This window comes from Trachemys scripta, chromosome 11 (assembly GCF_013100865.1).
Source record: "Trachemys scripta elegans isolate TJP31775 chromosome 11, CAS_Tse_1.0, whole genome shotgun sequence".
In the NCBI taxonomy this organism is placed as follows: domain Eukaryota; kingdom Metazoa; phylum Chordata; order Testudines; family Emydidae; genus Trachemys; species Trachemys scripta.
In genome coordinates this window covers 30,684,646-30,811,259 of record NC_048308.1, presented here as the reverse complement: position 1 = coordinate 30,811,259, position 126,614 = coordinate 30,684,646, and the positions used below count along the sequence as shown (strand labels likewise).

The following is a 126,614-nucleotide window of genomic DNA, read 5'->3' as shown; positions in this document are numbered from 1 at the left end:
TTCTTCAGTGTTTTTGTATACTTACTTTGTATAAAGTTAAGACAAACAAATGTGAATACAAATAAATTGAATCTTGTTCAGATAAAAATGCTATTCTTGTAATTAACTTTACAAGAACCAAATAATAAATGAGACAATTCCAACGCTGTCCACTACTTCTACCTAATCAGTAGGCCACCTCTCCAAATACATCTGAGTTTGATGTATGTATATCTAACGTACTGGCCAGGACATGTTAGCCTCTTCAGTGAAGACACAATCTGCCATTCCCATTGCTCCAGACTACATCAGAAAATTCCTTGAACAAGTTGCAGATGAGGATCTCACAATCAGATGCCTCACTTGGAGACAAATGAGTGGGGCAGTCCTAGCTATATTCTAGCATCCTCTTTGTTGTGGTGCCTGTGGAGGGTGTCTCTGTCAGCTTTTCTGAACACCAGCCCTGATCCTGCCTCCTTTCCCCTTCCAGCTCGGAGCTCTTGCACAAAAAGGAGAGTTGATTTGTGCTGAGGTAGCTCCACCATAAGACGTTAGCAGTAATTCTGTACTTACTAGTAAACCAAAGCCATGACATCACCTTCTCCAAAAACCTTGACAATAGCTAATTGAAAAATATCCAACATCTGATAAATGGGATCCCAACCACAAGCAATGGCACTGTATGTAGCTGTATGCCCCACGTACAGTCACTACGCTTGTCCCATGGGCGGCTCCAGGCACCAGCGCAGCAAGCGCGTGCAGGGGGCGGCCTGCCGGTCGCTGTGAGGGCGGCAGGCAGGCGGCTTTCAGCGGCATGCCTGCAGGAGGTCCGCCGGTCCCGTGGTTTTGGCGGCAATTCGGCAGCAGGGACACCGATGGTGCGGCACCGGCAGACCTCCTGCAGGCATGCTGCCAAATCCGCATGACCAGCAGACCGCCCGCAGGCAAGCCGCCTGCCTGCCGTGCTTGGGGCAGCAAAAAACATAGAGCCACCCCTGACTTGTCCATTCTGCTCTTGCCAGCCACTCTGGAATTATTTGCAAACCTTCATGTGCATTGGGATACAACATCCAATCCTCTGCTGTCCAACAATGTCTTAATGTGAACAAGCTAGCATGTTATTTTGATGGTCTTTAAGCCATACGTGCAGTTACCTCCCAAATACACTAACAGAGCTTGCAAAACTGGCATACTCCTTTCAAGTGAGAAAGATCATCTGTGTCAGTTTCCTAGCCAATGGATCCTGGCATTGATTAATACCAAACAAGGCTGAGCTTCTTGGCTTTCTCACTTGACCATTTAATTCTGCCCGAAATATGGCTAGAATATACAAAAACAATTCTGTCTGGTAACTTCTTTTGCAGCTGTTAAGAAAACAAACTATGTCAGAATATCAAAGATTATGGGGCATGGGTGGCTGAAGGGCTCTCGTAGTAGAACTAGGAGTCTTTACCTTTCAGGTGACAAGTTCACATCTAACCCACCTCGGTAGTAGCTGAAAGTCATTGTCAGCTGCTAGCCATGCAGTGGCTTATAGAAAGAGTTCATTTCCTAGCAAATGAGTGGCCACATCACAAAAATCACCATTATATTTGGATCTTTTTCCCCCTAGTCTCAGCAGAAAAGCGAATTGGTGACTGGAGTAGAAGACTGAAGGTGATGTTTTCAGAACAAGACTGAGGCATAGTTCAAGCTATCAATCCTGCCCCTTTCAGCAGCATTAATTTACTTAATATATTAGAACCACAGTTAACAAATCATTCTGAATTCTGCTATAGTTCATTAACCTGCCTTCAGCCAATTAACAATTCATTCCTCCAACTAATTTACTGTGAGACTGTCACAGACTTAAGGAATTAATGTATTTGTTCCCTAACTATTTCCATAATTACAGCCCACCCCTAATAAGCACAGTGGGCCACATTCAGATCCCCTAGCTTACTCTGAACAGCACCTTATTCCAAGTAGCCTTATTGTTTTACAGGTGTTAGCAGGGGCGAAATGGAATCTGAAACAACAGACTAACTCTTGCTCCCATTTACTCTGCACTTGTGCTGGTGCAACTTTACTGAGCTCCCGGGAATCACGCCAGATTTACTTGACCAACTTGTTCATCAGCTGGTTATATTGAAATTGTGATACATTTTTGGGTTGCATATATCCCGAAGCTACATCTAGAAAGGGTTTGAAATTAATGGAGTTAAACACTGGTTTAGAGAAAAGGTGCTAGAAATAGAGGGTGCCCAAACAGGATCATTTAGCAAGTGGATCAAGTTGTCCCACATCACATATTCTAACTACTTGTGGTCAGCAGTGGCAAATGACTTTGTCCCTTGTGTTATTTAAAGCTTTCCTGAGGAACTGCTTATAGAAAAAATAGACTTGGCTAATTTTATCTAGACTTCTATGTATTTATTAATATTCCATGCATGGCAATGCAGTAAGACTATTATTCAAGTGGAATTGGAGGAGTATGTTTTCAGAGAACTCCAAAATTTCACTCGTCTCTTAAACAACAGAGTGAGTTCATTTCAAACATGCCTTAGAAAAGCCAGCCTGTCCTGGAAGAGTATAAACTAAAAGAAAAGATAATCAACTGTCATCATCTGGGTGCTGTCCTGAGTTCCACACCTACCTTCAACATCCCAGCCTCATATGGAATATTTCAACATGCAAAACTGACTCCAGCTGTCAGCAGGAGTAGCTTTCACATGTGACTGGGTGGGAGGCAGCTTGTCAATGAGATGGAGGCAGGGTGGTATAACAGATGTAGAGTGCCACAATGCAACTTGTATCATCACTTTTCAGAGAAGAACCATATGGCATCTTGAACCACATGTGAGACCAAATCATCTTAGATTCCAAGACTAGAAGGGACCATTGTGATCATCTAGTCTGACCTCTTGTATAACACAGGCCACAGAACATCCCCTAAAAATTACTCCTAGAGCATATCTATTATGGGGGGGGAAAACAATCTTGATTTAAAAATTGTCAGTGATGGAAACTCCACCAACACCCTTGGTAAATTGCTCCAATGGTTAATTACTCTCACTGATAAAAATTTACACCTTCTTTTCAGTCTGAATTTGTCTCGCTTCAACTTCCAGCCCTTGCATGATGTTACACCTTTCTCTGCTAAACTAAAGAGCCAGTTATTAAATATTTGTTCCCAATGTAGGTACTTGTATGCTGTAATCAAGGCACCCCTTAACCTTCTCTTCATTAAATTAAATAGGTTGAGTTCCTTGAGTCTATCCTTATAAGGCATGTAGTGGTGGGGTTTTTTGTTTCATTTTAAATCTTGGGCTGCCCGTGTTTCTAAAGCCTCTATGTCCAAAAATGTGGTTTTAAGGTTCCCCTTTCTTTTACAATGCACCTCCCTAACATTTGCACTACTCTTTTTTCCAAGGATAGCCTTATAAAAAGGAAGTGGTAAGATCACAACTCTGATTTAAGAGTGAGATTACACCATGCCTTTCACTGGAAGAAATGTAGCACTGGGACTTCACCTCACAGTACTGAAATGCTGGTGAAAATTCATCATTCAGTTACAAAAATGATTTGAACAGTTCCAGCAATTCTTTTCCTGAAAATATTTTGCAGATGAAAAAGTCACCAGTCGAGTCTGAGAAAATAGTTGGCTACAAAAAGAACACACCACTGTAAGTTATGATTCTCATCTATTCCAGATGGTGATCATGTGACCAGCCCTACTGTGTTCAGATATGGCCCTGATAGAAACTGTAGTGAATTTACTAAGCTTATTTGATGCCCTGCAGCACTAAACACAACCATTTCAAATGATCCTCTGTACCCAAACATCCTGGGGGGAAGGAGTGTAAGAATGGTGTGGAATCTTGTTCACAGCAGTTTTGAGAAAAGAAAAAGTGAGATGGGGGTAATTCCCTTGAGCAAAAGAGAGTGCAGGGCTTTATTTTATTTAACCACTAGAGGGCATCTTCATTTTATTAATAATCAGTAGTTGAATCCCATTCTCTATATGTGCCTAGGATATTATATATTTATAGGATTGTCATTAAAAGAATAACTTTATCCAGCCCCTGCAAAACACAACATAACCTTTCACACTCCCAAGATTGTGATTTTTCCATCACAAAGAAAAACAAGTTTGTCTCGAAGGAGAAGAAACCTTTATCATTTTGATTTGAGAAGTGAAATACATAAAGCCAGCTTATATTTATCCCAACTGGACAGTCTTCTTATAATGGGTGCCCATCATGGGAATGGGGAGAGGAAGCTGAATAGAGTAACTAGAAAAAAAAGCAAAGGTGCTCACAGGTGGGGATGGGTGGAGGGGGAGAAATACTAAACCAGTTTCTCATTTCAGGGTGTTCTGGGCACGTAAGAGACAATTTGGCAGCATTGGCTTCTTATAATAATCTCAAGTTGAAGGATTTAACTTTACACCAGGTCTAGACGGTTCTTTCAGCTCCAGGAGAGTCAGCCATTTCAGCCCAGAACGTCTGCATGTCTTCTCTCTGATTTTCACTCTTGGGGACAGGCAGCTCTTGGTTTTGCTTTGAGTTTATAGTTTCAAGTACCCAAAAAACTCAGGGTGTAGCTCAGGCAAAACCCCCATGTTTCATATTGTCAGGGAACCAGCATGTGGGTCATTCAGATGCTCTGAATGTTTCAATACACACAGAAGGAGTGAAGAGGATGTACTGAAAATTTAAATCAGGCAAATTTTGCATGGTTTCTGATTGTTGTGTGTCAAACACCTCTCCCTGCTCTTCTCTGCAAACCTACCTCAACAAACCATCCTCTACTAGCTATCAAAATAAGATCTGGCATTGCTCTCCAAATTCTTAATGGGGAAAAATGTTTTGTCTCGTCATACTGCATATGATTAAGACAAGGCAGTTTGAACCAATGAACAAGCAGCAGCACAGGCTATTAGGTGTTCAGATCTTGAAGTCCTTATGCAGGCCAAACTCCCATGGGACCAATGGAAATTGGCTTGTGTAAAGATTTCAGAATTTAACCCATAAACATTGAAGAGAGTTGTGTATGGCTCTGTATGCTGTGGAATGCCCAACAGTAAAATCCACTGTATGGGGACAGCACAAGATAAGGCCAACAGCCTTTTTTCACCCACACAGTCCTATTCTTGGACCTGGAATACCAAAACCATTCTGGAAATTTCTGCCAAGCTTTCCTTCTTGCTTGCAAGCAATTAAGTGACTCGCTTCTTCGCCTGTTCAAATTGCAGGGTACAGACAGAGAACAACTTGAGCAAGCCAGTCAGTGTATGCCCCCTCTTGAATATAGCAAATATAAAATATTGTAAAGCCTAAAATTTAAAGCTATGATTTTGCATACACCCCTGACCTCAGGCTGCTTAGTGCAAAGTAAATTTTACGTTAATCCATTCATATAAGTCAGTGCACAGTTAGAATTTCAGGCCTATGGGCTGCTTTTTGTTATATTGATATCTATGCTAGTTGCACAAAATCAGATATTGCTTTGATGTCTATAGGGCTGTGCAGAGAAGTGTACACTGAAAGTAGTGCAAGCCACAGAAGGAACCACCTTCACCGGATTTCAGCAGTCTCCCAATGTCAAATAACCTCCAGGCACATATAGTAAGTTAAGACTGAGATGTAGCAGCCTCACCTCTCTATTGAAAAGCAAGGTTAAGTGATTAATCCCGGATTTGGTAGCTGAAAACAGATATGTAGGGCTTGATCCTGCCATGGATTTGAGGTTCTCTCTACCTAAGGAGTGCAGGGTCTGCCCTTTAGGGCCCAATCTCCTCTGTTTCATAGAAGTCAATAGGGGAGAACATGTGCAGTTGCAGGGTTTAGTCCTTTGTTACTTTAAGGAGTTGCTTTGGAGTGTCAATAAGAGAAAGAAGAACCTTACCAGTGTCTCAAAACACCCATTTTGTAATCTTACGGTTTAAGAATACCTGTTAAAATGTCTGATTGCCTGGTTTTCAATCAGTCAAGCACAATCTGTTTTTGCCATTTGATCTTTGAGCCAAAACATAATAGTTCTCATTCTTATTCCTTTACTACTGCAATGAAAAGAGCTATTCAGATTATGCTTGGCTCATGGGACCCAGCAGGTTTTTGGGGTTTAGCATGCACTCACTGCATGCCTGACTTACTCATGGGTGGGCAGAAAGTACACGTGCAATTGCTGATTTAACAGCAGCAGCATTTGTTCTTTGTACAGATCCAGATCCAAATGTTTGGGGAGGATCTGCATTTTTTATTATCATCACTATTTGTTGCAAAGATAATGGCTAGCAGCACAGTTCAGACCTGGATATTTTGTTCAGCCTTTCTCTAGTTATTTGTGGTCCTTTCTATATGTTCTCTAATATCTGTAGTACAGTTAATTTGACTGCTATGTAGGCACGATAAAGGCTTTTTGTACTATGCAGCATATTGGATCTCAATCATGCCACCTGATTTATGAAGCAGGGCCTCTCCCTTCAAAGTGTCTCATTAAAGTGGTAGATTTTCAGTTGTAAAAATGACACATTGATTATTTTAAACTTCTGTTTTGGTGAAAGTTATGTTTTTCACACAATATTTAATAACATCCCTTTATTGTTTCTGGATATTGCAGCACATACATTCTGCTTACACCATCACATCTGCAATATCTTGGCAAACCACTGGAATCTCAACACCAGTTTATTTTTGTGGCAATAAGGGAATGTTCAATTATTTTCCTTCTTCCGTTACTTCACGGTAATGAGGGAGAAATAAGTCAGACATATTAGAGGCTCAGCATAATACACAGGGCCAGATCCACAGCTGTTGCTGAGGAGCAGGTGGGTACAAAGGTAACTTTAAGCGACGTTTCCTGTCCCCAAGTTCTGGAGCTGCTTTGAACTAGGCTAGTCGTCCAGAAGTCTGAGAAGCCTGAAGATTGCTCTACCTTCCACCAGCTTCCAGCAGCTCCAATAGGCTGATGCACCAAACCGACTGCTGGGGCAAAGGAATGGCTGACCCCTCTCTCAGGGCCATGCCCCCTATGTTGACCATATGACATGAACAGGGAGAGGTCCTTCAGGGGGAGCCGGGCAAACTGGTTTTAGGACTTGGTAAGCCAGTTTCAGGGCAATTCCACAATACCAGAGTTGTACAAAATGGACCCACTGGAGGGCAGGATATGGTCCATGAAGTCTATTGTGTAAACTCCCATTTAGTCAATTCTTAAATGTTGTAAAGTTCACACTATGGCCAAATTCTAATCTCATTGAAGTCAATGGCAGAATTTCCATTAACTTCAAAGGGAACATGTTACATGTTGGAGCCCATAGAGTATTGCTGTGGACATACAGATTATATTCATCATGAGTAAGGGTCCTGCATGCTAGCTAAAATTTTTAACAGTTGCTATTTAAAATACACGTATAGCAGCATGGTGAGGTTGTGTTTATGAAGTAGCAGCCTGAAACATTTATAATTTTGTTTCTATTTAAATATTGTACCTACATTTTGTAGAAACATCACATACATATCAGACTACCTATCTACTTAGCTGATAAGTCAATAAGGCCAATATTTTTTAAAGTGTCTACTAAGTTTTTGGTGCTTCAGTATTTGTGTGTCCAACTTGACTCATCTAGGACCTGATTTTCAGATGGGCCGAGCACCCACAACTCTAGTTGACGTCAATGTGAGTTGTCGGTTCCCAGCATCTCCAAATATGAAGCCCCGGGTGTCTCATGCGAGGCATGTACAATTAACGGATACTTTTGAAATTTTTGTCCTAAATAGTTATAATTTGGCTAAAACCTGTATCACTGTAGAAATAGCTGGGAGAAAACGGGGGCCAGTGCCATGTGACCAGACTGCTCTTCACTGGCCACTAAGAAGCGATCAGACCTTGGTCAAGATGGGAACGACTGTGTTATATGATTAATTCTTATTTGCATTGTCTCTCCTAACTGAGAAAGAGTGTCTTAGGAAGTAGGACCATTTAGTCTCCATGGTCAGTGAAAGAAGTTTATCAGAAAATTGATGTATAGTCATACAACAAGAATATCATTGTAAACGAATTTGTATACCATCAAAGCAGCCCCTCTTGACTTGTTCACAAAACAGGCGTCTGGATCTCCATATCTAATTGTTAAATTGTACCCACGCTGTATTTTATTGCCACAAAATATGTAAATCCCTGGCATGCCTCTGTTGTGGCCACCCCAGCATTCTTTGTTTATGCTAAGTTTGAATGTATTCTAGCACATAGTTTTTATCCTCCTGCTTACTTTTAGTACATCTCCAGTATAAGTAATACATTGGCATAGCTTTGCCATTTGTCAGCCAGCAGTCTGGTAACACATTTGCTCGTCAATCTAATTTTAACCTTTTCTCACACAAGCACTTGGTATTTCATGTAAATCAACCAGCCATTCTGTCTTTTACTAGGGCTGTATCTTCATAGTCTTCTAAAACCATGTGCTTTACCCAAAATAATCATTTTAACTTGTGGAAGGAAAATTAAAGCTAATATGTTACTTCTGGACTGTTAATACCAGAACACTGGGAATCTGTTTATTACCACAACAAAGATAAATGATATGTCTAGAAAAGATTTTTGATAATGGGTACGGTAATGCCTTTCAGCACTTTCCGAAATTAAAGGCCTGCCCTGAAAGGTAAGTGGTATATGCATGGCTAAAAATCTCACTATAATGCATGGCTAAAAAACTTGCTACACAAATTCTAGATCTATATTCTTGTTATTTTAAGTTACAACTGGGCATAGAGGAAATACACATCTATGATGAATTCATAAATGTATTTAAAAGTAATCACATTTTGGTTTATTATAGTTCATACAACAGGGTTTTTTAAGAGATACTAATGCTGATTGCTAAAGAGGACATGTTTCATTCTGAAATATACTGAAAAGTAGATATATTAGTGAATGTCTCCTTTAGTTTCTCTTGATATTGAGTAGCAGCTTGTGCAGTTAAAATTTAAGGATCTGCTAGCATTTCCTTTCACTTTTGGCTATGAATATTCACTCTTTTCATTTACCAGTTTTAGATGTTTTGTAAGAGTGGCTATGACCTAAGCACTGTCTTTGTTTCTTTTGTATTAAACATGAAATGGTGAAGGTGATTAGTCCTTCAATGTAGGTTAAAGCACATTTTGGTATTTTCAAACATTTTACTGCATTAAAAGGTCTAAAATATATAAATGTGGTTATAAACATGTATTAGAATAATCAGAGAAGTCTGCCAAGAATCCAGTCCCACACAATACATGGTTTGTAATCCTTTACAAATTCCATGTACTCTACAACTGTTAACCTATTAATCATCATGAAAATAAGAGCTTTGCTTTGACTGATCCAGATCAAATGATCCTATTAATGAAAAATATGTAAAAATTATGTATTAACCCAGCGATTGAACACTTCACTCAGGTTTACAACAGAAAAGATAAAGCTACGCTCATTTACTGGTATGTTCTATCTTTAATAATCATTCATGGCATCATAGCTGTTATTGCACACATGCACGGAAACAGTAAACCCTCTCCTCAGCACACAGCTCAAGGAATCCCATTGGGACAGGCCCATGAAGGCCACAGGGCAGAAATGAAACTCCCCCATTTCCACTAGCACAGTAAACCCTCTACTCTACCCCTATTCAGCAGTGGAAGGAGAGAATGGTTGATGGTCCCATCATTCTTTCAGCCCATCCCCACTCTCCAAACCCCTCTTTCTCAACATAATTGTTGAAGGCCCCACTAAACTGTCCTCTGCAACAAGCAAGGGGTGATCCCCAAATCCTGACCTCCCACACCCCAATTGGGTGATTACAAGTTGTTTGGGGCAGGGGTTGTCTTATTATGTGTTTGTACAATGCAGCTGTGATTCTGACTGAGGACTCTAGTCACTACTGTAAGACAAGTAATAATAATTAAATTGGTTCCACAGACTGGGTGTGTGGCAGAAATTGCCCATGACATAAAAATGCACAGACAGCAGTGTGGTTCTAATGGACAGACCACTGGAGCAGGACTCAGGAGAGCTGGGCTCTAATCCTGGCTCAGCCAGCTGGCCACTTGGGCAAGTCATTTCCCCTCTTGTGCCTGAAATGGGGATAATGATACTAACCTCCTTTGTAAAGCACTTTGAGAACTACTGATGGAAAGGTCTATAAGAGCTAGGTATTAATAGCAACTGAAAGTCCTTGGGTCAGTTTGACTTAGGGTCCTAAATACAGATGAAGAGGCCTAACTTTAAACACCCATAAATGTTATCTTGAATAAATACAAATTGCAAGGCTTTTGCTCCAGAAGATGTTCTAGGTAGCTTCTTGAGGGTTTTACATTTGGTTAATTTTAGGGAATGGATTGCACTATAGGAAGTTGCTCACCAGCTCGTCCCTCAGGTTTTAGAGAAGTTCTTAAATGCAAGTCTGTTAGGCTTTTGGGCCACAATATGGTGCTGATTCTACTCTCAGCTACACCCAGGCAGGTTCATTATGGTCAAATGGGGTGTACAGTCATGGCTGAGGGCAGAATTTGGTCCTGTTGGGTAGTGCACAGTAATACTAGGTAACACCTTGTGACTTGTTAGATACTGTGTTTTACTAATGCTGTTCTCATAGCTGGGAGTGAACAAGTCTCTTTCAGGACACCTTGCTTCACCATTAACTGCTTGTTCTGAACACACGATTAGGGGTATTTTACTCAGAGAAAGCAGTGATGGCTTTATGGACTAAAGTGCATGTGTTTGTATTTAATTAATACTTTTTTCCAATGAGGGTTCCATACTTCTTTACTCCTGAGACATGAGGGGCCAAATGGAGTGGAAGTTATTGGAGTTACATAGGAATGAACTTGGCTGCAGAACTTGTGATTCAAAAGGAAATTGATTTTTGATTCACTGTTGTAAATGAAATGCTAATTTACAGTACTGAGTCCACACAGCGTATTTAGATCAGTACAAACTCCAATGTACTTCAGAGGGAGGTATGCCTATGTTACATATCTGAGGACAGAATTTCATCTTAGCCCTTTAGGACCCAGTCCTACTCCACTGAAGTCAGTGGCAAAACTATCAACTCTAGTGAAAACAAGATCAGGTCCTCAGTGTCCACTGCCCCAATTACTCTTTGTATTCTTCCAAATATTTCTAAATGCAGCTTCAGCTGCTGCTAGGGAGTCTGTTCCCCACACTAATTGCTCCCTAGAGCTAACAACTGCATGAACTCTTCATGTCCATTCCTTTCTTAATCTTAGTCCAGCCATTCCTGCTACACTGCAGCCTCCCATATCAATATTTGAAGCTCTCTCGCTTCATTGGGTGGATGGGGGATGTCACGTATTCAATGCTTCTTTAAAGAGGAGGGAGTTTTAGCTATTAGAGTTACAAGTAAAGGTTCATAATTTCTCATTTGTAAGACTCAGTAGAAAGTAGGTGCAAAAAGTCTAAGAGCACAACACCTTATTATAACCCTGAGCTGTCTGAGTTAAGGCCCAGTAGAAATTAATAGGCGATGAGGGTTGTGACAGAGTGCTGGGAAACAGCAACTGATGCAGCACTCTGGTCACTGCCACTACAAGTAGTTGCTCTCAATTAGCCCTGATTAAGAAGAGCTGTGCCTAACGTGTGGATTGGGTTTGGCTGAGAAGAGCCCAAAAGGCTAATTAGCCCATTACCCAAGCGGTAGAAAAGGTACGTAAAGGAAGTACTCAGGGGAAGAGAGAGATCTGCAGGCTTGCCAGAGCTCTCTCAGGGGGAAGATATCTTCTGTGTCCCTCCTTATTGGCTGAGTGAGCTAAGGGTTTTATGATCTTGTATATACAGAGTTGCGTGAGTTTATAGAAGTGGTGGGAAGAACACTGTGACGTAAACCATGAGATGTTTGACCAGAAGAAGGTCCCTGAGAGGTTTGTTGCTTGAAAAGAGACAGGAGCAGGACTCTGCCCTGTCACAAGGCTGTTCTGCTCTTCTCAGGATGGATTCTGCATCTTGAAGGATGGACCATTAATACGCATCCTACCATCAAATCATCTGGTTTGGGGTTTTTTGGGTTTTTTTTTTTTTTTAAAAAGATGTTTATTGTACCTGGTCATGAAGTTGACTAGAAACACTTCAATGAAGAAAGGACAGGGAGAGTTGCACTTAAGAGATTAACTAATTTAAATTAGTAACAAATTAGCTGATGCCCTCATTGGGCTCCAGCTACCCACCATTTGAAGTTCAATCAAGTGTCAGGTGGAATTTTCGTAAGGCAGATTGGGAAAAGTTCTGCAATGCTCTTGAACTGGTAGTGTGGTTACCATTCGATCACACTGTACCCCAGTCAATGAAGCCTATGCTGATTCCAAGGAGCCATTTACAAAGCTGCATGTTTAGCTATACCACGAGGCTATTGTCAATCAATTTAAACGCTCTGCCTGAGTGCCGATTACCAAGCCCTGCTCCAGAAATTTGAATTATCTGGTGTCCTAGACATTGCAGACCATCTCATGAGTCTCTGGACACTGCTTGGTGGAAGGAATTTATGGGGAAGCTTGACTTCACTTATTCCAGCCAGAAGTGGTGGAATCTGATCTATTGGCTGGGTGTTGTTCAGTGATCACCAGGCCAAAACCACCTAGTGAGGTTGCAAGCAAAGCAAAGGTTCTGCTAGAGAAATGATTAAACACAAAGTACATGATGAATGGTGTCAACTTCAACATTAGAATGTAGGCAGGAGTCAACCAAAGTTAATTACGGTTGATGAGCTAGATAAGGCCCTTAACTCCATCAAACCAGGTACAGTGGCAGAGTACGATAACATCTTGCCAGAATTCCTTAAGCACCTTGGACCAAAGGCATCACAGTGGCTCACTAATTTCTATATACGAGTCATTAATGAGAAGAAGCTGCCATGTACTTGGCGTCAAGCAAAGATTATTGCCATGCTCATGCTGGGCAAGGACCCTCACCACATGGCTTGCTGTCAGTGTGTCTGAAGGTGTCTTAAGGTGTCTGAGTGCTTGATCTTCTAAGAAATTGCTCCGGAGTTGGACAATGTTTTGCAGGTTGAGCAGGCAGGGTTCAGGAAAGAACGTAGCACCTGTGATCAAGTCTTGGCCTTGACAACCTTTATAGAAAATAGATTTTGTTGAAAACCAAAGACAGGAGCCATCTTCCTGGACTGCTGCTTATGACATGGTTTGCAGAGAGGCCTTCCGTGTAAACTCTCTCGCATTGCCCCACTTTGGGTGAAGTAGTAGAGCTCTTCCTCCAAAATAGGCAGTTCAGAATACACATAGGTGACAATTGCAGTTCCTGGAACTGTCAGATTAACAGTCTTCTTCAAGATTCAGTTCTTTCACCAATACGGTACAATGTGTACATCAACAACGTGCCAGCAACACTTTCCTGCAAGTTTATCTATGCCGACAACATCTGCCGCAACTATCAAGCTCAGTCCTTCTCAGAAATTGCCAAGGTCCTGAATGATGATATGAAGCTCAGGGCAGACTACTGCAGACCATGTCGCCTGCAGAAGAGCTTTTCCAAGATGGTTTCTAACCTATTTCATCTGCATAATACAAGTGTAAGCCACGAGTTAAATATTTTCTTAAATGCCCAATGCCCGCAGCACAACACAAGCCCAGTTAACCTCAGTGTGACATCAGTTTACTCAGGTTCTTCTTGAGATTTCATAAAATATTAGGTTGTTATTCTGTCTATATATCTTCTCTTCAAACAAAGGGCAAGTCCTGCAGTCTTTATTCAGGCTAAACTCCCACTGAAGTCAACTGGAGTGTAGAGTGAAGAATTGCAGAATTTATCTCCAGGAGAAGACAGCATTACACAGGCTCAAAAATATGTTTATCTATCAGAAACTTACCTTTGTTAATAGCCATTCTTTTTTTTTTAAAACAGATCATAGTTATAAACCATGCTGAATACTATGCACACTGCCTTATGCTAATTGATCCCAAGCAGGCTGGAACCAAGTACTGAAAACACAAGTAAGGATATGCTTCTGAAGTGAAAAAAACACCACGCACAAAAAAAATTAGTATTTAGAGATTTGGACATAATGCTGAAGTGCGTTGGTGAGTTTGCTCTCCCATAACCCCCACAATTTAAGGCACTGAGTTCAGTGCATTGTTAACGCTTAATCACTTGAATCATCAGGTGTAACCAAAGTGCTGAAATATGTTTATCTTCTCTGTTAACTTCCCTACTTTCCTTTTTATAGCCATTTACAACATCATCACTCTTGAAGTGCGCCCCACCCCCCCATCACAGCTATGGTTCTTGTAGCTGGGAGGGACTTGATATGATTTCTCAGCCAGAGTTGTTGCTGTGGGTCATAAAAAGCCCCACCTTCCCCTCAACTAAGTACTTCTATAGCACTTCCAGGCTCGCTGGCCAAGAGTGAGAAATTGAGTCAAATCATGTTTCTGTGAGATGACTATTTTCACAATGAAACACCACTATATATTTTTGTACTCGGCAGAACAAGTAACTACTTCTGCACATCCCAGTCTAAATTCTCATCCTGTCCCAGCACTTTGCTGTGTTTTCTACCAAATTCCTAAAGGTTTCACTCCTTTTACTGTATGTTTCCTTGCTCCCAGTGCTACCTTATTATCGGGTGTCTCCCTTTCTGCTCTGTCTTTCTTTTGGGGGATTTTCTGCCCTGAATTGTTTGAGCTTTTCCCATTACTGTCTTAAGGGGACTGTGTTAAGAGCTGATGAAAAGTATCAGACTATACACCAAGGTTAGGCAACCTATGGCACGCATGCCGAAGGCAGCACGCGAGCTGATTTTCAGTGGCACTCACACTGTCTGGGTCCTGGCCACCGGTCCAGGGGGCTCTGCATTTTAATTTAATTTTAAATGAAGCTTCTTAAACATTTTTAAAACCTTATTTACTTTACATGCAACAATAGTTTAGTTATATATTATAGACCTATAGAAAGAGACCTTCTAAAAACATTAAAATGTATTACAGGCACGCAAAACCCTAAATTAGAGTGACTAAATGAAGACTTGGCACACCACTTCTGAAAGGTTGCTGACCCCTGTATACACAATTGGTTTGTCCAGATGAATTTTCATGTGTAGTTATGTCAAATCTTTTACTTTTATAGCAGTGATTGGGTCTACAGACACACATAAATATAGACAAAGACGGAGAAAAAGGATGAATAATTATAGAATATTGCCTGAAGTATGGAAATGTTATAGAGCCTGCAAATGTTTACTATCTTTACTAGGTTTTACTGTCATGAGTAATCCATTGATTTTTAATATGACTACTCAAGGTAGTAGCATTAGAGTGAGTAATCTATAGGTGCTTTCAGGACTGTATCCTGTGATGGAGATGTTTAATGCCTCAAGAAAAACAATATTTCTTTAGGACCCCAGACCACTGTCAGCAGAAATTAATTCATCCTGCTAATAGATGGGTCTAAATTATAAAGATCTATAAGGAGATGAGCAGAATACTCTTCAACTAGTACAATATCAGTTATGACTTCATGGTAAAAGAACATTCCAGGGCACTGAACGCAGCAGGCTTTTTTCCCATTAATTGGGTAGATTCCAGAAATCTGAAGTTTAATTATTTGCAGCCTGATTTACAGAAAATACGAAAGCAGATGCTGGTTTATTGCCTGTCTCGCCAACTGTAGTTATCCAGCATGGTTAACAAAATAGCTTATTGGTAGTGTTTCAAACTCTATCTAGTAAACAGAGAAAGGGCTAAAGTGTTTAGAATTACCCTGTCTCAAATACCCGTAATCTGAGAATTAATACAGTAGAGTTGTGCAAACCACATAATAAACTGTGCCTTAAAAGCTTGGAACTTGCTCAATATCTATTGATGTACAGTTAAAGAGCCTGTTCCCTTAGAACATAGGCAAGATGTAATCAACAAGGTCATTACCAACTATAGCTAAGAATGTACATTCCAACAGAGTTTGAAAAAAGAGCTTGACAAACATGGAGATTTTAATAAGAATAAATTTGCAGGGCTAGAAATTTTGTTTTCAAACTTCTCAGAGGGCATCACTTATATTAAGGGCTTGTCTACACAGTGCCGCAGTGCACCCTACAGGGGTTTAAACCATAGAGTGCTTTATCTGCCCTGTGTAGATCCTGCTGGCACAAACTAAAAGGTACATAGTTCCCATCTTGATATAGTCCTGTCCGTGTCACACAGAGGTGCTCGAACAATTTGTATAGTGGGGGTGCTGAGAGCTACTGAACCAAACTGCAAACTCCATATCCTGGAAACCACTTCAAGCCAGGGGGTGCGGCAGCACCCCTAGTTCCAGCACCTATGGTTTCACACGGACTACATTAATGCACACGAGATAGCACCCACCCCTGTAGAGCACGCTGCAGCTCTGTGTAGAAAAGCCATGAGACTCCAGCACTGTGATATCTAAGCATGGACTGCAATTGAAGGCTCCACTGATAACACCAAATAAGAGAAATAGAACTACTGAAAAGGAAGCATCCAGTAGTGTCCTTTTACCCAAGATCCCTTCGGAGTACTTTACTTGTTTAATTTTCTGGAGCCTGGAAAACCATTCATGGATCCCTCCTCAAAGGAAGAGGGTGGAGAGGTCAGTTGGCCTGACTACACAGGAATTCAGTTCATCTCCTATTTTGTTTTCCAATGTGATATTCATTGGGAGTGAACTAAGCAATTTGGTTTAGTACAAAGTTTAATTTGACCTCACAGGATTCAATACTGAAAAGTTATTTTGGAATTTTATTTTTTTAGCATTAGCATTGAAATAGAAGAAAGAAAGGACCAAGATACATGAATGCCCTCCTCTCAACTGCAAGAAAACCAATCACATGGGATAAACATACGTGACCCTAACATATGATGCCTGCTCAGTTCAGAGGAAGGTAAAAATATGCAATGCAAACATGTGGCAGTGGAAAATTTCTTCCTGATCTCAACACTGGTGTTAAGTTTAATCCTACTGTAAGAGGGAATACCTGTAGCTTAAGTATTGTGCATTCTGAGGTGCTATGAGTGTCTGTTATTTTTAATGAAAGCTAAGATTGTCATGCAATCTCTTGATTCTATCAGCTGGGGCTCTAAGAAAAATACCAAATACCACAGGACTCTGGACAAAAATCATGATAGTTGGCAACATTAAAAATTGGCCTAAATGCCTCTGCCATCATAGCTAAAAGCAATCTGTACCTTTAATCAATTAAATAGCTCTTCTCTAAACTGAATATGCACATCCCTGCAAAAGAAAATTGGTTGTGATAATCCAGTTGAATATAATTATGGTATAATTTTTCTTTGTGTTGATGAAGCATACAGTCGGATTATTTTGGTCTTCCTTCTTGTAAGTGAACAGAGATTCCCTTCTCGTGAGAGATGAACTTATGGATATAGGTTCTTGTTTTGTATTCCTTATCTTTGTTCCTTACACAGTTACACACAGATCCAAAATGGGTCTTCATATTTTCTCACTTTAAAAATCCACTATCCATTTCACTCCCCTGCTGTGTTAGATGTCTCTTTAAAAAGACCCCAGAAACAAACCAACAGTCACTCAATATGACGATATTCAATCGATATGGTGTCATATGCACATTTTTGACACACCCTTTTACATCCCTACCTTGGCCTTTTAACAAACCAGTTGAAAAGTTTCCACTTTAGGAGCTGGTGCTTGTGCATTTTTAGGAGCTGGTGCTTGTGCATTTTCCCGACATCCACAGGTAGGAAAGATGTAATCTGAAGCTAGATCTAAAAAATCTTGAATCCTTCAGGGTTCTTTATGGGCAAAGCAAGTCAACGAAATGAGCTATAAAAAGTATTGGTTGCCAAAATTCAGATGTGAAACAAATATTTGATGCTATTTTATTATGGTACCTTATTATATTCCTTGTAGGTAATAGATACACACATGTGTGAGTCGGAATTCTATACAAATAAGTTACATTAAAAGAATATTATGGTTGCAAAGCCAAGCACTCAGCAGTTAGAAAGTGCCAGAATAAGGTTGGCTGTGCAATCTTAATTGTGCTTCCTTGGGCATATGGATTAATTTCATGACCTTGTACTATTTTTTCCCCACAGGACTCTTGTCTCATTCAGTTGAGCACTTTAGATATCCGTAACTGGTATATGGTCCTTAAGAGACCATCCTCAGCTGGTGCAAGTCCCACGGACTTGATTGGGAGATATCGTGCTCAGCATGTCTGAAAATCTGGCCCCTTATTAAGGTGCCTAACAATAGATATAGTTGCCTCACTTCAGGGACCAAACAAATTTTGTCCCAATAGAAAAATAATCATCCATCCCCCAAAAGCCATGATGGTATCTTGATTGAAATAAGAATGGCCTTCTAATCATTGAAATGCATATGTCTACATATTTAAATCATGATCTAATGTCTGCACCCTTTGTATACCAGCCCAGGTAAAACGATATTTGTCTCATATGGACACTGATTCATTTGTCTAATCCTCTTTTTGTAGAATAAACAAAAGCAATGCTTAGTATTGCTATTTGTCCACGTTAGTTATTCAGACTTTTTATGTCATGTTACATTTATTTCTGGATGACTGCTCCTTTTAGAATAAACATTGTGATAAGTATGAGTGATTCATCAGCTACACTGAAATTTTAAATTAAGGAACATGATAATCTAAGAAGCACTTCAATATGCTCAGCCAGATTCATGATGTCTTTTACAATGTACATGCAGCTCATCAACCTGGCAGACTCCATCAGCTCACTGAAACTTGCAATGAAAGGAAACTGATGGAGTGTCCCTCTACCAAGGTTCTGGGTACAAGAAAGTGCCCATTGATTGTTAAAAAATGTAAGAGTGACTGGATTTTGGGCATCTCTGATCAGATGAATGTCCTGTGATTATCAAGATTTCATTTTTAGAAGTTCATTGAGAGAAGTATGTGTCACTGAAGTGAGGGTCTGTCAAACCACTGGAGTGGCTTGGACAGTGTCTGGGTGGATCTGAAACTCTTCACTTAAATTCAGTATCGCAAACAACTAATAAGAAAATGCAAATCAGTAGCTGGGATTTTCCTGCGTGTTTGTTCCAGCTCCAACTAAAGCAGCTCTCATGAATCAAAGGACTCCTGCAATAACTCCTATGTGTTTGCTGGGACACGGTGTGATGTCAGAAAAGCATCACAAAAAAGCTGAGCTTTATGGAGAAATCTGAAAGAGGATAACAAGGAAGCCCTTTGCAGATGTGTATTGGCGGCTCCTCCCATGCCTGAGGGGCAGCATGGGAGAAAGCACAAAGGTGCTTGTTTGAAAAGCGGGGACAAGCACAGGAGGAAGTCAGCATCTTGACTTTGAGTGAGAAATTTGCAGCAGTATTCTGAATGGATGTGAGCAGGACAATGTTGTATTTGTCAAGGCCAGGCACACGTGTGTTGCAGTAATTGAGATGTGAGATGCTGACAGCCAGGATGAGAGTTTTAGCAGTGTGGATGGGTAGGGGAAAGGCTTTATCTTAGAGACATTATGCAGAAACAATCAACAAGACTTAGGCATAGTCTGGATGGGGGGACCTAAAGAGAGGAACAAGTCAGAGTACACTCAGGTTATGGGTCTGAGACAAGCAGGCTGGTGGTGTCACCCACAGAGGTCAAGAATGAGGTAGTGGGGAGCAACAAATGGGGAGGGGTCATTAAAAGCTCTGTTTAAGCTTTGTTGAGCTTGAGCTCACAGCTAGACATCCATGACAGGATGTCAGAAAGAAAAACCACGATCTTAATTGGATTGAAGCGAAAGGTGTGGAGTAGAGATGAGATACTACTGAAGCACCAGGAAATGCATTGATTCAGTACAGTCCCCAAACAACTTCTGAAAACATGGCACCTATGGCTGCCCAATGGAGATTAAAGCTATCCTCTCCTGGTGAGACCCTCAAAAGTATGGAGGTGAAAATACCATCTGTCCTCCCCAGGCCTGAATATCTACTTGCAAGCAGTGACCCCTGTTCGCACAGGAAAGTATAGTTTGCCCCTCAGTATGTCAGTGGAAGTGAACCAAGCCCATGATGGTGCCTGGGCTGTTAAGCAGAATGTTAATAGGGAAAATAAAAATCCAAAGAAGAGCAGACGTAAAGGTTTCTCACAAGAATGCACTAAGAAAGTTCTTAAGCCAAGAAGGGCCACTCAAGCAAATGCTAGTGATTCTGTGTCTGTGCCTAAGCCTGAACTGATTCTAGTGAAACCTACTTCCTGAAGCATAGGTGCTTCTTTCAAGCAAACAATAATTATAATATCTTCCTCAAGCACATCACCATAACAACTAATGAAGCAAAAATGCATCCTTTGAGTAATCTCCATGAAGATTACGAACAGATGAAAGAAGAATGCAGGTAAAAAGCGAAGTCTCCGAAGGGTCATTACTGATAATTTTCAAAGCACTGGCAAAAATCAGGTTATTATAGTTCATTCCAAAAAAAAAAAGCAAACAAAATGAATGGGGTCTTCTGAAGAGCCAGCAAAAAATCCCCTGAAAATCATACAAAAAGTAGTAGAAAGTGACTATATAAACTCAGTTCAGTACTTGGAGGTGAAAACAAGTTTTATTATTCAGAGCGAGCAAACTCGTGGTGAGGGAACTCTGGTGAAAGCAAGTATTATATCAGGAATGCTGCTTTATGCAGGCATTTTATGGAAGTTAGATCTTGGTGGATTTCAAAAGCCGCAGCAGTTTGAATAGAGGGTTATAAAATTGTAGATCTGCTTTTTTCACATTATCCTTTAATTGTGATAATTGTTTAATATTTTTAAGAAACAAGAAATAAAAATGAAGCTTAAAAATTTCATCCAATTATGATAAATACTTAACTGGTATAAGAGATCATTAGCAACCGCACTCCATTGCTGGTACTGTGTCTTAAAGGACCCTAATTGAAATCACATCCATGATTGTGGCTCATGAGTTACATACTCTGCAAGAGTGGAAATTAATAAATGCTCATCTGTATTCTTTACCACCCACCTTTACTCCAGCATGGCTTGTGCATAGAGGGTACTTCCAACATGTTTCTTTAGATTTCTCACCTTAGGTGAAATTCATATGACTGGCACAAAACCCAAGTAAACAGGCTTCACATGGCTCGAAGAATGGAATCTTTCGCTGCCCATCACCTGTGTCCAGGATGCAGCGCATCTTCACAACCAGTCCATGGCTGCTGCTACAGCAGGGCTCCTAGCTAGTGATTCTGTGCAGTTGGCAGAACTCTTCTCCATAGCTCCACCATTTCCCTAACCCACCCTTGAACTCTGCCTGGATGCTTCTTTAGAGAGACATGATCCACAGCAAGCCGGGGGTTGTGAAGCCCCTTGTGCATGGCCTCTGGACTCCCTATTCTTCCCACCACAAAGCAATTAGCCTGGCTAAATGGGAGAAGTAGGATTCTGCCCTCTTTTAGAGGAGCTTATCCTAGGAGATCAGTAACACTATAAATCAAAAGTGGGAATAACATTGGAAAATCCTATAGTCGTTGACTAAATTTAAGTGTAATGAATAACTAATAGCTATGACTCAAATGTCTACCTTTCTTCCCTGTCTAGCAAAACAACAGTGTACTGTCCACTGGTTCTGGATAGATTTTTCACATAGTTTCAGGTAATGATTAACTGTAACTGACTAAAATACCTTCAGGAGGAGCGTTGAGACATTTGACAAATAGTTAAGTTCAAAAGTATAGTCAAGTTGTTCCCATAGCTCTTCTTCCATTCAAAAATATTTCTTCATAAAACTTGAGAACTATTTAATTTTAAAGTTGTCCCATGTCTTATAAAAATAAAGTCAGTATCTTCATTAAATATTTCCATTATCCAAAAGGATTCTATTCACTAGCTACATGTATATAAAGTGTGTATGAGTTTGTATAATCGATGTATAATATACATAAACAGAAGTCATTTCAACAACCATAGAACTGCAGCCATCTCTTGGGTGGGACATAACAGATGTTTAACAGTATATATTGTAGGAAAACTGCATAAGGACAGGAAGTGACGAAGAATACAGTATGAAAATAAAGGGCGAATTGGGGAGGACACTATGGCTAACTCTTCTCCTCTTGTGAAAAGTACCATTGGATTTTCCCAAGATAGTTCTCTCTGTGATCCCCAGTATCATTAATGTTTGTTTGGAATACTAGACTTATTTCTCCAGAAAATTTATCCTGACCAGGCATTTTACTGACTGCCATCTCTAGTACCCATTGCATTGAGCCTACAGGTAAGCTTACTTTTCTTGTTTTTTAAAGCTGCAGGGCTCTAGGCCAGGGGTGGGCAAACTTTTTGGCCTCAGGGCTGCATCGGGTTTCATAAATTGTATGGAGGGCCAGTCAGGGGAGGGGGTCGTTGCTCGGCCCCCACCTCCTATCTGCCCCCCACCTCCCCGGACTCCTGCCCCATCCAACCTCCCCTGGCCCTGTTCCCTGATGGCTCCTCTGTGACCCCCTGCCCCCATCCAATCCCTCCTCTCATTCCTAACGGCCCCCCTGGAACCCCTACCCCTTCTCCCTGTCCCCTGATTGCCCCCGGAACCTCTACCCCTGACTGCCCCCTGCCACCCCATTCAACCCCCCCTCCTTCCTGACTGCCCCCCAGAACCCCTGCCCCCATATAACCCCCTGTTTCTCCCCCAACCGCCCCAACCCCTATCCACACCCCCGCCCCCTGACCACCACCCCGAACTCCCCTGCCCTCTATCCAACCCCCGCTGCTCCCTGCCCGTGCTGCCTGGAGCACCGGGCCACGCTGCCACCACCACCACGCAGCACAGAGCACCGGGTCAGGCTGGGCTCTGCAGCTGCGCTGCCCCAGGAACTCACCGCCCAGAACATTGCGCCGGTGGCGGAGCAAGCGAGCTGAGGCTCCGGGGGAGAGGGGACAGCAGGGTAGGGGCCAGGGGCGAGCCTCCAAGGCCAGGAGCTCAGGGGCCGGGTAGGATGGTCCCGCGGGCCGTAGTTTGCCCACCCCTGCTCTAGGCAGTTGTGGACTGCTTGCTACCTACATTTGAGCTAAGTGTGCCAATCAAGACTTCAAAGTGTAAAAATCACTTCTCAGCTAAGATCATGTGTGGTATCAGTTTAAAGTGTCATGTGATCTCTATTGATTTATAAAATAAAGCATCCCATGGCCTGACTTGGGGGGGGGGGACATTATTCTGAGGATCCATGTCAGCAAGAGAAGAACTGTATTGATTTTTTTCACAAAATGCCAGTCTTGCACTCAGCTCTGATTCAAGAAGAAGCCTGAAGACATAGCTGCGCATCATGCTCTGAAAGCCAACAGTCACTTCTGCATCTACTTTTTCATTGGACACAGATGGTGCAGAGTCTCGACTTTCCCAGTGTCCGAGAAAAGGACCTGGATATGAGTGAGTTGTTCAGGTCTACATCCAGACACAATGAGGGAGATGCTACTTATCTGGATGAAGGATCTTGTCTAGGGCAGGGTAGTTTCTGCCCTCATAATTAAGATTTGTCCATCCTTTGTTCTCATTTTGTTGAAGACATTGTTCCTAGAATCCCTGGTGAGGAGTGATCAGCACAGCAGGGATCCGTGTGTGAAAAGGCACCTTTAAGCCTTCTTTTTACTCCCCTAATACTGAGGCAATTCAGGTACCAGTCTGGCTTTGAGTGCATGTCTTAAGGCTACTCTAATTTGCTCTGGCCACAAAGGCTCCTGAGCGCCATTCCAGTAGCAATGGATTACCAGGGATCACCAGGGCACATGGTTAGCAAGGAGGTGAAGGGGTAGGAGACTGTACAATGGCTGAATGCCATGTGGAATTTCCCTAACTAAAATTGCCTTAGGGCTACCATGCATGACCTGAGCAGCACAAAGCAGCACCGATATGCCAGAAGATAGAGAGAACCCATTGGGTTTACCCCGGGCAGAAACAGATTCATGATCACAACATCAGCCCACTCAACCTGAATTTGATCAAGCTTGCCCACAAGTAGATGGGAAATTCTATACACTGAGAAAAATCTGATTATTTCCAAGCAAAGGAAACCAGGATTTAAAAAAATTCCAGTGGGCAGAACTTCTGAGACACAGACAGGGTGGTACAGCGAATCTTCTTTTATCTCCATGACAGCTGCAGCATAGGAGTTTAAAAATTCTCTATGCTGTTATCAAACCAGTCCTAGCAGGGGGATGGATTTATGACTGCACAGTCTCTAGATATTATGATCTTAAAATAAGTAAATGAGGTACTCTATCATGAATTTGTTAATGTTTAGTCACTGACACTCCCTGGGCAAGCAGAGGTGTACAATGATGTATAAAACACAATACCTTAAACATTTACACGTTCATGATACAGATGTAAATTGAAGAATTATGTCACATACATAAATCATTCATTTGCACATGCATGTTAAAACTTATTTTCCATGCAATATTTGCCTTTTGGGTGATTGTTAGAGGAGGCAAAGGTCTGGCTTTATTTTTTCAAAGGCAACAGAGTGAATGTAACAGGCACAAACAGTTACAGTATTCACTATCAGAATATAACAAGATTACAATAAATCAGACTTTCCATTACAGCTGGGTGAATTCTTCAGAAAGCTTGCTATGAATAGTAGTTTGAATTTTTAGATCGTCTTTGATTGCATTCAAAACCCTTTTTTGTTCACTGTTCATGAAAACTCTAGTAAACAAGATTGCCAGGAATGTTTGCAAAACCAATAAATGTTTACTGAATACTAGAGAATATTCATGTAAAGCAGTTTTAGTGTATATTTGCAATAGAAACCTAACTCCTAAGAGTGATGCTAATCTAATCAGAAAACAGAAAGAACCCCCTATGAGCTGGGTGTCTAAGCAATGCTGTTCATACTTTCATAATGCTGTTCATAATTTCTAACTTCAAATACTTGCAACGAGCAACAGAAAGAACTATATTCATGGATGTTATGTGATGACTCATTCTGAACAAATTGCATACATTTAAGAAATTTCTGTCCAACACTATTTTCTACATAACCAACATGGCAGCACGCATTGCATTATCACAGTTAGCAGCAGTATGAAATACTCACCAATTTCAGACCAAAAAGGAACACTGGTAACTTAAAAATTACAAACTGTTAAATAAAAATCCCACATTTCTTTACTTTTGTTAGTAACAACATTTTAAATTATTAAAAGTGACAATTTTTAAAATAAAATTTCTTTGTCTCTATTTTCTTTGTATAACACAACAAGGACAATTCAAATCAATTAAACCAGTTTCATTTTTGTTTATAGACAGTTTCAATTTCAGGTTTTTAGTGCTGCAGTGTGAGTTTCAAACACTGCTTGAAAATGTTTGTGTATTTAAAGACAACAGTTTTTACTGAAATGTAAGTATTATGGCAACAATGGTCTTATCTTTTATAAAAAGTTGTTTTACAACATTTAAATTTTAGGTTAAACATAAGTTGACAGTGTCCCTTTTAATTCCTTTTCTACCATTTTCATGAGACTGTATTGTGTTACAGTAATGGCAATGTATTTAAAATACAATTCACTGATCAAGACATTAGAAACAGTTTGCTTTAGTTTTAGAGCCATATATCTCACTGAGCACATACTAAAAATGATAGAAGGAATGTTCCGTTTATTCCATTATAGAGAGGTAAGGATTTTACAGGATGAGTTTGAAAAAACATTAACATTAATAGCCTGAGAAATATTCAGCAAAGAAGCTGAATCAATATTATGTAAGGTTCTTAAATATATAGTTTGGTTGAACATTGCTAGAGGCAGAGAGGTAATGTAGTACCTGCACTGCGTATAAACTCCCACTATAAAGTCCCACTATAGAGAGAATGTTGTTTCTCAGGCACAGAACAGTAAAGTCCCCAGAAGATGGCAGCACTTTGTGTGAAGAGCTTTTGAAAACCCAAGTATGAGACTTTTCCCTGAAATAACAGGTGTGAGTGAATCCATTCACAGGTCTAAAGGGTTTGAACATGTTACTGTAAATAGAGCCAATGTGGTCAAGATTCAAAATGACATATCGGAACCTTACCATTCTCGTGTGTTTTGTTTGTTGCTTGAACCCACTATCTCAGGTCTGCTAAGCCATTTGGCACTGACCAGAATATAGTTACCCATTTCAGTGACTCTCCCTACGCTAGCCACATTCAAGTTGTATTTCAGCAAAGAATCAGCCTGCCATATATGTAACTTCAGCAAGATGTTTATAGTTTTAATAGGAACTATGAGGACAGTCCTCGGGAGAAATCCTTAGTGCGCACTGGTGAAAGGGATTGCTCCCACTAGAGTCTTTAAATGTTACCTGTTCATGGTGAGAAACTGACTGGTGGCAAAAGAGAATCACACAGGGTGGGCAAATCCATTTTCCCTTTTTTTAGAAGTAGGATTGTCTGAACTTTATACATTAACTGGTTCACATTGTGCTTGAGAGCTGAGGTCAGGAGAGGCAGAGAGGGGAAAATCCAATGACAAATGTGGATCTGACATAGCAGAGGGCTGGCAAAATGAGAAGCCCCCTTTCCATGCTCCAGGTCCCGTATCATGGCACCTTCCTTGGCTGAGGATGGCTGGATAGGGCTTGCTGGGGGAGTTCCTGACAGCTTCTGGAAGTTTAAACAGAATAGGGCCTAGCCCCCCAAATGAACTAACCTGTCACTCCCCACAAGCCCAACCCCCATTATACCCCAGACACACCTGTCCAGACATGGCCGCTGGTCCCTGTCCTCTCACCTCCCCCCTTAGCACTGCGCTTCCTCATGCCTCTCGGTGCTGCCCTGATGGGGCTCAGCTGGGAATCCCTCACCTCTCCATAGGGCAGGAGGGGAGCTTCCTCAGCCCCGGAAGGAGTGGGGGTTGCTCTGGGGTCAGAGAGGAGGGGATGCAGAACTAGCTGTGGAGCAAAGGAGTAGGTGTTTCAGGAGTGCTCCTGGCTCTTTAAGAGTGGGGGCATAGGCAGGACCTCTGTGTCCTCCATGTGTTTGAGGGAGAAGGAAGCCCCTCAGCACTTGAAGCTGTGAGATATTGAAAGGTAGCCAGGCACAGAGGTTTCCCCATGGACCCGAAAAGGAGCCAAAATGGTACTAAGCTGTACCATACAGTAAAGTGACCTCCCTGGAAGTGGGGAAAACTTTGACAATGTAACCAAGAAGGTAAAACCCAAACTCAGGCGGGAGTCCTGCGGCTGCCTGGCTCTGAACAGTGTTGAGTTGGCTTGCAGTCAAGGACAGAAGCCTCGTCGCTTTGCAGTGTTTCCACCTGAGTCCAGGAGAACTTTAGCAGGTTATTTTTGCTTTGAGTGTGAAAGTTTGTCCAAATCTGAAAATCAAACAAATCTCTAGGAGTGGTCACCCGTGCAAAGCAAATTCAGAACACGCACGCGCACAAACACACACCCTGAACTGAAGCCACCAAGTCCTGACTTCTGGCTGAGGTACATATAAATTGAAAAACTACTCTTAGTGAACTGTTTACTTTTCATTTCAGCATTTGTAAGCATTTTGGCTCTTTGTCTTTCTGTGCAGATCTGTTTTAGAGCTAGATTATGTCTCTACCTGAGTTCAGGGCAGACTGGAGAATGAATCATAACTCACTGAGTCACAGTTCTTCAACACCCTCCAGGCCTCCATTTCACTTTGCTCAGGGTGGGTGGGGGAGGAAATGACTTCCCTCTGTGTAATCGGCTAGTTACAGTGACTAAGGAACAGGGGATGTGGTGCCAAAGCTCCTCCCATTTTGTCTGTTTCTCTCAGGGGGGAGCACTGGGCAAGCAGCTCAATGTGCCTGCAGACACAGTCTGAGCAGTGGGGCATTACTGCTCCTTACACCCTTGTATAGCCAAGTAAGGGCTGACAAGCTAGCCCTGAATGTTTACAGCTGTTTCTTTGTATCTGGGACATTTTCTGTTGCAGTGATATCATCCATCTCCAGCTGTGCTAATGAACAAAGGGAGCAAGAGGCAGCAAGCAACATTAACTGACATTAAAGCATATGAGTTCAGACTAGTTTTATTTATTTTGTGAAGTGCTCCATTTGGTGACATAATTAAATACCAAGAGGGTTCCATACACACAAAAATTAAAAAAATTAAAAATCCCACCTGGCTGTGTAATATGAGTTTCCCTATTATATAAAATTGCCAGAGGCATTACGTCTTCCAGCAGGCATTGAGGTACTACTGCCAACTGTACCTCCCCATACAGCCAGGCGTGATGCTGTAGCGGACAGGCGCATGGCACTGTCTTCTACATCAAAGTACTGCTGCTGTGGGTAGTTGTTTTCTCTACATCTGACCATTCCATGTTTACAAGTATTCAAACCTCCATGGGGTTACTTGAATCAGCAGTAGTTCAGAAGGGCTAGTGTAAGCTCTAAAGTTTTAGACCTTTTTTCAGGGAACCTTATTTGGGTAATCGATATGCAGCCTTTGAAGAATCTGTGTTATAGATGGTCTTTGGAACCAGGTGTTTCCAGTTGACAGGAATAGCTTTCTGGGCAGTCACCCAATCCAGAGAAAATGAGTCTCTCTGTCTGCTGTCCTACAGAAAGCCTCAAGCTTCTTGGCTCAGCAGATATAAAGGTAACATCTTATTTAGATGGGAAGTATCTCTATTAAGTGACCAAGCACTACTGACAGGCACAGAGTTTGCAACTCCACCCTCCCAATCACCATACTGAGCAAATAAATTCTTGGGAATGAGTGATAGTCAGGTAGGAAATCTTTTAAGAGGTTTTTCTTGGGAATTCCTTGGCTGGCAATCTGTTCTGGAGGCCAGCTGGGGAAAGGAAGAACTAGCCACGTGACCCAAATGTAAAGTCACCTCCCTCCAGCCCTGAGTGCAAGGGGTTCTAAATCATTACCATTCTGATTAGGCATTTTACACCCACTTTGCAGAGGTGTAAATGACTAAGCTGCAGGGCAACTGAGAAGCTGGCCCACTGTGTCCACTTGCCACACCATTCTCCAACAACAGGGGTGGATTTAAAACAATCTCTGCCTGTAGACACCAAGCCCTTGAATTCCCCAACAATGACCATTCAAGGGAATTACTGTAACTTTTCAGCTCTAATAAATCCCACATGCTACATGCTTTTATGGGGGTGGGAGTAGTAAGCAGTCCCAAGAATCAGAAGGTATGTAACCTATGAAGTAAAAAGTTCATGTGTATGAGCTTTTCTTCTTAGTGGGTAGCTCTCCAATTCCCAGTTATTGACATGGGTTTTTCCTTGCCTTCAGGCATCTGTGTGTCCTACTGACCTTTTTTCCTGGGTAGATCAGTCTTCTGTGGAGCCAGCATCCCCTCTCTTCCAGAGCTTGCCTAGTTTGGAAAGAACCCATAGACGTTTTGTCCGGGACTGGGTTCCTAAAGTGTAACTGTCATATCTAATACATCAATTCCTAACTTACTAGCTTCAGAGCTTGGCTTTTTTCAAAGGGAAAGTGTTTATTCAGATGAAGATGCATGAACTATTAGGCATTCTTTTGTATGCAAACATGTTCTGTTTTAGAATATTTACACAATCTTTATTTCTGGCCACCACCCTTCCATTTGGATTTGGCTCAATGAATGAAACAAGATCTTGCTTGTCAGGAAAGCTACACATTAGCTATAGAAAGAAAATACCTTTTTTTTTTTTTGCATTCCTTTAGGATATATTTTAGTTTGGCTTCATATGTGCCTAAGATGCATCTTCCCTGGTTTTGTACCTTTTCAAAGCTTTTTCACTACCAGATTTGATTTTTTTCAGCGGGCAGCTATACTGTCTTTTTGTGCTATCTTTGATATACTATAAAGGGTAGGAATAAGAGAAAGACTGCACATACACTCTGAGACCACAGAAATCTTATTCACAGGGCAGAATCTTTTGAAATGTCCCAGGTTCCATGATCACAAAAAGCTTATATTTTTAGTGTTGCCCATCTTTTAAAATAATGAGCCAAATTCTACTGTGTTGCACTGGTGTAACTGAGAGCAGAATTTGGCCTAATAGGAATATACAAGGGGCCCAGAGCTGATAGAAATCAATATAATAGTATTCTTAGTGCTGATGCTTCAAAGTGGCCATGAAAAAAGAAGATGGATGAAAGGGTAAACAGGGAGAGAAGGAATTGGTCCTGGAAACAGCAGATCTAGTCTAAGGGGAGAGTTTGCAGGTACAGACAGAAAAATGGGGTCATTATGATCCGTGAAAGATGTGCAGTGTTTGAGGAGGAAAAAAGGAAATAATGGTTTTCAGGAAGTAGACAGCTCATCCTTAAAAAGATATGTATATATGTTTGAAGGATCCAACCTTAGAAGATATGTTAAGTGTACTTAGATTTCCAGATAGCCTTTAATAAGGTCCCTCACCAAAGGCTCTTATGTAAATTACATTGTCATGGGATAAGAGGGAAGATCCTTTCATGGATTGAGAACTGGTTAAAAGACAGGGAACAAAGGGTAGGAATAAATGGTAAATTTTCAGAATGGAGAGGGGTAACTAGTGGTGTTCCCCAAGGGTCAGTCCTAGGACCAACCCTATTCAACTTATTCATAAATGATCTGGAGAAAGGGGTAAGCAGTGAGATGGCAAAGTTTGAAGATGATACTAAACTGCTCAAGATAGTTAAGACCAAAGCAGTCTGTGAAGAACTTCAAAAAGATCTCACAAAACTAAGTGATTGGGCAACAAAATGGCAAATGAAATTTAATGTGGATAAATGTAAAGTAATGCACATTGGAAAAAATAACCCCAACTATACATACAATATGATGGGGGCTAATTTATCTACAACTAATCAGGAAAGAGATAGTTCGTGGATAGATCTCTGAAGACATCCACGCAGTGTGCAGCAGCAGTCAAAAAAGCAAGCAGGATGTTCGGAATCATTAAAAAAGGGATAGAGAATAAGATGAAGAATATCTTATTGCCCTTATATAAATCCATGGTATTCCCACACCTTGAATACTGCGTACAGATGGGGGTCTCCTCATCTCAAAAGAGAAATACTAGCAATAGAAAAGGTTCAGAGAAGGACAACTAAAATGATGAGGGGTTTGGAACGGGTCCCATATGAGGAGAGATTAAAGATTAAAGAGATTTCAGTTTAGAAAAGAGGAGACTAAGGGCATGGCTACACTTGCAGTTGTAGAGCGCTGGGAGTTACTGCAGTAGGGAAAACGCTGCCGAGTGTTTACACTCTCAGCTGGAAGCGCGCTGGCGTGGCCACATTAGCAGCTCTTGCAACACCACAGAGAGCAGTGCATTGTGATAGTTATCCCAGCATGCAAGTGGCTGCAATGTGCTTTTCAAATGCGGGGGGTGAGGTGGAGTGTGACAGGGAGTGCATTGTGTGTATGTAGAGGGAGAGAGAGTGGGTTTTGGGGGGGGCTGAGTGTGTGTCAGCATGCTGTCTTGCAAGTTCAGACAGCAGCAAACCTCCCTCCCCCACCCCTGCCTCTCTCTCACTCACTCAAAGGAAGCAGCATTCCTCAGTAATGGTTCCTTTGTCCCAGAGCAGATAAGCAGCCAGCTGTCAGAAACGGAGCTTTGAAAGGGCATATCTGCATTCCTACAGCAATTGTACAGCGAGTTCAAAACAATGACAAGAGTGGCCACTTGACTTAAGTGGATTATGGGATGTATCTGGCGGTCAATCAGAGCACAGTAATGCAACACCTCGTTCACACTGGTGCCGTGGCGCTCCAGCAGGGGTGCAGCAAATGTTATTTCACTCGCCGAGGTGGAGTAACAGCAGTGCTGTAGTCACAGAGTCAGAGCGCTCTAGGTGCCTTACCAGTGTGGACAGGTAGTGCACTAGTGCACCTGGGGCTCCTTTATTGCACTGTAACTCACAAGTGTAGCCAAGCCCAAAGGGGGGATATGATAGAGGTATATAAAATCATGAGTGGTGTGGAGAAAGTGAATAAGGAAAAGTTATTTACTTGTTCCCATAGTATAAGAACTATGGACCACCAAATGAAATTAATGGGCAGCAGGTTTAAAACAAATAAAAGGGAGCTCTTCTTCACACAGTGCACAGTTAACCTGTGGAATTCCTTGCCTGAGGAGGTTGAGAAGGCTAGGACTATAACAGGGTTTAAAAGAGAACTAGATACATTCTTGGAGGTTAAGTCCATTAATGGCTATTAGCCAGGATGAGTAAGGAATGGTGTCCCGAGCCTCTGTTTGTCAAAGGATGGAGATGGATAGCAGGAGAGAGATCACTTGATCATTACCTGTTAGGTTCGCTCCCTCTGGGGTACCTGGCATTGGCCACTGTCGATAGACAGGATACTGGGCTGGATGGGTCTTTGGTCTGACCTAGTATGGCCTTTCTTACGTTCTTACGGTCAAAGGCAGTATGACTAGTGCATGTGAATTTTTATTTAGTTAGTTTGTAAATATGCTGTAATTTTTAGTCTGTTTTATTTTAAACATTGTCCATCCAAGGGACAAAAACAATAGCGTATTTGTTCACATAAACTATTTGGTGAATACTTATGAACAGCAAATACATTAGCTGAAATTGGAATCAGTTTGTGAAGCATAGAAAGGGCAAATGTTAGTTAAAATAAATCACCAAGACTTGTGAGATCTAACGTCAGGGACAACTTTGGGTCCCTGTAACTCCTAGTGTAATGAACTGGCTCAGACATACTGAAATGATCAAAGAGGAATGACGTATGTATTTGTAAGTTTTATTTTGGTACACAGGTTATTATTAACATTACTTATAATTTATACAGTAGAGTCTAATGTTTGATATGTGCTGTTACAAACACATTATGAAGAGAGAGTCCCTGTCCCAAACAACTTATACGCTAAAAAGGACAAAAGGATAAAAGGTGGGGGGAAATAAAACAACATATAATCATGGGTTTTTGTTATTTTTAAATTTCCTTTCATAATAATAGTAACCTTTCCTCCAAGGAGTTAAATGTGTCTTAAAAACCACCTCACAACATCTTAAAGATTGTGACTTTCCCAAGGCTATACTGTGAGTCACTGGCAGAGTTGGGAATTGAAGCCTGGTGTTCAAGCCACCATTCCCCTTCTCTAACCATACTGTCTTTCCTTGCATCTTGTACTCACTACTGTTGTTTCACTGTTGTGAAGGTTGGGTGAGTTTTTTTGTTCCCCACATGCTTTGAAATGCAATGAAAACCTCTTTCTAGTCATAGTTACCTGAATGTTTTAATAGCTGCAGGGGAAATTACCTTGAATTCCATCACAGAAGACACACTCTCTATTGGGGTAGTAACATGCAGATGACCACACCTGTACAATAGTAACTGCATTTCACAATAATGTAGGTTTGATTTATTTCTTTTTCACTTTATAATGCTAATAAAGCATATATAAACTCTACACAGTAAAACAAAAGACATTTTGTATTCCTAAAATGGCTTTCTATTATAGTGTTATAATAAGTTTGTTTTCTTTTCACAGCTGGTTTTAGAAGGTTCATTCCACAACATGAAACCTGAAAAAATGGGATTTATACATCTCTCCAGGTATATTCACCTCACTATTTGTATGACTTGCCAGTATATTGAACTCAGTCAGAAAACAGTCTAAGGAGTACCAGTATTTTAGAGTTCTTGTACACTTGATAAAAATTTCCTGGACAAATTTCTCTAGGACCCAGGGAGACTGTGAGTAGTGACCGAAAAAAGAAAAAAAAACCAGTACCTGAATGAATTCCCCCACCTTCTTATAATTGTGTACCTGTTTTCCTTATAAGGAAAATAAGGAAGTAAGATAAAGAGCAGTGTTAAGTTCCATAACCATGTTGAAGTTGCTTTTATGCACAGCTTGTCGTCTTTACCTATTCAGGTAGCTTTTGTTTTCTTTGTATTAATGTTCTGTCCTGGCATTTTGGAAGTTTCTCTTCAAACCAGTGTAAGTATCATCTTAGAATACACACTTCAGGAATCTATGACTTTTACAACATTCCACATTAATCATTTACCCTGAAGGTAATTATTCTTTTATACTTTTAATTCACACAGCCAGAACTGAAAACGAATGGGGATTGTATTGCTTTTCCTGTTCTTTCTATTTCTGCAAAGAAATAACAATGTACAAGGTAAGGCGTACAATTAGTGAACTCTGCTTCTTTAAAAGCATATTTTACATTGTTTTTTGTTTAACAACTTTATATTAACTAGCTTCCCATGTTGTCTGTTCAGTCATTCCTTTCCACTTAATGAATGTTTTGACAGAGTGTAGTATGACTAAATAGCCAATAAATGTATTTAGAGTACATCTGTTCATAATATAGAACTACCTGCACAAAACACACAGGCTTTTGAGCCATTTTAATTAAACAAATCAGAGTTTGATCCATCATGAAATTTCACACTACATCTGTGATTCTGGTAGTGTGTTTATGGAACCTGGCATAATTTTAACTTCCAGAGCAAATACATTGGAAAGCAGAATGTAACAACTGTAATGTGTACAATGTAGACAGATCTATTTTGCTAAAAATTCTAGTTATGATGAAACAAATTTAACAATTATGAAATGCATTTCAGAAAACAAATAATAGTATGCATATTGTTCATAGATGAGTGACCTTCAGGTGCTCACATTTTTATTAATTACCAGTAATAGTGTAATTAGTGATCAAGTTAAATACTAAACTAATATAAATATTTTAATGATGGAATTTTATCAATAATCTTAAGTATGTCCTAATGTGTCACTATTGTTTATCTCCAATATTTTTAACAAAATGGGACATTTTATAAAAAGAATAATTAAACCCATTATTAATTTCTTACCTTCCTGGGTTTAAATATAGGAAATTGTTCTCCAGGGAGTGCAGTGACTTGTGAAGATTGTTTGTTTTCTGGACCACAGTGTGCTTGGTGTTCTCAAGAGGTAAAGTAAATGATCTTAAAATTTCAAAGCCATACAATTTGAGTGTTTGCAGTGGCTATGAGTGAGGGAATTATTGAATTAATTGGGTCAGCCGGTGCTTTTGTAATGCATGAGGAATTTAGAGGGGGAAAATTGCCTATGTAATTTTCTCTGGAAATCAAAAGTGGTACATCTGGAAATTCTGCTTTATTGTTCTCTGTTTCTTTAAAAAAAGATCCCTAGCTTTTAGCACTTTTGTTTCTCCCTATCGGAGGAGCTGCCCTCATCATTCTGGAAGTAAATATGATAGGATTGTACAGCTCCTGTGATACTGGATAGAGCGCCCAAGATATGGAGGTCTTATGGCTAAAGGATGGGGCTGGGAAACAGATATGGATTTGGTTCCCAGATATGTCACTGACTTCCTGTGTGACCCCAGGCAAGTCATTTAACTTATCTGTGGCTCAGTTCTTAATGTGTAAAATAGGAATACCTCCTGGCCTCACAGCAGGTGTTCTGAGCCTCAGTTTGTTAGTGTTTGTGAAGCAGTTGGCTACTGCGCTAACAGGCTCAATAGACATGGCTATAAATAAATAAAATAAGCAGGGTTCAAATGAGAGCCACATGTCCCTCTCCCTTTTAAAGCAGAAGGTGAACTATTAGGTGCTCAGCACTTTTGAAAAGATGGCTGCTTATGCAGGAGCCTAAATATGACTTTTAGAAGCCTAACTTTAGATTTTGGAAATCTCGGCTCTTATAAATACAGATAGACGAACACACGGTTTTGTGAATCTGTTTCAGCCAACAGCAAGCAAGTCAATTGCTAGATAGTTTTTGAATTATTGATCAGATAGGTATGTACTGCAAAATTTCTTAAAATAATGTCTTAGTCAAGTGGATTGTGTTTGATACTTCTGTCCTGCTGAGCACCCTTCACAGCCATTGATTTCAGTGGCAATAGAGAGTGCTAAGCATTTCAAAGGTCAAAAAAAATCCCTAGCTTTTAGCACCGTTGTTTCTCCCTATCAGAGGAGCTGCCCTCCTCTGATAAAGCATGTCATAAATATATAAACACAATACATAGATCAGATATGAGAGAGAAACAGAATGTGTGTTAAAATACTTTATTGTGGTGGTTTACTGTTCATACCTCTATAGCTCTCTTTTAAGGGACTCTTTACATAATTTATAAACACTTTCCTTAGGGGGTTTTAATTGAACAGTAAAAATACCATCTTGGATGAAACTGACATACCGTTCTTTTTTAATCCAGTTTTTACTAAAAGCAATTTAGCAATTTGCAAGATATAACACTAGGAAAGTTCCCCCACCCCCCAAAAAAGTGTCTTTTCTATGCTTTTTTAAAAAATATTCCTGTACAACTCAAAATGCAGGATTTCATAATATGAAATTTTCCATGCTATTAGGTACATAATTAGGCCAATTGCCATTGAGTGTTTTCATAAAACACAAAAAGAAAACAACTAAGTTCTTGAGTTTGGAATGTATAGATGTATAGATCATGTATACATGATCATGTATAGATTATGTGCACTTATTGGAAATGGCAGTGGAATAAATATAATGTTTGCGCATGGATTTATTTGCTGCACTCATGTGATGTGGGGCAGGCAAAGAATCTGTATATTTAAAATCTGTATATTTATTTTAGTGTCAGGCTACACTCAATAAAAGTTGCCATCATAGTCTATTGCAGGGATAGGCAACCTCTGGCACGCGTGCTGAAGGCGTCACGCGAGCTGATTTTCAGTGGCACTCACACTGCCCAGGTCCTGGCCACATTTTAAAAACATTATTTACTTTACATACAACAATAGTTTTGTTATATATTATAGACTTATAGAAAGAGACCTTCTAAAACATTAAAATGTATTACTGGCACGTAAAACCTTAAATTAGAGTGAATAAATGAAGAGTCGGCACACCACTTCTGAAAGGTTGCCGACCCCTGGTCTATTGGATAAAAATACACATTCTAACTAGCCCTGAACCATGTGTTTACCTGATAATGCATGTTTTGAGAAGCCAGAAAATTCAGTGTTAGCTACTGCAGACAGTATGCTTTGCTTTCCAAGGGTTTCATAATAATAGGTGATTTTTACATATACTGGATTTGATCCTTTAGTCAATGGGTGTTTTGTCTGAGTAGATATCAGAAGTGGTCCAAGTACAGAAAGGCAAATTTTTCCATCCTACGTTTCCACTGAAATCAATGAGACTCACACATATCCATGAACAGAATTTGACTCCCAGTGGGAAGTGAAGAGCGGAGTCTTAGCATTAACTCTGAATTTCTGGGCTTTTGTGGATTTAAAGTAATTTTGATGTAACTTTAACATAGTGTTTCTCAGTGACAAAATTCAGGGGTCATTTGCAGTTTAAGGGCCAAAGTTTAAATTCCTTATATAGGCACAAGAAAAGAGTATGGATCAGTGGTATGAGCACAGGATTGGAAACCAGGAATTTCCAAATTTTAATCCCAGCTTTGACATGGAGTCTTTCTGTGGCCTTGGTCAAATCACTTAGCCTCTCTGCCAAAGTTTTCACACGGCAATGATGATAATACCTTACAACAATGTTGTGAAAATTAATGTGAATATAGTGCTTTGAAGAGGAAGAATAATATATAATCATAAAACTCCCATTCCAGTTGGTGAGAGTTTTGCTTGAGTAGGAATGCAGGGGCCTGATCCAAAGACTATTGAAGTCAGTGGAAAGTCTCCTTTGACTTCAATGGGCTTTAGATTGATCAGGTCCTAAGTGCAGGAGAAGGCCAAACAGCACACAGGGCTGAATTCAAGGAAGTGAATACAAGTGCCACGTGTATCTCTGGGCTAAATTCATGGTCATGAAAATATGGTGTTAATTAAACATCAGGTGTACGATGGTCAGAAAATAATATATTTTCCATTGTTCAATAATAAATTTAGCTCTTCCATTCTTTCTGCTGATTGTTTCAGAATTATACAGACTCATCTGGAATTCACGGAAGGTGTGATACTCCAGAAAATCTTTTGGCAAAAGGATGTCAGTTGAACTTTATTGAATTTCCCATTTCTAAAGTAGAAATTCACAAAAATAACCCCCTTAGCATAGGAATCCAGAAGAATAACTCTGATGTCACACAGATTTCCCCTCAAAAGTTAACTTTTAGACTGCGACCAGGTAAGTTATTCAGTTCATAACTGTGATTCTTTCCTGCTGATGCTATCTTTCCAGGTTTCTCAGACTAAATTGTTAATGATCTAAAAAACAGAATGTATTTACTGTATTTAAATAAAATGTATTAACAAATTCAAAATTAAACATTATTTGTAATCAAATAAGACCTAGTGAATATTTATCATGTGTTAATCTGATGGATAGATCTAAAATGTACACTATTTAAATTCCCCACAAAGTACTTTGTATTTATGTAAAAGGAGATTAATCTCCCTGCTCTATTCTCTTCATGGCCCGGGGCAGCACAAAGGGAATGGAAATGTGTCACATCTATCGGGCTGGGAATTCCCCCCGTGGGTGTAAAGCTGGAAGAGCTAGTTCCTATACCGTTCCTCTTGTGCCATGTATTGAGGGTGGAAATGAAGGGGCCGTGGCCATAGCACAGTAGGCAAGCTATCCCAGGGGATGTAGCCAGCTGTTATTGGTTAGAGGAGTCTGAGGCCAGGGGTGCTGGAACAGTTTTTATAGTGGGTTTGCTAAGAGCCAGGGGGCACGGCAGCAGCACCTATTCTGGAGGCTTCTCTAACCTGCACTCAGGCCATGGCAGAGATGAGGAGAGAATTGGGAAACTGCCACCATAGCCAGCTCCCCAGTGTCTCGCCTCTTCATTGCTACCCTGAGAAAATCTCAATTGCAGCAGAGAATCTGCCGTATAGTGTTTTTATCTAAGGATATCAATGTGATTTGCAAGATCTCCTGAGGTCTATGGCGTTACTGTGGATTTACACCAATATAACATAGATCAGAATTTGTTCTAGGGAAAAATGAGGCGCAGAGAGGTTTGAATAACACACAGTATGTTTGTATTAGAATCAGGAATAGAACCCAGATGCACTTGTAATCCACTCTCCCAGTGACATTCTCAGACCACTAACACTTGCACTCTCTCCTACAAGTGCTAACTTCTGTTTTGTTATAGATTCATATTTCAAGGTTTTAAAGCTGCACTCTGCCATTTGGAGTTTACCACCAGCTTTGGGCTGCATTCCCAAGCAACCCGACTCCAAGAAGACCCGGTCCCGGCGCGCCGGGGGCCGCTACCGGCCTCACACCGTCCACGGGCACCTCTTAACGGTTTCACGCCCTCTTGAACTCGCTCTGCCATTTGTTTTTTCTAACACACTAGATCTACAGGAATCAAATAGTCCTAAACCTAAAGTTAGTACTTAACTTTTACTGTACCACTCACGTAATACCTACTTAAGGCCTTTCAGATTTTCTATTTGGAATTTTTATTGATGATTTTATACATTTCTGTTAATTCCACCAATGGCACATATGGTAGCATTAAGAATAAACAGACAGCATCATTGCTATATTGCCCATAACATTGTCTAAAGTTAAATGTGTTAATTTCTTCTCCATTTCCCCTATGGCTTTACTAGGAAATGAAGAAACAATAGAGATTAAAGTTCGCCAGACTGAAGATTATCCAGTTGATCTCTATTACCTCATGGACCTTTCCGCTTCCATGGATGATGATCTGAATACAATAAAGGAATTAGGCTCAACTCTTTCCAAAGAAATGTCAAAACTAACAAGCAATTTTAGACTAGGCTTTGGGTCTTTTGTTGAAAAACCAGTTTCACCATTCATCAAAACCACAGCTGAAGAAATAAACAACCCTTGCAGGTAGGCAAAGAAAGCACCTATGTGTGTGTTATTATTTAATATAGGAACACAGATAAGATTGAACACTGGGGACAAAATCCTGCTCACTGCCCTCACTGGAGCCTTTCCACCTTACTCACTTGCAGTTGAGCTAATAAAGCAAATGGGACTTGGCTCTTGGTTCATACTCTGGTCGTTTTCTATACCTCATTGGGTTGTTGGGGGGAGGGGGAGTTTAGGGGGGAAGAGGTTTGCCTTTTTGCTTGCTGTTTAGATTTTCCTGCTAGTTACAGGTGTGTTTGACTGATTAGCACATTGACACTCAAGTTACATGTCTCTTTAATTTGCTTGAAATATATATTATTATTTAAATCCTGGATTATTCCTGTTACAGCTGAAAGGCTCACCATACTTTTGGGTACTCAAAAATACCAAACAACAACAGTGCAGTATATTTATTAATGTTCTTATTATTTATTTGTTTTAAAGAACCAGGAACAGTCCCCTGAGCCCCATGCTGCATGAGTCCTGCCCAGATCACAACTCTGGGGTGATTGGGGAGAGTGGGGGCTGCATGCCTGATACTCTTCTCCTCCTCAGAGCAAGTGGGGAGGCACCCAGTGGGCCTATCTGGATGTGAGGGTGGGAGTATACTGTGCCCTGTAAAGGGCTGGAGCAGATTACAAGAGGAGCATAAGAGGAGCATAGGAGGAGTATGCCACTGCGGGGTATCACTGGGGTACAATGCCTCCCAGGGCTATTCCTGGGGAAGTGCAGGTTACACACCACTCTTTAGCCACAGCGTATCTAAATGCACGGTTTCTCATTAAAATTAACTGAGTGCCATGTTATGTTTTAACCTTGAAGTTTTTCCACTTGGTCTGTTTCACTGAACTAGAAAAGTACTACTTTCAGCAATGATATTAATAAAACTAGTTACACAGAAGAGATGTTCACCTGAAAACTAAGCTAGATAGAGTTACAAAGAAACGACAGTGTGTGCATTCTATCTCTGGTTTGGCTGTAAGATATAGACATAGATATATCATTTATTTTATAGAAGTGTTCCACTTGATTGCTTACCCACCTTTGGATACAAACATGTTTTGCCATTAACAAATGACGCTGAAAAATTCAATGAAATTGTGAAAGAACAGAAAATCTCAGCTAATATAGATACTCCAGAGGGAGGATTTGATGCAATTATGCAGGCAGCTGTTTGCAAGGTAATGAAACCTATAGGTGTAATATTTATTACTCCACATTTTAATATTAATAGATTTTTATGGATTTTTTTTTTAAAAAGCAGCTCTTGTTTTCTCAAAATGTAGACTCTGACCCTGATCTGACTCCACTAAAATCAATGTAAGGACCCCCACTGATTTCAGTGGGTATTTGGTCAGACTGTAAAGGTATATTCAAATTATCTTTTTTTCATTAGAAAAGTATATATAATCAAGTTAAATACACACATTGAAAAACGATTGTTTTGTAGTTTCCATCAATAAAAGCATTGATCATGTAATAATCAAGTGTCTATGGGAAATGAAAAGCAATAAAATTACCACATAATCGTAATATTTTCTTCAATTTTTTCTCTTTAAATATTTTAATGATTAACAATATTTTATATAGATGACAAGCAGCTAGACACACTTCACTCAACACAACAATGGGAAGAGGAGATATGTTGGTCAGAGGCAATGGGGTGAACTCTGTTAAATAATTGTCATGGTGTCTTTCGATGTCTGCTTAAAGCAGAGAGGACATTACCTTTTAAAGATCTCTTTGAAAGACCTCTTCTTCTGTTTTCTACCCCATCATCCTGTCTTATTTCTATCAATATAATCAAAGTCTGTACTAAACTGTTACATTTTAATTACAGGAAAAGATTGGGTGGAGAAATGACTCTCTACATCTGCTGGTGTTTGTGAGTGATGCTGATTCCCATTTTGGGATGGACAGTAAACTGGCAGGGATTGTTATTCCAAATGATGGGCATTGTCACTTGGACCACAATAATGAATATTCCATGTCAACAGTTTTGGTAATGTGCTTCGTACAATTCTTTCATTGGGGAATTTTAAAGTACAGGAAAGATGAATTGGAATATTAATGATAGTGTTCAGTGATATGCAGTAGGAGTTGGGAAATCCAGTTATTTTATGTCATCCATTTTAATTTTAATCACATATTTTCATAAAATCAAAACTAAGAACACAGCATATTGACCTAAGTGATCTCAGAACATGATATGATAAGAAAAAGTGATGCCTCTTACTCCCAATAACTGCCACCATGGGTAACATGTGGAACAGGACCTATTGGCCTCCTCTCCTGAGAGAGGAGCAAAAATATGCTTTCATCACTTGTCTTAAAGGAAGTGAATTAAGGAGTGGTTCAGGAATGTGTAGGACACTGCTGAGGTCAGAAAAACATTTCAAACCAAGAGTTAAGAGCTCAGACTAATACTGTTATTTAATAGTTCTATTATGGTGATATTTAGAGGCCCCTGTTAGGATGTGGGCCGTATTGTGCTAGGTGCTGTACAAACACAAAGGTAAGTAGTGTCCTTGCCTCAAAGAGTTAGTTTTCTCACCTTCTTAAAGTCTAAATTCAAGAATTAAGAGATTTAAAGAAGATTCCAAAGGCCTGTGTTCCAGTGTGGACTAAAACCTCCTGACCCCAGGCACCGAAGCATGACATACAGGTGGATCACTTAGTCTCTTCAGGGTAATGTGAGCACCAGAAGGAAAGGCTCTATGTACACATACACACTTACTCTGTACACATGTAGTGTGTAATTACATGTTTATATTCCACTAAGCATGGTATGCATGTATGTTCATCAAAGATAACATGCAATGTTATTCATCACTATTTTTAACTCCTTGGTCCTTTTGTAAAACAGAGATTGATTTGGCTCTCTATATTTGTTTTCAGGAGTATCCAACAATTGGCCAACTAACAGACAAGCTTGTGCAAAACAACGTTTTACTAATTTTTGCTGTAACAAAGGAACAAGTTTACTTATATGAGGTGAGGTAACTAAAATTTGTAACTCTCCAGTGTTTTGCCTTAATGTTCCTTTTGATAATGTTTATACATAAGCCCTTTCTTTTTCAGTTTAAACTGATTTTTACCAATAATTTCCCGGGTTTTACAAAAAGTATTATTCAGTTTATTTCCAATTTTCACCCTACTTTTGTATCATTCAAATATATAAAAAATAACTTTTTTTCAAGACAATACAATACATTGCATGAGATATGTATTATGATAATATATTAGTCTGTGTGTATATGCAAAGCTGCCTGTTGAAGTAAGGCTATGTATTAGTCTAGAACAGGGGTAGGCAACCTATGGCACGTGTGCCAAAAGCGGCATGTGAGCTGATTTTCAGTGGCACTCACACTGCCCGGGTCCTGGCCACTGGTCCGGGGGGCTCTGCATTTTAATTTAATTTTAAATGAAGCTTCTTAAACATTTTAAAAACCTTATTTACTTTACATACAACAATAGTTTAATTATATATTATAGACTAAGGGCTGGTCCACACTAACCCCCCCCCCAGTTCGAACTAAGATACGCAATGTGAATAACGTAGCTGAAGTCAAAGTACCTTAGTTTGAACTACAATGTACTTACTGCCGGTCCACACGCGGCAGGCAGGCTCCCCCATCGACTTCGCGTACTCCTCTCGCGGAGCAGGAGTACCGGTGTCGACGGCGAGCACTTCTGGGATCGATTTATCACGTCTAGACAAGATGCGATAAATCGATCCCAGAAGATCGATTGCTTACCGCCGACCCCAGAGGTAAGTATAGATGTACCCTTATAGAAAGAGACCTTCTAAAAACATTAAAATGTATTAGTGACACGCAAAACCTTAAATCAGAGTGAATAAATGAAGACTCGGCACACCACTTCTGAAAGGTTCTCGACCCCTGGTCTAGAAGATACACACAATAAACAGGCACGCATGCAAGCTCGGAATTGTGTGTGCATCTGAACACACTGATGAATCTCATGCCACCACATTTCAAGCTGTTAGCAGATAATGCTTTAAAGATTTAACACACTAAAATAGGAAGAAAATGAAAATCTGTATCAGAATATGTTTCAGAATACAAGGAACTATTTAAACTAAAAGTTTTAAAAAAACAAAAATAGGAGAAAAGGATGATGTTGAATGTATGCACTGCAAATGGTGTGGCCCAATTATTAAATGTAAATATTCATAGTCTAATAGTTCTAAGTCTACAACAGTAAACTTTTTATTCAAGTGAAAAGTTTTATCTGGGGATTAAAGATATACTGTTTTTTTAAACTGAGGTGGCATTGTGTTTTGAGTTCTGTTTTAGTTCTGCAGCAAACCACATTGATGAACGGAATTCAAAGCATTAATCTACTGAATACTTTTTTCCTCTGTCTTTCCATCCACCAAAATAAACCCTGATATTTACCCAGAAAAATTATTAATAGATGTTTGCACTGATTTTTACGTGATTTTGTTGTTGGTTGGTTGTTGTCTGATAAATTCCCAAGAAAAATTAAATAAAATAAAAATTGAAAATGAAGGGCCCTATTTATACAGTACCGCTTGAGAAGACTAGCATTGAGGATTAAACACTGCAAGGTGCATATTTAATTAAACATATAGATAGAAAATTAGATACCTGATTTAGAACATCTAAACATCTAGAACATCTCAGTTGCTTTGAAAGCACCTTGTCATGTACTGCTTTTATGGTTCTTTATGTAATTGTAAATTGGGTTTTATGTTGAATCACACTGTGAATACCTACTTTTTAAGTCATAGTAGATAAGGATGTTCAACCCTGAAGCTTATCTAAACTGTTCAGCATAATCACTAGCGTTAGACAGTTATATCTTAAGATGCTGGGTACTAATACTTGAGCCTGTTCTTTTTCCTGTGAGACAGGGATACCCCTTGAAACAAAATGTCATCATGAACTTTTATTCATCTCTCAGATAACATGTTTTCACCTGATCTGAGAGTTTTCTTCCTGCTCTTCAGTTTGAAACTTTTTTTCAATGAGATAAAGTTGGAAGATAGCAGGAAATATAAAGTACAAAATGGCAAAATAGAAGGGAGAACTTCTCCCCTCCCCCTGACATCTAACTGCCTGTATGCACTGAAGGGAGAAAAGATACTTAGCATTGTTTGAAGTGAAGAATACAAGTCTCAGTTACATGAAGACTCTTTTGTTTAAAAAGTCATTGCATGGCAATGGGAGCAGAGAGAGTGGAGAGGAGATTAGACATTTTATTGCAAATGGGACTGGAGCAAGGAGGGGAAAAGATACTTTGCGCCACTGTTGTGCATCTATTCAGGGTTTGGCCAGAGGTGGTTCCATCCCTCAGCGAAACTAAAGCAGCCATAACTTGTGTCAGCATGCACATTTTCCCCAGGTACCCCCAGTTTGTCCCCTAGACTGAATATACTCCTGTAGCTGAGGAATTTCCCAGTGACCAGTACCAGCAGAACCAGTGTATGGGGTGATAGGAAGCCCTGGAGTGGGCCCACAGCACTTAAAGTTCCTGTTTAAAATGATGAGTAAAAATAAGTAGAAGATGGGAGAGAAAAAAAGCCTGTTTCCTGTCTGCAGTAAAACCACAGAAAAGTAATCTGCCAATTCTGTGCTTGATAAGCCCCTTCCCCTCCATTATGAGGTGCCTGTGTCATTGTGGAGCATGGGCGGCAGATGGAGCCCCACTTCAGGGAGGCTAGTCACCAGCTCACCCCTTCGCCCGCCTGCCCCCCCTTCTGGAGTCCCGAGGCCCCCTACACCCCCCCCCCATGCCCAGGGGGCCCGGGGCAGGCCGGGCCCTGGGCCCTTCCCCCCCCCCCCCCCCCCAACCTGCCCAGAGGAGCCCCAGGTCAGCCAGAGCCACTGCAGACCCTACGCTACTCCCCGGGAAAATTCAAAAGTTCTTTTCTCTTCTGGAAGAGGAACCTGAGCTTTTGATATGCAGCATGCAGATTCCGGGGTGACTGAGGAGGCAGTATGTCTTACTCAACTTCCTGGGTTCATCAGTAATCTCTCTGGACTCCAGAGAGATTACTGATGAACCCAGGAAGCTGAGTAGCACATACCGCCTCCTCAGCTGCCCCAGAACCTGCATGGGGCATAATAAAAAGCAAAAATTTCCCCTGTCAAACCTGCAACCGGGGTCCAGCAGCAGCGGCTACGCTAGGGGAAGCTGAGCCTCCCCTGGCCTATTATACCCACCGCCCATGCTGTAGAGGGGACAGCATGGCTAAGGGGCCTATGTTCCATTGAAAACACTCTTGAAAATTATACCCATGGCCTTATAACACTGGATCTGGAGGATCTATAGAAAAGATCGGCTGTAGTCTCACCTATCCCAGATTACACATGAAGACCTAACCATCCATGCAGTCCCTGGTTTCAGCTTCCCTGCCATGCTATTGTTGGCCTTTTTCCCTATGTCCTCCAGCCAATGCTCCCTGAACTGGGGTAGAAGTGAAGTCACAGTGCAGGTGGGTTAAGGAGAGAGTTGGAAGTTGTAATATCTTTGGGGATTTTTACAGGGAGCTCTTCCAACACATAAGGGGCCTTTCCCTCTCTTCTCTTTCACTCTGAGTTGTGCAGTGGGTAGGCACAATGCCCCCATTAAGAGAACTGCCAGTATCCATCTTACTTTATTATGTATATTTTTGCCCAGTCTGGCTGTTGTGAAGAAATCTGTAGTGTCTAAAAATAAATCCTAGATCAGAATTCAGTGTTTGGAGTCTTATAATCTTGATTTATATTGTCATATTACGTTTTCTTTATAATCATAAGCATGAGCGAATCAGACTTCTAGGTTAATATTCTGAGTTTGACTGACACAGGTGGGGAATGTAACAATACTGTCCCATAGTTTTAGATATGCTCTTTGATGTTTGTGAAAGACAGCCTTAAAAGTCTGATTTTTTTTTATTATTATTATTATTTTGTATTTGCTTTGACTAACTGTCCATCTAACCCACAGGTTAGTGAGGCTGTGCGCAAGGAACAATAACAGCAGATACTCAGTTAAGTGACAGAGTGCCACATGCAAAAGATGAAAGCAGTAGATAGACTATGTTTAAAAGAATTGCTATATTCTATACAAGACAGAAAATGGTGCCACTTTATTTTTCTGACAAAGAAAGTAGAGAACAAAAAATAATAGATGGATTAACAATGGCTCACCTTTTTTGTTAGTTGTAAATCTTAGTATAGAGTTCCCAGTGAACAAAGTATGCCATTTGATAACATTGATACTGGTATAAAACTGACACAGAGATACTGAAACATAAAACCTTTGATCAGAACGGTGTTGGCTAGCGCAGACCGTGACCACTGGAAAATTCCAAAGGATACCTTCATGCAGTCAGTGAGGGATGGATCTTTTCGGTGCAATAAGACAGTAGATTAAGAGGAGCTGCATAGCTCCAAATTTAGGTTAGGACTTAATCCAGCACCCATTAATGTCAGTGGAAAGATTGTATTGGCCATAGGATCAGGCCCCCAGTCAGCAAACCTTAGGTGATAGAATTTTAATACCTGTTCTGTGGATGCCATAAATATTTAGCTAGTTATACCTTTTGATTATGTAATTATATGTTGCAGTGTGATTATATTTGAGTGACGTCTACTAGTTCCTTATCTGTTGAACTCAGAGTGCTCTATTTCCCCAGAGCATGGAGATTGGACTCACCTTAAAAACTTGTATTTTGATTTTAATTTTTTTTTTTTTTTTTTTTTCTTTAAATATCTTTTTCTGCAACCACAACCTAGGGCTTACTCCTCAGGTGCACCAGAGCAGTCCTTAGGGGGTTAGTGCACTAAAGCAATGGGAGCAAATCTAGCTTCCACTTTCCCCCTTAACCCTGGGTGTAGTCAGAGGCTAGTTCAGCAGGCAGCATACCTGAGTTAGCTTTAACCTAGCTATCCCACGCAGGTGTCTGTGTGGGCTGGCCACTCAGGGTCAGGGTTCCAGACAGACTTGAGAAGTCTGCACTGAAACCCATGCTGCTGCAGTCTCGCTCCAATACCCAAGCTAGATAGATTAAAGCTAGCATAGGTGTGTCTACGTGAGCTGCAGTCACACCCTGTGATTGCAGCATAGACACACACCCTTACAGGTATTATAGTGAAAGAATAGCAAGATTTAGATAGCTGGGACGTGAGGACCTAGAGAGACGTCCGAATCAAAGATGACACCCAGGACAGACAGGACGGCAGTGTCACCCAGAGTGACCAAGAAAGGATGCAAGCAAGAGGGACTGAGGTGAACATTTAAAGCCCTGTTTTAGCCATGTTGAACTTGAGCTGATGGCTAGACGTCCAGGAGGGGGTTGTCAGAGAGACAAGCCAAGATTTGTTTGGACAGAAGGAGACAAGTCTGGAGTGGAGAGAGAGAAAGAGAGATCTGTGAGTCCTCAGCATAGAGATGGTAGTTGAATTTGCATTTGCAGATGGGATTACCCAGAGATGAGGTATAGAAGGAGAAGATAAGGGGACCAAGGACAGAGTCCTGTGAAATCCCCACAGAAACCTGGTGTGGGGGGGGGGGGGGGAGGGAGGGGGAATAAGGAAGATCCTCTAAAGGATATGATGAAGGAGCAATTAGAAGGGTACTAGGGGAATAAAAAGAGGACAGAGTGCTAGGAGACAAGGGAGGACAGCGACTTGCTTAAGGACTTGATCCTGGTCCACTGAAGTCCACTGGAATTTTATCATTGACTTCACTGGGAGCAGGATCAAGCTGCAAGCATGCATTTTGGCTCCAATTCAGGAAAGCACTTAAGCATATTCTTAACTTTAAGCAAGTGCTTAAGTCCCATTGAAGTCAATGAGACTTTAAAATGCATAACCTCTTAGTTTTTGCACAAGTGATGTATTATCTATTATTGACAAAGGATGAACTGAAATCCAAGAGTCAAAAAACTAACCATGATTTTTTTCATGAGATCATGTATGTGTTGGGAAACGTATGCATTCCATTGTTATATGGAAGGAGTGGGTGTGGGGGGAGGAAACTAAAGAAGGAATCTAAACTATTTTGAGGAAAATGGATGACTTTTGTTCCAGAAACAAGAGTAGGCTAAGGAATGGAAGCCTATTGTGCTTATACAGTCAGAGCTAAGGGTTTCTCATTGAACAAAGAGCTCATTATTTAATAAGATACAATAGCAAATGCAGCTGAACCCAAATCATCACTCAGTATATGCAGATGTACTCATCCATAACACCAAAGCTACCTGTGTGCACTGCTCTCGGCCACTTTATGTAATGACAAATCTTAACTCCGCCTGTGAAAGATCAGTTTTCGGCACATCTGGAAATAGTATCAACCAATCAGTGCTGCCAAGAAACAGGGCACTTTTGACTTTGGTTGGTAACCTAGTTTTAGTATGTGAAGGACCCCTATGCTCAAAGGTTCATGTCTTTAGTCAAACATTTTGGTGGCACCTTTACAGACGGTGCCTTCCTCAGGCAAAACTTCAGTTGAAACCACTATAATTGAGCCTAATGGAGCTTTCCCTAAATGACATTAAGTTTGCAGGATCAGGCCCAGAAACTTGAAACTGTATTTTATTGGACCAAAAAATATAATTGATCTTGACAGATGATAATTTAGTTTCTAAGGAGGGCAAACACTATACTAGAATTTATCCAGAAGCTCCTTAAATAGTTTGGATAGATGGCATTAGTCTAAAATAAATGTAGTAGTCAAATAATCAAATGTACCATTATATTTCTAGCTATTTATAATCCCCCTTTAGTTTAGCCTGGCATATGTCAATCATGTATTCATTTAATATTCCTAATCCCCTTCAGATCCAATGTAGGCTCAGACCTACCTCCCACATAGGTGTGTATATTGTTATTAAAGGTGGGGCAAAAGTTGTCTGGGCTTACCCAAAGAAGGCAGCTCTGCTTTGTGGTTGGTTGGGGTGGGAGGGGGAAGGGAGGAAGGTCAGAAACTGCTGTAAAAGGTGCTTTGCAGCGGTGACTCACCTCCCTCCCCCTCCAGGAATGTGCATAAAGGTACAAAACCTGGGTGGGGCAAGTCTCTATGTCCAAGCAGCAAGGAAGCCAACAACACCCACCCTCCCTCCCCTTGTGGAAGCGACTGGCAGGCTGGGTTAGGACTTGCTGTGGGCATTACGCTAGTCGCCCCTTTTAAAGCAGGGCTGGGAAGGAATTTTTCCCACACCACCAGAATTGGCTTCGGTGGAGTGTGGTTTTTTTGCCTTCCTCACAGCAGGTGTGAGGATGGACCTTTTCTGGTCAATAGAAAAGGTGGTAAGCCATAAGTCGCAACTTATTTTGTAATATTGGGTGGATGTTCAGTGCAGGTACTCCGTAGGGAGGGCAGTCAGTGACCAGATAAATGGCCTGGTAAAGGACTTAAAAGGAGATCCTGGATAAAGGGACAGAACGGGGAGGGGGTTCGGGGACTCCTATGATTAGCACGGCAGGGAGCCAACTCCTCCGTTCTCATAGCCCTCCTAAACCCTCTCACGAGGCTGGTGGATGGTAAGGTCCAAGCCATGGGTCGGCTGGGGGACCTGGATGGAAACAAAGGGGGGCTGGTGAAAGCCCTAGAAAACTGAGTTGAATAAGTATGGATTAAACAAAGTGGGGGGCTGGTGAAAGCCCCAGAGAATTGATTTAAATAAGCATGGATTTGCCTGCACTGTACACTTTATCTGCCAGGTAGTCCCAGACATCTATATAATAAAGTTGCGGCCTGATTAAAACCCATAACAAGTCTCCTGTCCTTCTTGCGGTATACCCAGACAACAAATACATGTATTTTATGTCACCAAACACCAAACTGTTCCCCTAATTTTAAAATAGCAGTTGTCATGTTGCATGGGAGAATCAAAACTAAAACAGCAAAGTATTACATGACCACAGTTGCTTTTAAAGTAGCATTGAACTAGTGGTTTTAAATTAAACATTTGCCAAGATTACTCCAAAGCTAAAAACCGAGGGGCATGGGCACGTGAGGGGGAAGGAAGTTGTTTACAAATGAGGCATGTCGGCTTAAAATAGTTTATAAAAAAGAAAAGGTCAGGAAAACAAACAAAAAAGACCTTCCTCTGGAATATATTCACATATGGCTGACCAAATAATATATCATTATTCTTAGCTGAAAGCTGTTTATAATAGAGTAAGAAAATAATTTCTTTTTAAAAGCTATTGATTTGAAAATTATTGTGATGACAGTGAGAGTTTGACAGACTATGTGTACCACATTTAGGGAAGGGGAATCCACTGGTGTTTTAGGTTTTAATGAAACTGCTAATTTTGTCTAAAGCTTTGGGTTTCTTGGAATTTTTTTGGAGATTTGCAAAACAGTTTTTCCTTAACTGAAATTTATTTTCAAGGAAAATTATGTTAAAAATCATTCTAATTAAAGCTGAGGAAAAAACAACAAAAATGTATTTCTAACTAAATGGAATCCTGTGCCATGCAAACAAAAATATTCTTCTTTTGAAGCAATTCTTCTTTTGCTTCTAGACAAAGAGAATATAGTTTAAACATGAGCTGCTCAAAACTCTCATTTCAACATAGCCAAATGGCACTAGAAGCTCTCTAGGCTTAAGATCTGTTCAAAATATGTCACGTGGTTCTTCTAAATTTGGCATAATACTCTTCCACCCTGATCATGTCACAAGTTCTGTTCTCATTTACACTGGTGCAGATCATCTGCAACTCCACTGACCTCAGTGGAGCAATTTCAAATTAACTCCACTAAGAATGGAGAGCAGAATTTTGCAAATATATCTGTAAATAAAATAAATCAACTATTTAGTAAACGCATGCTAAAAAGATAGAAGGTCTATTTGTGTCACACTAGCACTAAAAAGACAACCTGCCGTAACTGGTTAACAATATTAACCATGCGATCCAAAGCAATCACACCACACTGGTAAATCGGCTCAGAAACTTTATATGGAAAAACATTAAAACATATGCTCAAAGATGGAAACTTTCTTAAAATCAATCCATAGTCTGCACCTGTGCCTTCCATGGAACTCACATTGTCATCCATGGCATTCTTGTGCAAAGAGGAAAGGTAGAATATGGCTCTAAGCCCACTGTGTTCCTGCTGTTTGTTTTGCATGCCCCAGATAAAAGGCAGTGATATTTTAGATTCCAAACTCTCCAACTCTCATTTATAATCAGCCTGCAAAACGGCCATGTTTACAAAATGCTAAGAACGATCTTTCAAAGACGGAGTGCTATAATTCACAGGAGTCGGGCATGCCAAATCGCCTGTTGTAACATAAAATGTGTTTAATCCTGCTGATTTAAAATAGCACTTTAGTAATGTAATGAATGGTAGGTATTTCATACATAATATTTAAAGTAAGCATAATACTGATGGAAGTGCAAAGTATAAGAGGGATTTAAGGGAATCAAATTGTCCATCTTCATTGATTTTTTTTAAAATGTTTTTAATGTTTAAAAAATCAGCATTATAACAGCAGCTTTCTTCAGCAGAGTTTATCACGTTACCAATTTTCTCTTTTAACTGCCCATCTCATTATCTCTAAGGAGTCCCATTGACTTCAATAGGCATTGGTTCAAGCCCTAAATGCACTGTAGTAACCACTAGATGAGATTAATATTAGCTACTAGTTCTAACAACTAGCTGCTGAGTGTCATGCTACAATGACAGCACAAAGGTGAGACTGGACATTAAATGACCACAATTTTGTTAACACAAAACTAGCATATAATCATAGCAATCGGGGTGGCTCCAGGCACCAGCGCAGGAAGCGCATGCATGGGGCGGCAAGCCATGGGGGGCAGCCTGTCGATCATTGTGAGGGCAGCAGTCAGGCGGCCTTTGGCAGCCTGCCTGCGGGAAGTCCGTCGGTCCCGCAGTTTCAGGGGTAATTCGGTGGCGGGTACGCCGAAGCCGCAGGACCCGGCAGATCACTCGCAGAAACGCCACCGAAGCCACATGACCGCAGACCGCCCGCAGGCATGCCGCCGAAGGCCGCCTGACTACTGTGCTTGGGGCTGCAAAAAACATAGAGCCGCCCCGATGGCAATAGTCAGGCAATCCTTCCTGAATTATAACTAACCAATAATTAACATGTGGTATTTCTATTCCAGTCATAAAACAGCAGCAAATAGTTCAGAGCCTATGTTTCAGGCTCACCAGTCTCATGCTTATTGAGGCCTTATGGCCCCTTCATCGCTGAGCCCTTGTGCACAGTACACTATATGCTAGTTAACATGTTCCTGCCTCAGAAAAATAGTTTCTTAAACAAATGCATATAGGGCCCCTGGGAACAACATTACAATAGTAGTAAGAATAGCAGAATCAGGCTCTGATTATTTTTATTAAAAACAAATAGAAGTGTTGAGAGTATATTTTCACTTTAATTGGAGAACACTATAGGTGAGATTTTCAAAAACTCCTAAGTGACTTGTGCTCCTCCATTGACTTTCAAAAGGACTTGTGCTCGCTCTGAAGTCACTTAGGTGCTTTGGAAAATCCTACTCATAATTCTTTAGATTGGTAGTTATGGGCTTGGGGGGTGGGGTATGTTGCCAGTAAGATGGACCATACCACCTATTACCAATTTATGCTTTCAAATTATTGTTAACAGCTTAAGTCTATATTTTATACTTGCTCTTTCCAGAATTATGCCAAACTTATTCCTGGAGCTACTGTTGGACAACTTCAGAAAGATTCTGGAAATATTCTCCAATTGATCATTGGTGCATATAAGGTATGTTTATAACATACTTCTCTGCATGTCTGCTATTCTCAGATATTAAATTGTGATTTGGTGAAAACAAATGCCTTTGGTTTTGTTTCTGCATTGTTTACAATAAGTGCATCAGTTGTGCACTGTCAGATGCCCAGCATTATAGAAACTTTCCATCGGTCCTGAAAAAAAGAACATGCAAGTTCAAATGTTGTTTGAGCATATACATCACACTGTTTTGCAGTAATATTGGAAAGCAATGCACTAAGAATGCTATTCTCTGCTTTAGCTAGGTGGTGGTGCCGCTGTGAGGTTGTTCTAATATTTTTAAAGGATAGAATATAGGCAGGAAAAAAAGATTTGAATGTGTTTAAGATTATGTGGGGAAATACAAATAGGGACATAAACCGGGTGCTGCCTTTCAGAGCTTTGTTTATAAAATAGATCCTGGCTGCCTTGCTCTTGGAAGTCAGGGGAATCTCTCTGGGTACATTTACAGTAATATATTGAGGGTGCTAGTCCCTGGGGTTTTTTTTTTCTTTACTTCACTTTTCTTTATTACAAGCATGTACTCTAGCAATTACTACATTTTAAAAAAACCCTCTTTGTAATTATCATTTCCCATGCTTTTTTATTCTCACATCCTTTATTTATATCATATCTCTAATATGTTCAACCAAATTATTTTGATTTACAGGACAAAGAAAAAAATAACATAAATTGTGAAATCTTTTATAATTGATTGTAATAGCTTTTTCTACTATGGGTTTCTAATAAACACCAACAGATTTTCTATAAAGTTAAAAAATAAATATGACAGTGCACTTTAAAATCAATCAATCAAGGGACTACTATTGTAATAGACCTGGGGTGAAATCCTGGCCCCATTGAGCTCAATAGTAAAACTTCCAGTGGAGCCAGGATTCCCCCTCTGGAGTTTAACATAGGACTACGGGTAAATGCCTTCTGTTAGGGTTAATTGAGGATGGAATTTTAGGACATAGCTACTGTTACTCCACCTTTAATGGATGAAAAGCCACTTTTACTTACTATCTGCAAGAGAGGTGAAGCTGGAAAATGGATCCTGGCTGCTCCCACACATTGCTCAGCACTCCACAAATAGTTTGGCTAGTTTGAAAAGTAAAGGGTTCCTCTGATCAGGGCAGAGAGTGAGAGGGGAGTGCCAATTAGAGCCTCATGTAGATACCTATGTTGCCACATATGAATCAAGGCCCCCTGGCTGAGAGACTTTCAGAATTTATTCGTGCCCATTGTATTAATGCTAAAGGTTAATTATTCCGTTAGTTCGTGTTTGAAACTCTTTTAAGCACAAAAAGCAAGTTAACACAAACACTAAGAAAATCCTCCTTCCCACCTCCTTGAGTTCTTTGAAGATTTATTTTGCAGAATATTTTAAATAAAAATGAATGAAACACCATTTCCTTATATTTGGTGGGAGTGTAGAAAAGCTGAAATTGTGGTGGGAATAAAGGTGGACTTGTTAAAAATCACATGATTGGGACTTAGGAATTCTAGGTTCTAGTTCCAGCTATGCCATACTCCTGTGTCACCTTGCATTGTCCCTCTCTGCCTCAGTTTCCCCATCTGTAAACTAGGAATAATAATAATTACCTACCTCAGAAAGATGGTGTTAGGTTAAATCTGTGAATGTTTCTAAAATGCTTTATGTTCTTTATATGACATACACTATAGAAACTCAAGTTATTATTAATATCACTCACAGATGTATTGGCCTCTAAAATCTTCAGTGGGAGTAAGCAAATAGGAAACTATGAGCTGTCAAAATATTTGTTGTAAAATGTTCTCATCTTTCCCCGCGTCCCCCTCCTCCGCCCCTCCCCCCGCCCCCAGTGTGATTCATAGTCTCCAGTAAGCATGTCGCGACCTGCTTTGACAAAGGGTAAATTCTGTATTAGCTTTGTATCTTCAAAGCACTCATTCAAGTTGCATTATATCTGAAATCAAGCCTGTTGATTCCCAAGTTATTCCAGCATTCTTAAAAATACAAAGAATTCCATTCTGTCCAGCAGCCAGGTCCCTTTTGGCTTACAGGGTAATAAAGATTGAAGGAATAATATTTTAAACAGATCAGAGGGAGCTGCTGGCAAAGGCTCAAGTTTGTAACACCACTGATGCCTGTTTCATTCAGGAAATCTTTGAGTTAAAAGTGCTTCTGCAGGAATGTTTTAATGCTCACTGTACTTGGGAGCCAGATTCTGCTCCCAGTTATGCCCATATAACCCACTAGATTTGAGTCTTCCCTTGAAGTCATGGAGGTGAAAACAGGATGGAGTTTGACCCTGGATTTTCATTCATTTTCGGCTGAAGGTCATACATATTTTTAATTTAAAAAAACATTTCACAAATAGAAAATGGAGACGTGGTGATAAAGATCTATCCCATCCATCTGACCAAAAGGATGATGGGATTATGCACAGCAGCGTTTAATTTGTACTTACAATTACAATTTCACTTTTAAATAGTTTTGCAGTGCTGCACCTCAATTCCAGCCCTGGACCTCCAATCCAGTTGATGGAGTGAGGAGTTGAAAACCAGACTATTGTGTGGTACATCTTATAAAGTCTCCTTATTTTAGCATCATTCTCATGGTAGTTGATGCTTTTGTTAGACCCCCAGCTGCTGGAATCAGTTATTGTGCGAGAATCTCTGCTTTTGTTTTGTTTTTGTTTTTTTTTGGGGGGGGGGGTTGTTTGTTTGTTTGTTTTTGTTTTTTTTAAGGAATTTTCTTGCCTTCATGGCTGCAGAGAAAAGCTTGACCATGTGACCCTAAACATCCCCACACCAGATGGGGCTGGACTCATAATTTTTGAATGCTTGGTGTTGGCAATAATGTCACTTTCACTAAGGGGTAAATCTCTGTCCCCTCCCTATATGGGCATACAAGACCTTGGTGGCAGCAGAAACTGTATAGTTCCACTGCCTGGAGAGTAGGCAGGATTTGGGGATGCCACACACGGATTGCACAGACCCTGCCAGCTGAATTAGAGCTCTCTAAGGAGGTTCCTTTGTACTTCCAAACAGAGAAGGCTGAGGAACAGCAGAGCCAGAGGAGGTGCCCATCTTCCTGCTTCAGAGGTAGATGCAGGCAGCACAGAGGCTACTTCACCCTGTGGCTGGAGTAGCAGCGAGGAGGGAGAGATTGCATCCCATCCAGCTCCCCAACTTGATCCTCACTGCACAGCCTTGTTGCTCAAGCTGTGTACTATAGAGTGGATTTGGAGCTAAATGAATATATTAAAAATCTTGCTTAACAAATGGGCTGCTATCATTTATCTTATTAAAATAATACTTCAGTGAGGTTTTTCAGATGGAAAGACACAATTAAAATGAGGTAGATAAACAGATGTAGAGAATCCAAAGCTTATACAAATGAGACAGTTATGCAAGTTTATACATATTCCACTTGAAGTTTCAGCTAATGCCCATTGCACCTAGTCCTGCAAACCTTTACTCAAGTGAGTGGTCCCATTCATTAGGATGACTCACCTGAGAGTCTCCAGGGAAATTAAGAAAAAGTGGACATTTTCAAAAGCATCTAAAGTACTTAGGAACACAAATCCCATTGGAAGTCAGTGAGACTTGTGCTCCTAAATCCCTTAAGCACTTATGAAAATTTCCCATCAAACGCATTATGTATCTGAGGTTTAGCCTGATGCACACTATTGATTGAATTAGAAAGCCCATTAAAGTCCATAGGAGTCCATCTTGCCGCAATCTTCAGTGAGCTTTAGATCAAGTCTCAGTATATTGTCAAAATTGTAATAGAAAAACATTTAAGACTGAAACCCAGAAAGCAGAGTGTGAGGGAGCGCAGGCAGCAACATGAAGAGTCTCTCTTCCTGAAGCAATAATAGCATGATTTCTGGCATTACTGAACCCGTTTTGAAATCCAAGTGAAAGCTCATAAACTGAAAGAGTTTCCATCTGGGGAACAGAAGAAAACAGGAAGAAGAAGAGACTTAGATTTACACAATGGAGTGAGCCAGAGCCAGAGGATTAGGGCTGGCTCTGGTACTGGAAAGTTAGGGCCAAATCCTGGAGTCTTTTGTCTGGCCATTCTCAGACAAAACTGAAGTCAATGGGTGTCATGCCTGAGCAAAGACTGTAAGGTTACATGCTAAACAAGGAAAGCTACAGTGTTAGCAAAGTGATCATATAAATTCCTCAGTAAGGCCATGGCTAAATTAAAACCTACAGAAGGGAGCAGAGTACTTAGAAATGAAAGAAGACTTATTATTAGAGCATTAAGTACATTACCCTACAAGTGCAGGATATGGTCGCTCTGGTATCAGATATTCTGCTGATACGGCTGTTGACGTTAGCCTAAAAGCCAATACTTCGTTCATTTTCCATTTTTCTTGTAAGAAAGAAGTATGTAAATAAAGTATCAAAATTCAGAATTCTTTACTGCATAGATAAGGTTGAGTTTTTCCAATATACGTCACAAAGACGTGGAGCATTAGCAACCATTCCATCCATCGTGTTCCTTTTCTTTAAGGAGCTACGATCTGAAGTGGAGCTGGAGGTGTTAGGAGACACAGAAGGACTCAATCTCTCTTTCACGGCAATCTGTAACAATGGTACCATTTTTCCACACCAGAGGAAATGTTCCCATATAAAAGTGGGAGAGACAGTAAGTAGATAACAGATTCTCAAATGACATTCATTCCTGTAAAACTGAGAGAGATTTTTTAGAACACCAAGGCAGAAATCTTGCTTCCTTTATTTAATAAATCTCTTCCAAACAAATTGAGAGTTATTAGGCAATACCTAATAAATTCTTGTTCTTGGCTGTGCATTATATGTCCAGAGTATTCTTTGCATTTTGTATGCTGCAGCCACGAATGGTTAATATATTTTCTTTCCCAGGTCTCTTTCAACATGACAGTAAGCCTACCTACCTGTGAGAAAAGGTGGAGGCAGATTGTAATAAAGCCTGTGGGCCTGAGTGATGCCCTGGAAATTGATATCCAGCTGGAATGCAGCTGTAACTGTCAGAAGGAGGCTGAGATGAACAGCTCCAAATGCAGCAAAGGAAAGGGCTCTTTTGAGTGCGGTGTGTGTGCCTGCAACCCTGGCTACATGGGTCCTTACTGTGAATGTAATGAAAACTCCCTGAGCACAAATTCCTGTAAAAGGTCTCCAGAGCAGAGCTCCTGTAGCGGGAGAGGCGACTGTTACTGCGGGCAGTGTATTTGCCATTTCTCAGTGTATGGAAATATTTATGGGCCATACTGTGAATGTGACAATTTTTCTTGCGTGAGATTTAAAGGATTGCAATGTGGAGGTATGTCCCCCTTAAACTATTTTTAAAACCTATATTATAACCTTTTATGTAGATGTAACCTTCATTATAGGTGTATTCCCAGATGTGAACTAATTTCAAGGTTTTGACATTTGTTTTCATTCCACGTTGGCATGAAACCAGAACCTTTCAAAAATTTCTGCAAAAAAATGAGAGAGAGAGAGAGAGAGAGAGAGAGAGATCCCTTCCCACCCCAGAATATCCCATAGCCCCATGGTTATGGCACTCACCTGGCATGGGGGAGTCCCAGTTTGTGGGTCTCCTACATGCTAGGTGAGTGCCCTAATTGCGATGCTATAGCAGCAGTGTCTCAATCTTTCCTGTTGGAGCTCTTCCATTTTCTACAAATAAATAATTAAATATTAATTGGACCAGAGAGAATGAGGGACTGTACCCCAGTGGTTAGGACAAGTTCCTGTGTCTTCCACATCCCAGATGAGTGCCTTAACCACCAGGCTATTGGCAACTCCAGGGTGTGTGTCTCTCATTTTGTCATTTCCAGATCTGTCCCCAAAACTGTACCCTTTCTCTGTTTTATAATTATCCAAGTATGCCCTCCTGTATTTAATCACTTTGAGCCTGATTCAGAGCTCACACTGGTTTTATACCAGTAATGCCAATGATATAAGTGTAATTGCTCTTGATTTATACCAGTGTCAGTGAAGTAAGAATCAGGCCCTTTATATTTATTTTCTTCTTCTGGACTGCATTCTGTCTGCTACAGTGTTGTAAATCCAAAGCAAGTCCATTAAAAACAATGGGAATAGAGTTAAACTGGCATCTCTCTGGAGTAGCACAGTAGTGAATCAGGTAGGTTGGAGTTATCCCAGTGTCAATGAAAAGACAATTTGGCACATGAGGATCGAGTCTTATCTCCCACCCATATACAGGGCCGGCTCCAGGCACCAGCCCACCAAGCGTGTGCTTGGGGCAGCACCTGGAGGGGGGCGGCGCGGTGCTCTGGCTCCGGCCGCCGGGGAGAGCGGAGCCCTGGCTGGGCTCTCTGCCCTCCCCCCGGTGCTCTGGCCGCCACTCCGCCCTCCCCCTGGCGCTCTGACCACTGGGGAGAGCGGAGCCGCGGCGGGCTCTCCGCCCTCCTCCCGGCACGCTGGCCGCCGGGGAGAGCGGAGCCGCAGCGGGCTCTCCGCCCTCCCTCCAGCACTCTGCCGCCGGGGAGAGCGGAGCCGCGGCAGGCTCTCCGCCCTCCCTCCGGTACTCTGGCCGCCGGGGAGAGCGGAGCCCTGGCCAGCTCGCTGCCCTCCCCCTGGCGCTCTGGCCGCCGGGGAGAGCGGAGCCATGGCAGGCTCGCCGCCCTCCTCCCGGCGCTCTGGCCGGTCGGGGAGAGCGGCTTGCGGCCGGGCTCGGTGCCCTCCCCTGCCGCGCTGGGGGGGCGGGAGGCTTTTTTGCCTGGGGCGGCAAAAAAGCCAGAGCCGGCCCTGCCCATATGTATCAGGAGTGACTCCATTAAAGTGAATAGAGTTGCACTAGTTTAAGTGAGATGTGAATCAGGCCCTTTATGTTTAACTATATATTGAAAAGGATGGGGGTTTTTTAAATATGAGAGGTGCTGGTAGTAATGAAAATGTGCATTCTGAAATAGAATGCTTATAATGACTTCTTCTGTCACTTTTAAATGAAAACACTAACCTGGCAAGATAACCATTACTTTTCTAGGTAATGGTGATTGTGACTGTGGTGAATGTGTATGCCACAGCGGATGGACTGGTGAATATTGTAACTGCACAACTGACATTAACTCCTGTGTTTCTGAGGATGGAATACTGTGCAGTGGAAGAGGTGAATGCATTTGTGGAACATGTGTTTGCACAAATCCTGGGGCTTCTGGTAGCACATGTGAAAGATGCCCTACATGTGGGGATCCTTGTAGTTCCAAACGGTAAGGTATTGTTTTTACCATGTTTGTATTTTCTGCTTCATTCAGATGTGTGTAGTATAGTAACAGCTCTGGGGTTCCCACCCCATTTTTCCTGGGTGTGGGTCCTAGAACCTAAGGGCCTCTCTGCTTCTTCTGTGCGATCTAATCATAATGCAGAAACCAAACATTTCTCAGCATTGATCCGCTAGATCTCAAAATGAGCTTCAGGGAAAAGTCCTACAATGAATTCAGCTGAGCAATACTGACATCTGTTCATGGAACAGAACAACAACACAGCAGCATAACCAATGTCACAGAAAGAAAAACAGACAGGGAAGGACCATATAATAAAGTTTGCAACATGACTGTTACATTATTTATGTCTATGGATTCAGAAGGCCAAGTTCTGCTCTCAGAAGCTACACCAGATTTACCCATATATAGCAACTCAAATACCAAATTCAGCTAAATGGAGCGTGGATTAAGCAGATGCCGCTGTCATAGGAGTGTCAGGGTGAGTTCAGTGGAGATAAAAGCAGTGGTGTAAGTTATGAATCAGGTATAAGCTGATCTGAGACTGATCATAAGTGGCAAAGAGGCACTGATTTCACCTTCATTGAGATATGTAAAAGAAGTGGAGCTTGCATGCACGGGTATACCAGTAAAAGCATTTAAAAAGAGGGTAAGAAAAGTAGATCCTCTAAACACACATTCGTATGCCTGCACTATCGCCAAATCGTCTGAAGATATAAGGAGGCACAACTGCCCAATTAGGCAAGGTGCTTGAATTGCTTTCCATAGAATACCAAATTGGTGCGAAGTACATTTGCACGTTCACGGAGTGCTGAATCAGTGCAAATTACGTTAAAGTATCACTACTCTGCTACTTATATTGATTTATACCTGAGGCCCGCTTCTTCTCCCACACTGTCTTTACCCCTTTGGAATTCCATTGCCTTATTCTCAATATAACATTGTAAATGAGAAAGGAACCCATTCCATGATGTGTAACTTATACTACCATGGCTCTCTACAACTAGTGGATCAGGTCCCAGAAGGCCAATACAGTTTGCTCAAGACTCACATGGATAGGCTAAGTGCATAATATTTTGAGTAAACATAGCCCTTGAGTATAAGTACATTATGCAGTAAATATTATTGATCTGTTTATACTCTGACTAATTCAGCAGACTAATAGGAGATATTTAGTTATCTGGTGGGCTTTGAGTTAGCATATTAAAAATATATTCCACATCATCTATTTGTCAGACCTTTTCCATCTCTCCTCTTTCTTTGTCACTGCCATGACAGCTGAAACATATGGCTGGAAAAGCCAAGAGAGAGAAGATTGGAAGACATGGCTAAGTTAAGAGACCAGGTCAGAGGGGACTGAGAGACATGGTTAGGCAGCTGAGAAAGTGAGGGCAGTAGTTTGAGAAACATGGCAAATATGACAAAAACACCAACAACACTGAATGTATCTACATTTGATAGGGACTATCCCATTACCCACTCATGTATTCTATTCACTGCTTCACCTGTGAGTGATAAGGTCACCCCCATCTCATGAAAACAATCACAGTACCCTCAGCATTATTCTCATAGAGGGATGTAATTCAATGCAACAACTGTGATGGCCAGTTTCTTTTTAAACAGTCAGTCCTACAGAGTTGTTGTTCTCAGAGTCTCAGCCTCTGAATCCAGTCAATGCTTTAAACCTAGAATTGTTCCAATATACTTTGCAACAATTTTCCTACGTGAATTTTCTTTATGTATTTTCTTTATTCCACTAGCAGACTCTAGACCAGCTCCAACTCCCATTGAATCACTGGGAGATTTCTATTGACTTCAGTAGGAGTTGGATCAGACCCTGAGTTTGTTTTTAAATATTCCAGTAATTGTACAAGTAAATAAAGTAAATAAGATATTTTGAAGTTATTTTGCCAATAACTTGCATCAGCTTAATTAGCATCTGTGTTAGTAGCTCCTGAGACAAGTGAATCATATTTGAGAGACATCTGTTAAGATACCTGAGTATGTTTTTAGTTACTTGGTAAATATAACACAATATTTAAGAGATTTTAAACATAGGGAGTTTTATATTAGATTCTCAGCCTCCTGACATTGAAGTCAATATCAAATATTAGTCCATTTGGTAGACATTCTTCTGACAAGTATTTGGTGTAGGCTTAATTCAGAACCTTTATCTTTAAAAATGAATGCTATGTATGAGTAACCACATTTCTTTATCAGACATACATGAATAATGTTGCCTGGAGTTCTGTCTGGTAACTAACAAGAGCTTAGAGAGAAAGAGGGCAAAAGAGTACTTAACTACAGTACCTTTATTCAGGGTTTTTTGGAGGCAATACATATCACATTTCTGAGAACTACTGTATCTATAGCACAAGACCTTTTGTTGGCTTCTTTTTAAAAAGTAGACAGCATATATATTCTCCTTTATATTTGTGCTTTGTAACAGACAGAGATTGATGAGCTTTTGAATTATTTTTCACAGGAGCTGCATAGAATGTCATTTGGCTTCTGATGTCCAGTCAGAGGCAGAATGCAATGAAAAATGTAGATTAGTTGATGCAACTGTCAACAGTGCAGAAGGTTTGTACATCTTTTATTTAACTGCCTTTTGCTGTCTGCCTTATTAATAGCTTTATTTTTCATTAGTTTTACATAAAAGTATATACAATATCTGAACATTACTGCAGTACATACATCATTTTTTCCCATGGGATTGGCTTAAAAAGTTATACCAGTTATTTGACCCAATCACTATCTATCTACATATACAGTACTGCACTGAAAAACATTCTTATTAATAGCAGTCAGAACTATTTATCCCTTCAGGTTAATTAACTCACCACTATACACAGTTTTCTAACCAACTTTTGAAAACTATAATCCACCTATGGCTGAATTTTAGTCTTACGTGCACTAATACAAACTCCCAATGAAAGCAGTATCCTGACAAAAGCATCTGGGTGTAAAATTATATCCAACCCGTAAGTTTCATTGTGATTTCTGCCCTCAGATGCACATGCAGTGACCCCTTTGAAGTTCATGAGAACTTCCAGGATAGAAATTGAATAAAATATTACCCTGATAGACAAAGAAATAAAACTTTAAACAAGACCACTAAGCAATATCGTTGCTTTTTCTAAAAAGAAAAAAAGGGAGGGGCCTGCATATAGTTATGCAGACAATCTGTAATTACTTCCAGTGCCAGCTAATACCCTGACATATTGTAATTCTGAGGCAAGGCCGCACAATCACTATGCTGTAAACATATCACAGATATGACTTCACCTCTAGATCAGGCAAATACAATAATTAGGACAACAATGCAGAATGCTCTATGCATATCTTGAGATTGTTTGCACTAAACCGCTGGGAATTTATCCACAAGATCACAAATAGCAGCAATCCAGTGACATTTGCATCCTTTCTGAGATGAGCTTCAGCACAGTTGTATTTTGTGGTTTCTATTACAGCTATCAAATACAACGTGCAAAAATTTGTAAGAATTTATCTTTGGGGGCAGTGGTGGCAACATTGTATTCCAGAACTTAACAATAAGTTACAATGATTAATATATGTGGTATGTATTCATGAACATACGGAATTCTATAAACTGTAAATAAGTTCATAAAAGCAATTATTCATTGTTCAAATGATAGATACATTTCTTTGGATGATACTAATCTATAAATCCAAATAGTTTATGGTAAAAGTACAATAGGTAGTGTATATTTATGGCAAAAATTCTCAGAAACATATACATAAAAATAATAAATTGAATGAACAGGTTTGTTTGGACAGTTATTTACTGTGGGTAGCATGGATATTTGGTATCTGAGTACCTTCCATACAGTTTTTGGTATCATTTGGTATTCTTAGTACAAATTTTCAAAAAGCTATCATTGAATGGCAGATCTTTGTAGCCAAGGACACATAGAGCATTCTATTTAAGGTATCCACAATACTACTGAAAACTGGGACTAGCCCATTGCATTGTCTATATCCTTGTGTGTTTAGAGAGAGAGAATCTGGGTTGACACTGCTTTGTCCTAAATTTGCACTTGAGCCTCTTTCAAACTCTACCCTTCCCTGACCATAATCTTCAGCAACTGTAGACTTTGATTTTGTTCATAACAGTAGTAACAACTGCTGTAGTAAAAACTGCATGATAGTTTCCATTCTAACTCCACAAATAAAATAATTATTGCAAACTTTATTTGAACAGCTCTACACTTAATGCAAAATGGTTGAGAGTGGTGGGTGGAATGATTGATTTGGGTATGGAAATAGCCCTCAATGAGAAGTGACTTTAAGTGGTCTGGAGAAAATGAATACTTAAAAGAAAAAATAATCAGAGGTTCCAAAAACGATATAATCATAGAATATCAGAGTTGGAAGGGACCTCAGGAGGTCATCTAGTCCAACCCCCTGCTCAAAGCAGGACCAATCCCAAAACAGATTTTTACCCCAGGTCCCTAAATGGCCCCGTCAAGGATTGAACTCACAACCCTGGGTTTAGCAATGCTCAAACCAGTGAGCTATCCCTCCCTCTCATTGAACTGCAATGCAATGAGAATTAATCAAGTTGTGCATTACTTGCCCTATGTAACTGCATAAATTTGTCACTGTTACCCTTGTTCTTCCTCCCCCGGCTTCTTGTTCATTGTTAGTTATACATATTTGTTGCATTTCATCCTATATTTTGACTGTAAGATCTTTGAGGCAGGGACCATCTTTTAATCTATGTTTGTACAGTGGTTCGCACGATGGGGCCTCAATCCTGACTGAGGCATCTAAGTGCTACTGTGATAAATAATAATACTCGTTGGCTTTAACTTAACAAGTTCTAACCCTTTGAAATTGTATATAGTGTGTATGTATCTATGCGAGGGGTGTTTGTTAGTCTCTGAAAAGTCCAATCCAAATCCCATTAAAGTCAATATAAAAGCTCCCATTCACTTCAGTAGGAGTTTGGTCAAGTCCAAAGAGTGCAGCTAAGGAAGACTGCACTATGCATGGCTAACGTAGCTGCATATGGATTGAGGCAAGAAGTTTAGAGGATCCCTTCACTCCTTTCCCATAGACCTTGTAAGCGGCAAAGAAGTTAAGAAGGGTTGCCCATTTTGTAAGAGTCACAAAGGGAGCCCTGTTCTGTTGCATTTTAGGAGTCCTGCTTCTGGGCAAGGTTGCAACCTCAACTTGGGTGTTTCCTGATTTTTGAGTGCTTCATTGTGAAATCTGAATATTTTTAAAAAATATTTTATATAGAATATTAAAAATTTCTAAATAGATTTTTTTCTGAAAGATTCCTTTACTAATAATTGTTACACGTAAAACCTGAGCTGATTACAATTGAGAAACAGTTAAACACAAACACCCAAAATACACACAAAAACACATACATGTTTTTTTCTGTTTCTTCAGATTGCCTACTTTGTGCACTTGGCAGTGCACTGTGCAAAGTCAGTTTCACTTCCCACTTTTTAAGTACTAACATCACATTTATAAGTTCTGTGCAGGAAGCTCACTTGAATGTTCTTGTCCTTATACTCCAAGAGGGTGTCGATATAACACAACAACTGTGGAGATGCTGAAGTTTAAGTAGTAAAAGGTACATTTACAAGTTGAGAAAACAAAGGAAAACTAACACGCCTTGCCTGGCTATTTACTTACAAGTTTGAAATAGGAGAGACTTGTTTAGAAAGATGTGGAGAACCTGGATTGATGTCTGGTCCCTCTCATATGCATCCGAAGAAGTGGGCTGTAGTCCACGAAAGCTTATGCTCTAATAAATTTGTTAGTCTCTAAGGTGCCACAAGTACTCCTGTTCTTTTTGAAGTTTCTGAGTTTTTTAGGTGCTACTTTATGTTACTGTTTTTCATGGATGAAGAAAAATTGTCAAATTAATGTTAAGTATTAAAAATTGAAAATTTCTAAAAATGCTGAGGTAGCTGAAAAAATCTATATGAACTACAGGAGCCAGAGATGGAAACTGAAGAAAGGTCAAGGAGGCATCTGTCCCTCCATGTAGCTAGGTATGGAGCTACAAGCCAGGGAGCAGGGTTAGGAGGAACATACTCAACCAGCTTATAGAGCCAGCAGAGGAGAGGATCAGGGAAATGAGCTGCAGATTGGGGAGAGGGCCAGGCACTTGCTTTGAGCTGCATCCCTGAGGCACGTGCACAGCTAGGGTTCAGTGTGTTCCCATACTCCTCCCCCAGCTCTGCTCTGCACACACATCCTATCAGGTCTATACATGTTCCCTTACTGTTTGTATGAGTCACAATAAAGCAATTCTAAAAGCCCAGGACAATATGATTAGGAAAGAACTAAAAGGAGCATAAGCGGCAGATATATTTGACAAAAGTGATTTTGTTCCACTTTGGCAAAATTAAGAACATTTAAGTGGAGGCACCCCTTTAAAGCTGTCAGCTTCCCATCTCAGTGCAACGTAAACTTCAGGCACTAATCCTGCAGTCCTGCTGCCTAGGATAAGCCTTGCATGCTATCTGACCCAGTACAAAGCTGAAACACTTCAGAAGGAATCAAACTGGTGCAGTAGGAACAGTTTTCATAATGGGGGTGCTGAAACCCATTGAACAAAACTGTAAGACCTGTATATGATGGAAAACACTTCAAGCCAGGGGGTGCTGCCACACCCCCAGCATCCCTAGTTCCAGCATCCCTGAACTGGTGTGTACATTTTTTATCCTTATTTTTCAGATAAATGTGTTTTTAAAATCAGCTCCTTACTGTTGTTTTGTTTAAATTCTTGTTTCTTTTTTGAGATGGGGAGTGGTAGGGATACCTTTTTTAAAAGACAAACAAGAAATTTTCCAGATGACCTGATAAATGCTGCAGTCTAAAATTCTTTTTGCATCCACTAGCATGTCCAGGAACCCATTCAGGTTTAACTGAGTTTTGTGTGTTCTCAGGCCCCAGTTCACCACTGTGTCGTTGCAGTTTTATACTGGTGTAACTCCATTGATTTCAAACTCTGCTGAAATCAATGGTATTATGCTGGTATAAAACTGGAGTAATGTAGTGAATCATGGCCACAGATACCATAATTAGTGCAAATTACATTTGTCTTCTAAATATATTTCTTGTGTTGTCTTGTTAATAAAACTCAGTGTGCACTATAGAGGGCTGTATTTTGAGTATGAATTTTTAAAAACCTAGATAATGCCTAGTGTTAATGATCTCATATACTAAAACAGTGGGACACCTTGGAGGAGGAATGAATATATTCAGTGTAAATTAAATTTAAGAAATTAAAGCAGTGTTGTCAAAAATCTGGCATCAAGCCCTGAAAAATCCTGAGATTAGTTTAAGTCATGGCATTTTAAAAAAGTAATAAATTTGGGGTTCCTTTTATTTGCCTTCTGGTTCTTGAGCCTTTTGAATGCACTTGGGTCACACTTTTCAAGCTTTTCTCTACTGTACTGACAACTAGAAACTTACTTTTTTTTTTAATGAAAACTGAGATTCTCTTATAATCACTTGACTACATGGCCACATTGCATCCCTATGTATGATATAAATAAAGGCCAAATTATATGAAAGTATGTGATACATAGTAAATAAAAGTTGACATTGTGTATGTACAATAGCTTCCTTGAAAATTCCATTATTGTAGCCAAATTATTTCTTTGTTTGTTTCCTTTTTTGTGATTTGGATGTTTGAAAGGTTTAGGTTGGGCTATTTGGCACTTCTTACTCAGCCAAACTTCCATAGAGTTTTGTCTGAAGGAGTGGTGAATAGAGCCTTAAAAGCCAATAACATTTCATTTTTAAAAATCCATTTGACAAACTTCTAGTTTTCTCACATCTATCTAAAAATAACAAAGACCGACAGGCTTCTTTAAAAATCCATTAAAAGGAAAAGCTAATTTTTAGAGCTGAGTTATTGTATAAATGTCTTGAAACCATAATTTATAACAGAAGCAACAACAGATGTTCAGCTACAGAGGTGTTAGCAGGCATTGCTAAAAATGAAGGATATTTTCTTAACATAAAGATTTTATATAATGTTAGAATTGGAATTGTGGCACTTCTGGAATTGGATATACAGTCTCAGATTCCAATCATTTTGCTTCTTCTTTACTGTCTGCCACAACTATTCATTTCCCCCCCCCCCCCCCCGACCTCTTGAATGAACCCAACATGAAAGGTTCCCTACTTCGGAAAGGTTTGAAAAAAATACTGGATTAAGTTTTTCTGCACAAATACATTAAGTGAAGGGGCAAGTAAAACTGGGCAGATTGTCATAATGGATTACTTTTGTATCTGCCTTCCGCTGAATCACAGTACAATGATCCCACAACTACTTCTGTTATTAATTTATATTTTATTATTGTTACAATACATGCCACAATATTCTTTAGGAACAGCATTGTGGAAGGAATAAATGGTAGTCCTTTTAAAGGTATCAGTATCTGTTTGATATGTGACTATCTACTTCTGAAATGTAATCTAGACATACTACCAGTAGCTCTAAGCCAAAGAGAACATATTGTTTACTTTGTACTAGAATCAGGGCTATTATATTCCCTAGACAACTGGTGGAAAGTGTCTTAGAAGTATTTGCAATTCATTGAAATTCACACTACAGCAGATTGATAGGTGCACTTGATGGTCAGTGCAGATTGACAACACCTGGACGTACTCTTCTGAAACATAAGTGGAAAATCTAAAACAAAAACAAAAAGCCATTTAGAGTGGAAGAAAAAGTTGTTAAATATAGTGGACAGTCTTAGGATATTTCCTTCTCTTCCTGACTTTACTATATGTTGAAGAGGCCATGACACACATTAATCCATAGTCTCTGTTTTTATTACATGTTAAATTGCATTTGACCTACTGGGTGGCTTCTTTTCCACAGATTTCTCAAAGGATAAATCTATTCCCTGCTCTTTACAAGGGGAAAATGAATGTGTTACTACATTTCTAATGGCTACAGATGAACAGGGAAGGACAATCATTCATAGCATAAAGCAGAAAGGTGAGTTGTTAATATCACCTTTTTAATATATGCACATTGTGAATTAAAAGTACAGATGGGAGAATCAAGCCATACATATTGGAAGATTAGCAAACTGAGATGTTATGTACAGTACTGTATTTTCTTGTGTTAATAGTTTTCTCTACCTAATCAAAAAAAAGCACCTCCTAAAATATTTCTTTCATGTGATGGTGAAATGAGATATGACCGTTCTTGCAATATAGGCAGTATGGACTAGTGGACTGAGCGCAAGGCTAGGAACGAGACATTGCTGATCTAAATCCAGCTCTGACTCCCTCTGTGGCCTTGCGGCAACTCACTCTATCTCTGTTTCAGTTTCCTCATCTGTAGAGTTTGTATAACATTTCATTCTCTACAACTCACAAATGATATGAGGATTAATTAGTTAGTTTTTCAAAAGCACTATGGGAGTACTAAACATTATGAAAATGATGATGGTAGCAAATACCATCACATTACATGACAAATTACCTGTAAAATCTTATTCATATAGATACAAAAAAGGTTAATAGATTAACAAGAATCCATAATAGTTACACTAGGCTTGATGAAGTAAATACTATTTTATATTATGTGCAAATATTTTTTAAAATCATGCCCAGTCCACATACTGTAATTACATTTAACACAGCACTATTACCAAGTTTTGAATGATTTTCACAAAGTTACCCTAGATATTCAACAGTCATTTTTACTAAGGTATGTCCTTTCATTTAAAAATATTTATTTATTTATTTATTTATTTATTTATGGTGTTATTTGTCTTTGCTTATCTTTCATTTAAAGATGCTAATCATGTGGGACATGAGAGAACACACTCCTCTTCTCAGTTACTAGATAGCACATTTCCAGGCAGTCAAATAAATTTTTGGACACACCTATGGTTGCCAACTTTCTAATGGTACAAAACTGAACACCCCTTCCCTGTCCCTTCCCTGAGGCCCCGCCCCTTCTCAGAGGCCCCATCCCCCTCTGTCGCTCCCTCTCTCCCACCCTCTCTCACTTTCACCAGGCTGGGACAGGAGGTTGAGGTGCAGGAGGGGGGGTGAGGGCTCCGGCTGGGAGTGCGGGCTCTGGGGTGGGGGCAGGAATTATGGGTTTGGGGTGCAGGAGAGGGCTCCAGGCTGGGGTAGGGGATTGAGGTGTGGGGGGTATGGGCTCTGGGCTGGGGGTAGGGCCAGAAATGTGGGGTTCAGGGTACAGGAGAGAGCTCCAGGCTGGGGCAGGTGTTTGGAGTATGGGGGGGGTGCAGACTCCGGCTGCGGGTGCAGGTGTGGGAGGGGACTCCGGGCAGGGGGTTGGGGTATGGGGTCCCGGCAGCGCTTACTGCAGCTCCCAGGAAGCAGCCATCAGGTCCCTGAGACCCCTACGCACATGGGTGGCTAGGGAGGCACCTTGCGCTGCCCTCACACCCACAGGCACTGCCCCTGCAGCTCCCATTGGTCACGGTTCCCAGTCAGCTGGGAGCTGCAGAGCCAGCACTTGGGGCGGGGGCAGCATGCGGAGCCTCCCTGGCCACCCATGCACCAGGGAACGCAAGGATCTGGTGGCTGCTTCCGGGAGCTGCGTGGAGCTAGGGCAGCCAGGGAGCCTGCCTTAGCCCTGGGCCCCCGCTGTGCCGCCAACTGGATATATAACAGCCCAGTCAGTGGTGCTGACCAGAGCTGCCAGGGTCCCATTTCGAACGGGCATTCCAGTCAAAAAGCAGATGCATGCCAACCCTAGACACACCGAGTGTCTCACTTCTAAAAGTTAGTTACATCATTAAGGAAATCACTGCACATGCTTGCTTTCCTTCTGGCAGTATAACTTGAGGTTTGGAAAATTTCTCCAGCCACTCATCATCTTTATTAATTCTGTGTGCAGTGTTTCTGCAGTATCTGTGTCAGGAATTAAAGTGATTGCACTGGAAATAATCAGCTATTCCTGTAAGAATATTATTGTTTAATAATAGTAGTGTGCTATTATATACAGTAGCTTTATACCAAAGAATGTTGAAGCAAAGCTTTACAATAAGGATGGAAGGTATACACGTGTAAACTGCACTCCCCAGATTCAAGATCATAAAATATTTTCATAGCTGTATGATAGTCACTTTATTAAATATATTTACTGTGTTTCTTTAAAGATCAGGATTGATAGAAATAGCTTACCGCAGGCATACTGCATGCAAATGGTTTGCAGCATTCCCCACACAATTCTGACAATAAACCTAAATTCTAATCTGCTGTTCCACTTCCCGGCCTGTCTCAAGTAGAGGAACAATTATGCTATGGTTTTGTGATGTATGCAAATGTGAACTAAGATGAGAACACCATGAACGCTCAAAAGCTCATTTTCACTTATGGATCTGAAGTTCAGTCTGCATGAACAGCTAATGCCTTCATCCAGTGTTCAAACTAGACCTCTCAAAATGAGTTGCATAATGACATCAATCAAAATAGTCATGCAAAATAAAATCTGTGTAAATTATGCCACACTGAAACAAATTCTAAATGTCACCAGGCCATGGTTCAGCAGCAAATTTCATAAAATAGTAACCTTCATTGACTTTTATGAGTAATACTGGTTAATATTAAAATGATCCTTTATTTGAGAGCTGACAAAAAGAACATGCCCTCTGGGCTTTCCAAACCTATTATTATGTTGAATTCTAGAAAAAAAATCTATCCCAGAATAATACTGATTTTCTATTCTAAAATGCCCATATTCGACCTAGGATTGCTAGCTAGCCTTTATAGAACCAAAAAGAAAAAAAATTAAACCATTTAAAAAGTAGTATTCAACTTCTAGCATGGTAACAACTTACATTCATCATGGAAATGAAAGTGAAATATTTCCAAAACTGAGGTGTCTAGAATACTTCTGTCTGGTTCAAAGATGTTAGTTCCTGTTTTTAAACACAGGTACCCTAACAAACTTTACAAATCCCACACCTGGACCCTCGTAATTAGCATCCAGATGTGTATAATGAACATTTATGCACTGAAGTGCCAAACTGAGCAATCAAGTGTGTTATTCCGAGTCTTACTTAGGTGCTTTTGTTTGAAAATTGGGCATCTGATTTGATGCAGTATCTCCTTATCCAATACTTCAGCTTACCTTCACTCCATCTTTACTCATGAGGTTTGGTCACTGAATGGAAAGGACATGACCATTTCAGATAGGGCTGAAAGTGACATCTGTTCAGAACTCAGAACTGACTGGATTCACGTGCGCAAGACCATGTCTGTATTTTTATGAGTATATTCAAATCAATGGAGCCCAAGACAAAGCACCTTCAGTGTAGTTTCTAGGGGTCTGGTCCTGCCCCACTGAAGTCAATGGATTCTAGTGGGAGCTAGGTTAGCAATACTATTTACATTATGGCAACAGACATTGGAAAACAGCGGAAGATTTTCTATATCTCATTTAGACCCTGTGTGAAGAATTTAAATTCCGTTTCGCACAGAATTTTGATATTTCAAAATTTGGCTTCACTCTGAATCAGCCCAAAACCTGAACATTTCAAAATTCTCCATGAAAGAAAATTCCAGAAAAATAATCATTTTGGATCAATCAGAACATTTTGTTTAGACAAAATCAAAATGTTTAATTGATATTATCACTTTTAAAAAATGTTACATTACATATTGTAATATAAAGAAATCATGCTGAATTTTAAAAATTCCAAACAAAAAGATTCAAAATTAAAAATTGAAATATTTCATCTTGAAAATGAGACATTTCAACATTGTCTGAATGTTTTCCCTTGTTTTTTCTCCTAAATGAACTTTCTGAAAAATTGACATGATTTCCCAGCATTTCTATTTTCGACAGCTGCATTCTCTGATGGAAAATGGTTCAGTTGTAACTTTTTCCGAGCAACTCTAATCTTATTTATTTGAGTCAAATCCCAGTCCCACATCTGAGGCATTTCAAGGGGAATCTTGGGTTTTCTTGCTTTTCTTTATTTTTTAGATGCCATATTTCCCCCTAGCTTCTCCATTTCACCAATGCTGTTTCCCTGTGTTAGTAGTCATCCACTAAACTGCCGACGATCTAGTCAGCATCTTTCCCTCTGCAATATGCCTGAGTGCTGTAAATCCAAGAAGTGAGATTATTGTGAGACTTCATGCTACCACTAAGCCAACCACTTTTCTCATTTCTTTTGGAAAAATCACTTTTGGATTTTTATTTTTGGTGTTCCAAATTTAACTCCAGAGAATCCGTATCTAGTTAATTTTGTATTAGAGCTATGAGAAACTTCCGTAGTGAATACTTTTTACCCTTGCAGTATAATCCTTCTGGGCCAGTTTCTCAAACCTTTTCGTAAGCCTGTTTTGAATTTCATGGAAACCCGAGCTAAATGGTGGCTTCAGATAAAACGATTTTAGCTGAGCTTCACTTTGAATTCTTGGATTCGTATTCAGGGTCTGGAAAGGTACATGAACTTGAAAGAAAAGGCACATGCAACACTCAGCAAGGAAAACCAGCAGGTTCTTCTCAGCTGTTTTCAATTATACTTGTAAATAACACTCATAGCTTGCTTTGTTTCTACAGATTGCCCACAACCTCCAAACATTCCAATGATAATGTTGGGTGTTTCTCTTGCTATCCTTCTGATTGGCATTTTTCTACTTTGTATATGGAAATTGCTAGTTTCTTTTCAAGACCGAAAAGAGATTGCCAAGTTTGAAGCAGAAAGATCAAAGGCCAAATGGCAAACGGTATGTACTTGCATTAATTTTATACAAGTCTCTATGATTTGGCTCAATGGCTCTCAAGTAATAAAGGAATTGGACAGATTTCCCAAACCATGCTTTTGTGTCAGTAGATTTTCACTATATAGCATGCTATAAATTAAAATTGTAATGGGTTTTTAGGAATGAATGAAAAATAGATGGATTTCAATATTCTTCATTTTATTTCTTCCACACACAAATATGGTGCACTGAGATGTTGGTTTTTTAACGAACAGCTGGGCATCTCATGAATAATTTTATATGCATCTATTAGTAAATAGTTTGATTAAGATTAGAGGCACAATCCTGTTCCCATAAATATCACATGTTCCTTTTTCCCTGTTCCTTCTGCCTGGAACTTTTGCTCTTTTGCAATAGTCTTTAAATGAAAAAGGCTGGGAACCATATGTTCATAAGCTTTTCTAGAGAAGAGTGGAAGGGATTTTAATGTATTATGATGTATTAAATACTGATTCATTGACTAAGGCAAAGCTACACTAAGCAAAGTAGCATCATGATTAACACACTTCAGCAGGATTAGTCACTACATATTCTCCAGCATCTGAGAAAGAAAAATAGGTATAATTTAACTCCAAGAATGTTTCCCCAATGCCTTTGGTTAGCCAAGGCTGGTAAGAGAGAGGTGAAGGAATAGAAGAGCCATCAGGAGGGAAAATAAAGAAGCTTCTGAAGGGAAAATCAGTGAGGCCAGACAAAGGGCACTGGAAACCAGCATTAACATACCTAGTGTTAGCCCTGAAAATCCCTGGGGTTTCCCTAATTAACCACGTGGTGGTACAGTCTGAAGTGTCTGACTACAGTAGAGCTGAATAAAATTCTGACAGCATATGTCTTCCACCACTCTTGCTGAAAATGGGAGAGAAGGTATTTCCAAGGCCTGTCAGCTGCCCATAGTAGGAGATGGGGAAGCCACTGCCATGCCCCAAGAAGATTGACAACAGATAAATGAAAGGTCACAGGCCTGTGGTGGGAGGAGACCTCTTGGGGAAGTGGGAGGCCATCTGAGCATTCTGAGGTTTACATGCATCTCAGGCTCAGGATCCTGAACCTCGGCTAAAAGTTTGTGTAAAAGATAAAGAAGCCTCATTTTCATCCAAAGCCTGGAACCACAGAGGTTTTCTGCATTGCTTCAGGTTTTGTTCTGAAAGGAGTGCATAGCTTTGGAGTTGACATATTGTTATATTAAAAATCCCAGGGAACCTTCTACAAGAGTTGGGGTGAAGTGAGCTGCCCAAATTCCAGTTACATTCTGCTTATCTAAATTCTTCCTGTACTCTCAGATATTGTATTCCTCACTCCTGTCTTACACTATTTGGTGGAGTTACTGTGTACCCTTAAAGTTCTATAACAGGCAAAACCAAACTCCCAAATGTCAAGGCTCTGGATCTGAACTGTCCACATGTTCAGGGATGTTTATGTTGGGCATATTTGCCAGAACTTGGAATGGGCGACAAGGGCTGGATCACTTGATGATTACCTGTTCTGTTCTTTCCCTCTGAAGCACCTTACATTGGCCACTATCAGAAGACAGGACGTTGGGCTAGATGGACCATTGGTCTGACCCAGTATGGCTGTTCTTATGTTATGGAGCTAGGTGTAAGCTGTGAACTTGGTTCCAAGATTTAGGCTCATCTCTTAAATAGCTGATGCATTTCACCCCAGAAATGCCTGTACTACATGGGTAAGCAAAATCAGAGAGCCTGATCTTGTGAGGAGTTGAGCATCCTCAACTTCCATTGACTGTGAAGACTGAAGGCACTCAGCAGCTCACAGCATAGTTTGGAAAGCACTTTGAGCTAGATTGAGCCATTAAGCTCAGCCCAGAGCAAGGGACGATGTGCAACTGTGCCCTTCCAAGAAAAGGTCAGGCAAAGAATTATGTCTCAGAATTACAATTCCACTCCAGTTCTCCCCTTGCTCTGATGGGGAGTAAGTTACTTCACCCCTGTTTTGGAGTGCAGTTTGCTCCCCCACCCTGTGAACTCATCCAGCTATTCTGACTGGTGAGTAGCATGGTGGACCCAAGGTTCCCACTCCCTGCCCCATCCATCCCCTATCTTCCCCCACACACACTACTCGCTTACAGTGGAGAGTCCTGACTGATCATTCTCTGATCTCCCTCTGTAGCCAAAGCCACACTCTGTACAGCTCTACTCCCCCTTAGTTCTCTGCATGACCAAATAATGGTAATGTCAATGTTGCTATACAACAAACACTTTAACTGCCTCATTAGTACTACTTGCATATAAAAGAATAAAAGCAGCATTTTGCGAGAACATTTTTATTCAAACAGAAAACTGTTACACCTCTACCCTGATATAACGTGACCCGATATAACACGAATTCGGATATAACACGGTAAAGCAGTGCTCCGGGGGGGCGGGGCTGCGCACTCCGGCGAATCAAAGCAAGTTCGATATAATGCAGTTTCACCTATAACGCGGTAAGAGTTTTTGGCTCCCGAAGACAGCGTTATATCGGGGTAGAGGTGTACGTGACATTTCACTGTGTTGATAGCAGTAAAAATGGGTTAACCAGCAGACCTGAAAAGACATGCAATATCAACTGCAGACTAGTGAGTTGCTACAGCTTTGTTTAAACACGATTAAAAGAAGCGATGAACAAATTCATGTTAATATACATAGCATACACTAATTGGCACAAATTTGTGTTTTTATAGAAAAAAAACAGGCTTGACAAATGAGTACTATCTTTATAATTAACTGAGCAGTTTAATGGTGAATCATCCCCCTCTCCTCCCAAAGTGACTACAGAACATTTTATCTAGGATTAGCACATAATTAAAATTAAGGTGTAAACTTTGTGATTCTTTTTAAAAAAATCTAAAACAGAAAATAACATGTTGAGAATTTACATGGGTTGGTAATTAATTAAAGCCGGAACGGATATGCATTACCGAATAATACTTATCTAGCACTTTTCATTTTCAAGGCACTTCTCCATCATCATCTAACTAATCCTCAGGTAGGAAAGTATTATTAGTGCCATTTTGCTCACAGACAACTGAGGTAGTTAAGGCACTTGCTAGAGACCACAGAGGGAAACAGTATGAGAGTCAGGACACCTCGCCTCCAAGTAGCTGCATCTGACCAGAGATCAAGTCATAATAACATTGACAAGCTGCTGAGAAAGCTGCAACCAGCCAGTTTCTGTGGGTCTGGGGTGGGCATGGGGGATTCACCCGAAGATTGTAAGAATTAGGGGAAAGTAGGGGAAATGGAGAGAATTTGCCTAAAAATCCCCCCAAAATAATTCAGGAAACTGTACTGCAAAATATAATTATACCATCTGTGTAATTAGACACACTCTGCTTGAAGGATTCGGCAATGTGATGGGGAACATTGAGGAGTGACATTTCAGTGTCAATGCTGAAAGCAGAAATGCCATCTGAAGGCAACTTTTAGGTGCCTACGTAAGGAAGGTGGTTCAGTGAGGGACTGGCCTCAAGGGGAGAAGGAGTGCTCTAGCTCATTGTGGGTGGTAAATAACTGTGTGTTAAGAACTTGGAAAGCTTTATAATCCTCAAGGCAAGGATAAGGATATCTGTAGTTTCAGATAGCACAAAACCGCTGATACCACTGGAAGGGATCTTATTCCACAGGTGCAGGCCGGCAAAGCACACTTGCCTGAAGGGGTATTGATGCATGACTTCTGTATATAAAGTGTTTCATTCTATAATAAGTGTACATGGTGCTCTTACTATCATTTTAAAACACATCTATTGCTTTTTTTACTTGGCCCATAGTTCTGAGTGCCAGAAATAATAAATCTATCATTTGATTGATTATTCATAGTTATATGTGATTACAACTGGGAAGTTTTAGACTGATCTGCCACTCTGTTACATCTGCTATCAAGGGACCAGGGGAACAACCCTTTCATCTGAGTAGCCTGCAGAGATCAAGTAGGGGAATGGTGGCAGCATAAACAATTTAAATGACCCTTTATAGAAAACACTTTTTATAGTCTTTTCCTTCTAGAATGATCCAGTCATGATGCTCTGCATGAAAATAATGTAAAGAGACATGGTTAACTACATCTTTGACAACATACTGTTTGACTAGATTTGTTTTTTTAACCTGGGAGACAGGTTTGTTTGTTGTTACATTTTTCCTAGTTCTGGACTGATTTGTTATACTCTGTGTAGACTGATCATAATTATGCCATATTATGATCTTCAATGGATCTGCACATGACAAATTTACTGTGCTATATTCTGTAATGCAGCAATAAGCACATTACTTCCACATATAAGGAATAAAAGATACTACTGAGTTTGTGTGTGGTTTGCATTACCAGACTGAATCAGGTCAGGAATCATTTACATGATGGTGACCCACACTGCTCTAAAGCTGAAGAGGTAGCATTAAAGTTAATGGGCTGCATCTACACACATGTGCAAATGAGTCAATGGTCAAATGGCAGATTTAAGAAAAATTATATTTAACTTACTAGCATTTTTTCTTTTTTTTTCTTTTTTAGGGAACAAATCCCCTGTACCGAGGCTCAACAACTACATTTAAAAATGTAACTTACAAGCACCAAGAAAAGCAAAAAGTGGACATTACTGCAGATTTCTATTAGCACTTCAGACACTGAAAAATTAGTTTTACTGACAAGAAATATAAAAGCACTATTTCGTTTTTATTTCTTTATAACTGATTACATGGATGTTTGTTAGCACATCTTAGTGATATAATTCAGCTAGAGCAAATATATTTTGTGTGTATTGAAGGTACTGTAGATAATTTTTAGTCATACAGCAGTTAACAGGAACATTACAGAGAAACACATTTAATAGTCAGAACCACAAATTAGTCTTAAAGAAAAAAGCACTGAAGAGTTCTGTGGAATTTGCACCACAAATAGAAAAAAATTCACCATCAATAAGCACATTTGGTGAGTCTACCTTATATTTGCTATTTATGGTGAATTTTACTTTACGTTGGTCACACTACAATGCCACACATATGGTGCATTCCCAAACACAATCAGTCTACGCTGTTGGCTTACATAAAATAAAAGATAGGAATTTATGGATGACAAGACTAATACGAGCAGGGCTAGGGGGTCCTGATGCCAAACTATGGGCCTGGATAGTGATTTAATCAGAAACACCCGAATGTATAGCCTAGCTTACAGGGATCCAAAGCTTACATAAATATCTCCTCAACCTCTTTGCCTTTCCCTCTTCCTTTGCCTGTCTCCTTCCCTGCCCCTGACTCTTCTCCCTTTGGTGTTCTACCCCTTTCTTTAAGGACCGATTCTAAGGCACTGCCAACAGTGAATCCTGTTTAAACACAGCCAGATCACTTCCTCCTCTTTCCTCTGAGTTCTAGTGGAGAGGTTCTTGTACAAAAAATAAATGTTTGTCATAGTTCAGAAAACTCAATAGAGCAGCTTTAAACCTGAAGAGGACCCTGAGGGTTCTGAAAATCTACCTCCTGTGCAGAGATCTCACACAAGGCCTATACACCACTTAATCCTAATTAGGTTTCAAGACATGCCTAGGAGCTGCATAGGCTATTGTGCAAGCCCTTTGCATAGAAGAGAATTTCATACATGAGGCACATTTGTAATTATCATACCTATAATAGCATTGTTTTATGGATACCACACACACAAATGATGAGATTTTTAGGTGTCCATAGCAGCAGCGTATTCTAACCTGCCAGTCCATTTATTCTAGTAAAGAAAATATATTTGGCCCTTTTTGGCAGATTTTCAAAATAAGCAGTTAGTAATTACTAATTCCACTTGCTATTCATGGCAGTGAATAAAAACTCAGTTTTTAACTAGAGTTGCTAACTACTTGCCATAGACCCTTAGTCAAAAATGCTGATGGCATGCACAGTACTGAAAAAAAACAGCTGATGTGATAACATGTTAATGACACTATCAAGATTTTTTTTTTTGAGAGAGAGAGAGAGAAAAAAATACTGTATTGACCTAGATATTAGTTTCTTCGGAAATGTTTTAACCTTCTGGAATCCATGGTAAAAAGATTCAGAGTGCAGACTATTTTTACGACAGATACATATGCCATCTGAAAATATTTTTAAAAAAACAACATGTTAACCTATTGCCAGACTACCAAAAACTATATTTTTCTCTTCATTAAACCAAAATTTTGATCTAAAAATCCTTGTAGGTGGCCATTTTGAAATAAATATTTATTCCAACAGCATGTGCAACTTCAAGCTTTTATGTCCGTACATTGCAAATACAGGATGTGGTGTGAATTGATTTAGCACGTAGCACTGAATCATACCTGTTTTTCTGGGCCTGATCCAAAGTCTACTGAAGTCAATTGGTAAGGATGGATGAGCCCTTAATGTCTGGAGAGACATAAAAACAGATGTCCATTGCTCTGCGGTTGTCACCTCTCTCTATTTGAATTGCAGAATATCTTTTAAACAGCTTGAAATCAGTTCAAGTTGTTCTACCTCAGTAACCAGACTTCAGACTAAATTCCAACACATCAGAATGATGTATATATTGCTCTGAACTTACAGCACATATATTTTATTTTATTTGTTAAAATCTCAACTCTTTCCCCATCTTTCCCCATAATTGCAGTGTGAAAGGCTTACTGTAAATCTAATCACTGGAACTGGAATAAGTTAATTAGGCACCTGTACTTTTCACTATTCTTTCACAACTCATAGTGGAAGCTACGCGTATGCAGAGGGCCCAGGTCTGCAGTCCTTCCATTCACTTAACTCATACTGAAGTCAGTGAAAGTTACATATAGCATGAAATCCTGCTTCCTTAACCACATGAATAGTCCCATTGAGCAAAATCATGGCTCCATTGAAGTTAATGGGAGTTTTGCCATTGACTTCAATGGGGCCAGGATTTACCCACTGACTTCAGTAGGATTATTGCACAAGTAAGGATAGCAGAATTTGGACCATGGAAAGAATGTAAAGGTAAAATAGATATTACTTCTGTGTTTGGTTTTAAAGTAAAAGTATCAAATGGGAATCATTTTTAAAAGATTAAAAAGCATCTTCCATTTGGTATCTCTAAAGTAACCAAATGCCTATTATTTTATTAAACACCTTTTAAGTTGTATTTCAGAATGGCTGACTCAATGGATCAGTAATAGCAAGAAGAGCCTTTCATCTTTAGGTCACCAGTTTATATATAGAACAGCTCTGTAGTGTTTGAATGTTGTTACCCTCTGAACACTATTCAGTGTCTCCTAATGCACAGACTGAACTACAGAACTCATTCATCCCCTGGCAGGGAGCCCTGGCAGGCCAGAGGCACATTGGCAAGGCAGTGTGGTGAAGAAGGCTGCTTGTGCTGTACCATTTCTGTGCATCAGGGCTCTCGGTCGAGCACTTTTTGCCAGAATGAAAATCAATCAACTACTTTTTATAGTGAGAATTCATCAGAACATAGAAAATAGCCAGTTTCATGGATTATTTACTGTTATAATTAATCATGTTTATTACAATAGTGCCTAGAGATCAACCAAGAATGGGCCCCATTGTGCAAGTCACTATACGAAAGTCGCTGCCCTGAAGAGCTTACATTCTATAGGAGACCTCTCAAATACAGATCATGCTGAAAGCTATTTTTAATTAAAATATGTGCTGCAAGCTTCCCAGAGGTCATACAGCATATTATAAGATGTTGATCAGAGACCAGTGGCATTTTCCCCAACTCCAGGAGTGGGGTTTATCCTTTTAGTTGGATGGTAATATTTGTTATCTTGTAGATACTTTTAGCAAACTTTTACAACCCTTTTTTCCTTTTTCAAACTCTGAGTGTGGTGGGGGAGGAGGGGGGTGGCAGAGAGGATGGAAAAGTCTTTTTTTTGCTGTTGTCATGGATGATGTTTTGACCTAAGGCTGGACCTGGAAAAAGGGCAAAACATTATTAATAGATGTACTTCTGTTCACTGAAGAGTTAAACTAAGTAAATAAAAGAATGTTCATAACATTTTTTTTGTATTTGTGTATCTGACATACATTAAAAATGTAATTTAAGTAATTTGTCTTGCATGGATAATTTTCATTTTGATTTACAAAAATGTATATATGTACTGTGTGTCCAGATTGCATTTCCTGTGTATGGCTTTTTCAATTTCAGGAAACAACATAATACAGAAAATAGGTAATGAATCCAGGAGTCGAATGTCAGGGCAGTACTCTTTGTGCATTGTATATGTAATGCAGAGGGCCAAATCCTGCATCTTCCTCTCTGGCTATGGGGTGCTCTGACTCACCTAAGTCAGACCAGTTCTCTCAGGGGAGAAAAGGAGGGCAGGATTTGGCGATACAGAGGGTCCACACTTCCTACAGGCTATCAAGCTGTATTCCACTATATCTCACTGACTCCCAGCATGCAGAATAAATCAGGAGAGGGCCAAGGGATCCACAAGTATATAGTTCCAGTCAACCATTTTCCCCTATAGCAGGGAGGATGGTAAGGGAGACCAATGGCAGTCTGGGTTGCTGTAGTCTTGACGTTGTAGTTGCAGTTGTGGTGGGCTCTCTGGCTTCGAGTGAGAGGATTCCTGCCCTCCAACACCCTGAGGAAATACCCAGTGTACAGCCAGGCTACTCGGACTGTAAGCTAGTTCCAGGAGTTGGGCTATGAGTTTTACCTGCTAAAAATCTGTGATATTCATCATATGTTCCTAGAGGCAAATCTCACATTGACACCAATGAGAATTGAGATAGGACTAGAGATAGGGTGACCAGACAACAAATGGGAAAATCGGGACAGGGTGGGGGGTAATAGGAGTCTATATAAGAAAAAGACCCAAAAATCGGGACTGTCCCTATAAAATCAGGACATCTGGTCACCCTAACTAGAGACCAAGCATCAAGGAGCTGAAGTATCTGCAAGTATCCACAGACTGGGAGGAGATGTGCAGAAACAGCACTGTCCGCCTCTCCCTAAAGACCCTCACAGACTTACAGCTCCCTGGTTTCAGAGGGAAAGGTGGGACAGGGTGGGTGGATGAAGCTGGGAGGAGTAGCTGTTCTACAAAGCATCCTCCTCCTCAAAACCCATAGAGATTTATCTCATAAGATAACACCAATCCTTATCTTACATAGAAACATCCTCTGTGATGAGAGACCTGCTGTTGGAGTGTTTGGAATCAGCCACACAATGTGATCCAAAAAGTGGAGTCCTAGGTGAATTTTTTTCCTTAATGCTGCACAGCTCTGCATGTTTGCCCTGAGTTCTGAGTACAAAGCCACACTTCCTGTATGCCGGTCAAGCCTTTTAAACCCGAACTTCCTAGCTTGTTTTACAGTAGGTGGAAGGGGAACATTGTCCGAGTGGAATGATCACACACAAGCTACATGAGTAAAACCTGAAGGAACCCATTTGTTCCTCCATTCTTCTGCAGGGAATGAGTAACTCCCACTGAAGTCTCCTTCTGTAAGGAGGGAATTATTTAATCTTGAGTAAAGACTGCAAAATTGTATTCTTTTTTTTTTTTTTTGGTTTATTTGTTGGTTCAAGTGTATTTACAGTAAATTCTTTTTTCTCTAAATCTTTTGTGTGTCAGCCTGTCCTTATCTGTTGCTTCATGTCATTCAATTATTCCTAGCAACTCCCTCATGCTTCCATAATTTGTTCTGCTGAAATTCATTGTTTTTATTTAACATCTTTGTTTGCTCTGTTGTGCCCTATAGTTTATGATGTTGCTTTCTTTATGAAGTGTAATATGACTAGATGGTCTCCTGTTTGTGATCTATTTACTTTTCAAGAGGCTCTTAGGTAAATGAATAAGCTTTATGCTCAACCTGTTTTTCCAAAATATGATGTGATTATGTATGAGAGGGTTATATAGAGTGATTCCTAAAGTGCACAACATGCTTACAGCTAAGGGTCTTCCATTAATCATTATAAGAACTGTTTTACTTCTCTTTGAAGCTCTAGGGCAAAGTTCATATTTTCTATTTTATCTGTAGGGTACTTCTCCTTTTTCTGTTCTAATGAAAATTCATATATATTGTTGTCTTGTTTGTTAATATCCTGCTGTGAGGAAGAAAGCATTGCTCTATATCCTTGATAGAACTATATTGCCAGTTTATCATATTTCCCCAGTGCAAAATGAGAAAATGTCCTCTCATATTTCACAGTGGGATGTGAAAGTTGAAATTGATTTGATTCTATAGCATGTATCTATGGTGCATAATTTATAGCGGATTCTACCTATACCAATTCTCTATAAATCTTTATTTTCTTGATTCCCAGAAAGGTCCATACTTTGAAACTTTTCTTCTCTCTTATTCATTGTGGTTCATATTGGTAAAGATTGAGAGATTATCAAGAAAAGGACAAAAATGACACATGTCTAGCATGATAAAAAGGCATGAACTTACCAGAGATTCTAGGAAGTTGAGAACTTTTTCTTTTAAATTTTGTCCCAATCTGAACTTTTATCAATAAGAATTCAGGAGAGCAAATATGAACCAGGAATTGATTTTCTCTGCAACCTTTAACTTTTCGGAGAATTATTTATACAATGGATGAATTCAAGTTTGTATTTCTAAAAAAACTGGGTAATTTAAAAACTATGGCAAGAAATGTCATTTTCAGATAGAAAAGGAGTGTGGCTTGATATTTTTTTTACAAGCTACTTGTCTGCAAAGTAATTTTTCTCAGCAATAGTTTTCTTAATAACAGCTTCCAAATTTGGGCAAAGTAAGGAGTTAAATAAACCTGAGGGCTAAATGCAGAGAGAAATGGCACATACTAATTGAAATGTTAAAGATAGTTGGGCTTTACATAATAGCTCATCTTAAGGAAAATGATGCCTTCATGCTGATCTCCGTTAGATCAAAGTTACATGTGTAGGTCCGATCTTGCTCCTACTAAAACTCTCACTGACTTCAAGACTTGGCCCAAATGACTTCAGTGTCAGGATCAAAATTTCTATATAATGAACCCCAAGAGATTCTATTTCAAGCTGTAGGAGGCCCATCCAACCATTGCCAGGTCAAGTGAACATAGTATAACCATTAAATTCCTAGGAAAAAATAAAATAAAGGCATCTGAAAAGATAGAGGCAGTCAAGGAACATTTGGAATTAAGTGGGAGAAAGCCTTTTAATAAAAATAGCAGTATTTAAGGACTTTCATGCATTACTTATTTTCTCTATTTTCTGTACCATTTAGCAACAGTGTTTTCTTCTCTAACTTCTATACAGATTCCTCTATATGCCCTTTTATTTCCTTTGTTTGTTAAACTCTCCCCCACAGGTCTGTCTATACTGTGCTAGCTCGGTGTTCAGGTACAGCCACCCTTACATAGACTCATAGAGCATATAGGTTCATAGGTTTTAAGGTCAGAAGTGACTATTATGATGGTTTTAGTTCCATGTTATACAACAGTAGGGTGACCAGATTACATGAACAAAATATCGGGACTCATGGGGGGGTAGGTCCGGAGCGCCACCGAAGCAAAAAATAAAACCCGAGCCAGAATGTCGGGACAAAGGGCGTCCCGACCATACATCCATTGGGACGCAGGACAAACGACTGAATATCGGGACGGTCCCGATTTTATTGGAACGTTTGGTCACCCTATACAGCAGGGTCAGACTAGATGAGCTAATGATCCCTTCTGTCCTTAAAATCTTTGAATCCATGCAGTTGTAACCCAGGCCGGCTGAGTGTGGTGCTCTGTCCCCCTCTAGTGGCACCTAGACCACCTAGAGATTGATGAGTCTGCTACAGACTTGGCTAAGAGCCATGTGGTTTTTAGCTCATGCAGTAGAGACTTACACATTTAGCTTCAGAGGTCCCAGGTTTGATCCTGCCAGCCACAAAAATGGGGTCTATTGACGTTACATAGTGTCTGTGCAAAGGTGCTTGAGCACCCACTCTGGGCTGTACAGAGGGTCTCTGAACCAAGGCCACACAGGCCAGCACAGAAGGCTGTAACTGGAGAAGTGCCACAGATCCAGTGGCCCCAATATCTATCACAGTTGACCTGCAGGGATTGTGGTTACTGTTCCAGGCCAGCTGGAATAGCAACCTCAAGGAGACCGCACAGCAGCTCCATTCACTGCCCGTGGGTTGTGGGGTTGGATTCCACTTCCTAGCCTCTCCAACTCAGATGGAGTGTTTTTCCCCCCCGGAATATATTTTTCACTATGAATAATTTGCCCACCTCTACAAGAAGCAGTTGGAAGACTGACATTGAGGGCTTGTCTACATGAGAATACTCAGGGAAGTTAAGACAAATCAGTGGAAGCTGTGAAGTAAATGCACATACATTAAATAGCATTAAACCCCTCTTGGATGCTCTGATTCAGAAGTAAAATGGCCTTAGTTCGCTGTAGCTTAATCCTCCTTAAAGGCCACTTCTGAAGCTGAGTATCCATGCAGGGATTTAATGCACTTTAATTTATGCACTTTAAATTCACGCCATGAGTTGATTCAGATGAAGTCCTGAGGCCTGGTATACACGACAAACTCTTCTTAGCATACCTATATGAGTATAGCTCCTCTAGCAAAGCCCCCTAGTGGAGAGACTGCTTGTATTGAAGCAAAAGGCATTCTTCTGCCAGCATAGTTAAACCACACCCCTGTATTATATAAATTATGCTGACAGAAGGACACTTTTGCTAGTATAATTATGTCAACACTAAGGGTTTTTGCCATCCTAGCTATGTTGGTTGGGGCGTAATTTTTTCACACTCCTATCCAAAATAGTTATGGTGGCAAAACTTTGTAATGTAGGCCAGATCCCCATGTAGACAAGCCCCAAGAAAGAAAAAAGCTGGAAGCAGAAAACACACAAAGGTGCCTGTACAAAGTACTTGAGGAGAGCTTGTCTAGCCTCCTCTCCATCCCAAGGACCAAAGATTTGCAATTCTACATGTCTGGATTTACTGATCTAATGGCTTTGGTGCTGATAAATAATTCTCATTGATATCAAAGATTTTGGCTAAGTTTAGTGTACTATGTTCAGAGCATCTGGCCTATTATTTACAATAAATGTGTTTCTTTTTATTGCCTGTGTGTTTATGTTTGATGACATTCTTGGCCTCATGCTAGTTGCTCAGTCAACTGATGCTATTCTCAGGAACACATCCAGCTTCCTTCATAACAAAGTCACCTAGTACGTTGAGAAGTGCTGATCTCCTCCACGCTGCCGTGATCAATGGTAGCAGATGATTGTATTTTGTGAATCAAATGAAATCTCTATTATGTCTCTACAAATGTTCATCCACAGAAAAATTGAATGTTTCCACATCCTTTCAATGTTTGAATAATGTAAATATCCATGATTCAAAATGTAGGACTCAGGGGAAAAAATGGTATCAAAAAGTGGTTCTGTGCTGCCAACAATTACCTGAGGCCAGAGACTGTGTTATGAGCAATGACGAAAAGAATTTGAATTATCCAAACATGAAGACTGATCCTTCTCTTATTGAAGTCAATGGAAGTTTTTCCACTGACTTCTTCTTACTTTGTATAAATTCATGTAATTACATCAAATATGTGACCATAATATTTTCCCTTTGGAAAATATATATTGGATTTATACCAAAAGAAAATATCAAAGAGAACACAATATATGTTTGTATTTAATTCTACTGAATGCAAAATAAGACATGTACGGGAAAATTATTCCACCTGGAAGATCCTTGAGCTAAAACTTCTGTTTTTTGGCTGAGCTTCATGGGGACTCAGAATTTTGCAACTTTTACCAGTTATTTTCTTAACTAAAACTTATCTCAATGTGTAGATTTCGCTATGGAAGTGAATTGTAGATCAAAACTTATGATTAATGGTCAACTAACATTTAGTTCCCACATCTGGGGCTACAGTTAAGTATGTTTTATTTGTCTGAGGTTTCTCATTCTGTCATCCTTCTGCAGAACATTTACCAAATGAGGAACAGCATTATCCAAATCAAATTGATCTCTTCTAGAAAAAATAATGCCCATAACAATATCTTTTGCAAATAAGTCATAACACATTTCAGATATACATATCTGGGTCTAGGGAGGTACAGGTGTAATGTTGTAATCAAACAATATAAATCCTAAGAGGTGGTCTAATAATAAATCACAATATAATTATACAATAAAAATTCAGCAAATTTAAAAATATCTTTCATGTAAATTATTTGAAAGTTTTTCTTTTCATTATTTGACCAGCTTTATTCAAAAATAGCCTTGTGTCTTTCTTTTTGCCACATGAACTGAAATCAAAATTCCATTATCCTCTGTCAAACCTATTTTGCTTCTTTTTCAAATGTGACAAAGCTATTTGGAGAAATTAAATCTATTTCTCTCTCTCTCTCTCTCTCCATGTGTATATATAGCGAGAACCAGATAACTAAAGCCGAGCTTCTGTAATTTGTAATGTAATTGTGGTAATGTTTATTTTTGTGGGGTACAGATCATTTCCTTCATTCTTAGAACTCAAAACAACATTATTTTTACTCAATTTTTTGCATGCAATTGTGTGATAATTTTTGCAAATGTTAAATATTTTTTGCAGCTGCACATTAAGTAAATACTATTTTTGATTCTAAAAAAGTCATAATTATGTGTTAGTAAATGAGTAAATGCAATGGTATTGATAATTGATAACCTTATTGAGGTTGCAGGAACAAACCATCCCGATGTGTAGAAAGAATAGTAAATATGGCAGGCGACCAACTTAGCTTAACAGTGAAATCCTTGCTGATCTTAAACACAAGAAAGAAACTTACAAGAAGTGGAAGATTGGACAAATGACCAGGGAGGAGAATAAAAATATTGCTGAGTGAAATCAGGAAGGCCAAATCACACTTGGAGTTGCAGCTAGCAAGAGATGTTAAGAGTAACAAGAAGGGTTTCTTCAGGTATGTTAGCAACAAGAAGAAAGTAAAGGAAAGTGTGGGCCCCTTACTGAATGAGGGAGGCAACCTAGTGACAGAGGATGTGGAAAAAGCTAATGTACTCAATCCTTTTTTTTTGCCCCTTTTTTCACGAACAAGGTCAGCTCCCAGACTGTTGCACTGAGCAGCACAGCATGGAGAGGAGGTGACCAGCCCTCTGTGGAGAAAGAAGTGGTTCAGAACTATTTAGAAAAGCTGTATGACCACAAATCCATGGAGCTAGATGCACTGCATCCGAGGGTGCTAAAGGAGTTGGCGGATGTGATTGCAGAGCCATTGGCCATTATCTTTGAAAACTCATGGCAATCGGTGGAGGTCCCAGATGACTGGAAAAAGGCTAATGTAGTGCCCATCTTTTAAAAAGGGAAGAAGGAGGATCCGGGGAACTACAGGCCAGTCAGCCTCACCTCAATCCCTGGAAAAATCATGGAGCAGGTCCTCAAGGAATCAATTCTGAAGCACTTAGAGGAGAGGAAAGTGATCAGGAACAGTCAGCATGGATTCACCAAGGGCAAGTCATGCCTGACTAACCTAATTGCCTTCTATGATGAGAAAACTGGCTCTGTGGATGAGGGGAAAGCGGTGGACATGTTATTCCTTGACTTTAGCAAAGCTTTTGATACGGTCTCCCACAGAATTCTTGCCAGCAAGTTAAAGTATGGGCTGGATGAATGGACTATAAGGTGGATAGAAAGCTGGCTAAATCATCGGGCTCAATGGGTAGTGATCAATGGCTCCATGTCTAGTTAGCAGCTGGTATCAAGTGGAGCGCCTCAAGGGTCGGTCCTGGGGCCAATTTTGTTCAATATCTTCATTAATGATCTGGAGGATGGCGTGGACTGCACCCTCAGCAAGTTTGCAGATGACACTAAACTGGGAGGAGTGGTAGATACGCTGGAGGGTAGAGATAAATTAGAGGATTGGGCCAAAAGAAATCTGATGAGGTTCAACAAGGACAAGTGCAGAGTCCTGCACTTAGGACAGAAGAATCCCATGCACTACTACAGACTAGGGACCGAATGGCTAGGCAGCAGTTCTGCAGAAAAGGACCTAGGGGTTACAGTGGACGAGAAACTGGATATGAATCAACAGTGTGTCCTTGTTGCCAAGAAGGCTAACTGCATTTTGGGCTGTATAAGTAGTGGCATTGCCAGCAGATCGAGGGACGTGATCATTCCCCTCTATTCTGCATTGGTGAGGCCTCATCTGGAGTACTGTGTCCAGTTTTGGGCCCCACACTAAAAGAAGGATGTGGAAAAATTGGAAAGAGTCCAGTGGAGTGCAACAAAAATGATTAGGGGTTTGGAGCACATGACTTATGAGGAGAGGCTGAGGGAACTGGGATTGTTTAGTCTGCAGAAGAGAAGAATGAGGGGGGATTTGATAGCTGCTTTCAACTACCTGAGAGGGGGTACCAAAGAGGATGGATGTAGACTGTTCTCAGTGGTACCAGATGACAGAACAAGGAGTAATGGTCTCAAGTTGCAGTGGGGGAAGTTTAGTTTGGATATTAGGGAAAACTTTTTCACTAGGAGAGTGGTGAAGCACTGGAATGGGTTACCTAGAGAGGTGGTGGAATCACCTTCCTTAGAGGTTTTTAAGGTCAGGCTTGACAAATCTCTGGCTGGGATGATTTAGTTGGGGATTGGTCCTGCTTTGAGCAGGGGGTTGAACTAGATGACCTCCTGAGGTCCCTTCCAACCCTGATATTCTATGATTCTGTGTGTCCCCAAGCAATACTAACCTCTTTTAAGTCATATCTTCTCTAGAGACACTTTGCCAATTTCTAACAGTTTACTAACACTGGTTCCACCCCACTGGTGTTAGCAACATTGAGATCCCTACTGTATATAGCTAACCAGAAGCTACCTGAATTTTAAGCACCATGTCTCCAATCTAGCAAATAACTTAAACAAATCAGTTGTCCCATGACTTTAATGGTCTTATTTACATGTTTAAAGTTAAGTACATGGTTAAATTCTTTGTTGGATCTTGGCCTATATCAGTTACATGTTGAGCAGGGTTACATGACCTAGTGCTTAAAATGCTGGTAGCAGCTGGTCAGCTATCTACACTAGGGATCTCAACTTTGTTAGCACTAGAGGTTAACAAAGATGAGAAATTTTTGCAAAATATCAATAGTGTAGACGAGGTCTTACAGTTAAAAGACACTGGTGAGCTGGAAGCAGGTTCAGCTGAAAGTTGCTTGGGTCTAATGCTAGAAATGAAGTTGCACTATAAGTATCTAGCTTGTACGTAAGGCTTCTTCTTACTGTGTCATCTTGATTCGTTTTTATTGGTACTTTGTTGTTGCCATTCTATTCCAACTACAGTCATTGTAACTAAAAGAAAATGCATGATTTTATGGGGAGGGTGAAGAGACAGATCCCCACAAACTTTATTTCCCTCTATTGCTGCTCCCAAATCCTCGGCTAGAGCAGGACAGGTGAAAACAATACAAAGTATCCCTCGCTATAGCCCCTCTGCGCAGTGCAGCCTTTCTTTTCTCATGGGATATGGCAGCAGGGGAGGAGGAGCTGCAGCTGCTTCTGTGCTTCTTCCTCTCCCCCGGCAGAGATGCTGATGGCTGCTGGGGCGTCTGTACACAGCTGCCTGTTTCTGTTTCCCTCCTTTCAGTCAACACACTGCAGGCCCCAGTCCTGGGAGGAGGGTAGGCTGCAAGTAGGGGAGGAAGGAGACTCCCACAGTTTACAACTGTGTTTATAAGAGGAGAGGTGCTAATGTGTGTATGAGTCCAGCTTTCAGGGCCGGCTCCAGCTTTTTTGCCGCCCCAAGCGGCGAAAAAATAAATAAATAGATAAATAAAGCCGCGATCGGTGGCACTTCAGCAGCAGCTCGACCGCTCCACTTCATTCTTCTGTGGCAATTCGGCGGCGGGTCCTTCACTCCAAGAGGGAGTGAGGGACCCGTCGCCGAATTGTCGCCGAAGACTCGGACGTGCCGCCCCTTTCCGTTGGCTGCCCCAAGCACCTGCTTCGTTCGCTGGTGCCTGGAGCTGGCCCTGCTGGGAATAGGGGAGACACAAACCAGCTGTGTGTATGTACAGGGTGAAGTAGCTGGTAGGCAGACCCTGAAACCAACCATGTGTGAGGAAAAGGACCTAATGAAGGGAGGCAAGTTTACATGTGAGTAGGGCCCAAGGAGGTGAGATATTATTAATATGTGGTGGGATGTAGGGTTATGTAGGTGGGAGGGTTACTGTGCAAAGGGAGCTAGTGAAGGGAAGCTAGTGTATGTGTGGGTGAGGCCTGAAGGGCGGAAGATGAATTAGGTGATGTAGTGTGTGTGTACAGGGGATCTAGTGAGGGGTGGGATAGTGTGTGGGGAGACCAGTGCACTGTTGCTAACTCTCACAATTTTATTGCAAGTTGTGATGGGGTGTTCACCTCCACACAAGCCCTGAAAAGGTTAATGAGGCTGAGAAGGGGGGCCAATTAACTTGATAGGTCACACTAGAGAGGCCCCTGATTGGGAATAGAGCCCAGCTGAGAAGGGACAGGCAGATCTATGATAAAGTCAGGGAGTTGGCAGCAGAAAGGGGTCTGCAGTGTGGAGCCCTACAGTCACTCCCTAGCTGTAGAGAGGGAAAGGAGGAAAGCAGGGGAGAATCAAAGTGCTGGGGCCCTGGCCCTGAGGGAAGCGCATACCCAGAGGAAGGTAGAGAAAGAGCCTGATAGAGGCAAAAAGCCTGATAGAGATGAAGTAGGAGCAGCTCAAGGAAACAGTAGCAAGGTTTGGGACTGTGCAGACCTTGGCTGCTGGTTGCAGGGTCCCTGGCCTGGAACCCAGAGTTATTGGTGGGCCTGGGTTCCCCTACGAGCTGCTAGGGAAGTGGCACAGACCAGGCAATGGAGCGAAGACTGCCTAGGACAGTCATCCAGAGGGACTTTGGTATCCCGAAAGGGGAGGGGTATGGTGACCTGACAGGAGGGCCAAGTCATGAAGAGAGAGCATGAATGATCCATAGAAGGGGGCGTTGGACTGGAGCAGAGCCAGGAAGAGGCTCCCCTAGTGGTGAGTGAACCTTGTGATGCAAGTCTTGCAATAGTTGATGTGTTTTCTTAATACCAAAGCTATACTAGACTTCATGGACGCTCTGGCATTTCTCCCTTCTTGGGGTAAAAACTCTGCTTGCAGTAGGTTTGGGGGCTTTTTCTTTTGGGAGGGGGATTAGTGGCAGAAGGAGGTGTCAGAGTTGAATGCCATTTTTATGCTGGAAGTGTTTTCATTTTTAAAAAGGTAATTTTTCTAGCCCTCTTTGATGTAGATAAATGCTTGAAAAGTGGAACCTAAATGATCAAAAACTATTAAGTCAAATTTAAAAAAAAATTATATTTTTCAAAAGATCCCATGATTTTGGGGGCCTGTTTGTTCTTGGCACTATTGCTAGAGTATGTGACAGTGGGGCCCTCCCTGGAGGAACTAATGCATAGCTGCCAAGTTCTGTGAAGCAACATGTGTAATGTTTAATGCAAATTATTTACAAATCAGCTCATTAAATAGAACAGCAAAATAGAGGCTTCTTAGTTGCCATCTCAATTACAGTTCAGCTAAACATGTGACACTTCTATTCTCCACTGGGCCATGGGAATATGGACAGCTGCTAATGTGTGAGAGTGTGGGGGCCCTAGCAAGAGGATGGCCAGTGTGTGTGTGTGGAGGGTCTCTAGTGAAGGTGGTGGGCTACTTTGTGAAGGGAGGGAAGCTTGTACACCTATAGGGCACTGGCTAGGGTTGCCTGGTGTCCGGTTTTCGACCGGAACGCCTGGTCGAAAAGGGACCCTGTCGGCTCTGATCAGCACCGCCGACCAGGCCATTAAAAGTCCGGTCGGCGGTGCTGCAGGGCTAAGGTAGGCTAGTCCCTACCTGTCCTGCCTCTGCACTGCGCCCCAGAAGCAGCCAGCAGCAGCATGTCTGGCTCCTACGCAGGGAGGGGGGCCACGGGGCTCTGTGCGCTGCCCCTGCCCTGAGCACTGTCTCCGCACTCCCATTGGCTGGGAACCACCATGCAGGTGAGAGCGGTGCATAGAGCCTCCTGCCCCCCCCCCCCCACACACACACACCTAGGAGCCAGACCTGGTGCTGGCTGCTTCCGGGGCACAGCGCGGTGCCAGGACAGGCAGGGAGCCTGCCTTAGCCCTGCTGTATCGCTGACCAGGAGCCACCTGAGGTAACCCCATGCCCCAACCCCCTGCCTCAGCCCCGAGCCCCCCACAAACTTAGAGCCCCCTCCTGCATCGCAAACCCCTCATTCCTGGCCCCACCCCAGAGCCTGCAGCCGGAGCCCTCTGTGACGAACTGGGACTGTTCTTAATGTGGTCTTTGAATGCTGAGTGGGGAGTGTTGGCTGGGAAGGCAGGGGAGGTTGGCTAGGACGGTCTGCATTGGGGGATGGGAGACTGTTCTTGAGGGAAGATACCTGAGCATGTAACATGAGAACCCAGGAAGGGGTTAGAGGCCAGGTGACACCTTTGCCTGGGGAAACTGAACAAAGGCTGTGAGAGGGGTCGCTGAAGGGAGAGTTTCAGGAGCTGGCTGATGGAATGGCTGGGAGGCAGACAGGGCTCTGACCTCCCAAGGGGGCTGTGGTGCCCTGGGACCCCAAGATGGACCTAACTGGGGGGATCCTGTTGTCTGTGCCTGCAAGACCTGTCTTGGACTGTGTTCCTGTCGTCTAAATAAACCATCTGCTTTACTGGCTGGCTAAATCGCAGGAAGCCAGGGGTGCAGGGTCTTGTGCCCACCCCCCACTCCATGACACCCTCACCCCTCTTGCACCCCAACTCCCTGCATCAGCCCGGAGCCCCCTCCCATACCCTGAACCCCTCCTTTCTGGCCCCACCCTGGAGCCTGCATCCCCAGTTAGAACCCCAACCTCCTCCCCCAGCCCAGTGAAAGTGAGTGAGGTGGGGGAGAGCAAGCCACCGAAGGAGGGGGAAATGTAGTGAGCAGGTAGTGGGGCCTTGGGGTAGGGGCGGGGCTAGGGTGTTTGGTTTTGTGCAGTTAGAAAGTTGGCAACCCTAGCACTGGCAAGAGAGTGGCTAGTGTTTGTGGATGGGCTCTAGTGAGGTGTGAGATTAGTGACTGTGTGTGGAGGCCATAGTGGGGGGAGTTGGTGTGTGAAGCAGTACCAGCAGTGTATACAGACTAGTATGTGGGGAAATAATGGGGTGTGATGGGACAGAGAGGCCTCACACTGGCAATGAGAGGATTAAGGAGGCTGACGGGCTCTCTATTGGCAATGAAAAGGTTAGGGAAAGCCTGTGGACCCAGATGGCCCTGTCCCGCTACACCCACAGCCATTGGCAGATGTGGAGAGAACAGCTAGCCCAGTCTGGGCCTGACCAAGAAGGAGTCCAGAGCTCTGCATTTGTGGGTGGGAGAGAAGCCTGGTTTCAGCCCTGAAATGGAGCTCGCTTGCCAACTGGATCAGCTCTCATAGCAGGAACAACCGGCCCCCCCTGAGGGGGACTTGGCAAGAGTACAGATAGGTTGAGAGACCAGCCAAGAATGGAAGGGTGAGGTCCTACAGAAGATCTGTGGATAGCCCTGTTTTTGTTTTGTTCCAGATTACCTTTGAGCCTCAGTGCCCTGAAAGGAGTAGGACCAAAGGGTACTCTGGCCTGAGGGCCAAAACACCACTATACTGGACCTCTGAGAATAGACATACTAGTGGAGAGCTGCAGCGGGGTGAGTTGTGCCCTGAAGAACCACTGGGATTTGCCACCCTGGCAACATGGTTACAGGGTGTCACTAGTATATGTGGAGGCAACTAATGTGTGAAGGGACAGGGAAAGAAGATGGTGGACTGGGAAACTGAGAGGCATGTTTAGAAAAGAGGGATGTGGAACAGTGGGAAATAAGTGAGCCCAAAACAGTGAAGAAAATCTCTTGGAGGAAGATGTATAGTTAAATTGGAAAAACTCTCCTAATATGGGCCTAAAAGAGACTGAAGAAGCATCTCGTTATGGAGGAAAATGTGAAGAATGGGGATGGAGGAAGTAAAGTCACTTAGAATTAATAAATTGCTAATTTTATTTTATAAAACATTTGTTTTAATATTTGAAATCTATGATACCAACTCTGTTTACATTAAAATACACAGAAAAAGGAGCTGGGCTTTAAACAGTCAGGTGATACTCTCTCCACTCAGAACTTTATGGTTTGCTGGATAGTTTTATTTTTGAATGTACAGCTATGTGAGCAGTGCAATCCCTCGGTGTGACCCAGAAGGTCCCATAGGAAAAGCAAGGCATTGCTGGGCAGATTTCAGGCAACAAGGTCATCAAATGTTAACTGGACCAAAGGGTCATTATCGGCCAGATTTTCAAAAGAACTCAGGGCCAGATTTTCAAATGCTTAGCACCCAGAGTTGGGGCTAGATTTTTCCAAAAGAGCTTGGCTCCCATTTAGGGATCTCATTAATGGCTAGATTCTAAGAAATTACTCATCACCCAACATACCGAAATCTTACTGATCCCAGCTGCAGGGTCTGAGCCTGTCTGAAAATTTCAGCCTTTGTGAAGGAAGCATTACAGTTCTTAGAGCACTGCAACTTGCCAAACCATCCAGAGAACGTGATTTGCCCCAGCTAGTTCTGTAATTCAGCCCCTTTCTTTTGACTACTGCTGCTGTGTTTTTTGATGCAAAATATGATGCAGTGCCTCATCTGCCAGCCATTTGTTTGCCTTTCTGTGCAGGGAGAATGACAGCCACTTACTGACTCCTAGTAGCCTCAGACCTAGTAGCCTGCTCTGACCTCCTGGTTCCCCATTCTTCCCGATAGACCTTCACTCAACTCCCTCAAACCCAAGGACTCTGTTTTCCTCCCTTGTATCTTTTTTGGGGGGAGATGGGGGTGGGGGAAGCAGGGGATATGATAAAAGGGGGAAGAAAGAGAAAAAGAAACAAGATGACAAGTCACCACAACAATAGCTGGAAATCAAGCAGGGATTTCAGCTATGCTCTGAACACAAACATGGACTTTTGTTATCTCTTCTCATGAGTAGCAGAGCCAGGGAGGGAAGAGCCTACCCAGATTAAAACTGTACCTTCATATTCATTCCACCCATTTGTGTTCTGTCCCAGTACTTTCCCCAGAAATTGAAATTAGAGGGGGTGTTTGAATTTTGGAAAGGGTTGGAAAATGACTAAATTGGTAACTAGGGTGGCCAACTTTCTAATGTCTGAAAACCAGCCCCACACCATCCCCCAGGCCTCATCGCTCACTGCTCTCCCCCTCAACTCCAGCGTGAGCAGCCCCAAGGGACTTGCAAACCCCAGCTTCAGCAGGCTGCCTGGGAGTGCAGGTCAGAAGAGCACTGCAACCATGGGAGCAACAAGGCCACCCTGCTTGCGAACTAGGATGCAGCCCTCCTGCCTCCCTGTGCATTGCTGCCCAGCAACCCCCATCCCCACCCGCGCGGGCCCTGGAGCTGCCTGAGAGTGTGGGCTGGGGAAACACTGGCTGGTGGAGCAGTTTGTGTTCCTCCTGTCCCAGGGAACATTCCATGCCTGCTGGGAGCTCCTTACCCCCTTGCCATGCCCCTCCTCCCCCCCCTCGCCCCCACACTCTGTCCTCCACTGCAGCCCTGCAAACCATGCTCCTCAAAGGGGCAGCCCAAGCTGGTTCACATAGGCTGCCATGGTAACTGCCACTTCAGGGCCGGGCGACAGGCTGCCACTCTCCCCTGAGCTGCCTGCAGTAACGGGATTATTAGTGTCCAGTCAGTACATGTGACTGGACACTGCCAGGAATTGCTGCATCGCCTGTTTCTGCCTAGTATCCTTCTGTAATTTTCCTGCTCTTTTTCAGGATACTTGCAATTGGGTACAGGGCAGGGGCATAGGGAACAGAGTCTGTGATTTTCAGATTTCAAGTAATTTGAAATAGATTTTCAGATTTCCACGTCTTCTAATTTGGCATGTCTTAATTGTGTCACTTGAGCCATTCACCAGCCAGGGAGCCCATGTCAGACTTTGCTCTAGTCAGTCTGAGCCCACTGCTGGCTAACCCCCAATCAGTCACAGATTCAGTCTTGTATAGTGCTCCGCACACCATTTCATACTAATCTCTACTCTGAATTTGCTTTCTAGCATTAAAAACATTGTCCTGACCTCTTAATTATAAATGTATTGATACCATTAAGATTAAAAGTGTATTTGTACCAGCTGTTAACTTTATACCAGCTAACAGTTCTCCCCCTTCTGTTTAGCATGTCCCTCTTTCCTTAAACAGAGACCTCTTTCCCTATCAGCTTCCCAGAGAGAGTCCCCCAGAACGTCACTCAAGTTCCAAGAAGTTTGCTCTGAAGCTGGGATGGGGCTGGGGGAATGAAGATACAGCTGCCTTGGGGGAAACTGCATGGCACTGCTGCTTCCTCAGACCAGCGGGAGGGGTGGGGTGAGCAGGGGAGCTGCCTGTACTTCACTTGGGATTTTCTGGGGCCGGGAAAGAAGTGTGGTGTATTTCACTTCCCCTCCCTCAGGCTGCATGTGGCAGTGACGTGGAGGGTGCAGAAGGTCCCTGCCATTTCCTCCCTCGGGCTGCAGGGCAGAGTGGGTGAGATTGGGAAGTTACATGTCACTTCCCCAAGCAGGGGTTGGAGGGAGTCGGTGCTGCATGTCCCTCCTCTAGGCAGAAACAAATTAACAGGGTGGGGTTCCTGCATTTCCCTTCCTTAGGCAAGGGCTGGCGGGGCATGTCCCTCCCCCTTGTTCAGAAAGCAGTTGCTGTTAGTGGAGGTGGGGGTTTGCATGTCCCTCCCCCCTCATCAATCCAGGAGGAGTCAGAGTGGCTGTGGTGGTCCGGGAAACAGCTGCATATCCAGGATCGCCCTCTCCCTGAAAAGTGTGGTATTCTTGCATCGACTGAGTCCATAGGAAAGTGTTTGCCAGGAGCTGTTACTCTGCAGAAATGCTGTGTGTGCAGATCCAACTCCTGGTTTGTTCCATGCTGCTAGTTTGCTGCAGTTTGGCTGAAGACGATGCAGCTTTGAGTCAAGACCAAGTGCCCTACTTTTTGAGTAAGTGAAGCAATGAGCCACCCATGTTGAGCAACTAGTGCGAAAGGCAGCTGCTTTGAACAGCCCTGGGCTTAATGTTGTTGCTTTTTCCTTTTCCTCCTCCTGTTCTGTCCTGCAGTTTTCCTTTTCCTTTTTTGTTTTCCTCCTGGTCTGTCCTGCAGTTATAGACTGCACTCAGCCTGTTTGGGGGATTTGTCACACTGACAGCATGTTTACATGTGCAGCTCTTTGGCAGCAGCATGGGACTCTGGCTTTTGTTTGGGAAGTGAACATAATCACCAGGTTACACTAGGAAATGCTCTCCGTTTTTCAAACCAGATCCCTCTCCTCTTCTGGTGAGTCCTCTCTGCTTCTTCCTTCCTGTTCTGGAGAAAAGTTTCACCATCCCCACTGCCACCGTGCCAGCTTCCCCCATGTCCTCTATACTCTGTCCTAGGGGAGGATAGTGGTGCTGTCCCCATTCTCCTGAGGGAAGCCCACTCTCCTCAGGGCTCTGTACTGAACTTTAGGGAGGGGAGTGAAGATGTTCCTTTCCCCACCCCAGCAATTATATGTTTGGTGAGAAGCATAAGGATTCCTCCATGCTAGGTTCACCTACCTGCCAGAAGGCAGAGGGCTGAAGATCTGCTCTTCTTTCCTCTGCTTTTGGGGAGGGGAATGCACATCTCTATTTACCCTTCTGATAGCCTCCCGGTCTCTCTTCTCTGTCTTTAGACATGTCTTTACTGCAGAGATAAGTGTTCGGGTGTTCACACCAGAGTGAACCTACCTGAGATGTGAGCAGCCACACTACAGAGCCTGACTGGTGTGCGGCATTAGGACTTTGGGGGGCAAATCCCATGGTTCTCTGTGCCGCAGTAAACTGAGCTGCTGTATGATTCTTTCCCAGTGAATTGTGGGAGAACTCCTCTGGCTTTCTGGGCACATAGGGGAATTGTGGGAAGGGAGTAGAGAACTAAGTGATCTAGCCTGAGTCCTCACTGCAGAGTGAGTGTGTTACCAGCCTGAGTGAAAGCCTCACATTCTGGCTACACCTCCAGGATAGGCTAGTTAGTCTGGGTTGAAAGTACCATCACACTGAGATAAAAGTTTTGTGTGTGGACAGGAAGGGGGTTAGAGACAACTCCCAAGTAAGAGCCCTGGTTAATTCTGCAGTGAAGACGGACCCTTGGTGGGAGGAAAACAAAGATCCCCTCTCCCACCTCAATGGCTGCCTTTTATCCTGGTAGAACAGACTGTAGGCATCCCATCAGGTTTTCACCATTGCTCTCCTTCCCAATGTCTTGTCAGAGAACAGTGAAGTTCTCCCTATTCCGAGCAACTCCCTACTACTCTCCCATCTGCTGCTGCTGAGGGGAGTAAAACACTCTCATTACCAGCATGAGAAGTTTCCCACTGCCTTTTGTGGGAAGTGAAGGTGCCCTCTTGCAGTGTTGAACATAGTAAACAGGAACTGAGAGTGCTGACAGCTATTGGCCTTTTACCCCTTGCAATGGGACTTTTTTTTTTTTTTTTGCATAGAATGATGACCTAAGCATATTGTTTTATTCACAGTATGTTTTTCCTATACTAGGCTTGTCCATCTCCCTATACTGGATAGAGAAAAGCCAGCAATTCTAAAGCAGTTGACATTTATGTTTGAAGGGCATATCAAGTGGTGTCCCACAGGGATCAGTTCTGGGTCCGGTTCTGTTCAATATCTTTATCAATGATTTAGATAATGGCATAGAGAGTACACTTATAAAGTTTGCAGATGATACGAAGCTGGGAGGGGATGCAAGTTCTTTGGAGGATAGGATTAAAATTCAAAATGAACATGACAAATTGCAGAAATGGTCTGGAGTAAATAGGATGAAATTCAATAAGGACAAATGAAAAGTACTTCACTTAGGACAGAACAATCAGTTGCACACTTACAAAATGGGAAATGACTGCCTAGGAAGGAGTACTGCAGAAAGAGATCTGGGAGTTAACAGTGTAACTCTGTTGCAAAACAAGCAGACATAATTCTGTTACAAGGATGAGGGAGAAAAATTGTTCTCCTTAACCTTTGAGGACAGGACAAAAAACAATGAGCTTAAATTGCAACAAGGGCAGTTTAAGTTGGACATTAGGAAAAACTTCCTGTCAGGGTGGTTAAGCACTGAAATAAATTGCCCTAGGGAGGTTGTGGAATATCCATCACTGGAGAATTTTAAGAGTCGGTTAGACAAACTTCTGTCAAGGATGTTCTAGACTCTAGATAATACTTAGTCCTGCCATGAGACCTCTCAAGGTTTCTTCCAGTCCTATGATTGGACTCTTCTCATTGACGCTTGCAAACTTGCAGAACCTATAAATGTTCTTTGTTGTCCATGTACGCAGATGGGAACACAAGAAATAACAGGCTTAATCTACAACAGAGGAGATTTAGGTTAGGTTTTAGGAAAATCTTTCCAGAGCTTAACTATGGTTATAGTTGAATAGGCTTCCAAGGGAGGTTGTGGAATCCCCATCATTAGAGGTTTTTAAGAACAGGTTGTACAAACACCTATCAGAGATGGTGTAGGTCAGGGGTCAGCAATCGTTCAGAAATGGTGTGCCAAGTCTTCATTTATTCACTCTAATTTAAGGTTTCGCTTGCCAGTAATACATTTTAACGTTTTTAGAAGATCTCTTTCTATAAGTCTGTAATATATAAATAAACTATTGTTGTATGTAAATTAAATAAGGTTTTTAAAATGTTTAAGAAGCTTAATTTAAAATTAAATTAAAATGCAGAGCCCCCTGGACTGGTGGCCAGGATCTGGGCAGTGTGAAAATCAGCTCACATGCCACCTTTGGCGCGCGTGCCATAGGTTGCCTACTCCTGGTGTAGGTTTACTTGGTCCTGCCTCAGCGCAGGGGGGATGGACTAGATGACCTCTTGGAGTCCCTTCTAGCTCTACATTTCCATGATTCTATGAATTCTCTATGGCCAAGATTTTGTGACTAATGATTTTGGGTGCCTCATTATTGGGTGGCCAGCTTGAGCTATATCGAACAGGCCTGATTTGTAGAAAGTGCTGAGCATGTCTCAACCGAGAATAAAAATTACTGATTGCTCTTGAAAGTCTCGGCCTATGTAGTTAACATTTTATATAACATAAAATAGGTGTCACAATGCCGAATACTTAAAAACAAGAAAGAGTGAGTTCAGAAGTACTAGCCTTAAATAAAAGGGTGGGATTATTTGCATTGGGCTCTGAAGGATTGCTGAGAGCTTAATGCATTTTTTTTATGCCACCACCAACTTGGAACAGTCTTCTTGTCTTTGGAGTACCTGTTTGTTTTTAATATTTTACATGTAATTTGAAAGATAATTTCAAAGTTCTTTGTAAAAGCTAAGCATGTTTTAATTCAAATGGTCAAAACTAAGGCCCTGGTCCTGCATAACGTATAATAATCTGCAAAAAAGTATCATGAACTGAAACTTCTTTTTTCCCCAGACAAAGGGATGTTTATCATCCAAAGTGAACATCTCAACCTGTGCATTAAAGCAGATGCATTTAGACTTGTTCTTGAAGACTGCAATCAACTTTCCAAATATATGTTGTGGAAATGGGTATCGAAACGTCATCTTTTCAACATAGGCAGAAGCACTTGTCTAGGACTGAACATCAGTAATGAAGAGCAACCATTAAGCCTGTTAGAATGTGATTCTGCTCAGCATTCATTATGGTGGAACTGTAAGGGAAAGCTGTTGGTTGGTGCATCACAATACAAACTAGCAGCTGAAAATGGCAAACACGTTGTGGCAAAAAGAATCACTAATCACGAGTGGAAGCAGTACATGTCCTATGATGAAGATCTTTGTGAACGTCCATTTCAAGGTAAAAATAAAACAGTCTCCATCCACATTGCCATTAGAATTTTGTACAGTTTCTCTGAAGCAAGGTGAGACATAACTTATCAATTTCATTATCATTCCTGGGACCTGATCATGCTGAGTCTTAAAATTAGAGTGTGTGTGCGTTTGGTTTTTTTACAGTATTATAAAGCATCACAAGTTGGATCAGGATCCCAATATTACAAGCCCTATGATTTTAAAAATCCTCAGGCAAACTACAAATAATCATCAGATTTGATTTTTAAAAAAGCATGATGTACTTTGAGTCTGGTGTTGACTTTCAAAGTCGTCACAGATCCCATCATTCCCTCCCTCGCCCTCCATTTCAGTGCATGTATTATGTTTCAAGAGGAAAAAGTCAAGCTCAAACACACAATATGTGTGCACAAATATCAGGAGGGAATTTCTCTAACTTCCCCCTGACATGGACTCCATATTTCCCTCTTAACCCCTGGGCCAGCATTCTCTCCTCTGACCCCCTGTTCACCTTTCCTAAGCACTCAGCACTCCCTTCCCCAGTTTCTTTCCTTTCCCTGTGTAAATTGCAGTCTGCCCTCTTCTTGGTAATTCCAGTCGCACCCCGTTGCTCCCTGGAAGGCTCCAGAATCTGCTTTTTTGTAGCCCAAGCAAGCTGCCACATGTTCCCTTCCCCAATCCCTGAAGGCTCCAGCAGCCTTCATCACCCCTGCAGATTCCAGTGCCCTCCTCCAACCAGCCGTAGACCCTATTCCTCCTACCTTTCAGGCTCCATCAGCTGTCCTCCCAGGGAAGTGGCAATCGCTATTCACCCATGAACCTGTAGTTTCACTCCTCTATAGCACAGCTATCAAAGTGGGAACTGCAGGCAGCACAGGAACATTTCTGAGCATGTGGAAGCACTAGCAGCTGTCTGCAGTTTCCAGGTGCCTCTTTGTTCTGAGTAGGGCAGACCCCTGAATAGAATAGTAGAGCCACCCCATTGCCCCCACCAAGCTCAGCAGTAGTGGCCTCACCTCCCCAGTGCAATGAGAGTGAGTTAGTGAAGGTATAGGCTCCTGTCTGTAAGATACAAAATTGACCAGAGGTCACAATACAGTATAGCAATATGAGGACTGGCAACCTCAAGGTCTGGATTTTGAACACCTGAAACACTGGGGTATGGAGATCGGTACTTTGGTTTATCCTATTATAGAGAAAGGGACCAAGAGCAAATTTCAGGATCCAGGCTCAGATTTCAAACACTTAAAGTTTAGGGGTATTTTGATCTGGTGTTTTGGCTAAGTGGTGGGTGTTGCATATAAACTAAAGAGTATACGTTTCCATATTTACAGACAATACAAGCATCCAAATATGTTAACATTCATAAAAAAGAAATGAAGATACAGAGATAAAATTGTTTCACTGTCACATTTCCAGCATGAGCTGTACATTTGACCCCCTCACTCAGTCTCTCCATGAGGACCCCTTTCAAGTGACAGGGCCAGGACCTGCACTTCTCTCCTGCAATTCACCCCACTGGTAGGATGATTCTCCAGATTACAGCATCCCACTTTGCCAACCATGTTTGCTCAGCAGGTCCAACTAGGTTTGGCCCCTGAGATAGACGTCCTGTTGGGAGCTGTAAGCAGCATAAAAATGCAGTGAGTTAGAACAGCTTCATTTAAAAAAAAATAGTATTTATTCACCTATAGAAACATAGCAATCAGAGAGAAAAGGTTTAAAACAGCAAAAAGGCCTAAACAAACATTGTCTTACTTAAATCTTGAGATAAATGCTAAGCTTAGGTAGGCCTGACTCATCCCTGTACTCCAACATCTGGGAGAGGACGATCAGTGTCTTCTCAGCAATCACTACCTCCTTCTGTGTCCCTCTGAGGTTCAGGGCTGAGGCTTTAATCCATCCCAAATCCTTTGCTTCATTTTCCCCCACTTGTATTCCCCCACCCTCTGGGGGTTGCTAAGCCAGCCTGCTGATCAGAGCATGATGAGGACAAATCTTCAGTGGTATTGACACCTATATCATTTAAATACCAGTGATTGGCTACTTACAGCCATTGATTTTGGGTTTGTGCTGATGTGCAAAAAATCACTTAGGACTGATAGCATGGTAGTAATCAAATAGAATGAGGTATGTATAATATTCATAAAAATAATACAGCTATCTCCCATGTGTCCCACACTGTCCGTTAACGTTGTTGGGCTTTGAACGAGATTCATAGTGAATAAACTACTCTCCCACCCTTGAGATGGACTGCCATCAGCTCTGGGAAACTAAAACTCTGTATGCTGTGCATGAGCTATAGACAGAGGACTTTGATCTCCAGGCTATCAGTCCAGCACTTTTCACAAATATTAGTTCCATGCTAAAAACAATTATGGTGCTTTAAAAATGCCCCTATTCTGAAGGGCAATACTATGAAGTTAATAAATTATTTAGTGAGGTAAAGCTTCTTTGCAGCTTTCAGATGTACTTAATTTTTTCCATATTTTGTTAATGAAAATATGGTAGGAAAAAATCTAGATAGTTTTATAAAGGCATTAACCAAAGATATAGTGAATTCAAATAGCATTGGTTACTCTTCCCCCAAAGTCAGATTGTTACCATTCACACTGTAAAATATTTTTTTTTTCCCTTTGGTAAAATACACTTATTAAAATTCTAGCGTCAAGGAACTATAGAAGAGAGGAATAAACAGGGAAAATTCAAGAACAGTAGAAAACCATAAAATGCTTGGGGTTTGTTTGGCATTGAATATATATAAAGAAGGATGTGATGTTCAAAGCCCTGCTCTTGAAAATGTATCTAAAAGGACTTGTGCATGCAGATCAGGCAAATTGCATGGACATTTCTATGTGCAATTAGTCGCAAATGCAGATTTTGTATGCATAATTACATTTTGCATATACATTTTTATAGTAGTAAATCAGGGTCACAGTTTTGAAAAATTGCCTGAAAATCTTAGGTTGACTGGAATTTTTAAAAAATAAACTTCTGCTGATGTAGGGTATGCTGCTGTAGTCTTAATAACAGCATTGCTATGATATCAAGTTTTAAAAAAAAAAAAGTAGAAAAGAAACTAGTATTTGACTGATACAGATTTTTCCATTTCCTTTTATTTTATTTATTGTAGAAACATATACCCTGCTGGGAAATTCTCTTGGTCTCCCTTGTATTTTTCCATTTAAATATAAGAACAAATGGTACTACGAATGCACCAGAGAGAGCAGGGAATTTTACTGGTGTGCCACAACAAGTCAGTATGAACGAGATGAAAAATGGGGCTTTTGCCCAAATGCTGGTATGTACTGCCTTTCTTCTCTGTTTTGTAAATAAAAGTTTGTCTGATGTCGTACACTAGTTCAAGGAGAGCAGGTTGTTTTATGAATTGCAAGATCATTGCCATTCTGTTAGTATGGATGTTTCTTCAAAAAATTATAGCCATTACTATAATTCTTTATGCTTATCTCTGAGACCCAGATCCCTAGAGCAAAATATAAATATAAGGGATGTCCACTGACTGGACCCTTGCCCTTTTACCAGACCACCCATCCAGATGATCTATGGAGACTTTCTGCACAGCATGCAGGTGGATGATGATTCATTCGGTACAGGCCCTCTACTGTTTTTGACTACAGCACACCTTTTTAAGCTGCTTTTGGTCCCACACTGCCTTTAACAGGCTCAGTATTTGGCACTTGGTTCTCCCCCTTTCTGAGGGAGCTACAATCCACTGTCCAGCCACTTCCTTCCATGGCAAGTGCAGTCTACTGTTTAGCCACTTCCCCAGTGGTGAGTAGGGTTACCATATTTCAACAATCAAAAAAGAGGACGGGAGGAGCCCCACCCTAGCCCCGCCCCCATCCTGTCCTAGCCCCGCCCCTGCCCCTTCCACTCCCTCCCACTTCCTGCCCCCTCAGACTCCCCAACCCTCCCCCCCACTCCTTGTCCCCTGACTGCCCCCTCCTGGGACCCCTGCTCCTAACTGCCATCCAGAACCCCACCCCCTACCTAAGCCTCCCTGTTTCTTGTCCCCTAACTGCCCCCTCCTGAGACCCCCCCCAACTGTACCCTGACTGCCCAAAACCTTACACCCCCCCGCTCCTTGTCAACTAACTGCCCCCTCCTGAGACCCCCCCACCTGTACCCTGACTGCCCAAAACCTTACACCCCAAACCCCCAGACAGCCCTCCCCCGAACTCCCTGACCCATCCAACCCTGCTCCCTGTCTCTTGATTACCCCCTCCCCCAGAACCTCCCTGCCGCTTCTCTGACCCCCGGCCCCCTTACTGTGCTGCAGAGCAGCACGCTGGACAGCGGGGGAGGGCAGCAGGGTCGGAGCTCCAGACGAACAGCCGGCTATCTGTGAATGCAGGGAGGGGGAGGGAGGGAGAGGAGGGGAGTGGTGTCAAGTTTCAGGAGAGAGTGCAGGAAGGGCTCTGGCTCTGGCTCTGGCTGTCAGAGCCCCGGCTGGTCTGTAAGCCGTGCGCACGCTCTGCATGGGGGGGGGGGGGGGAGGGGGGGAAGTCCGGACATTGACAAATTCCCCCCGGACGCTATTTTTAACCCAAAAAAGCTGGACATGTCCGGGGGAATCCGGACGAATGGTAACCCTAGTGGTGAGGAGCAGGGTGGGAGGGACCCAGGCCCACCCACTACTCTGGGTCCCGGCTCAGGGACCCTATAGATAGCAGCCAATTACTGCATCCCCTCCAACTCCTCTGTGGAGCTCCCTGGGCCACTTCCCCGTGGCCCCAGCACCCTCTTTGCCCTAGCCTCAGGGCCTCAGCCTCCAGCACTGCTATGTCCAGGGTGCTTGCTGCCCTCAGCCTGCAAGGCAGCCATTCTACCTCCCTCCTCAAGCTCCAGGGAGTGACTCCTCCTGCTCTGCCCTGCAGCCCTTCTTATGTGAGCCTGCCGGGCCATGATTGGCTGCTCCCCTCAGACCTTTTCTAATTGGCTGCCTCTGGCACAGCCTCCCTAGGGCTGCTTTTAACCCCCTTTTTGATAGTGTGGAGCAGCTGCCCCATCACAGATAGCAAAAGACACATCATGACACCCAAGACCACGCACTGCCAAATTTCAAGTCCCCACTCCAAAGCATGGGGACACTATAGCGTTTTGAAGGAAAAGGTCTCCAGAATTTCTTAACATTGGTAGATCAACATATTTCCCCTTACCTATGTTCTCGAAAACAGCGGAGCTATTTTGGGCAAATTTCCACCAAAAAAATTCTGCCGGAGACAGACAAGCAAGGTGGAAAATTGCAGCCCAAATGGTTAGAGTTCAGCAAAGTTTTATAAGCAACTAAAAACAGGGTTTTACAATGGAGAAATGTCAGGAAATCTTAATAAGCAGTACTACCAGCCTTGCCTTCATTAATTGTTCATAATGTGTTCATCCCTTAACAGAGTGTCCTCGTGGACACTGGGTAAGGGGAAATGTAACTGCCTTCCCCTCCGGCTGTGGGGGTCGGGGTTCGCCCTGTTCCTACAAAATTCACTGAGTTAGTTTCACTATTAAGCTTCTAGGAGCTGGTGCAAATTGTCATAGCTCTGACTGCATTGAAGCTATGACAATTTACACCAGGTGAGGACCTTCCCCCTAATGCTAACTTTGTGAAAAGCCGAACAGTTCATTTACATTGGTGAAAATTTTTAAACTTTTAAAATTCACATAGCATCCTATTTCCTTGTGTGCTTTTAACACTAAACACTGAAAATGAGTTCAAACTCATGCTTCAATAGCATTTCCACATTGTGTTCAACATTAACTAGATTGTTATATTATAGTGTTCTCTGTAATTGTTTTGTTGCATCATGTTGTTTTTAACTGATTTTCACACAGAGCCTGGTAGTGATATTTTTTGGGAGAAGAACCCTGACACCCAAATTTGCTACCAGTTCAATCTTTTTTCTATTCTTTCTTGGAATGAGGCACGTGTTGCCTGTCAGACACAAGGAGGAGATTTGCTGAGTATCACAGACATGGCAGAACAGAAGTATATAAGTGGTGAGTAGATGTGTAGTTATGTTACTTAAATATATTTTGCTTGTTTAGCTGGGCAGCTCTATTCATTTCAGAAGGGCCAGGATTTCATCCCATGTGTCAAATACTGCTCTTTAGTAGAAATGGGCCCTAACCAAAAGCTGGACCCAAACATCCCCAGACTATGGAGAAGTTCAGACCCAAGTCTAGATCAAAACTTTACAGTTTTGGGATATTTCAGCCAGGTTGCCTGAGGAGCAGGCTGTATAGAGTGGCTATTCACTTAGATCTGTGGAGTCCCAACCAGTGTATTCATGCAGAAGGGTTTCCATAGATTTGCAAAGAGATGCTGCAACATAGCCACCTGTATCTAGCATATACACCTCTTTTTTTACCCACTTCTGTTTTCAGGACCTTTCCACACCATTTGTTCCAGTAATAAAAATTTTTAAATCTGAGTGCAAGTAAGCTATGGGCTTAACAAACAAAGTCCAAGGTTTATGTATATGTTACTCCAGGATGTAGTTATTTTATTAATTTTTTCCCCTTCCAAATGGTTTACCATAAGGCTTATTATTCCATTCTTGAAATTGAAGCCTTTTTGGAAGTGTGCTGAGGTGTATCTGGCCTTCGCAGCTCCATACGGGTAGCTCTGAAGTCCTATACATCCCAACCCAGGAAGCAGTGAAGTGACAGGAAAGGAACAGTAAAGGTGGGTCCTCCAGGACTACATAGAGAACCTCATGGCAGCAGCAAATCAGAGCCCGGTAGCCTTAACTAAAAGAAGCTGCAGGACCTTAGCAGGTCAGTTCCTGGCTGAGACCAGAGGAGTGAAAAAGGGTGCTCCTCTCTTGCCTGGAGGTAGAGAAGAACATGAGGGAACTGGGCCTGAGATAAGGTTGAAGATAAAAGGGGCCCAGTAGGAAGAGGCCCAGGGAAATGGCAGTGACAGATTGGAGTAAGTAGTACGTGGCTTCTGTTCATTGGGTCCCTGAGTTGGAACCCAGAATAGTGGGTGAGCCCAGGTTCCCCTAACAGCCACAGGTAAAGTGGTGTAAACCCCAAGTAGAGGACTGGCCTTGTTTTGGACCCCAAACAAAGGGCTGAATCTATAGCAGCCAGGGCTGAAGACCCTAGCGAGGGCAAATAGACTGTTTGTTATTGGATTCTTTAATACCCCAGAAAGGGCTTCTTTGGACTTTGTGACCTGGCTGGAGGGCCAAGCCCCTGAAGACCTGCCAAAGTCAACTGCAGCCTTCAGGGGGTGCCAGAGGTGAGAAAAGGACTGCATTACCACACCTAGCCACTAGGAGGTGATCAGGCAGTGAATGCCCTGGTTACAACTTTGTGCCAGAAGTGGGATTCAAATCCCTATCCCATCAGGGTAGGATGAAGAGACAGGGGTAAGCATTTAACTGCATCAAGTATGAGATGTCTGATATCCCAGATCTGCAGATGGTCTTCACTGCAGAAGACATGAGGGAGATTCCCACACTTGCACCATTCTGTTTAGATGACAAATTCGAAGAACTGTCCCACGTTGAGCTGTCAGTAGAGGAGGTTTTGAAACAAATTCATAAATTAAAGTGTAATAAGTCATGAGAACCAGATGGAGTTTCCCCAAGAGTTCTTTCAGAACTCAAATATGAAATTGCAGAACTACGAAGTGTGGTATGTAACCTATCACTTAAAATCAGCTTCTGTACCAGATGACTGGAGGATAGCTAATTTGACACCAATTTTTTTAGAAGGTTCCAGAGGCGATCCTGGTAATTTCAGGCCAATAAACCTAACTTCAGTACCAGGGAAATAAGTTGGTTGAAACTATATTAAAGAATAGAATTATCAGACACATAGATGAACATGATTTGTTGGGAAAGAGTCAGCATGGCTTTTGTGAAGGGAAATCACGGCTCACCAAGCTATTAGAATTCTTTGAGGGGTTCAACAACTATGTGTACTATGTGGAACAAGGGTGATCCAGTTGAGATAACATGCTTTGACTTTCAAAAAACCTTTTATAAAGTCCTACACCAAAGGCTCTTAAGCAAAGTAAGCAGTCATAAGATAAGAGGGAAGGTCCCCTCATGGATCAGTAACTGGGTAAAGGATAGGAAACATGGGTATGAATTAATGGTCAATTTTCACAGAGGAGGGAGGTAAATAGTGGGATCCCCCAAGGATCTGTACTGTGACCTGTGCAGTTCAACATATTCATAAATGATCTGGAAAAGGATAAATAGAGGAGGTGGCAAACTTTGCAGACAGTACAAGATTACTTGGGATAGTTAAGTCCAAAGGTGACTGTGAAGAATTACAAAGGGATCTCCCAAAACTGGGTAAGGGGCAACACATTGGCAGATTAAATTCAATGTTGATAAATGCAAAGTAATGCACACTGGAAACGTAATCCCAACTGTACACACAAAGGATGGGGTCTAAATTATGTCACCACTCAAGAAAAATCTTGGTGTGATCGTGAATAATTTTCCGAAAACATCTGCTTGATGTGCAGTGGCAGTCAAAAAGCTAAAAATGTTATGAGCCATTGGGAAAGGGATAAATAATAAGACAGAAAATACCATAATGCCACTACAGTAATCCATTGTATGCCCGCATAATGAATACTGCATACAGTTCGGGTTGCCCCATCACAAACAAGATATATTGGAATTGGAAAAAGTACAGAGAAGGGCATGGAACAATCTCCATATGAGGAGAGATTAAAAAGACTGGGACTGCTCAGCTTAGTAAAGGGACAATGAAGGTGGGATATAGTGGAGGTCTATAAAATCATGAATTGTGTGGAGAAAGTAAATAGAGGAGTGTTATTTACGCCTTCACATAACACAAGAGCCATGGGTCACCCAATGAAATTAATAGGCAACAGGTTTAAAACAAAGATAAGTACTTCTTCACACAATGCAAGGTCAGCCTGTGGAACACATTGCCAGGGGATGTTGTGAATGCCAGAAGCATAACCGGTTTAAAAAAAGAATTAGATAAGTTCATGGAGGATAGAGCCATCAATGGCTGTTAGCCAACATGGTCAGGGATACAATCCCATGCTCTGAAGTGTCCCTAGCCTTGGTTTGCCAGAAGCTGGGAATGGGTGACAGGAGATGGATCACTTGATATTACCTAAGCTGTTCATTACCTCTGAAGCATCTGTCATTGGCCACTGGTCGGAAGACAGGATGCTGGGCTGAATGGATCTTTGTCTGACCCAGTATGTCTTGTATTCTTAACAGGGTCTTCCTCAGCAGAAAGCATAGGGTAGTGCTCAAGAAGCCAACAGTTAAGGGTGTGTAGACAGATGTTTAAAATACTCCAGTCATTTAACAGGACACCTGAAAAAGGTTACAAGGGCCCAACAAAGCCATACCAGGAGGAACCAATCATGGTGGTGGCCAATACACAGGACCAGGGAACCCCTAATTTAGAAGGATAGTTTGAATTGAAGACAGTCAAAGCCATAGCACAACTTGGGATGATCCGTTTAGGACAACAATTATACAGTCTAGGCTGAGAAGAGGTATGATGGTGTCTAAATCAGATCTTCCCTCGCTGCTTTAGAGGTGAAGGTAGTGCTGCTAAAACAGCTATGGGATTCAGAGTCCAAGAAATGCCAGGCTGATGGCCACCAGACAGCTAAGGGGAACAGGGAACTAGTTGACAGAAGCCATCAACCAGCCAAGACACTGTGGATGGACAATACAGTACCATGCAAAAGAATTTGAAGCAACTGCTGCAGCTGGAATAGAAGAGAGCAAACAAGCTTCAGAAGTGACTAAGTGATTAAAGAGGCTGCTAAAGGAGCAACTGCTAAGTCTGCAGGCAGTGAAGCAGATTAAGACCTCCTAGCTCCAAGAACAGCTAGACAAGCTCACGGAGGAGTTAAAGGAGAATCAAAAGAGTTGCAGGCAACAACAGATGGAGAAGAAAACTCTTTACATTGACAGCGGAGCCAAGATTGAGGTGATCTGGTAGAGCAAAGGTGCTGACATCTGTGCAAACTTTGTAACATGAAGTTACATCAGGATTTACAGAGAGTTTTGCAGAATATCTCCAAGATGTAGGACCAGCTACCAACACAAGGTAGTTCTACAAGCCCTCTGGGACCAGATACAGATCTTGGAAGCACATCAGATGAGTCTGCAAGATCAGAATTTAGTGCTGCAAGCTGCAGCAACAACGGAGCAAGAAGGAGATGCTCATAGGACAATGGGATGACTTCAGCGCTCAGCTACGAGAATCCATCTGAGCCAGCAACCACTTTCTGAAACAAATTTGAGGAATTGAGAGGACAGAGGATGATGGTCCAGGAGAAGGCAGAGAGGTGTGATTAAAAACACAAGTATGGACTTGAAGTGGAAAGCAGGGTGATAGTTGACCAGGAAGCTTACTTCCCCACAAGGAGCGGGGTAAGGATTTGAGCAGCCAGGAAAATGGTGTGAGGATATGGATTCACCGCCCAGTGAAGGACTTAGTATCAACAGCTGCCAGTACCAAGCCTCTGTCGACTGTAGAGGCTCCAATAATGGCAGTAGCCTTTACAGCTACCCAACCCCTACTGAAGTGGAGAAAAGTAGAAGATAGGGTCACTGCAGGTGATGGGGTCAAACAGGAAGTCATGGCTCAACTCAACGTCCTACAGGTCTAAAAGGTCAAGGCCATGTAGGAACTCAAAGAGATGCGCTCCTCAAGGGACCAGATCTTAGCCCAAGCAGTGCAGTGGGAACAGGACCCATCTCATAATTGAAAAAGAGACTGGGGAACAGCAGTGTTTGCTGCAGAAGTTGCTGACTTAGCTCCATAATTTGCTTTAGGTCCAGTCAGGGTTGAAGTCTAGCAGGTTAAAGATAAAGAGTGAGAGAGCCTGAAGGCTGAGGTAGCCCATCCTTTGAAAAGAGTTGGAATCATGCAGGGTGCAACCACTACAAGGAGGGACATGAGCCAGTTGTAATTAGGAGCTGCCCTGCTATAGAGCTAATGATATGAGATCACAATGAAGCTGCAAGCCAAAGCCACAACTGGACCTCTGCTAAAAAGAAGAGCTATAGCCAGAGGAAAAAGGAAGATAAAAGTGATCCCGATATACTGAATTTCATCCATAAAATAGCATTGGTACAGAAAGAACAAAAGCAGGTGTTGCTAAGCCAGATACTACAAGCAGTGAGCAAAACAGTGCAATCCCTGTTTTTTGGAAACTCTGAAAGTGATCTAAATGTAGCTTGCGAGAGCCTTATCTCTGAAGGTTGTACATGCAGATTCCTCTCCAGCTCAGGAGGCCACAGCAGAAAAGCTTCTTTCTAGTGAAATCTCAATGCTGTTAACCACTCTAGAGGTGAAAAAGGGCTTCAACTAGCTGAACGCTCGGCACATCATAAATTACAGCATGCCATGGACTGTTGAGGACTATGTGCACTGTATGGGATACCTATAATGGGGGAACTCCAGGCTTTCGCCACTTCATGTTTCTCTGAGGAAGATAAGGGTATTGCCAAGAACCTGGCTGACTTCCTTGTAATAGCTAAACAAAAAGTGTCCCATGGCTAGAGAACATAGTTAAAGGGAGACTTTGGTCAAACCCACCTTTTGATGTATGTTGACTCCAGAGCAGGGGAACTCCCAAGGAGTCTAAATTGAACATATTTTCCAGGCAGAGAGGTCTGGGAGAGAAGACCCTGAGGAAGCAGGCCAAAGCCTGGACAAGAAGGAATGTTACCCTCAGACAGAACCACCACCCCAACTCCCTTCTGCAGGGGAAGGTATGTGATGGGGTGTATCTGGCCTCTGCAGCTCACTAAGGGAGACCCCACAGTCCTACTACATGCTACCCCAGGAAGCAGTGAAGTAACAGGAAAGGAACAGCAAAGGTGGGTCTTCCAGGCCTGCCTAGAGAAACCTCACAGAAGCAACTAATCAGAGACCAGCAGGCTTAGAAAAAAATACACTGCAGTGTCTTTAACACGTCAGTTCCTAGTTGGGACCAACAGAGTGAAGAAGAGAGAGAAAACCAGAGGATGCTGGCCCTGAAATAGAGCTGGAGATAAAAGGAGCCCGGTACTAGGAAGAGACCCAGGAAAATAGCAGCCATAGATTGGAGTAAGTAGTACATGGCTGCTGTTTATAGGATTCTTGGGTTAGAACCTGGAGTAGTGGGTGAGCCTAGGTTCCCCTAAGAGCCACAGGTAAAGTGGTGTAATTCCCAAGAAAGGGATAGGCCTTGTTTTGGAGCCAGAACAAAGGGCCGAATTTAATGGGCCCAGAGCTGGGGCTCAAGACCCTAGCGAGAGCAAATAGACTATTAGTTATTGTACACTTTGGTACTGCAGAAAGGCTTCATTTACATTTATTGACTTGGCCGGAGGAACAAGCTGCTGAAGACCTGCCAAGGTTGGTTGGCAGACTGCGGGGGGGTGCCTGGAGTGAGAAAAGGACCGCAGTTTCACACCCAGCACTCAAGAGATGAGTGCCCCCATTACAGGAAGTTACAGGTGTGTTCATTTTCCCTGGAGAATTTCACAAATACAATGTGAGAGCCTTTTAATTGAAAGCTATAACTACCTTCTTCCCTGTGTCAAGCTCTATTTATTCTGCGGTACCTGTACTAACTGTATTGGGTTGACCAGAAGGTTTTGCAGGTTTTAAGTAAATATCGGGTATGGGGGAATGACACTCTCTCTTCATAAACAGAAAACACTTCTTTGTCTTTGATATATTTGTTTTCCTGCTTGTGGAAAGGGTCTCTTAAATAAGCCTTTGTTTGTGATCTTCCCTTAGAGCCTGATCCTGAAACCCTTGAAGTCAATGGGATTTCTAGTTTGACTAAAGAATATAAGTATAGGTAAAGGGTTGCAGAATCGGGCTTCTAGTTTTGTCTTCTAAAGACTGCTCTGAATCCTGATACTTCCCTTCTCTACAAATATCAGTTTTTTCCTGTTGTTGTAGCTGAGGCTTGGCCTGACATGAGTCATTAACACATGGAAAGAGGCCCCATTTCTTGAAGATAGACTTTGGAGGTAAACAGATCATTAGGCTAAAAAGACAGAATGTCTAGACCAGCCAAGATAAGAGGAAGGACCATTTACTACAAGCAAAATAATGATGAACAAGATAAGGTAGGAATGTAGAAAGGTGGTAAAGAAGAGGTCGCACATGGACAGGATATGCTGCACAGCAATTGCTTCTTGCAAAGTAACCAAGCCAATCCAAAAACATGTGATGCACTGTATAGTAAATGCCATGAGATATGTAATGTATATAAAGGGAGAGGCTTTCTGTGTAACTTTGGAGCTGTTATGTACCCTGCATCTATCCCCACTGCATTTGAATCTGATCAATTCAGTGTAGTGTTGCTGTATGCCAAGTAAAGATACCTGAGGGACACAGTCTGGAGTTGAACAGAATTCTTGGAAAGCCAAATGGAAAGAAGTCTCAGAGGGAATCCCAACATAGTGGTGTCATGCCTCGACCTGGATCCATTCGTCTGGAGCAGGTAATGTATAGTTTATTGTATGTGTCAAGGTTTGCAATGGCATTAGAAGGGTTTAAATTTGAAGAAGTTGCCAGGGCACTGGAGGGGTGGGTTGTAGCCAAAAGAGGCCCCTATGGACTCCCCAGAGATGTGTTTGGGGGAGACTGGAACTGGGTGGAAAAGGAACTCCAACACCTAGTGCTGGATAAGAAATGTAAAACAGACAAGCAAAACACTTTGTTACAAGGCTTAATATTGGGAATCCGAGCCTTGGATAAACAACTGAAGGACTTAAAGATTCAAGTCCACAAATTGGAAAAGGAAAGAAATGGCTGGAGGAACAGAAAGAAATATACAAGGTACATGCAATACAATCCAACAAGACATGTTTGGAGAAGAATGAAAGCTGTGAGGCATTAAGGAGGAACAATACCAGCTCATGGAACAAGTAGCAAATTTACAGGACTAGTTGTGACAGTGCCAGCATGATGGGAGATGGGACCCAGCAGGGTTTTCCCAATTTGCAGTGTAGCTATGGGACGTGCTTGTGCAGTAGAGGGATGATTGGAATAGGTATACTCAGTGGTTTTGTAAAGGAATGGCCTTGAAAAATATGAACCACTTAACTATGCAGGATTGGGAGAAGATATTGCAGAAATCTTTGGAAGTTTGTGGACACGGGTCATAGCGCATACCCTGGAGGATTCAGTTTTAGGGGCACAGTTGGCATGGGTGCTTTACAATTTAAGATCAGCTCAAGCAGAGGTGTTTAATATGAAGTTCTTCCCGAAGGAGTGTCTGAGTGAACTAGCAGATTGCCTCCTTCAGTTGTTGAATCTACGGAAGCCTAATATGCATAGTTTACTAGCTACAGGAGAGAGAACACACATTGAAATGTTGCAAGTTGTGCTGTCACTGGAATGCAAGGATTGTGTTTTACAATTTGACCTTAATCCTTCTAAGTTGGACAGTCTGTTGTCCAGAGGAGAGCACCATGGGGGCTACATATAAATCCACAGCATTGGTGGCAGAAGCCAAGATTTTCCAAGTGAAATCCAGCCCTAGGGGCAAGGGACTCTGGGGAAAGGGACAAGTAGATCAGGAACACGGAAGACCCTGGGTGCCATTCTGACAGCTTAAGAATGAGGAGGAGGAACTGCAGGAGGAAGTGAAGAGATTGAAAGCTCTGCAAGGTAGCCAGTCTGGTGAGCAGCCTCACCCAGTGAGCTCCCAATAGGGCTGCCAGACCCTTGCACCCCAGCTGTCTCTCGTAGCACCCCTTTTACAGGATGGCTGGCATGCCCCATGGTAAACATCACTATAGTGGGAGTGGAAGAGGACATGTTACTAGACAGTGGGGTAGCAATAACCATGACAGGGCACTTGCCAAAAGGGACATAGGAAGGGAGATTCAGGAAGTTACTGGAGTAACTTGTCCAGTTCAGATTAGGGAAAAGGAACCAATTATAATAGGAACATGGAGATTGTGACATGGTAGTAAATTCACAAGAAGAAATTCTAGGGATTCGGGTGTTAGTGGAAATGAAATTAGTGGTGGATTTGACTAATATGGTGCTCTGGGGGAATGTGGAAGGAGGTGTCATGCCCAATGCATAAGAAATTGCTCTATGATATGAACAGGACACACCTGCTTGGGTACCCCAACTAATGGAGACCTTTTCAGAGGGATGGGCCAAGTCCACCACCCCAGAGTCAATATCCAGTACCTAAGGAGTCCTTCAGTCCAATTCAGGAGATAGTGGAGGCATTGTTAAAGCAAGGTGTGATAAAGCCAATGTCCTCGGTGTGTAATTCCACAGCCTGGCCAGCACAGAAGCCAGGAGGGGGATGGAGGTTGACCGTAAACTATAGGGCAAAATCTGTGGCTGCTTTAGTGACAGCTTATCCTGAGATGACTGCAAAAATCTCTCATAGAATGAAGTGTTTTTTTGTGCTGAACATAGTAATGGGTTCTGGTCCCTCCCCCTACTCCCAGAGTGTCAGTACAGGATGGCTTTTACATGGGGGAGGGCACATAATATGCATGTACTGTACTGCCCCAGGGGTACAAAGATTCCCCCACCATATACACTGCTTCCTGTGAGCATGGACTCTGGAACTTCCCTCAGCCAGACAGACCCATCCAGTACATTGATGAAATACTGATTCAATCCCCTACGGAAGAGGAACATAAACAGGATTTGTTTGAGGCTTTGCTGTGTCTGCAGTGGTCAGGATTAAAAGTGAATAGTGGAAATAGTACAGCTGGCAAGGAAAGAGGTGACTTTCTTGGGAGTGTCAATAGATGAGGAAGGGTGAAACATAGACCACCAGAGAGCAGAGTTAATCTCCAAACTGCCCATCTCCACAAACAAACAGGCTCTACAATCTTTTCTTGGAATAACAGGATTTTGCAGGGAATTTTCTCCCCAGCAAGTCCATTGTATGAATTGGTAATGGCACCTTATTGGGATTGGCAGGAAGAGCACACTGAAACAGTGGCTGAGCCAAATAGGTTTTTGGGGGGCTCTGGTACTGACTAGTCCGGCTGAGAGTAACTCTGGGTGCATTAAAAAGTCTAACTCCAAACATTATAGGGGTTGTGTTCATGCAGAAATATGGAGATCAGGATCAGCCGGTGGCATTTGCCTCCCGACTGCTGCAGTGTGTGGAACTAAAGTATAACTGGTGTGAGAAAATCATGTTGGCAGAATACTGGGCTATTATCAAGCACAAAAGCTTGGTGGGAAGCCAAAACATGTTTATAGTCAGCCAGCATACTCCCTTTAAGGTAGTTCTAGGAGGAAATGTATCAGCTGGGCAAGTGAGCAATGAAAGAATTCAGAAATAGACTCTGGCTTTGCAAGGAGAAAATGTGGAGGCTGTCCAGCTTATGGAACCAAAGGAATGGATTGCAGGAATTTGCATAGGAGGGATGCTACATGAGTGTGAGGTCAGCCCCTCTAGCACTGGGTATCCAATCTTTTTAAATAACTTTATGCTGGCAGAGTTCAAGAGGAAGAGGAGGTTTGATGTACATACTGCCATCTATCTGCATAAGGACAGAGGAAAGGAGGTCTGGCAGCAGTAAAACTGAGGGATGGAATAATTATAAACACTTTACAATATAAATGGCAGTAAATCGGCTCAGTATGCAGAAGTGGCAGCAGTTATCAGTGTGTTGATGGAAGAAAAGGGATCTCTCTAAACTTACCATAGTTCTGGACTCAGATTGGGTGTTCATGGGAGCTGTATGAATGTTAGCCTGGTGGGCTCAGAAGAAGTACTGGGCTACTGATGGATGAGAGATCAAATTCAGTAGTATGTGGCAAATGCTGGCTGATTTTGGTTAAAATTGAGGTGCACAGGAAAAAAAGGTCATTGGTGAAAGGGAATCAGGCAGCCAACCTAGCATCCAAGGATGCAGCAGTTACTGGGTCACCTTGGCCATAGGAGACCGCTTTGGAAGCAACCCCGGTAGCAGTGCTCACTCGAGGCCAGCAACAAACACAAGCTATAGCGGTGTGGCTACAAAACATTCAGAAACAGGATTTGGAGCTAGGATCACTTTGGGAGCAAGCATGCTGCAAGGAAGTGAAGGTAGCAGGTCAGGATTTAGTAGTAGAGCAGGGATTCTTAGGTGTAAAATCAGAAAATGGTTTGATTTAGGTGGTACCACAGGATATGTGAAAAGATCTGCTATTATGGGTGCGTGGGTCCAGTGTGGGTGGCCACCCCAAACTGGCAGAGGCCAGAAGTAGGTTGGCAAAGATGGGGGTTGTGGCCCAAATGGGAAAGGGACCTAAGGAGCATCTTGATGCCTGCCTAATCTGTGCCAGACACAACCAGCTAACAGAAATCATAGGTGAGCTCTTATGAGACAGGCACCCAGAGGTCCATGGGAAAGAATTCAAATGGACTATACTGGGGAATTACCCTTAAGCCCAAGAGGTAATAAATATGTGCTCGTGGTTGTTGGTGCTTTTTCTGATTAGATTGAGGCCTTCCCCACCAAGAATATGACTGCCCTAACTACAGCAAAACAACTGGTGAACAATTTGTCCTGCAGACAAGGGTGTCTAAGGTGATTGTCTTAGTCAATGGGAGCAGCTTTGTGGGGTCTGTTGTCAAAGAAGTGTGCACTGTGCTAGACATCAGTCGGAAGTTCCACATTCCCATGTCATCCAGCAGCGCCAGGACAGGTTGAGTGAATGAACAGAACCATAAAATCTGAACTCAGGAAAGGCTTAATGTTACAGGCAGCAATTGGGCTGAAATGTTACCACTGGTACTAATGCATATCAGAGATAGGGAGTGCAGATCCACAGGCTTTTGCCCCTACAAGGTCTTGATGGGAAGAAAAAAAGGCACTGTGGGAGGATGGGATTAACCCAGTTCCAGCCCATCTGGCTACAGTAGCACTATCAGAAGCCTGGGTACAGGACTGGCAGATGCAAATTTTACAGGTCTAAAAAAGCATGGTGGTAACCGATGAGGCAGAAGTACAGAAGGCAAAGGCATGGTTCGATGCAAAAGGAGATCTAACTGAACATCAAGTAGGATCTAAATTCATGATCCACAATCTAGCTTCCTACTACACTTTCCCAAAGGCAAAGAGGTATGGTCCATGTGTGATATTGGATCAGCTTGGACCCTCTGTATAGTTGGTAGACCTGGGAAGTAAAGGGCAGAGTTGAGTTCATGCAAGCCAGCTCAAAATTCACAAAGTTTAGTAAAAGAGAGAATCTAGAAATGGTTTCTTCCCTTTTTTTGTCTTGCAGATCTGCATCCATGCAGTGGTAGTGGCTTCCAACATTGGGCACACTCTTGTGGCTTGGTGTGGCATTAGATCTGTGGTGAATTTTTACAGCTGTTCAGATCACTCCTATCCAAGCAGAAAGCCAAAGATGTTGACGTGCCTCAGAAGATGAATGTTCATCTGGGCTTGTGGTAAACCCCTCTGGCACCGTGCTTAAGATCATAGTGACGAGAGGTGATTTACCTTGCCATGTGTGGGTATCAGGGGGCCTGCTATCTGGCTACCTACGGGGCATACGAATTCTGACTGACAAAAACCTGCAGCTGTCGGGACTCTGACTCCAGGTCTTGTGGGTCCGGAATGTCAAGATTGCTAATGAAGTCCAGGTGGTTGATATGGACTTGGGGAACTATGGCATGCACTAGAATTTCAGAACTATGGGTGTGCTTATATACGCTAATTGTACTGACATTGGACCCAGATGGATAGTTGACATTATCATCAATTCTTTTTCACTGGTTTGGTGGAGGGTGGTTTGAAACAGTGAGCCCATGGTCCCACAGACTCCTGTGCATATCAACACTGTTCTCCCTCCACAGGGCTCAACTTCCCCCCTCTATTTTATCCAATCACCGCTCCATAGCTAGAAAATGGTATTTTTATATACCTTGCTCATAAAACAGTGGTAGTAGGTATATTTTAGACTGTACAAAACACAGGTTGACTGGAACCTGCCCAGCCCCATGTAAAAAAAAATAGTTTACCAATAATATCAGGGCACACATTTGATTATGGGAGGATCCAGTGGGAGGCATATTCCAAGAAGGACACAAAAATCATACAGCCAAAAGGGACACAGTGGCACCATATGTGTAGCACTGGAGTTGGGGGTCTCTCTATGGAATTATGCTGATATCAAGGAATTGAACCTTAAGATTAACTTGCTAACTGATAGTTTAGGTTGAGCATTAAAAAGGGAGGAGGGATTAGTACTTTAACCTTGCAGCGGGAGGTATTAACTATTAGTAATATGCACTCCGTTGCACAAACTTTAAAATGGATTAATATATCTGTGAATACTGTGATTGATTCATTAAATATTGCGTGCCACATATGGTACCAAATTTGGTATGCATCTAATGGAGGGAATAGAAGAAATAAAATGGGGTGAATGTTAAACAGCCCACTTATCTGAACCACACTAATGGATACAGGATTTAAGAATATCTGGAAGGAAAATTTGCAATTTGCGAGGCTAAAAGGTCCTGGATCTTGGGCACCACATGAAATTAATAATTCAGCTGTGACAATTGTGATTGCTATTCCTAGATGGACAGGCCAGGAATCCTAAAAGATTGGTATATGTTAACAGTATGTATGGTATATATTAACAGTACAATAGAGTATGGGACCTATAAACAACATTATCCCAATGTGAAGATGGCAACATGAGTAGATGAAATAAACACAGCCTGCTGTAAACAAATCAAGCACAGCTGGTTCTGTGAGTGCTCAGCCTGAATGAACCTCCCACAAGCAAGGGAGGTTGGGCCCAACTAGTCATTAAAGAGAGAAAATGAAGGAGGTGGTACGGCTTGGGGACACAGTATGTGCTCTGGGATACCACAACTTTTCAGTGGCGACAAAACCATGACAGGACGCTGGATGGATTTTGTCTGAACCACACCTCTCTGACTCAGATTGGGACCCATGCCCTATGGCCAAGTGTGAAGATGAAGGAGAATGTGACAGAGGTCATGACAGACAACACCAAATGGGAATCACGGGTGACCAATCTCTTTGCACCCGTACATTCCTTGTCCATTAACATCACTGATTTGATACAAAGGAAAATGGAGCAGTTTGTGTCCATTGCCCAACTAATAGCTGAGCAATTATATTGTTATCATTGGGATGCTATTGTTCAGACAGTGGAACCACCATGGTGGGCTGTACCAGAAGAGATGAACTTGCATCCCCTGCTTCCTACTTTAAGTCTAATATTGATGGTGGTTCAAATAATTACAACTACTGCGGTCTTAGGCATGTGTTGCTGGATAATAAACTTAAAACAGATTGCACAGAACGACAGGAATATGATGCAGATGAAATTAATGCTAATATAAAACAGAAGCAGAGAATGTAGCTGAGGCCTGGCCTGACATGAGTGATTAACACATTGAAGGAGTCCCCATTTCTTGAAGATAGACTTTGGAGGTAAACCGATCATTAGGCTAAAAAGATAGAATGTCTGGGCCAGCCAGGATCAGAGGGAGGACAACCAGGGAACCATCTACTGCAAACAAGATAAGGAAGGAATGTAAAGAGGTGGTAAAGAGGAGGTCAGGATGGACAATGCATGGACAGCTCAAAGTAACCAATCCAATCCAAAAACATGTGATGCAATGTATAGTAAATGCAATGAGATATGTATATAAAGGGAGAGTTTCTGTACAATTTTAGAGCTATTCTGAACCCTTCATCTATTCCCACTGCGTTTGAGCCTGATCAACTCAGTGTAGCACCGCTGTATGCCAAATGAAGATACCTGAGTGACAAAGTCTGGAGTCAAACTGAGTTCTTGGGAAGCCAAGTGGAAAGAGGTCTTGGAGGGAATCCCAACAATTCTCACTTTCAATTATAGGATGTGGCTAACAGGAAACTCTGAAATTCCTATTACACTAGGATTTGAAATGTCTACAGTTTGCAGGTGAAGGCACTAAATATTTTTATACATAAGAATGGCCATACTGTGTCAGACCAAAGGTCCATCTAGCCCAGTATACTGTCTTCCGACAGTGGCCAATGCCAGGTGCCCCAGAGGGAATGAACAGAACAGATAATCATCAAGTGTTCCATTCCCTGTCGCTCATTTCCCAGCTTCTGGCAAACAGAGGCTAGGGACACCATCCCTGCCCATCCTGGCTAATAGCCATTGATGGACCTATCCTCCATTAATTTATCTAGTTATTTTTTGAACCCTGTTATAGCCTTGGCCTTCACAACGTCTTCTGGCAAAGAGTTCCACAGGTTGACTGTGTGTTGTGTGAAGAAATACTTCCTTTTGTTTTAAACCTGCTGCTGCTTAATTTCATTTGGTGACCCCTAGTTCTTGTGTTATGAAGAGTAAATAACACTTCCTTATTTACTTTCTCCACACCAGTCATGATTTTATAGACCTCAGTCATATCGCCCCAAGTCCTCTCTCTTCCAAGCTGAAAAATCCCAGTTTTATTAATCTCTCCTCATACTGAGGCCGTTCCATACACCTAGTCATTTTTGTTGCCCCTTTCTGAACCTTTTCCAATTCCAATATATCTTTTTTGAGATGGGATGACCACATCTGCACACAGTATTCAAGATGTGGGCATTATGGATTTATATAGAGGCAATATGATATTTTCTGTCTTATTATCTATCCCTTTCCTAATGATGCCCAACATTCTGTTCGCTTTTTTGATTACTGCTGCACATTGAGTGGATAATTTCAGAGAACTATCCACAATGACTCCAATATCTCTTTCTTGAGTAGTAACAGCTAATTTAGACCCCATCATTTTATATATATAGTTGGGATTATGTTTTCCAATGTGCATTACTTTGCATTTATCAACATTGAATTTCATCTGCCATTTTGTTTCCCAGTCACCTAGTTTTGAGAGATCCTTTTGTAGCTCTTCGCAGTCTGCCTGGGACTTAACTATCTTGAGTAGTCTGCTGTTTAACCTTTTTCCAGATCATATATGAATATGTTGAATAGGACTCGTCCCAGTACAGACTCGTGGGGGACACCACTCTTTACCTCTCTCCATTTTGAAAATTGACCATTTATTCCTACCCTCTGTTTCCTAATTTTTAACCAGTTACCAATCCGTGAGAGACCCTTCCCTTTTATCCCATGATCGCTTACTTTGCTTAACAGCCGTTGGTGAGGGACCTTGTCAAAGGCTTTCTGAAAATCTAAGTACACTATATCCACTGGATCCCCCTTGTCCACATGCTTGTTGACCCCCTCAAAGAATTCTAGCAGATTGGTGAGGCATGATTTCCCTTTACAAAAAACATGTTGACTCTTCTCCAACAAATTATGTTCATTTAAGTGTCTGACAATTTTGTTGTTTACTATAATTGACCTTAAAATCATATTTCATTCATAATGAGCAAAAGAACCTGAAACAGGATGGAAGGTGAAAAGATCATATTGTTGCAGACATATGTTATCCCTGCACTGTGACTGGCTGAGTTAGTTGTCTTTCAGTATAATACTGATTAGTAATGGAATAGAACGTTTTCAAGAGCAAAGATTAAATGCCAATAGCATTCCTAAGCCTTCTGGAGACTTGTTTTAAGCTTTGCTTTGTTATCATCATGAGAGATCAGAACAGTATATCTGCATCTGAAATGTTCAACATGTTTTGGTTATTTTTTATATTTCAGAGAAGTTAAGCACTAAAGAAATTCTGCTATGGACAGGGCTAAATAGACTGGATGAATCTTCTGGCTGGCAGTGGTCTGATGGAGCACCATTGGCATTTGTGAACTGGAGATCAAGTACTTGATGTTCCTCTTGCACTATATTATTGCATTGTAATTGTATGTTCTCTATAACTGAAATTTATAAGAGTATTGGCCTTTTTTTGTGTTTTCGTTTGGAGGGCTATTCAAAATTCCAGGGACATAGATCAGGGTTTCATTGATCAGACTTTTTAAAGGTATTTTAAAGATGTATTCTATTGGGGAATTTTAACTGATTAGTCTCACCTTACTATGATAAGCCCTATGACATTCCTTGTCCCATATTTCAAGGCTATTCATTTCCACAGAAAATGGACACTGGAACTTTTCAGGTATTTCATGGCATAGCACTCAGTGAGCAAACACGTACCAACAAATATAGATTGTGATGTTCAACCATCCAATTTCTGTGAATTCAATCAGTTCCTTTGCATTACCCAGTGCTGAGCAATAAAACTTGTTTTACTTTACTGAGAGCTTTTGGTTTGTGTATCAATATGATAACACCTGTAGAAGATTATAAGCCTGTTTTGCAATTCAAAAGTAAATTATGGTTAATTTTATGGTTTTTTTTTTTTTTTTTTTTTTTTTTTTTTTTTTTATTTTTTTTTTTG

The 126,614-nt window shown here is 41.6% G+C and overlaps 2 protein-coding genes across 5 annotated transcripts in view; both read left to right on the top strand.

The window, feature by feature from the left end:
- The first annotated feature begins 8,372 nt into the window (after positions 1 to 8,372).
- ITGB6 (integrin subunit beta 6) lies at positions 8,373 to 82,495 on the top strand. 4 transcript variants are annotated; one of them, XM_034785621.1, is made up of 18 exons: positions 8,374 to 8,623; positions 16,734 to 16,864; positions 33,410 to 33,474; positions 33,973 to 34,049; positions 34,770 to 34,849; positions 37,810 to 38,014; positions 39,457 to 39,703; positions 40,743 to 40,908; positions 41,568 to 41,729; positions 42,626 to 42,721; positions 53,376 to 53,465; positions 57,985 to 58,119; positions 58,356 to 58,773; positions 60,466 to 60,688; positions 63,186 to 63,283; positions 69,585 to 69,704; positions 74,268 to 74,434; positions 78,974 to 82,495. In XM_034785621.1, exons 4-18 carry the CDS (start codon positions 33,989 to 33,991, stop codon positions 79,073 to 79,075), a joined length of 2,370 nt encoding a protein of 789 aa, XP_034641512.1. In that variant the 5' UTR covers positions 8,374 to 8,623; positions 16,734 to 16,864; positions 33,410 to 33,474; positions 33,973 to 33,988; the 3' UTR covers positions 79,076 to 82,495. The 4 variants fall into 4 exon arrangements, with proteins under 4 accessions (XP_034641515.1, XP_034641512.1, XP_034641513.1 ...); XM_034785624.1 differs by lacking the exon at positions 42,626 to 42,721 and having other exon boundaries at positions 8,373 to 8,623; XM_034785622.1 differs by lacking the exon at positions 16,734 to 16,864.
- Positions 82,496 to 98,969: 16,474 nt separating this feature from the next.
- PLA2R1 (phospholipase A2 receptor 1) overlaps positions 98,970 to 126,614 on the top strand; it is an 84,021-nt gene continuing 56,376 nt past the window's right edge. The window contains 5 exon segments of the mRNA XM_034785248.1: positions 98,970 to 99,414; positions 102,882 to 103,265; positions 106,392 to 106,559; positions 109,106 to 109,270; positions 125,923 to 126,179. Coding sequence (XP_034641139.1) covers positions 99,306 to 99,414; positions 102,882 to 103,265; positions 106,392 to 106,559; positions 109,106 to 109,270; positions 125,923 to 126,179 — 1,083 coding nt within the window. The 5' untranslated portion in view covers positions 98,970 to 99,305.

Excerpts from the sequence above, each read along its gene's own strand:
- ITGB6 (XM_034785622.1), top strand. The coding sequence starts at position 33,989 with ATGGGGATTGTATTGCTTTTCCTGTTCTTTCTATTTCTGCAAAGAAAT. Across the intron at positions 41,730-42,625 it reads ATTCCATGTCAACAGTTTTG|GAGTATCCAACAATTGGCCA; the intron begins GTAATGTGCTTC and ends ATTTGTTTTCAG. Across the intron at positions 63,284-69,584 it reads AACTGTCAACAGTGCAGAAG|ATTTCTCAAAGGATAAATCT; the intron begins GTTTGTACATCT and ends TCTTTTCCACAG.